General features: G+C 32.2%; 13 protein-coding genes, 1 long non-coding RNA gene, 1 other non-coding gene and 1 pseudogene across 17 annotated transcripts; 8 read left to right on the forward strand and 8 right to left on the reverse strand.

The window, feature by feature from the left end:
• Window positions 1–1,095: 1,095 nt before the first annotated feature.
• Window positions 1,096–1,587, forward strand: LOC114714875 (cytochrome P450 71A1-like). The gene has a single exon (XM_028899658.1). The coding sequence runs from the start codon at window positions 1,096–1,098 to the stop codon at window positions 1,585–1,587; it is 492 nt and encodes a 163-aa protein (XP_028755491.1).
• Window positions 1,588–6,447: 4,860 nt separating this feature from the next.
• Window positions 6,448–9,203, forward strand: LOC114714881 (myrcene synthase, chloroplastic-like). Its single transcript, XM_028899666.1, has 5 exons — window positions 6,448–6,702; window positions 6,834–7,092; window positions 7,395–7,770; window positions 8,551–8,769; window positions 9,134–9,203. The coding sequence occupies exons 1-5, from the start codon at window positions 6,448–6,450 to the stop codon at window positions 9,201–9,203; spliced, it is 1,179 nt and encodes a 392-aa protein (XP_028755499.1).
• A 20,074-nt stretch (window positions 9,204–29,277) lies between these two features.
• Window positions 29,278–30,913, reverse strand: LOC114714882 (cytochrome P450 71A1-like). The gene is made up of 2 exons (XM_028899667.1): window positions 29,990–30,913; window positions 29,278–29,910 (listed from the first exon to the last, which is right to left on the reverse strand). Exons 1-2 carry the CDS (start codon window positions 30,911–30,913, stop codon window positions 29,278–29,280), a joined length of 1,557 nt encoding a protein of 518 aa, XP_028755500.1.
• A 4,286-nt stretch (window positions 30,914–35,199) lies between these two features.
• On the reverse strand, window positions 35,200–35,676 carry LOC114714883 (cytochrome P450 71A1-like). Its single transcript, XM_028899668.1, has one exon. The coding sequence runs from the start codon at window positions 35,674–35,676 to the stop codon at window positions 35,200–35,202; it is 477 nt and encodes a 158-aa protein (XP_028755501.1).
• A 241-nt stretch (window positions 35,677–35,917) lies between these two features.
• Window positions 35,918–37,838, reverse strand: LOC114714884 (cytochrome P450 71A1-like). Its single transcript, XM_028899669.1, has 2 exons — window positions 36,924–37,838; window positions 35,918–35,923 (listed from the first exon to the last, which is right to left on the reverse strand). The coding sequence occupies exons 1-2, from the start codon at window positions 37,836–37,838 to the stop codon at window positions 35,918–35,920; spliced, it is 921 nt and encodes a 306-aa protein (XP_028755502.1).
• A 5,650-nt stretch (window positions 37,839–43,488) lies between these two features.
• Window positions 43,489–45,428, reverse strand: LOC114714885 (cytochrome P450 71A1-like). The gene is made up of 2 exons (XM_028899671.1): window positions 44,580–45,428; window positions 43,489–44,133 (listed from the first exon to the last, which is right to left on the reverse strand). Exons 1-2 carry the CDS (start codon window positions 45,426–45,428, stop codon window positions 43,489–43,491), a joined length of 1,494 nt encoding a protein of 497 aa, XP_028755504.1.
• Window positions 45,429–47,598: 2,170 nt separating this feature from the next.
• Window positions 47,599–49,600, forward strand: LOC114714876 (peptide-N4-(N-acetyl-beta-glucosaminyl)asparagine amidase A-like). The gene has a single exon (XM_028899659.1). The coding sequence runs from the start codon at window positions 47,599–47,601 to the stop codon at window positions 49,423–49,425; it is 1,827 nt and encodes a 608-aa protein (XP_028755492.1). The 3' UTR covers window positions 49,426–49,600.
• A 766-nt stretch (window positions 49,601–50,366) lies between these two features.
• Window positions 50,367–52,876, reverse strand: LOC114714880 (uncharacterized). Its single transcript, XR_003737491.1, has 2 exons — window positions 52,341–52,876; window positions 50,367–50,524 (listed from the first exon to the last, which is right to left on the reverse strand). It is a non-coding gene; the product is annotated as an uncharacterized LOC114714880 (long non-coding RNA).
• A 60-nt stretch (window positions 52,877–52,936) lies between these two features.
• Window positions 52,937–53,008, forward strand: TRNAE-UUC (transfer RNA glutamic acid (anticodon UUC)). The gene has a single exon. It is a non-coding gene; the product is annotated as a tRNA-Glu (tRNA).
• Window positions 53,009–53,705: 697 nt separating this feature from the next.
• LOC114714877 (uroporphyrinogen decarboxylase 1, chloroplastic) lies at window positions 53,706–57,355 on the forward strand. Of its 2 annotated transcripts, none has more exons than XM_028899660.1 (6): window positions 53,706–53,888; window positions 53,989–54,134; window positions 54,903–55,285; window positions 55,383–55,667; window positions 56,285–56,520; window positions 56,989–57,355. In XM_028899660.1, the coding sequence occupies exons 1-6, from the start codon at window positions 53,869–53,871 to the stop codon at window positions 57,155–57,157; spliced, it is 1,239 nt and encodes a 412-aa protein (XP_028755493.1). In that variant the 5' UTR covers window positions 53,706–53,868; the 3' UTR covers window positions 57,158–57,355. The 2 variants fall into 2 exon arrangements, with proteins under 2 accessions (XP_028755493.1, XP_028755494.1); XM_028899661.1 differs by having other exon boundaries at window positions 53,706–53,880.
• A 316-nt stretch (window positions 57,356–57,671) lies between these two features.
• LOC114714879 (GEM-like protein 1) lies at window positions 57,672–59,965 on the reverse strand. Its single transcript, XM_028899665.1, has 4 exons — window positions 59,725–59,965; window positions 59,531–59,638; window positions 58,610–58,884; window positions 57,672–58,044 (listed from the first exon to the last, which is right to left on the reverse strand). Exons 1-4 carry the CDS (start codon window positions 59,846–59,848, stop codon window positions 57,850–57,852), a joined length of 702 nt encoding a protein of 233 aa, XP_028755498.1. The 5' UTR covers window positions 59,849–59,965; the 3' UTR covers window positions 57,672–57,849.
• Window positions 59,966–62,127: 2,162 nt separating this feature from the next.
• Window positions 62,128–64,702, reverse strand: LOC114714878 (GEM-like protein 1). Of its 2 annotated transcripts, none has more exons than XM_028899664.1 (4): window positions 64,466–64,702; window positions 64,265–64,372; window positions 63,055–63,305; window positions 62,128–62,458 (listed from the first exon to the last, which is right to left on the reverse strand). In XM_028899664.1, the coding sequence occupies exons 1-4, from the start codon at window positions 64,599–64,601 to the stop codon at window positions 62,264–62,266; spliced, it is 690 nt and encodes a 229-aa protein (XP_028755497.1). In that variant the 5' UTR covers window positions 64,602–64,702; the 3' UTR covers window positions 62,128–62,263. The 2 variants fall into 2 exon arrangements, with proteins under 2 accessions (XP_028755497.1, XP_028755495.1); XM_028899662.1 differs by having other exon boundaries at window positions 63,055–63,335; window positions 64,466–64,701.
• Window positions 64,703–75,445: 10,743 nt separating this feature from the next.
• LOC114714872 (protein LIGHT-DEPENDENT SHORT HYPOCOTYLS 10-like) lies at window positions 75,446–77,663 on the reverse strand. The gene is made up of 2 exons (XM_028899655.1): window positions 77,034–77,663; window positions 75,446–75,733 (listed from the first exon to the last, which is right to left on the reverse strand). Exon 1 carries the CDS (start codon window positions 77,655–77,657, stop codon window positions 77,061–77,063), a length of 597 nt encoding a protein of 198 aa, XP_028755488.1. The 5' UTR covers window positions 77,658–77,663; the 3' UTR covers window positions 75,446–75,733; window positions 77,034–77,060.
• A 10,139-nt stretch (window positions 77,664–87,802) lies between these two features.
• LOC114714886 (phosphoenolpyruvate carboxylase, housekeeping isozyme-like) lies at window positions 87,803–94,610 on the forward strand. The gene is given in 11 exon segments (XM_028899672.1): window positions 87,803–87,970; window positions 89,086–89,477; window positions 89,785–89,866; window positions 90,705–90,927; window positions 91,132–91,235; window positions 91,463–91,556; window positions 91,677–91,831; window positions 92,011–93,009; window positions 93,397–93,713; window positions 93,715–93,781; window positions 94,311–94,610. Coding segments are annotated over 11 exon segments (2,901 nt in total).
• Window positions 94,611–95,715: 1,105 nt separating this feature from the next.
• LOC114714874 (dol-P-Man:Man(6)GlcNAc(2)-PP-Dol alpha-1,2-mannosyltransferase-like) lies at window positions 95,716–100,524 on the forward strand. The gene is made up of 10 exons (XM_028899657.1): window positions 95,716–95,990; window positions 96,336–96,423; window positions 96,544–96,703; window positions 96,946–97,163; window positions 97,272–97,567; window positions 98,777–98,891; window positions 98,975–99,113; window positions 99,735–99,931; window positions 100,016–100,105; window positions 100,202–100,524. Exons 1-10 carry the CDS (start codon window positions 95,716–95,718, stop codon window positions 100,331–100,333), a joined length of 1,710 nt encoding a protein of 569 aa, XP_028755490.1. The 3' UTR covers window positions 100,334–100,524.
• A 3,382-nt stretch (window positions 100,525–103,906) lies between these two features.
• Window positions 103,907–107,247, forward strand: LOC114714873 (pentatricopeptide repeat-containing protein At3g49710-like; annotated as a pseudogene).
• Window positions 107,248–108,811: the final 1,564 nt, after the last annotated feature.

A 108,811-nucleotide genomic window follows, 5' to 3' on the forward strand; every position in this document is an offset into this window, starting at 1 on the left:
TTTTCTCCGACCGTCCTTTAATCACGCCGGAGAAGGCCCATTTCTTTGGATGCACAATGTGATCTTTGCACCTTACGGGGAAGGTGGAAACAGAGAAGGAAAGTCGCTGTTGCAGAATTTCTGCCTTAGCGAAAGTAAGATCCTTTCAGTTCATAAGTGAAGGGGAAGTTGCAGTCTTGGTAATGAGATTCGTGAAGCTTGCAAAAGACACAATGAAGGATCATCGTCTTCTGTAGTATCAGTAAATTTGTTTCAGATGATGGTGGTAACTTCGATCAACATAATGAGCAGATGTGTGTTTGGTCACAAGTATGAAATGGGAGAGATAGTAATGGAAAATGTTGCATCAAATCGAGAGTTCAGTTTTGGAGATTTCTTCCCTTCTCTGTGGTGGATGGATCTTGTTACAGGTCTGCTTCCAAGAATGAAGGCCACTTCGAGAAAATACAGAATTTCATCGACCACATGATTGAACTACACAGCAGCAAGCACATGAATAGTCATGAAAATAACAACTTATTGGATGTTCTGCTTCAACTTCATCACCATCCCATGCCTCACTCTGACCTCTCGCTACTTAGCATCAAGACAATAGTAGCGGTATTTCTCTGTCTGTCTGTCTGTCTGTCTCTCTCTCTCTCTCTCTATATGTATATCTTTGTTGGGGTTGAGGCCTCTAACACGCTCTCTCTAATACGCTTTGTAAGGCCCCAGTTTCTCAAATTTCTTTCTTCTCTTCTCTTGAGCATTAGATTTTTTGCATAAATAAATGACATTTTGATATATGAAATGGTGAAGTTTTGAACTTTGTACGATTTTTCAAACAAAATACGTAGTAATTAAATCATAATTACACAATTTGAGAGTATTTTTCCGTCCATAAATATGTGTTTGTGTTTTTATATCTGTCTCTGTGTCTAATTTACACATCAAAACGCCAGGATATGTTTGTGGCAGGAGTGGACGCAACTTCAACTACAGTTGAATGGCTATGGCGGAGCTGATGAGACGTGGAGGGAAAATGAAGAGAGCACAGGAAGAGGTACGAGGAATGTGGGACACAAACCTACAATTGATCAAACCGATGTGAGTGAGATGAAGTACTTAAAATGTGTGGTGAAAGAAACTCTGAGATTGCATCCACCTGGTCCTCTTTTGGCTCCCAGAAAAACTTTAAGCAGTGTGAAACTAGGAGGGTACGATATTCCCCCTAAAACGAAAGTGCTTGTAAATGTTTGGGCAATCCACAGGGATCCCAAGTACTGGGAAAGGCCTGAAGAGTTTGTTCCAGAGAGATTTGAGAAGAGTGAAATTGATTTCAAAGGCCAAGACTTTGAGCTTATTCCCTTCGGTTTTGGAAGAAGAGGGTGTCCTGGACAATCCTTTGGGATCGCTTCAGTTGAATATGCTCTTGCCAATCTCTTATACTGGTTCGATTGGAAGCTTCCTGACGATGGAACATCTTCCTCTGCCATGGACATAGATATGAGTGAGGCAAGTGGCCTTGTCGTCTCCAAGAAGATACCACTTCTTCTGCAACCAATCCCGCACCCTACCTTTGTCCCTGAAACTTGCGACACTGCTTAAATATCTTCATCATCATCGTCATCATTTTCGCTTTTCTCTCAGTTTGTTAATAAATGATCTTGCGTGCCTTGTATCTTTAATTTACTGAGTCAAGATCTGTGTGCATGCATGCATGAGTTTGTATCGTAGTTTATTTTTCGTTTATAATTAGGATGGAATAAGTCAGGCCGGGCCTGTTCCAGCCTTTAACAGGCCTGACTTGTGATGAGGTCTATTGGTCTGAGCCTAGCTTGCGACTTATGAAAGGCTTTTTGTTTGGCCTAAACCTGGCCTGTGACTTGTTAAAAGGCTTGTTTTTTTAACAAATTTCAAACACATATAAATCAATTCAAAATTACAATAATTCAACCTGATTTATCTAAATACAAACAGAAAATATAAAATTACCAAATTAACACAATTTATAAAACGTGTTCCCTTAGGTAAAAAAAAAAAAATCAAATATGAAAAATTATTAGAAAACATAATTTCACTTTGGTATAAAAGTATCACTTCATCCCATCTCTAGTATAAAAATTAGTGATGACTAGATCTAGTTTAAAATATGAAACGTTGTTAATCCCTTTTATATTTTAAATTTATCATTTGTTCAAACTAATTTACTAGCAAAATGATATTTGATCTTGTTGTTACACATGCTTGTTTTTAAAAAGATATGTTACATTTATTATAATTTATTTATTTATTTAAATTAATTAAGCAACTATTATGATAAGAATTAGATTGAGCACACATATATACAGTCTAAAACATAATAGGTTAGTTATATATATATATATATATTCTATATAAGATTAATATGAAAAGCATGGATCAAATTCTTTTATTTTTTTTAGTGCACTCATTTTTTCTTTCTCTGTCCAAATATGTGTCATTATTATACATACATCAATTATTTTTATTATAGAGAATGGAAATAAAATGAAGCATGCAATAAGCTCTGAATAACATATTTATGTGGGTGGAGTTTTCTTAATTAACCAATCAAAATAGAAGATTTCCTCCTGTTCATTTACAATTTTAATCTAAAAAAACAAAAGATGACAGGCACAGACCACCTGACAGGCCTAATAGGCTTATTATCAGGCTTGACCCTAGTTGATAAAGTAAACAGGCTATTTTACAAGCTTGAGTTTGTTCTGATATTTAAATAGGCCAGGCTATTTATAAGGTGGCCTCTAACAGGCCGCTTGGCCTATTTCCAACCCTATTTATAATGCTTGTTACTTGCCAAAGATAAGGTCCACTCGAAGCCTTTGATTTAGCTATGTGAAGAAGCTCCTTTTGACATGCGGGGTGCATACACACAACCTCTGATCCTTAATATTAATATAAAACCTAATTAACTAATTTGAAAAAAATTAAAAATGTTATTAATTACTTTAAACTATTTATATTATTGTTGTTTTCTCCCAAACTAACTCACTTCATCTATAAATTGATATATAATCTAATAATCGATATAAATATTTAAGAAAGATCACATAACATATGATAAAATTTAGTAATTTTCTAATCTCTTCAAATTAATTAACTGAATCATGTATTAAAGACTAGAGCTAGGTAGTATAAAGAATACCTTAGCTATGCATGCATGCATGTTGCAAGTGCTTTAATGAATGTGGATTAACTATAGGATGCCCAACTAATTAATTTGTTATTTTGAAGGATTTTTCTCTTGGTGGCCTAATCATCGCGGATAATGAAAATATGAGCTAATGATTTGTAAATAATAGTGCTTGATATAAAATTTCCTTAATTATCATATGTAATACACTAGTGCAGAAGGACCTTTAACACCGGTTAAAAAAAACATTTTTACATCGGTTTCACAGGGTCTGATTGTTTAGCTAGTGTAGAAAATGATATTTCTAAACTCACTGGACTCACAACCAGTCTAGAAAGTTTGTTATTCTTTTTTAAGCACAAAAAAATAAACAAACTTTCTACAAATCATATCATTTCAACTAAAAAATATGATACAATATATAAAAAAATTAAAGGGAATAACTAAAATTCTATATGATGATAAACTAGTAGGGGAACCAAACCTACTAAAATATATTTGTGTAAACACAAACGCGAATAGAACAAAACTCTTCAATTTTTGATTTCTGTCCCACAAATCTGATTGATTAACGGTTAGCAGTTTCAATGCGTAATTTTTCTAGCTAGTAAATATGGATATAAAAATATAGTTTAGACAATAAAACATAACCGAGCCTTACACATAATATTTTGACATCGAAGAACATATCTAGAAGCAGAAAAGAACAAACCAAGCAGCAAAACATATTTCTATCAAAACACCCATATGCAATGCATTATTCCAGAGCAAACCCCGCAGGAGAAGAATTGGAAAATGAGAGAACTAAAGTTTAAAAGGTTAAAAAAAATTATTTACAGTATAAAGTTTAGGAATATTTCATATAATTTAGCTTAATTTATATGAATATGTACTCCATTCTCCTGCAGACAATGTGCCTCTAAAAATTTCACTGAGTCGTAAAATCTGCATTAAATCTGATATGTCTATAGCTATACTCATGAAATTTTTTATTCACCAGATAAATAACTTTTAAACTAAGTTACTAAGAATGATGAAACCAAATATCTATATTTGCAAGACTATGTACACGTATAGACAAGTTTTCCAATAATTGGTGCGCAGATTGCAGAGGCAACAGGTCTAGATTTCTGACACTAGAAGGTAGGAAACAGATGAAGATTCGGATACTTTTAATTTGTGTAACTGAATGAAAGATACATCTCATTGCATGTAATCTTATTCTTCTTATACACTTGTTAAATTATTTAAATCAAATTAAAATTGTTAAATCTTTTTGTATACATTTGTCAAAGTGATTCCCCTCTATGAAGACGCTTGTCATTGTGCATGTAATCTCCTTTGTGATGTTATGCATAGTGGGTATTCCTTGCATGGTCATATAGTAATGTCTCAATCAATATCATTATCACACTTTATAAATATGTGTGGTTTAGTCCCCACACTAGAAGACTATGTGTGTTTGATTCCTAGTTAGGAAGAGGATTTTGACATCTTGCGAAGCAAATTTTTTTTTCCGGGAGAATTACTATGAGTCTTAAAAACAAGAATGTAATTGTCAAAATGTTATGATTGACAAATAAGTCTTGCACTGCAATTTGTCATTATATTTTGTTCAATTGTTATGAAATTTTATTAATTATATTCTTTCTATAAAACTTTGTAACAATTCTTTCCTTTTTTGGATAAAATTATTTTCATTCCAAAAGAAGATTCAACAATAGTACATATAAATTAAACACTTTTGATGCTAAAATCTTTTAAATACACACACGCTTTGAAAAAAAAAAAATACAAACACGTATAGACAAATTGTCATATAGTTGCATGTTGCAGAAATTATGGGAGGAGCATCGAGCCTAGCTAGAGATTCCTGACTCTCTAGTATCCATTGAATGGTCCATACGTCTTTATTTGAATTTAATTTCTTCTTTTTTGAATAGCAGGTATGATCCAACACTTGTCAAAAACTGTTATAAGAGTTTTGTTTTTGATAATAAGTGTCGTAAGGCTTTAATGAAACAAAGAAACAATAGTAACTACCTTCTTGTACTTTTATAAGATATAAACAGTTGAATTAAATAGATTAAGAAATTAACTAAAATTAGTTAATGTAATAATGTGTAGGAAATTTGAGAGAGTGTGTGTGTGTCCCCCCCCCCAATGCACCTTTATTTATGAAGGGGGTGAGTGGTAGATATGTTTTATGTATATTATTTGCAATCTTTAATATAAGAACTGGTTGACTAATTTGAGTTAATGAATAAAATTAGTTAATTTAATTGTTTGTAATATATGTGTTGTCTTTTCTAAAATACTATTGCTAATCATGTATATAAGCTAAAATTACCATTTGATAAAATATTTAACTTGTGTAATTACTACAAGAACTACTTTAAGAAAAAAATAGATAAATATGAGATTCCAAGTTAATTAGAACCTTATACTAAAGACCAAATTGAATATCAAACTAGCTTATATATATATATATATATATATATATATCATTTAGAAGCTAATAAAGGTTGATTCAATAATGAAAGTTGCATCGATCCTTGTAAGTTCTTGGAATCAATCAATTCATCAATAGCAGGAGCAGGGCTAGAGATTTCTGACTCTATATATAGGAAACAGATGAAAGTTTTGGATAAATTTCTAAACATGCATGCATGCAAATCTGTCTCCATGTTGAATTGAACCATAAATGCTTGTTGGGAAAAAAAAAACAGATGATAGATGCTTCTCAGTGCATACATGTGATCTTATTCTTGTTCTTTTTTTGAATGACAGGTATAATCAAGCACTTGTTGAACATGCATCTAATCTCCAATATTTTTTCCAACTAAAAGCTTGCCGTTTGTTATATATAAACAAGTATATGTGAACAATTAAAATTTCCTGAAGCTTAATATATACAAATTAAGAGTTATTTTTGAGCTCGTGATTTACTAATCTAACCTCCCTAACTCAAGTCCGCCATCAGTCTTAGTGAAAAAAATATGCTATTCAATATGGTCCATAATTAAACTTTCAAAAGACATTTTAATTTTTAAAAAAAATGCTTCATTATTCTTTTTCATTTTATTCTATATATTAAACATTCTATAAGATTTATTGATTGTGTTCAAAAAGTTTACTTTTGTAATTTTTAATTTATCCACATTTTTATTATTCCTCTTTTCTAATTGCAAAAACTTATTACGACTTTATTATTTACATATTTTGCCCTTTATATATGGATGCCTTGAGATATTGACCATCACCTTCAACCTCGTTTTCGAACTTCCAACGATATGGCTCTTCATCTTCCCCAGGCTGCTTCTCTCCCTTTTGGCTCTCTCACTAAAATGCTTCCTCTGAATAAAACATCCTCTTCTGTTTCAGCCATATCCAAAAGCTTCAATGCTACTACTTCTCTTAAAATCCAATGCAAGGCCCCATCAGTTATTGTTTCTGATCAAAGCCAGCAAGTTTCTCGTCGATCTGGAGACTTCAAGCCTGATGTTTGGCACTACGACTATATTAAGTCATTGGACAATAATTATAAGGTTTTCTTTAACTTATTCCCAACTTAATTATAACTAAAGACAAAGATTATGGTTGGTAATTTAGTTTCATTTCTTCCTAAGATTATTTCAAATCAAGTGATCATTATATTAGTTATCAATGCAACATGCAGGAACATGCATATGAAGAAGAAAGCAGAATGCTTAGGGCTGAAGTTAGGGTATTTCTTTCAGACACAGTGAATCCTCTGCAACAACTTGAGCTTATTGACACCTTACAAAGGCTTGGACTAGCTTATCATTTCAAGAGTGAAATAAACAAAATGCTGGAAAATATTTACAGCGTGGACAAGTTCAAGAACAAGCAGAATCTGCATGCCACAGCTCTTGAATTTCGACTCTCAAGGCAACATGGCTATGATATACCTACAGGTATAATATTTACATGTGAGGATCAATTGAGGAGATTAAGAAAGCTAAATAAATCACTTTAAAGTATTTTTTTTCCAAATTAATTTACTTGATTTATAAACTAATATAAATCTAGCAATACACATAATATCTCATATAGATTATGTAACATGTACCATAATTGAGTCATTTATTTAGCTTTATTAATCTTGTCAGATTAGTCAACTGGGTCTTATATTAAGAACTAAAGATAGTATAAAATTTCACTTTTGCACTTATATGAATGATAGTTCTTAAATTACTTGAACTATTTGCTGCTGCAGATGTGTTTGATAGCTTTATAAACGATGAGGGTGATTTTCAAACGAGTTTATCTCAGGATATTAAGGGAATGCTTTCATTATATGAAGCTTCATTTCTTTTAATGGAAGACGAAACTATTTTGGAAAAAGCTACAGATTTTACCTCAAAGTCTCTTAGAGATTTTATGAGCAGGAACCCTGGACATGAACTGACATCCCAAGTGAAACATGCTATGGAGGTTCCATTACATTGGAGGCTACCAAGATGGGAGGCTCGTTGGTTCATTAGTGAATATGAAAGAATGCCTAATATGAATTCCAACTTGCTTCAGCTTGCCAAATTGGATTATAACATGCTTCAAGCCATGTATCAGGAGGAAGTGAAGTCCAATATAAGGTACAATATACATGCTACTCCTTTCTATCATTATTATAAGCATTTGATTACAACTTTACATAAATTAATGAAGTTAATTAAAATTAGTTATTTCTTATAAAATATCAAAACTATCATCAATAAAATTGATTAGCTACAGGAGATTGGTTTTAGTTCACAAATTTTATAATTAGTTTGGGATGCTAGGTGAAAAAAAAAATTTCAGACAAAACATATTATATATAAAACATGTTTGTAGTCCTCATAATAGAGATTTGAGGGAGTAGTAAAAATCTAGACCATTCGAATTGAAATCACTAAAACGAAATGGGTAATTTATGATATAAAAATCCCTCTTAAACAATGAAAATTCGCTACACAAACTGTTTTGCAATGAACTATTTTGTCTTTAGTTAAGGAGTTAATTTTTTTTAACAATTGTTTTCGTGAAAGATTTACAATAGATTCATGAATGATTTATAATTTTTTTTGCAGTTGATAAATTATTTTTGTACTAACATCGTTGTAATACCCTCTAACAAAAAGGGATTTTCTAGTGAAAAATTCCGCAAGAAAAATCTCAAAAGTATGAGAGAAAAAACTTGGACAATCTAGAAAGAAACGTTTCTCCCAAATTCTAACTATATGACTTTGGATACTATTTTTATTTGCTTGATAACATGGATACTCTTTTTCAAGCAACAATGTTAGCAGTTTCGTTTAGTAAAATAAGATAACTGATCAGTTAATATGGACAACGTAAATTTATACTGATGCTAAATTTTTTTGTTTCATTTGAAGATGGTGGGAGAGAACTGGTCTGGAAGAGAAGATCAATTTTTACAGGTGTAGGGTGGTGGACAACTATCTCTGGGGCTTAGGAATGAAGGAAGAACCACATGTTGAAAAGTTAAGAAGAGTTATTGGAAATCTTTGCGCCATAATAACCTTGACCGATGATATGTATGATGTTCATGGGACTTTGGACGAATTAGAGCTCTTCACAGAAGCTATTCTCAGGTTTGAATTTTAATTGCTTCATTCATCATCCCTTAAATGATGTTAAAGATTGTACTTATTTTTAAGAATCGATTAATCTTACTAATTATCAAATTCTAGGTGGGATGCAAATGACTTAGACAGTCTCCCAGATTACATGAAAGTGTCATTTTTTGCAATCTATAACCTTGTGGATGAACTTGCTTCTGACATTCAGATAGAAAAAGGGCTCAATGTCTATTCATACCTAAAAAAAGGGGTATGTATGTGTTAATTATTTGTTTTATTATACTTGTTTCTACGTACTCTCTTAAGTGTCTTGTTATTATCTATAATACGTATGATATTAATTATTACATTAATTTAACCTAATTAAATATTTCAGTGGCAAGATTTCTGTAAGGCATTTAGGGTTGAGGCCAGATGGTACCATGGTGGAAAAACGCCAAGCCTGAAACAATATTTGGAAAATGGATGGGTTTCAATTGGAGGGCCTCTTTTACATTTTCATGCTTATCTTTTGATGCCAAATAATCGTATCAACGACCGGGACCTGAACTTCATTTCCTTACACCAGCATTCAGATCTACTTCACGTATCAGGACTTAATTTCCGCCTTCTCAATGACCTCGGATCATTTAAGGTATCGATGAAACAAATAAGGCAAGGGACCTCTAATGCCGTACTCTTTGATGTCCCTTATAAATGTTCCAACCTCCAAAATATTGTTTTAATTTTTCTGCTAATTGTTAGATTCTACATAAAAATAGTTGGCATTTTCATATCTTATTGGCATAAAATGATGCACAACTTTAGAGTTTTTTAAGAAATCATAAAAATTCAAAACTACACTATTTTACGTCCATAAGATATCAGTGCCACTTATTTCATGTAGAACCTAAAGATCAATAGAAAATTAAGAAAACAATATTTAGAAAGTTGGGACCTTACAAGGCGCGTTAGAAGATGGAGAATCAGAGACTTCTTGCCCATATATAGTGGATTCCACCTAACGGGATATAAGAATTGTTTTTGCTGTTGTTTTACCTATAAACACACAAACAAATTCTTTAATATGTATATATATGTGTCTAACTTAGCTCGAAATTGATGCTTAGCGTGAGCTAGTGACAGGGGATGTGCCCTCGTCAATTCAGTGCCACATGAATGATAGTGGAGTTTCGGAAGAAGAAGCCATCAAACACATAAAGGGTCTGATATATAAAACATGGCAGAAGATGAATCAACAAGTTGCCACATCTTCATTTCCTCGCGATTTCAACGTCACAGCTTGGGAACTTTCAAGGACGGCAACTTTCTTTTACTATTATGGAGATGATACCTACACTGTTCAGGATTCTGAGTTCAAGGATCGTGTTCGTTTGTTGCTTTTTGAGCCCTTTCCCATCACTTTTACGTAGGTGTGATAATATTTAATAAGAGTCTTTGAAGCTAAACCATGAAACAATAACTTGTGTATGATATCGTGTATGTAATGAGATCCAGCTCCGGTGTTTTAATTTATTGCTGGCTTGTTATTTTTAACATTGTTCGAGCAGCATAGAGACAGCAAGCTGATCCTTTGCTGCCAAGACTGATGAGAGAGGGAACCGATTTCAGTACTTATCGCTAACTATCATGAGATTTATATTATTCAGGTACCATTTTAATGGTCTAAATGTAAAATTATTAACTGATAATTTTTAAATTAATTTTTTTAAAAAAATATTAACAAGTAAAAGAATATTTTTATTTGAAATTCTGTATCAGGTAAATTTCTTTTTTTTAAAAAAAATTAAATTTTTGCCTCCATATCAAATGTGGACTATTCAAATTAATGACAAGGGCATGGGTCACACTGTCGAATCAAAGTCGCATTCACGCCTCGGTTGCTTCACGCACCAAAGGATATAAATTTTAGAAATACAATGGATAAATGTTACTCCTCTTGTACTTAATATAGGAACTAATTGAGGAGTTAATGTTGGTCTTATATATATAACCTATTTTATATCTTTATCAATTTTTTTTAAAATTAACCCTATTAATATTCCTCCAATAATAATCAATTAAGAAAGGGAGGAAAGGAATTAAGAAAAATACTTAAAGTGTTTTAGAAAAAACATATCACATTAATCAATTTAACTAACATCCTTAATCTACTTAAATTAGTTAATAAGGTATTACATTAAGGAGAGAAGGAGTATTACCCTTATAATTGATAAATATTTAATGAAAGATAGAAAATAGAAAAGAAAAAAGACAATCAAGCATCATATATAAATATATATATAGCATCCTTCACACACTGAAAAAATTAAAAATATACTTAATATGGGATTGATCTCAATCTGATTAAATATGAAACATATTCTAGGAAATGGACTCAAAAATTAATGAACGAACAGATTCTGAAATTCATCAGAATGCTGGAGAGTGTAGGCATCATCTTCATTAGAGTAATAGAAAGTTGAAGCCCTTGAAAAACCCAAAGCAGTAAGGCTGAAATGGCAAGGGAAGGAAGATATGGCAACTTGTTGATTAATCTTCTGCCATGTTTTATATATCAAACACTAAATGTGTTTAATGGATTCTTCTTCTGAAACTCCAGCTTCATTCACGTACCATTGAATTGCGGATGGCACCTCCCCAATCTTCGCTTCACGCTAAACATCAGTTCCATCATATCCAAGTTAGACCAAAAAGAAATGCGCACTTTATCAAAAAAAAAAAAAAAAAGAGAGAAGGAAAATTTCCTTCGATAGTAAGTTGTTTTTTAGTGCTAATTAATAATCAATAAGAAAAAATAAAGAATAATATTAAAAATTTTAAATAAATTATTAGTGTCTCTTATAAATAGGAACATACAGATTATCCCTAAAAAGATTCTTTTACACAAAGGTATAGGACGTACGGGATGAAATGTATGCCAAAAAGATAGATTAATCTTCCTCCCCTCCCATAAGGTTTACAAAGTACTACCTTAAATCCTTAGTATAAGACCTAGTTAATTAATTTAGAAAGATTAATTAAGAAAGTTATTAAATTACTTTAAATTATTTATATTTGTTTTTTTCTCCAAACTCATTTGTTTCACTTATAAATTGTTATATTATCTAATGATATACATAAGTATTTTAGAGAAATCATAGCATATGCTATAATTAAGTTATTTAATAAATTTCTTATTTTTTGTAAATTAGTCAACTGAATCTTATATTAATAACTAGAGATAGTATTTGTTACCACTCATATCAATCTAAATTAGTAATTTGGTATATAGTGAACTAAAGATCTTTTGTATAAATGGAGGTACCTTAAATGATCCAAGGTCATTAAGAAGACGGGAATTAAGTCCTGAGAAGTAAATTAGATTGGGTATCCAAGCCCTGCTTCTTTATTGGATAATTGGCATAAAAATATAAGCATGAAGATGAAGAGGTCCAGTTATTGTAGTCCATACATTTGCCAAATATTCTTCCAGCCTAGGCGTCTTCCCTCCATGGTACCATCTTGCCTCAATCATAAATGCCTTACAGATATTTTGCCACTGAAAATTTTAATTTAAATTAATGTATAATCATCAACAATATTAAGGTCCACAAAAATATTTGAATTTTCAAAATAAACCCGACAAGGTCATCCCAATTTCCAAAATTCCAAATCAATACTCATGACCAAAATTAGTTTTTGAAATGTTGATGATTTTATATTGTTGTCTTTTTTTTTTAAAAAAAAAAAAAAGAGCAAGCCACCATCGCTGAAGACCCCGCCGCTGGCTTGCCATCAAAGCTATAACTCCAAGGGCTTTTCAGCGACAGGGTAAGCCACCGGTGCTGGAACTTCAATGGTGGGCCGGCGGTGACTTGGATTAGTTTTTGATAAGGGACAATATTGTAAAATCATCAATATTTTAAATTTTCATTTTGGTTGTGAGTATTAATTTTGAATTTTAATATTCGGGATCACCTTTTCTAGTTTTGAGAATTCAGAAGGTATTTTGCTGTACTTGTTCTTAATAATAAAGTATAATGTAATAAGTGCATAAGGCTGTAATTATAGTTGTAACTAACTAACACCACAGATCATGCGTACCCTTTTCTTTAGATATGAATAGACGTTGTGCCCTTTTTCTTTCAAAATATCAGAGGCCACTTCATCCACAAAATCATAAATTGCGAAAAATACCACTTTCATGTAATCTGGGAGATTGTCCAAGTCATCTGCATCCCACCAAAAAGAATCATTATCAATATTGTAAGGCAGAGAAACATTTAAGAGCTCAAATCACTGCAAATCGAAATAATCAAGAGATCTTTGAAATTATAGAAACAATCATTTTTAAAATCAACTTTATTGTCAAGTTTTAGGAGATTTATTTTCACAAAATTTACTACAGAGTACTTTTTACTCAAACATGCTATTTTCTTTTCTTTTGTTGTTCACAAGAGTGTCAATTAGCCCTCTAACTTGAAGGCGTGCTTTATTTTGAGTAGTCATTGACTTAGCAAACTCGATCTGGTACATAGAATACATAATCTCTGTTGTTTTCTTTCTCTTTTCGTCTACCTTTTGATCTGGTACATTGTCAAAGTCTACAACCCCACCATTTTGCAAACCCATTTCCCTCCCTTTCTTCCAACAGAAAGCTTATTTGAGTAGTCATTGACTTAGCACATTTCATTTCTGCTTATCCTCATTCTCGTCCATCCTTTGCTCTATTGTGCCTTGTGCTGATTGTAAGTTAACCTATTGTAATCTTGATTGATCGATAAGTCTCATAATCTTCTTGTCTCATCTCTCAACCTTTCGATTTCTACATTGAAAGAAATTACCATACGTTACTTCTCTCCTTCTGAATTTGTTAGGATGCATAATATGGTTCTTCTTCCTCTCTGATTTCTTGGCCTGTTATTTATGGATTGAAGGAAACTAACTGTGCGCTTCATAGGTTTCTTGATCTATGTGTTTTCAATCTGTTAATCTATGAAAGGAAGGAAAAAGTCGTGCAAAATTTTTCTTAACCTGTTCATGATGCTCATCATGTCCACTTGAAAGTATTAGTTAGAATTGCCACTGGTTCTTGTGATCAGAATAGTCTGCACTAGGTTTCTTGATTTGTGTTTTTTTAACCTGTTAATTTATGGATTGAACGATTATACAAGATTTTTCTTGATCTATTGATGATGCTTAAGTTAGAATGGCCACGGCTTCTTGTTATCAAAATAGTCTGCAATACTAGTTATTTGCCAATTGACATTTATGGCGCATTATTCCCTATCGTAGTTTATATTTATAATTCATTTTTCCCTATCTTGGCTGAAGGCTTCTTGTGCACTTTGCTAATTACATTTATAGTTCAGTCTTCCCTATCTTGATCGAAGGCTAAAGAAATATATGACATATTAGTATATATCATTATTGTTGTTGTTGCTACTGTTGCTATTTTTGGGCAACATTAAGCATTGTTAAGTGTTGTTTTCTTGGGAGTAGTCAAGATAAGAAAACTGTTATGGAACTAACAAATAATTTTAACATTGCTTTCTTTTGATTATAGTTAGTTCGGGAAGATATGCAATGAAAAATTAATGACCAAAGTGAATGAAGTAAATGAGAAATAAAAAAAAAAAGAGTCCAAATCAAAGCACTGTAGTATCCTTTTGTGGTTCAAATAAACATTTTATTATGAAAAATGCCCTTTTAGTGAATGTATATATTTCGATGATATTTCCTCTTGATTACTTGGAACATCATTTGTGCTTTGATGTGTGAAATGTTTTTGAATAATAGTTGTTGTTTGGTTGCTTAAGTTAGTCTTATACTTATATTATTTTGGATAGAAAAATAGATCATGATAAAGGAAAAGCGACATGGGATCTTTACATGACAAAATTTTTTATCGATATTTGTGTTGAGCAAATAGTGCAAAAGGAATGACAAGAAACATCGTTTACAAGGCCTGGTTGGAGCAAAATTGAAAAGAATTTTAAGAAAAGGAGTGAGAAAAATTATGACAAGAGACAACTAAAGAATAGATTTGATATATTGAGAAAAAATTGAAAGGTATGGGAACAACTGATGTCTGGAGAGTCTGGCGTTGGTTATGATGCAACCACAAATAGAGTGTTGGCCTCTGATGAGTGGTGTCAATGAAAATTACTGGTAACTACTTGTGTTGGTTGAGTTTTAATTTTGAATATTAGTTTAGATATTACTTGATTCTGCCTAATTATCTTAATGTAGGTGAACCCCAATTTCAAGAAATTTAGACATCAAGGGTTGATATTTGCATCAGATTTGGTGAAAATATTCAAAGATATATGTTGTGGTTTCGGGAGACTATATATACGTAGCATTAGCCTCATAGCCTCAGATGGCACCTGCTGCATAGGCTGACACAGAAGAGGAGGAGGATGTTTATAGAGTCGGGCTGGACCAACAAAAAAGGTCAGGGAAAATTTTGGTGTTGACCCAATAGCCATTACAGGGGTCACAGATGACTTGGCTAGTTGCAACTTAAACAACTTCGCGAGTACTGGATCAAGTGGTTCATGAAGCCATAGAAAGAGGAAGAGGGGTGAGATGTCTGATGCAAAGAAGAAGGAAAAAAAGTTGCTGCCTCTACTAAAATTGTTGATAGCCTTAGTGTTATGGCAGTTGCTTCTAATATAAACAGTGTAATAACCCCCCGAAATTCATGGTAAATAAACATTTTCAAAAGGATAATTACTTTAAAAGGCTAACCATGGTAGGAAGGACAAACCTAATCAAATAGAAATCTACCATAGTCAATAACAAACCAAATCTTTAACAGAGTAGTAGCTACTGTTCTAGAATAGTAAAGATAGTTAATCAAATAAGAAAGGATCAACATTTGATTTTTCATGTGCATAACAAATCCCATCATGAATCTCTAAAATCCCAAAAAAATAACTAAGACCAATCATGAATGGACTAGAGCATTTTAGGTCCATCAAAATAACTGCTACCACTGTCCATAACAATCGTAATCAAAATAACAGTCACCTATATCCAAAAAGGACTCTGCCCGATAACTCAAGTCTAGAATGCAGCGGAAAATTAAACGCATGTTAAGTATAACAAAAAGGCTCTAAAGTTTGGCAATATACATCAGTCAAATCATGTATATCAAAATAGAGGCTATACAGAGTTGAAAGGAAAACTCAAGCCTCGGACACCTTCCCCTTGGGACCAATACCTGAACCCTCGCCTGAAAAATGTTAAATAACCACGGGGTGAGTCAAATTGCCCCAGTAACCACAATTCCAATTCAACAAGTATCCAGGGAGTGATTACAAGATAGCTAAGCGGGCAAAATACAATTTCAAATAACATATAAGTTAAACATCTTTACAGAAAACAATATATAATAATTCAAAAAAGTAACTTGCATGCATAGAACTTCATCAACCATCCTTATAACCTCCTTGTAACCTCTGACAGAACCCATGGGCTATACACACACATAACAGGATTCGTCTCTTTTATAAGACTGCACCAAGCTCTCCAATAATGAGGTGTAATTCGGCCAAAAGTTACAGAGCTCATATCGGACCATGGGTTCTCTTTCGTTGGAATATGGAAAGGTGTCATGCCCCTTGGGCTGACCCTTGACCCGGCCAAAGGAAGGGTGATACCGAGGGCCCTAAGAATGTTAATGCCAACCACTGGGCGCCAAGTGGCGGCTATACCACATGGTATAAATAATCAGACCTCCCACAACTACATTTCAGCACAACCAACATAGCACAATCCAACCATCTAATTCCATACAATTTTATATCCATAAAGTATTCTCAGATTCAATAATCAAATTTGTTCAACATCAATAAGATATTCATAAAATGAAATAATTCATGCCCACTTAACTAATAAATTTAACAAAACATAACTCTTGATATAGATATATAAATTACTTTTCATACAAAAATCACCATAACACATATTGATAACATTTATAATATCAACACATGCTTATAATCACATCAACAAGCATACAAGGTAAATTAGAAAGTGGTTACCTCAAGTTCTTGACACAAGAACTAAGAGTAGGAGGATTCAAGACCCAAGAGCCCAAACCAAGCTCACTCTACAACAATAAGTTTATAAAATATATTAATAAAAAGACTAATTAATATAGCATTAAAATAGTTTATTAACTAAATCCCCATAATTGCTTGCTTAAAAAAATTATCCTTAGAAAAATAATAATTCATCTATTCCTCCAAGTAACAATTCCTAATACTTCTCAACTCTATTTTTCTCATTCACATCATTAATAAGAATATTTCCTTCAAATCATCCAAAAATCTCCAAAAAGTGTTTACTTTAACTCTTAGAAAAATAATCATGTACCATCTATGCCTCCAATCATTATTACAAATTCTATTCCCTTCTTCCATTAATCATTTCCCATTCATTAGAATCAATAACTTATAATATTTTCCTCAATTTCCTCCAAACACCCAACTTCCACTATTTAAAGTCTCTCCAAGAATCATCAACATTACTATTTCAACAACAATCCTCAAAGTTTAAGCATTGGATCCTCAATATAACCTCAAATGAACTCAACTAAGAGATAAATTTCGAAATTAATATCATCGTTAACACAAATCACCATTTCCCAACCAATCCCTAATTTATACTGTCTCAAATCAACCATCCAACTAAAATCTAAGTCATAAGGCTTCTATTCCAACCACACAAGCTCCATTAATATCCTAATACTAAATTAGAAACCTTAAAAATTAAAAATCTAACAAGCCCTAATAAATTTTATTTTCTACCATACTTACAGAAATAAAAAGAAAAAAGCTAAATAAAAATAGTAGGATAAAAATAGCTTACCTAAATATCTTATATGTATCCAAGTAGAGCCCTTCCTTTCTCACACACTCAAACTACCTCTCACGCCCACTCACTGTCGCGGCTGCGGCGAAGACACGGACCAGAGGAGCGACACGAAGGAGAAAGGGGAGGCTACTGGACGGGAGGCGGAAGAAGGGGAAAAATGATTCAAAAGTAAGGGGTCACGTGATCCCTTAGTCAAACTCTTAGTTAGTTAGTTTTTTTTTTTTGGTAACAGGTGGGTCACGGCCCACCGGGGATTTAATTCCCCTCCCCCAAAACAAACAGTGGGTGGCCGTGTGCCACCCATTGTTAATATATATTTTATATATTATATTTATCTATATATATTTTAAATATATATTAATTATTATTTAACTATTATTTATTAATTAGTAGTCTAACTCGTAATTAAGATTAGCTTCAGTGATAATTAATTAATCTCATTTTAATAAACTAAAATCTATATATATATATGTTTTTGAATGTTACAAGCAGCACAAGACCCAGACACATGGAAGGGACCTGCAGTTTAAGACTTACTTATTTCACTATTATTATTGTACTTGTTAACTTGAACTAATTGCTGTTTTAACATGAATTGATGTGGCCTGTTGTAGGAACTTAATTAATGAGTAGGTAATATGTTTATGCTAATTTCTACTTGTCATCTATGTGTTTGGTTTTTTTGTTTACAATATGAAAAGTATTTACTTCCTCGTTATAATGCTTACACTTTCTTCTGATCACAGTTACAGGGTTAATCATACAATGGCCAATTGGAATGATGATTCACTATGGAATGAAGATACTTTGGAGAATTAGAATAACGGTTCATGGTGGAATGAAGGGAATGTTGATGACTATTCAACCCAGTTATTCATGATTAACAATGAATTAACACAATATGAAGCACTTGGTATATTGGTTGGTCATTATTATGAAATGTACATGTTTAAACAGTCCTGCAGAACTAGTGAATAGACAGGAAATTTATGGGTGCAAGGCATTTTGGTAGGTCATGATGATCGATGTCATGAAATGTTTAGAGTGGATAAATGTGTTTTCCACCTTTTATGTGCTAAATTGGAGGAACATGGTTTACGCAAGTCTAAGTACGTAGGAATTGAAGAAATGGTCGTGATGTTTTTAAACACGATTGCACATGGACAATGCAATAGGATGATCCAAGAATGATTTCAACGTTTAGGGAAAACTGTAAGTAGGTAGTTTCACAATATACTGTAAGCTTGCCTTAACCTATCAAGTGAACTTATTTAACCCATAGATCCTACATTTCATGAAACTCATAGAAAAATTGAAAATGATCCATGTTATCATCTATTTTTTAAGGACGCAATTGGAGCAATTGATGGCACTCATATACCGTGTGTTGTCCCTGCTGCAAAATGAGACAAATTTATTGGTAGAAAGGGAAATCCATTACAAAATGTCATGATTGTATGTGATTGGGATATGTGTTTTACTTTTGTCTTAGCAGGATGGGAGGAATCTGCATATGATGCTCGTGTATTTGACAATGCTATTACAAATTCATCTCTAAATTTCTCTCATCCACCTCTAGGTATATATTTATAAGTTTCAATTACGCTAATTTTTAATTATTTTATATTTTTATTCATTTCACAATGTCATAAATTGTTTCATGAATTATTAGGGAAATATTACTTGGTTGATGCGGGATATCCAACACCAAATGGATATCCAGGTCTATACAGATCTAAACGCTACCACCTTCCAGATTTCTGACGATAAGTAGGATTCTGAAATAGTAACAAAACCTTCAATTATTATCATTCCAGTTTAAGGTGTACAATAGAAAGAACATTCGGTGTTTGAAATAATAGATTTCAAATCTTATGAAATATGTGTAGTTACGACTTCCAAACATAAGTGTATATGGTTTGTGTAACAATGGTCATTCATAACCTTATAAGGAGACATTCAAACTCTAACACGTTTTTGTCATAGAAGTTGAAAATGATAATATAGTTGGCAAAATGATCAAGTTGAAGCTAGTCAACCATCGTCTTCAAATGAAACATCACAGTTTTCATCACATATGAATCGCGCTCGTGATGCAATCAGAGACCAAATTATCCATAGCTTATCAGTTAATTAATAATGTAATATTATTTCGTTTCACCTTGTTACAATACAATGAATGGGAGTTTAAAACATTTTCATCCATTCAAATTATGTTTTGCTTTATATTTGCAGTAAAAAATTTTATTTCTCTTATGTTTTCTATTTTAATTCATTAATTAAATTTCATTTCTTCATATTAAATTAATTTAAATTCATTGTATTATGTCAATTCATTTTTTAATCATATTTCACTTTATATTTAAAATATTTTTTATGATTTCTCTCAATTTTAAAATTTAATTCACTCATTAGATTTCACTTATTTATATTAAATTAATTTAAATTTATTATATTATGTAAATTTATTTTTAATCATGTTTCGCTTTATATTCAAAATATTTTTTATGATTTCTCTGAAGTTTTAAAATTTAATTCACTCATTAAATTTTACTTCTTCATATTAAATTAATTTAAATTCATTGTATTATGTTAAATCATTTTTTTAATCATGTTTCATTATTTATTAAAATTCATACCAAATTTACTTTTACTCAATCATAATCTAAACAATCTTTTATCAATATCACTTTTATAAACTAATTTTTTTAAATTCCAATCCAAACACAATTTACTTTACTCAATTTAAATTTTACTCAATCTTACTTTTCTAAAAGTTATATTGGAAATAAGTTACTTTTTCTACTGTCAATTCAAACGGGCCCATGGCAATTTATCTATACATGTAATTTTGGAAATCTATGTTTGCATTTTTCTTTCATATTTTAGACCAAATCATTCTTCTAAAAGTGATTTGTATGTAACAATTACCTACCTATAAAAATTTTGCTTAAAAGTTAGTTTTCTTATTAACTTTGTTCTAAATTATTTACTCAGGTTTATCCTTAATGAATTACTGAAATTTCCACTACTCGTTAAGTGTGCACTTCTTAATCTTATTCATTAGTTTTCCTCGATAATATGTTAATCGTGGGTATCAGTGAGAAATGAAAATTGAATATTCCCTCTGTTCCTGCTTGTATAAGAGATGTTAATAACTTGTCAGAAAATTTCCGTACTTCTTTCTTTTAAAGATGGGAAAATTACGTACAGGTTCTACTGAAGGCAATTTATTACTCTGAGGTCTCACGAAATGTCAAAATCACTGATAGGTCTCAAGGGACCTCAGAGTAATATTTTTTATTTGTAAAATGACATTACTGCCCCTCATATTTCAGATTCACATTTGCTCTGTCATTGCAATTTACAACCTCAGCAGTGACTATTAACAACCCAATGAGAAGGCATTAACAACCCTAGCAGTATCCGTTAACAACTTACTTTATAGAATCATATAACCTCAACATAAGAGTAAATTATAACCAAATAGTATAATACAACAACTTTAACACTAAAATGGGAAGCTTTTTAATATCATTAAGAATTTTAACTAGATCCAATAGGATTATAGTAATATTTTAATGCGAAGATCCATTTACAACCTTGATAGCGACTATTAACAACCAAATGAGAGGACTTTAACAACCTAAGCAGTATCCGTTAACAACTTACTTTATAGAATCATATAACCTCCATATAAGCGTAAATTATAACCAAATAGTATAATATAACAACTTTAACACTAAAATGGGAAGCTTTTTGATATCATTAAGAATTTTAACTAAACCCAATAGGATTATAGCAACATTTTAATGCGAAGATTCATTTACAACTTCAATGGTGAGTATTAATAACCCAAAGAGAGCTGTTGACAATCTAGGCAGTATCTGTTAATAACTAACTTTATAGGATAATATAACCTCTAACAACTATATAAGATTAACTTTAAGACTATTTAGTTATAATTTAGTTAGTTATAGTTAGAAGTTATATTATCTGATAAAGTTAGTTGTTAACAGACACTGCTAAGGTTGTTAATAGTTCTCCTTAGGTTATTAATATTTACTGTTGAGGTTGTAAATGGATTTTCGCATTAAAATGTTGCTATAATCCTATTGGGTGTAGTTAAAATTCTTAATGATATCAAAAAGCTTCCCATTTTAGTATTAAAATTGTTGTATTATACTATTTGGTTATAATTTACTCTTATGCGGAGGTTATATAATTCTATAAAGTAAGTTGTTAACAGATACTGCTTAGGTTGTTAATGCCTTCTCATTCGGTTGTTAATAGTCGCTGTTGAGGTTGTAAATGGATCTTCGCATTAAAATATTACTATAATCCTATTGGATTTAGTTAAAATTCTTAATGATATCAAAAAGCTTCTCATTTTAGTGTTAAAGTTGTTGTATTATACTATTTGGTTATAATTTACTCTTATGTAGAGGTTATATGATTCTATAAAGTAAGTTGTTAACGGATACTGCTAGGGTTGTTAACGCCCTCTCATTGGGTTGTTAATAGTCGCTGCTAAGGTTGTAAATCGCAATGACAGAGCAAATGTGAATCTGAAATATAAGGGGCAGTAATGTCATTTTACAAATCGAAAATATTACTCTGAGGTCCCTTGGGACCTGTCAGTGATTTTGACATTTCGTGAGACCTCAGAGTAATAAATTGGCTTCTGTAAGACCTGTACGTAATTTTCCCTTTAAAGATTTAGTCGTGGGATTAGTTTTTGTCTTCTATTCATTTATTATTTTTTTAAAACTAATTTATTTAACTTATAACTATAAACAAATATATAATTTAATGTTACAGGGAGATATTTCAGAGAGATTAGGTCATTTTTTAATAATAAACTAATTTATCTGACTGACTCAATCTATCCAAATTAATTAGATATCTTTTATCTTGAAGACCACGCATGTTATTGTTTATCTTTTCTTCCATTGTTTGTTGGTTGATCTCACTGTATTAACTATCATATTTGCCCAACCTCCCACACTCACTCTCCTCTTCTGTAAACAAGGGAGTTTTTGATAAATAAATTACATTTTTCACATTTTTATTGTTTTTAACCAACTTTTTATTAATGTGATTTAGTTAATTAGTATCTCATAAAAACGACAAGACGTAGTGATGCAGAGGGGACGTATCTTGGACTATAAGAGTAGTATCTTATTGTAGGCTGTAGCTCATCATACGGTGAAAATGGCAGTGTATATATGACAGAAGGTGAGGCTTAATGTGCACTGGTGGAGAGAAGCTAAGAGAAATATTTGGAAATCACCATCCAAACTGAAATAACTTTGGACGTGTTTGAGAATGATAAGTATTTTTCAGTGTGTGAAAAGTGTTATTTTAAACACCTAATAATAGTTTTAGATAAATAAATAAAATAAGTTAAAATTAATTATTTCTTATAAAATATCAAAATTACCTCCATAGAGGAATTTGGTTAACTAGATAAAAAGCTTCATTGTTAGTTTAAAATAGTAGGGGGAAAAATTAATACTTTATAGACAAAAAATATTACTACCTCGTGTTGTTAATATTCATATTAAGGAGAGATTAAGAAAGTTACTAAATTATTTAATTATAACAAATGTTGTCGTGTCTCTCTAAAATACTTGGATGTATCATTAGATTATATATCAATTTATGAAAGTGGCAAATTAGTTTGAAGAAAAACGATAAATAACTAATTAACTTTTTTAATCTTGTCAAATAAGTCACCAGATCTTATATTAAGAATCGAAGGTAAGTATAATACTAAACATGTTGCAGATATATATATATATATATATATCAGATTATATCTGTTTCACTGATTAATAAAACTAGTATCTCTCCAGTATATGATTGTAATTATATGGGTACTTATCAGATTGCAGAAGATTTTTTTGCAGAACATGCCTAGACATTGAGTGGGAACTCGCCTACCACAACAGACCAATTCCCTGGTTATGTTCCAAAATTCTCAGGTCATCCAATAGCCTCCCTCTCATATTCAAAATTGTACTGGTCTACAGTGATAATGGATTCCATTCAGTCAAGTCTTTATTCGCCAATCGGCAACTATGTCTTCTTCACATTAATATATAATGCTACTGCTGATAAATGGAGGGTTTACGAGAAGATGATGAAATGTTTATCACAAGGAGTTTATTCTTTCATTTAATTGTTGTAGAATTCTTATATATACTACTTCTAATTTTTAATATAAGAGCTAGATAACTAATTAAAAAAATTAGTTAAGTCTATAAATCTCTTAGCCTGAATTATCCTATTTAAGTATGTGCATTGGGATGCTTCTTGGCAGAACCTCTTATAAGTTACAATCAATATAGGGATATTTTAAGAAAAGTGAGAGACAAACTGAGTCAAGATATTATATTTAGAATTAAATTTAATTTTTTTAACTAATTTTTATATTAAAGATAAGAATATCTCAATTGAAGCATTCCTTGATGGGTGGAAATTATTGTGGCAGTTGTTGATTGATGCATTCCGTGTATCGCGTGGGAGAGTTATATGTATAAACACACACATGGATATATACAGTGAAAGAAAGTTGAAAGGACGCCTCATTCGTACAGAAATAATGGAGAAGAGGACCAAGAAGTCAAGGATAAGATGCACTTCACACACAGATATGACATTGTATTGATGGAGAAAGGAAGAGGAAGAAGACACGAAAGCTGACAAACTAGTGAGGGGAGGATGGATGAGGAAAGGAAGGAGAGAAGCACTCGATTCTTCCAGGCGTGAATCGCGTGATGGGGTTACTAGTAATTTTACGCCAGATTTTATTTTCATCTCTTAATTTTATGAAATCTTTTTTATGTCTTTTATTTAAAAATGCTGACATTAAAAGTTTAACATTGATGAAACATTTTTATGTTGAAAGTTTAGGATAGGAGCCCTTCACCAGATTTTATTTTGAATTTTTTCAGTTTAGAAAATTTAAATTCAAAAGTAATCCATGTCATCATTTAAATTCGCTCAGTTAGCATTTAAATTCAAAACTATTATGTCAACATTAAATTGCATATTCTTATTAGACTAGGGGCATGCAAAAGTATGCATTTGGTATACACTGGCTCATTTAATTTAAATAATGACCATGCAATTAAATGCTAATATGATTTGCTTGCATATTTTAATCTTTTTAATATAATATTTTAAATTTGAGTTCCGTAACTGCAAATTAAAAAATTAAAATGAAAACAACAGATATCTTTGTGAATGCTTCGTCAACAGCATTTAGTTACAGATTCATCACCTAATTATAAGAGTGAACATTTTCTGTTAAATAAAACTAATGATGTTAAGATTGAATGACTAAAAATGCACTATATGAATTTAGGCATTAAATTGAATTTAATGTAGACATAAAGAACTAAATATATATATTTTAGTATAAGATGAAGTATGCTAATATTATATAAGAACTAAAAAAAGCATATCATAAATTTAAAAAACTAAAGTAAAACCATATGTGAATTTAGACTAAATATATTCTTCATATGTTTATGTAGTGTAATACTGTAATCTATTCTAAGAGGGAGAATGATTAACAAAAAGACTAGAAATTTTATAATTCTGTAAAGATGTGTAGTTATTTTTAATTCAAATCTAATCAGAAACTATTAAAGCATTAAAAAACAAATCTAATTTAGATTTAGTGAAGGAAGATAATTATTTGGACACCTTGCATAATCGATACCATTAGGACAAACGCCTGGCAATCTGGCCCATAAAAAGGAAGAAAAGAAGAGAGAGATGCACGGAGCAATAAAAGAAGAGTCTACCGTGTCGTTGAATTCGGACAAAGGGCCGTCTCAAAAAGCAGTTCGAGTCTCACCCCTTCTCTTCTTATCTTTTTTTTTCCCCTCTTTTTTTTAACTGTTAGATTAATATATTTTAATAGTTTAAATTTTAATTTTTTATAAAATATTTATAAAAAAAGTTTAAAAAATATTTAGTGCACTTACAAATCATTAGAATTAAATTTTAATATAATTTGTTATTTATTATTTATTTATGGGTTAAGATGTAATTTTAACCAAAATCTTATTTTTCAGGTATAATTTTGTCCATGATCTTTTTAATGATGCAATTTTGATTCTGATTTTTCTTTTAGGTATAATTTTGCCCCTCAAAGTGAAAATTGTATCCAAAGATCAGAGACAAAATTGCACTCGAGAAAAAAAGATCAAGGGCAAAATTATACTTGAGAAATAAGATCAGGAACAAAATTGCACGACTAAGAGATTAGAGACAAAATTACACATGAGAAATAAGATCAAGGTCAAAGTTACACCTTAATCCTTTATTTATTTTTATAATTTAATATCTTAATAATAGTTTTAAAAAGATTTAAATCTGAACCGTCAAAATATTAATCTAACGGTTAAAAAAAAAAGATGAGAGGAGAGATTCCGAACTGCTAAAAAAGCCGGGCAAAATTAAGATTACAGAATTATAGGGTGCCACAGATCTATTTCCTTTAGACAAATATTGAGAAATTTGTTGGGGAAGAGGTTGTCTCCTTTTTCACTTGTCCCCTTTCATTCTTTTTCCTTCATTATTATTAATTAAAATTTTAATCATTCATATTTAATTTTTTAAAATAATTATTATACTTTACATAAAAAATATATAATAAATTTAAATTATTAAAATTTTGAATATTTCACAAATGTAGATTATTATTAAAATATTTTATTAAATAGATTTTTCTTTAAAAAAAGATAAAAAAGAATGTTGAATATATAATATACAGAAAATTCTAAAAAATATAGGTAACAGTTTAAAATGATAGAAAAGGAGGGTGGGCCTGTACTGGAATTATGTAAATGTGAAAAAATGATCAATATGCCCTTATGCGACGAAGTTGTTATTTTGAGTTTTGCTATTATTATTTTTAATTTACAACTTGTTATTTCCAACTTATAAGTTTTATCCTAATGATAAATCCTGATTATCAATTTAGAACTCGTTATTTTCAGTTCAAAACTTATTAATTTAAGTTTTGTTATTGTTATTTTCAGTTCATTTTTTTACCACAAGATATCAAAATTTCACTTATTTTATGTAAAATTTACTGCTAAAAGAACAAGAAAAAATATTTGGAAAGTGAAGGAAAATTCAGAAGTAGTAGAGGCGATAGCTGACACCCAATAGATCCGTTGAAAAATATTGGGATGGCTTCTCCTTCCGAAGCTCCGGCATCACCCATGTACCACTGAATTGCCATCCGAGTCTCCTGTTAAACTCTACGCTTCTTATCTTGTTTATAAGATATTTTCAGCATGTTTATACAAATTAAAAAAAATCTTAAACTTTATTAATTCTCATTTAAAATTTAATGACTTTCTAACTTTATCCCTATTTAATATGCATTATACTTCATATAAACAAAATCAATACAGTAATAAATGGTGGGTAAAATTGTACATCTATATAAAAAATTTTTCTCAGGATCCTATAAATAGGATCAAAAAATATCTTCGCTCTCTGCTTTACAAATAAGACCAGAGGAGTAATTCATGTGAAAGTTTTACACCAAAGAAATACGCCCATGCATATACATATTCACATATTTTCTCTTCTATTTTATTTTATAAAATACAACTACTCCTCCGGTTCTTAATATAGGACATAATTGTTGAGTTGATTTTGATCCTAAATATAAGATCTATTCCTCAGATTTATCAATTTTTCTCAAATTATATCTATGGATACTCCCTCAACTATAATCAAGTAGAAGAGGGAGATGAGATATTAATAAAAATGATTATGGTGTTTTAGGAAAAACATGTCATATTTCTTATAATTAACTAATTTACCTAATTTCTTTAATCTAATCAAATTAGTTAAATAGGTCTTATATAAGGACCAAAAGAGTAATTAGTAATTAATTCCATCGTACATATTTAGTCTGCTAGCTGTAAGATTAGAGACATTATATTAATTTTTATTTCTTAGTATATAAGCTAGATAAGTAATTTGCGAATATTACGAAAATGAGTTAAGTTAGTTATTTGTAATAAATATGTGTTGTCTTTCCTAAACTACCATTATTAATCATGTGTAGTAGAATGGAAACCTTTTAAAATGTGCAATAATCATGGGGACTGCTTTAAAGAAAAATAAATAAATATAATAGACAAAATGAATTGAAATCTTATATTACTTTTAGTTTTTTATATAAGAGCTAGTTGATTAATTTGAGTAGATTAAATAAGTTTGTTAAATTAGTTATTTATAAGAAATAAGTATTGTCTTGCTTATAATACTTTTACTAATCATGTGTATTAACTAGCTAGAACTGTTATTTAATAAAATCTTTAACATGTGCAACTACTATAAGGACTGTTTTGAAAAAATAGATAAATATGAGATATAAAGTGAATTGTAATATTACATTTAGTATCAAATTAAAAATAAAACTAATTTTTATATTAAATTAAACACCAGAGGCAGTATTTAAGATTAAATTAAATCTTTAACCAGCTCATGTTCATGACTGGAGGTTCAAGACGCTGACAGAATCACAGAAGAGAAGCTTAATTACGTGTTATTCTGAGAATGAATTGCATGCATGTGTGCTAGGGTGTTAAAAAAAAAAAATTACATGCAAGTTGACAAGTGTCTGCAATATTCATCACATGCACAATGACCAGTGTGTTCAGGCATTTAGTTTTTGCCCTCTGAAATAACGTTTTAATTCATGGACATAATTAAATATATATTTTTGAAAATGTTATATATATATATTAAACTTCTAATATAACAAATAAATATTAATAAATTGTAAATATTTAATGACATTATTTTTTTCATAATTTTTAATTATAAATGTAAAGAGTTGAAATAAATTGTATTAGTCATGATTTATAAATGATATAATTTTCAGAAATCTTATTTGTTTTATTTTCTCATAATCAACTGAACAACTTTATATATGTTTCATATTATTATTATGTATATTATTGTTCATAAACGGACTCTATTTGACAAATAAGAATTGATTTTTTTAAGTTGAAAAAACTTAAGCACCCCCATTTTTTCCCTTTTGGACTTCACGTGCTGCTAATTGCTAAACATCTTGCTAATTAAAAAAAATGTGCCCGTTTAATTGCAAATCTCCGCCATCTTTTCTCTTATCAGCGTTGTTAATTAGTGGATCTTCGTAAATAAGGGGTGGTTGACTTATAAGTATGTCCCATTAATATTATTGCCATTAGTTGGTATTTGTACTTGTCTATTTTCATATTGACGTTATCCAGTATTATCTGAAAAAAAAAAAAAAAAGAAAGAAAGAAGAAGGAAAGAAAGAAAGAAAAGGAGGAAAAAACGAAAACATCTCTTAAATATTACAGTTTCTTGTGCATTCTAAGGGATTTATACACGAGTATGCCGAAAATGAAAGGCTAATCATCCTGATCAAGATGAGCAAATAGAATAAACCAGCCAAGTACTTCAGAGAGGCCACTAGCAAAAGAAAATATATTTTTTCACAATAAAACATGTTTAAATTATTATTCCTTCAGGAGAAGATAGACACAGAACTCACAGGAAGAACTCGAATCCAGGAACACTTAATCACAGAGAACTGAACAAGATGAAGGCATATTAATGTCAAGTTTTTGGACAAAAGGAGTATGGAATTGGATGAAGAAGAAGCTGTATCTTCTTGCGAATAGCTTGGCCATCTGCCTCACTCATGTCTATGTCCTTTCCATAAGTCATAGCAGTTCCATCATCATCAGGAAACTTCCAATCGAACCAATATAAGAGATTAGCAAGCGTATATTCAACTGAAGCAACCCCAAAGTATAGTCCAGGACACCCTCTTCTTCCAAAACCAAAGGGAATAAACTCAAAGTCTTGGCCTTTGAAATCAACTTCACTGTTCTCAAATCTCTCTGGAACAAACTCTTCAGGCCTCTCCCAGTGATTTGGATCCCTGTGAATTGCAAATGGATTGACAAGGATGTTTGTTTTTGGGGGAATATCGTGCCCTCCTAGCTTCACACTGTTATTAGTTTCTCTTGGAATAAGACCAGCAGGATGTAACCTTAGAGTTTCTTTCACCACACATTTCAAGTATCTCATCTGATTAACATCAGTTTCATCTATTCTTGTTTTATACCCCACAATTCCTCGTACCTCTTCTTGTGCTCGCTTCATTTTCTCTGCATGTTTCATCATCTCTGCCATAGCCCATTCCATTGTAGTTGAAGTAGTGTCAATTCCTGCTGCAAACATATTCTGCAATTTTGAGATAATTAAAAATGCATGTCTCCTACATATATATGTATATTTTAGAGAGGGAGAGAGATATATATACCACTATGATTGCCTTGATGCTAACTAGGGAGAGATCAGAGCGAATGATACCATTTTGTTGAAGTTCAAGCAGAATATCCAAAAGGTCTTTATTCTCATGAGTATTATTCCTTCTCTTACTTTTATGTTGTTCAATCTCGTGGAGTATTAAAGCTTCTAATTCTTTAGAAGTGGCCTTCATTTTTGGAATAAGTCCTTTAAAACAATCCATCCACCACAATGAAGGGAAGAAATCCCCAAAACTGAATTCTCCGAATTCATGCATCATTTCCATCATTATCTCCCTTAACCTACTGCTTTCACCATCTGAAGTTTCACATTTATGGCCAAAAATACATCTACACAGTACATTGTTCAGAGTTTCAATCAGCATCTGAATCAGATTTACTGATACAGGCAACCCATCATTCTTGCTATTGCGTGCCTCATCACGAATCTTATTAACCAAGTTTGAAACTTCCTCTTCACTTATGTATTGAAAAGATTTCACCTTTCTGGGGCTCAAGAATTCTGTGATAGAGATTTTTCTTCTCAGTTTCCATCCTTCGCCATAGGGTGCAGAAATCACATCATTGCATCCGTAGAAAAGGATTTTTGCGGCTGTGATTGAACGACGGGAAGAGAAAACAATGTCATTACTGGTTTTGGCCATTTCTCTGGCAAGATCTGCAGAAGAAACCACCACAGTTGGAACTTGGCCTAGATGCAGTAACATAAGAGGGCCATACTTGCTTGAGAGAGATCTGAGAGATTGATGAAATGGTGTGCTTATCTGATGAAGATTGCCAATGATGGGTAATTTTGGAGGAGAAGGAGGGAAGTTGGGTTTGGTTCTTTTTCTTGTGAGTTTAAATGCGAGGACGATAAAGATGAGGCACCAAAAGAAAGAGAGGTAAAGGTTTTGATTTAGCTCCATAGCCGCCATTGCTCCTTCCAATTGGACGAGACAGCTTCCAACAGATCGATCGATGTTCGCTTGCTTTTTTTCTTTACTTGCTTCCAATATGCTTAGTTATAGAAGCCAGCTTGTAGACTCATGAAACTCAAGAACATGAACAATGATACTACCTTCTATGTTAAATACAAAAACTAGTTGAAGATTCAATTTAGTCTTAAATATAAGATTCGAATCCATTTTGTTTTTCATATTTACTTATATTTTTCTAAAGTTGTCCCTATTGTGATTGTATATATTAAAATGTTTTTATTGTAATGTATATTTTAATAAGAATATTTTAGGAAAGACAATATTTATTAATATTTCCAAATTAATTATCTATCTTTTAGATCAAGGACAGAAGATAGTAAATAAGGATTAGTTATCTTTCAATGAACTTTAAAATTTCTCAAGTACATGAATTCACAATAAATATATTAATTTGGGCATATATTATGGACTGAAAGAAAATTTATTAAATGCCTGCTTTACTACTCACCTAACCTTAATTTTTTTTCTTTGGCCGAACACCTAACCTTAATTTAAGTATTTCTTATTGCTTTTTTGTTATAATAAATTTTCTTATAGACATGAACACTTTGTTAGAAAGAAAGAAATACTTGGAGAAAGATTAGTTTTTTATTCAATTGCCCACATAAATTCTGACAGTTTAAGATTTTAATAAAATGAAATATAGTGTACGTTTGGCATGATTTTTCATAGGATTTGTACTGCATAAGATAAAACAATCCTATATTATATATATATATATATATATATATCTGGGCATGATAAAACACTGCATAGATAAAAATCTTATGAGGCATAATAAAAACAGATTTATAGTTTCCATACTAGGAATGTTTGACGAAATACTCCCTCATTCATAATGTAAGATATTTTTTTTCTTCATTAGCGATGTAAGAAATTTTTTACGAGCTATTATTAGGAGAGCACATTCCATGCCCAGTACAATGATAAGCATAGAGTGTTCATCTTAATCTAGACTATTCATATTAATTTTAAATGATCTAGATTTAATTTAAATTTTTTAATGTTTTAAATAATTTCTTATTTTAATAGATATAAAATTTAAAATAAACAAAATCTTATAAGTGACACTTCCTAAAAAAATAAATCCGTCACTGAAAAAATTGTAAACTAAAACTTTTAAACTTGGAGCATTTGGTTGATATTTTATTATATACAGCGATGAGCACCTATGAGCATCAAATGAGGATCTATTATTAGTCCAAAATAAAAGACATTTGTAATCTTAAGAAATATCTTTTCAAGTGTTGGTTAATGCGTACTAAGTAATTATGCCAGGGAAATTATATATGGATGTTAGTTGCGACTGAGGGGAAACTTGAAAAAAAAAAAAGTTAATTTTTCATAAGAGCTAATTGTGTGTGTTAAAATTATCCTGTGACGGAAACCTTTTAATATGCGTGAATTTTTTTTTTTGGAACTTAGTTGAGTATTTTCATGCATCATTAGCACTACTTTCTTCATTTTTTATTAGACGCATTAAATTATTCGGAAAACTAATTTGAAAGTGTTTATAGTGTTTCTTTTTTAAAGTTTTGAATCAGCTTTTTCTTTTTATGAGGTCTTTTAAAATAATCCTGAGATTTAAAACTATTAAATAGCGAGCAACGGTATTAAAATTTTTCGTTAAATGAAAGAAAACACATCTCCTCCTTCTTTTTCCTTCCACAAAGCCCCTGGGCGAGCTTTTCTCTCTTCGTTGCTTATTCGTGCGTGGACATCTTTTCCTTCCCCATTCTTGCATTATTTTGCACTAAATTAATTAAATTAATTTTCTCTAAATTATTTACCATCAATTAAGACATTAATTAATATTTTAAAAATTATTTTACCCTTTTATAAATATTCTTTGTTAGATATTCTCTTTTAAATTTTTAATTAATTAAAAATAAATTTTAACTAAATTTGTTTCTAAATGAATATTTACAGCCTTCTAAGAGCTTGGTCTTGAAGTCAGGTGGGTGTGTGAAAAGAGGGTTTAGATTAATTATTTGGAAGTGATTTTTTATGGTGTATAAAATAAGCATGCGAATGAAGTTTTAACTCAATGATGATAAAAGGCTAAAACAAACACGCACTTCAACTTTAAAATGAGTTTTATCAGTAAGCTAAGTAGTGATTTTACCTAAAAGTCATCCAGACATAAGAAAATATTATAACCAACTTTTCATTAAAAAACGGACGTTTTGGCTATCGCATGGGCAATTCAAATACTCTTCTAATCCTATTTATAAGTCATTTTTAGCATGTTTTACACAGATCAAGAAAAATCTTAAATTTTATTATCTTTCATTTAAAATTCAACAACTTTTTAAGTTTATCTCTATTTAATATATATTATGTCTCATCTGAATAAAATCAATATAATAATAAATAAAAGATAAAATTATATATTTATACAAAAAAAAATTTTGTGCACCCTATAAATAAGACCAAAAAATAATTTTTTCTCTCTGTTCTATATACAAGACCAGAGGAGTAATCTTTTTCACAAGTTCGAATGACTATCTGTTACGAGAAACGTGACAAAAGGGATTACATGCATGGTTACAAATGTCCTCATGTAGGATATCCTGAGAAGGGACATCTGATCTGAGACTGAGTCATAAATTATTACTGTATTTTCTGTGAATGCATCACACATAATGTTAACATTTCTACAAGTTTCAAGACTGTCTGTTATGCAAAACGTGGCACAAGGGATTACATGCAAACTTAGAGGGTGTAGTAATTGAATGAGGAGGTTGTAGTTAAATGACATGCAAGCACGGTTTCCAAACTAGGGCTCATATATTATAGTATTTCCAATTTATATGTGGAGTAAGGCATTTGTGCCAATCAGATTTTTTTAGTGTGTGTGTATAAGTAAAAGACCAAAGTCCTTAAGTTACCTTTTTAAATTTCAAGATATTAAATTTCCATTATCATCTTTATTTATTATTACTCTTCTATCTCTATTTATAAAAAATAATTTTTTTTAAAGTAGTGTTAAACAAGTCATTGTTGTCTGAAATTTTAAACTAGTATGAAATATGTAGTTATTTGGTTCTATTTATAGGTTACCTTCAACACGTTTCACACATATCAAGAAAACTTTTTTATTAACTCTCATTAAAAATACAATAACTCTTTAACTTCATCCCTATGTAATATACATTATATTTTGCAAGAAAAAAATCGATACAATAATAAATGAAAGATAAAATTTTACATTCATATAAAAAAAAAATTCTTTATCTTACAAATAGGACAAAACATTTTCTTCTTTCTCTGCCCTATATATAGAACAATACAAGATATACTAGTATCTTACACATTTATCTCTTTTAACTAAATTTATTAACTAATATTTTGAATCCTGTGCTTCTGATAGTTATTTCTTAGAGGGGAATATAATTCCAAAATTTCATTTCCCCAAATTATAAGGCAAGTAGGGGGTAGAATGTCTTTAAAAGCATTCATATATACGACTATATACTATATGTGTGCTGCGCTCATCAAAATTTGTACTACATCTATTCAAAGCCATTTTGTAAAATCTATGTAAGAATCAATAGCTTTTCTAGTAGTTTCCTTAGTATAGATATTGTTGAGTCGTTATGGTGGAAAGAGGAATTAAAAGATACTCTCTCTGTTCCTTATTATAAGAGACATTTGATGCTTATAGCATGTTCCTATATATAAGAGACACTTACAAGTTGTCTCTACTTTTTTGTGTTGATTTCCTATTTTATCCATATTTATTATCTCTAACTCATACTCTCTCTTCCTCCCACTTCTCTTTCTTTTAATAATTTAATTGTTCTCTCTCTCTTTATTAATGAGGGCATTTGTGAAAAAAAAATTATACTTTTTACACATTGATTGTTTTTAACTAATTTTTTTATCAACGTAATTCGGTTATTCGTCTCTTATAATAAGGAACGGATGGAGTACAACCAAAGATTTAAATTTATTTTTGAGTATTGTTGGAACAAGATGATGTAATTTGAGGACATGGACTAATTTTGACTAAATTTCTTGATTTGTGTGAATTAATTAAATGTGATTCATATAAAAATGGAGAGACTATTTTTTTGCCAACGGAGAGAGACTATATATAATTTACTGCAGAACAAACACACCGGAATATATAATTTAATTTATTGCAGCAGCATGCAACATATAGCATGACTTATTTATAGAAAAGCGAAAACGATCAAGACATACAAGATCATCAAGTTTTAGGGCAAAAGGGGTACATATGGAATTGGCTGAAGATGAAGAGAAAGCTTCATGGGGGAAAGTAGGCCGTCTGCCTCACTGATATCTATGTCGTCCTTTCCATCATCATTATTATTATGAGCAGGCAGCTTCCAATCAAACCAATATAAGAGATTAACAAGTGTATACTCAATCGCTGCAACTGAAAATAAGATCCCAGGACAAATTCTTCTTCCAAAACCAAATGGTATTAACCCAAAGTCTTGGCCCTTGAAATCAACCTCATTATTCTCAAATCTTTCTGGTATGAATTCTTCTGGCTTTTCCCACTGACTAGGATCTCTCTGAATTGCCCATGCGTTGATAATTACACTTGTTTTTGGGGGAATATCGTAGCCTACTAGTTTCACAGTGCTGCTAGTTTGCCTTGGGAAAAGAAGAGGACCAGGTGGATGAAGTCTCATAGATTCCTTCACCACACATTTCAAGTAGCTCATTTGATTCACTTTGTCTTCGTCTATTATTTTTCTTGATTTATTATTCTTCCCTGTAATTCTTCGCACCTCTTCTTGGGCTTTCTTCATTTTCTCAGGATGTCTCATCAATTCTGCCATAGCCCATTCCGTGACAGTTGAATTAGCTTCCAATCCCCCTCCAATCATACCCTGTGATTGTTCAAATGCATCATGTGTTAGCTCGCTCGCATATCTGCTCCTTCCAATCCTATATATAACTAAGTTACATCTAACCAAATTATACAGATAAAAATATTAGTTAAAATTATTCAAAAGCAATAAATATGGAGAAGATTTAATTTTTTTTCCCCAGATATAAAAAATAATTGATGAGAAAAAGACATGAGAGAGACGTATAATTAATTAAGAGTAAAAAATAAAATAAAAAACTCATCAAAATTTTCAAACAATAAAAAAAATGTTGCTTATATGTGTGAGAGAATGTTGGTCATATGCTAATTTGGTCCTTATTATTTGTTATTTGCAGGAGTTTTTCACCTACTAAGAAGAACTTTAAATAGCAGATGAAATCTTTCACTTTTGCCCTTATTAAAGAGATATGAATATTGGGAAAAATGTGATAAATGCTACTCCTCCGGTCTTAATTATAAGACCCAATTGACTTATTTGAGGAGATTAAGGAAGTAAGTTAAGTTGGTTATTTATAATAAATAAATGTTATCATTCCTAAAATATCCTTGCTAATTAAGTATATTGGCTAAAACTATCATTATTAGAAGGATTATGTTGGAAAAAAATGCATAAATATAAGAGAAAAAATAGATTGGGTCTTATAATTAGGACCAAATAAAAAGTCAAATTGGGTCTTATAATAAGGACCGGAGGAGTAATATATTTTCTCTCACCCATTCCCTTTATCTTCACCTTTACTATAATTAATTAAGGTAGAATTGGGAATGACGCATTAAAAAAGGTACAAATGATATATAAAAAAAAACCAAAATCTTCTCCTGCAAATGACAAAAAATACCAGATAGAGTATGCTAGCCCTGTTTCAAAGAGTGAAACTTATGGACTACTATGTTTTATGATTAAGGAGGTGTTTGGAAGCACCAAAAGTGCTTCTTAGAAGCACTTTTCTGTAAAACGAGACAAACTCCTCCACATATTTATTTCGTATACCGTAAAAACACTTTTAAAATCATACTTTTGATTTTATCCAAACACTCCTTATCTATTTGTATGATATATATAGGGAGAGAGAGTACTATTATCAGTGTCTTGATGCTAGCTAGGGAGAGTCCAATGTCAGGCATATCATCGTCTTGTTGAAGTTCAACCAAAATATCTACGAAGTCCTTATCCTCATCAGTATTCCTTTTCTCACTCTTACGTTGTTCAATCTCGTGGTTGACGAAAGCGTCCAATTCTCTGAAATTGGCCTTCACTTTGGGAACAAGCCCTGTAACAAAATCCATCCACCACAATGACGGGAAGTAATCCCCAAAACTGAACTCTCTGAAATGACTCAACATTTTCATCACTAACTCTCCAAATCTGTTACTTTTATCGTCTAGGCTTTCATACTTTCTCCCAAAAACACATCTAAAATTTATGTTCCATGTGGTTGCATTAAGCATCTTAACCAGATTCACTGGCGCATTCTTCTTCATGCAAGCTTCACGAATCTTGTTAACCAAGTTTGAAACTTCCTCTTCCCTAACGAATTGAAAAGATCTGACCTTTTTCAAGCTGAGGAATTCAACAACAGAGATTTTCCTTTTGTATCTCCAGTCTTCGCCATAGGGTCCAAAGCTCACGTCCTTGCCTCCATGGAAGTAGATTTCTGCAACTGTCATTAAGGGACGATAAGAGAAAGCCATGTCGCTGTTAGTGACCATTTCTCTCACAATATTTGCAGAAGAAATTACCAGAGTTGGAATCTGACCAAGCTGGAGCAACATAAGAGGGCCATACTTATCTGAGAAAGATCCCAAAGAGCGATGAGAGAACGTTCCCATCTGATGAAGATTGCCAATAATGGGTAATTTAGGAGGACATGGAGGCAGATTGAGCTTATTGCTTCCTCTATTACTTATGAGCTTAAACACAATAATCATGGTGAAGATGAGACACGACAACATAGAGAGGCATAGGTTTTGATTTGGTAATTCTGCAGCCATTGATCTTTCCATCAATTGTGAAAGAACAATGAAACTATGTTTCACTTTATATCAAATGAAAAAACCCCATCCTTATTTATACAAGTTTAGGAAGGCTTCTATATTTATTACAACTCGTAATAAATTATTATTTAATGCACCTAAATTACCAACACTTCAAAATTGCAAGTTTCTTTGACCCAAAAAAAAAATTGCGAGTTTCGATGCACCTATCAGTGACCAGCATTTAATGCGATATTCAACGACTCTATTCAAACTAATGTTCTTCATAATGGACTCAAGAAAATGGACCTGAACCATGGCCCATATAGAAATTCTGGATGGAGACATTGATTGCGAGTTGCAGAAGGCAGCTAAATGCTCAAAATGACACTTTGCAGGTCATTTACTTGGAGAAGCACTTCTTTCCCCTTGACGGAGGAGATGAACTTTTATGCTTTGATGGCCCTTTTATTTGTGATTCTCTCCTTTTTATGTTAGCGATTGTGCTTAGTTGGATCTGCACCTGGTGTAACGGCATATGAAGAAGGACCTGCATGGCTTACTGAGCAAATAATAAAGACGGAATAAAAAGATAAAAAAAAACTCCAAAGGCTTGATTCAAAATTTGATAAAACTAGAACTCTCAAATTAATTTTCCTTTAAAAGCAAAAATAAAAACTTTAATCTATTTGATACTCTCTTTAGTATATGAGAAACTTCTACAAATAAGAAATACTTTAATAAGTACCAGAGTGGTAAGTGAGAAATTGTGAACACATCTTTAACAGATTTAATGTCATCGTCTTTTTTTGGGCCAACGATTTAACGTCAGCATCTAACTCCTTTTCTCCCAGTTAATTTCCCCAGAACATAAGTCCTACATTTAATAATATGTTAAACACTATTAAATTTTTTTATTTTAATTTACTCTATACATTTAAGGGTTCGTTTGGATCAGCGATTAAAAAAGTAGCTTATTGTCAATTTGGCTTATGAAAAAGTGAAGTTGGGTAAAAGCTAAATTGGATAAGTTGAATTGTGTTTGGATTGGAGTTCAGAAAAGTTAGTTTGTAAAAGTGAGATTGATAAATTGTTGTTTGGATTATCGTTGAGTAAAAATAAGTTTGGTTGTAGAATGACCACAATAGGTATGAGTTTTAATAAATAATGAAACATGATTAAAAAAATGATTTTACATAGTACAATAAATTTAAAATCATTTAATATGAAAAAGTGAAATTTAATGAGTGAATTAAATTTCAAAATTTAGAGAAACCATTTTAAATATAAAGTGATAAAAATACTAATATATTATACTATATATATGAGATAAAAAAATTAATTCTCAGCAAAAAAAAAAATTAAATCAAATACTAATATTTTAAATTTTATCAGATTCCTGTTTTTTTATTCAGTTCATTTTCTCATGTTAGTTTGACTCTTTTTTTTTTTCCTAGTCCAGATGTTCTCCATCATTCCATTCCCCTTCGCTCCACCACCCCTTGCTGGCTTTCTCATTTCCCAACCAATAAGCACATAAAAGTAGCTTTCATCAGCTTATGCCAATCGTGGAAAATAAGCTACTTTTGGCTTAAAAGTAGGATGGGCCAAAAGTGAAACCAAATGCAACAAAAATTGGATAAGTTTTGGTCCATAAGGAGCTTATAAGTCATTTTTAAGTGAATCCAAACAGGCACTAAATTCTCAGACGATGACAATACTCTTAGATAAACTGGACTTCTATATTTTAAACTTGGTGGAGTATTTTCATGCATTAGTATATATTTAGTGCTACTTTCTTCATCTTTTTTATTATTAGAGGCATTGAATTATTGAAAAAATTAATTTAAAAGTACTTGTAGTTTTTTTTTTTTTTTTTAGGTTTTGAATCATGTATTGGTGGAGTATTTTGCTCTTACTGATTCCTCCAAAATTACTCTATAATTAATTAATCCTCATGTTCACAGCTATGTAACCGAGCCTCTTTATTTGTTTAAGTCATTTTGTTTTCTTCCCATTTTCGTCTGTGCTCAAGATTCTTGTTTTCTTGAGATCGGAAGAATGGTTGTCGGGGAGAAATGGTGGGAAAAGGAAAGATGTTGATGATGTAGCTTTCATTTAACGAAAATTTTTAACTTTTGTAAAATTTTAATGATTATTAGATCTAACGGGAGAAAATTAAAATTATTTACCATTAGTTAATATTTTTAAAATTATTTCACCCTTTTATAAGAATCATTATTATTTGATACTCTCTTTCAAACTTTTAATTAATTAAAAATAACTTTTAAGGGAGTTTTTAAAATAAATATTTATCGCCTTCGAGGAGCTTATAGCCCAATCGGCAACCTTTTAGTGTCAAAAAATTAACTTTTTAGAAATAATTCTACATTATAAACGATAATAATATGAAAAAAGTTTTCTCCAATATTTTAAAATGACTATCATAGGAAAAATTGCAGAAAAATAAACAGTAAATTGTAAATCAGTTATTTTGTCAAAAATTTATTTTCATTTGTCATTTGATTGTTTCCTAAAGCTACAAAAGTCTTGTAAACCGTCTTAGATTTGCGATTTTGCGAAAAAAAATTTTCTTTTGATTTTCCCAAAATCTTATTAACCAACTTTTCACTCAAATTAAAAACGAACGTTTTGGCTATGGCATGGGCGATAATCCAAACGAGCTCTTTTACAAGTTTCAGTGACTATCTGTGATGCGAAACGTGACGCGAGGGATTACATGCATGCTTACAAGCGTCGTCTTCATCACGGACGATCCTGAGGAGGGACATGTGATCTGAGACTGACTCATTACATATAGTACTACTTTAGTCCTATTTATAGGATAGAAGAGAAGATATTTTTTGTCTTATTTATAGGGTATTGAGAGAAATTTTTTGTATGGATGTATCATTTTACTCTTTATTTATTATTGTATTAATTTTGTTTATATGAGGTATAATATATATCAAATAGGGATAAAGTTGAAAAGTTACTGAATTTTAAAATGAGAGTTAATGAAATTTAAAGTTTTCTTGGTCTGTATAAAATATATTGGAACTAACTTATAAATATAACTAGAGGGGTACTGTACTTTCTCATTTTCTGTGAATCCATCGCACATAATGTTAACACTTCTACAAGTTTCAATGACTGTCTGTTATGCGAAACGTGGCAGAAGGGATTACATGCAGACTTAGAGCGTGTAGTTGAATGAGGAGGGTGTAAGAACAAGTGTTCTAAACTACAAGCTCCCGTTTTCAATACTCCCTCCCGTGTTTTTTTTTTATAAAAGCTTGATAACCAAATGACACGATTTAAAATAGTAGATAAAATTAACTGAAAGTAATAAATATGTAAGAAATGAATTTTTTTTTTCAATAATCACGCCCTTATTTGAGAATGCAGTGCTCCTTTCTGTCCATAATATAAGACATTGTTAATATAGTTAATGTGATTTTTTTTTCACTTTCGCTCCTATTAAATATAGGAGAAAAAAAATCAGAGAGATGAAAAATTATAAGAGTGTAATGTTAAAGGCAATTTTAACATTTTTGTAGGGATAAAATAGCAAAACTGTACTCCCTCCGTTCCTTATTATAAGAGACAAATAACCAAATTACGTTGATAAAAAAAACAGTTAAAATTAGTTGAAGACAATTAATATGTAAAAAGTATAATTTTTTTTCCAACAATGCCCCCATTAATAAGGAGAGAGAGTATGAGAGAGAACAATTAAATTATTAAAAGAAAGAGAAGTGGGAGGAAGAGAGAGTATGAGTTGGAGACAAAATAAATAGGGGTAAAATAGGAAATTAATACAAAAAAATAGAGACAACTTTTAAGTGTCTCTTATATATGGAAACATGCCATAAGCATCAAATGTCTCTTATAATAAGGAATGGAGGGAGTATCATTTTAGCACAAATTTAATGACCAAACTTTCATTTATTGGTATGTGAGAAAAGTTAAGTAACTTCTTATATTATGAGCTGGATGGAGTATATCAAGTTGCCAACCTTTTTACTAGTATAAAATTAATTAGGGACAAAAATAGTAAAAAAATATTAAATGTTCAAAAAATTCTAATTAGAATCTTATAAAAAGAATTAAAAACAATTCAAATTTTAGAATTTTATAAAAATAATTGGAGGAATATAAAATTTATTATTTTTATCTGAATATAAAATTTAATTTATAGTTCAATATAAAACGTAATTTGCACTGTATCATATCGTATATTCCTCCAGTTTTTAATGTAGGATCTAATTTGAGAGTTGATATTAGTCTTATATGTAAAACCTATTTCATATATGTTTGTCAACTTTTTTCTAAATTAATCTTTTTATTATTCCCTCAACAATAATCAAGTCGGAAAAGAAGGGACAAAATTAAGGAAGATGATTAAGATGTTTTAAAAAAAAATTATCACATTAACTAATTTAACTAAAATCCTTAATATACTCAAATTAGTTAATATTTTAGAAAAATGTATCATATTAATTAATTTAACATTCATAATCTAATTAAATTAGTTAGCTGAGTTTTACATTAAAAACAGGAGAAGTATTAATTAAGGATAAGAGGTAATATTACCTTTTTTCTTTAATGAAAATTCCAAAATAAAAAAATGCTGTAATTGTTTCAGTCAAATCTGAAAACGGACATTGCATCACTATCAAGGTTTACATTGTCGAAAAAATATATATGCAAAAATTGCTTAAGTGGTGGCACGATTTCTAAACTAAGGCTTATATTATAGGATTTCCAATTTACAAGTGACTAAGGCATTTGTGCCAATCAGATTTTTTTAATATAAGTAAAAGACCAAAGTCCTTAAGTTGCATTTTTTAAAATTTGAAGATTTTAAATTCCCATTATCAAATTATAAGGCAAGTGGGGAGTATAATTTCTTTAAATGCATTTATATATACGACTATATGCATGTGTTTACATCGTGTTCTGTACTATATATATATATATATATATATATTCAAAGCCATTTTGTGAAATCAATGTAAGAATTAATAGTTTTTTCTAATAGTAGTTTCCTTAGTATAGATACTATATTGTTGAGTAGTGGGCACTAGTAGTTAATTAGTTATGGTAGAATAAAGAGGGTTTAAAAGATAACCAGAAAATTTAAATTTATTTTTGAGCATTGTTGGAAAGATGATACTCACTCAATCCCCTTTTATAAGCAACATTGACTCTATCACTTAGATTTAAAAGTTAGTTAAAGACAATAAATAGGTAAAAATTAAAAGTTCTTTCTCCAAAATATCATTATTTATAAAAGAGAGAGAGAATGTAAATAGAGAGAGATGATAGTTTGAAAAATGAGATAATAAATATATTGGATATTAAAATAAGTAATTAATTAGGAAAAAAAATTATAAAAATTGCTATAAAAATTTAACACAACTTGTAAATACGAAGAGAGGATGATAGATGTTTAAGAGGGACGGAGGGAGTATGTAATTTCACGATATGAACTAATATTGACTAAATTTCTTAGTTTGTGGATTAGGTAACTGAGACTCAAAAAAATAAAATGGAGGGAAATATACACAAACGCACCAGAATTAATGTGCAATTTATTGCAGCAGCATGCATGCTACATAGAAAAGCTAAAACGATTAAGAGATAATTAAGATCATATCAAGATTTAGGGCAAAAGGGGTACATATGGAATTGGGTGAAGATGAAGAGAAAGCATCATGGAGGAAAGTAGGCCGTCTGTCTCATTCATATCTATGTCGTCCTTTCCGTTTTCATTATTATGAGCAGGCAGCTTCCAATCAAACCAATACAAGAGATTAACAAGTGTATACTCAATCGTTGCCACTGAAAATAAGATCCCAGGACAAATTCTTCTTCCAAAACCAAATGGTATTAATCCAAAGTCTTGGCTTTTGAAATCAACATCATTATTCTCAAATCTTTCTGGTATGAATTCTTCTGGTTTTTCCCAGAGATTAGGATCTCTCTGAATTGCCCATGCGTTGATAATTACACTTGTTTTTGGGGGAATATCGTAGCCTCCTAGTTTCACAGTGCTACTATTAGTTTGCCTTGGGAAAAGAAGAGGACCAGGTGGATGAAGTCTCGTAGCTTCCTTCACCACACATTTCAAGTAGCTCATTTGATTCACATCGTTTTCTTCTATTATTTTTCTTGATTTATTGTTCTTCCCTGCAATTCTTCGTACCTCTTCTTGTGCTTTCTTCATTTTCTCCGGATGTCTCATCAATTCTGCCATAGCCCATTCTACCATAGTTGCATTAGCTTCCAATCCCCCAATAATCATACCCTGTGGTTTTTCAAATGCATCATGTGTTAGCTCACTCACTCACACACACACACATTTACTACTCCTCTCTACAACTAAACAAATTAAATATATAGATAAAAATGTTGGTTAAGATTAAGCAAAAATAATAAATATGTAAGAGATATTTTTTTTCAGATATAAAAAGAATTAGTGAGAAAAAAATATGAGATATATATATAATTAATTAGGAGTAAAAATGAAAAAAAAAATCATTAAAATGTTGCTTATATATAGAACAGACTAAACTTATGTGAGAGAATGTTGCTTATGTATAGGACCAAAGAAAGTGTACTAGCCCTATTTCAAAGAGTGTAACTTACGGGACCATTATGTTTTATGATTAAATGTGTTCGTCTATTTGTGTGTTATATATATAGAGAGAGAAAGAGAGAGTACTATATACATATAGAGAGAGAGAGAAGTACTGTTATCAGTGTCTTGATGCTAGCTAGGGAGAGTCCAACGTCAGGCATATCATCGTCTTGTTGAAGTTGAACCAAAACATCTATGAAGTCCTTATTCTCAGTATTCTTTTTCCCACTCTTACGTTGTTCAATCTCGTGGTTGATGAAAGCGTCCATTTCTCTGAAATTGGCCTTCACTTTGGGAACAAGCCCTGTAACAAAATCCATCCACCACAATGACGGGAAGTAATCCCCAAAACTGAACTCCCTGAAATGAGTCAATATTTTCATGACTATCTCGTTAAAACCGTTACTTTTATCATCTAGTGTTTCATACTGCTTGCCAAAAACACATCTAAAATTTATGTTCCATGTGGTTGCACTAACCATCCTAACCAGATTCACTGCTACATTATTATTCTTCATGCAAGCTTCACGAATCTTGTTAACCATGTTTGAAACTTCCTCTTCTCTGATGAATTGAAAAGATCTCACCTTTTTCAAGCTTAGGAATTCAATAACAGAGATTTTCCTTTTGTATCTCCAATCTTCGCCGTAGGGTCCCAAACTCACGTCCTTGCCTCCATAGAAATAGATTTCTGGAACTGTCATTGAGGGACGATAAGAGAAAGCCAGGTCGTTGATTGTGACCATTTCTCTCACAAGGTTTGCAGAAGAAACCACCAGAGTTGGAATCTGACCAAATTGGAGCAACATAAGAGGGCCATACTTTTGTGAGAAAAATGTCAGAGAACGGTGAGAGAGCCCTCCTATCTGATGAAGATTGCCAATAATGGGTAATTTTGGAGGGCATGGAGGCAGATTCAGCTTATTGTTGCCTCTTCTAATTATGAGCTTAAACACAATCATGGTGAAGATGACGCACCATAATATAGAAAGGCATAGGCTTTGATTTAGTAATTCTACAGCCATTGATCTTTCCATGAATGAAAGAACAATGAGACTATGTTTCACTTTATATCAAAACGAAAGCACCCATCAGTATTTATATACAAGTTTAGGAAGGCTTCTATATTTTTTATTACAAGTCATAATAAATAAATTAGCATTAAATGCTCTTACGAATTACCAAGACTTGAAATTGCAAGTTTCGATACGCCTATCAATGACCAGCTCTTAATGTGATATTTCAATGGGTCTTTCAGTTTCAACTACTCCATTCAAACTAGTGTTCTAGACAATGGACTCAAGGAAAAAGTAATACACTGTCAAAAGTAATACATATATTAAAAAAGTACTTTTTTAAATATATCCTTATCTAATAATAACACAGCTCTAAAGCGGATTTTATAAAAAAGAACAGGGGAGTATCATATTCCAACAATTACAAACACACATGCACGTGTAATAATGAAATGCTTGCATGTGCCAATGTCCTTATGATGAATGATAAAATGATATTGAAACTTTTAGATAAATGGAAGGTTACAGTTTCGATCTCATTTGTAAGTAGATTGTTAATGTAATTAAAAAAAAAAAAAGCTGGTACACAAGTATAAAGCATGGCCACACAAAATTAGTGATAAACTTGACATTTTTGGCCCAAAAAATAGTTTAATTTAAAAATAATGACCTTTCGGTTCTTTTCAACCACTGTACAATGTGGTATAAGAAAGAATGAACCTTAAGGCTTTTCTTTTTTTTGGCACTCAAAATCATATCAACATTTGGAGCTTTCAAACACATGAAAACACTAAGAAAGGCGCAAGAGATCTAAACTTTTCAGCCATTGTATTTTTCAGAATAATCCATCTTGGAAACACAATCATCATCATTTTCATTTCGGTGATAATATTATTTAGTTATATATATAATATTCATTAATTTGGAATATTCCAGCTACTACAGGGTCTAAACAGGAAAAAAAAATTTTAATATGATTTTTCCTATAAAACAGAACAATCATCATGGTCTGTGCATATTCCGCCAATATGATCAATTTCTTCTTCTATAACGAATTAATTGAAAGGATCATTGCACCCTTAGCTTCTTTAACCCGGAAGTTGAACAATAGAAATTTTAATTTCTTATCTTTGTTTACTATTGGCCATTGAGTGCGATTGATTTCTCGTGGCCAACACACTGATTAGAGTGTGACACTTTGAGTGTGATTAACTACATCATGGTTAAATAATTAATTGAAGTTTATATTAATATATATTATAAGTGTACATGATCATGCTTATTTGGCTTGTAAGACATTATAGTGCGTTTTAAAAAATAGGTTGGAAACCTTGTACTCAAACTATCAAGCATGAACGTGACCTTCCAACAAGCTCATAACTAATTACTTTTGCTCTCGAAGTGTACTTATTTTTCATATAATTATCTTACATAAACTAGACTGTTTGCTAATTCCATGTGATATGGGTCAAAGTTAACATTTTATAATATTTGAAAAATGTCAATTCATCAAAATTTAAATTAAAATAATCAGTCCCAAAAAAAAAAAAAGACACTTCTATTTATATGTAAATAGGACCTTTTTGTTGTTGTTGTGCGTAGTCTAATCTCGAGTATAGATAGTACATTTGATACTTAATATAAGAGCTAATTAATTAATTTGAGTAGGTTAAGAAAGTTTATTAAGTTAGTTATTGGTAATAAATATGTGTTGTCTTCTCTAAAATACCCTTCATAATAATGTATACTAATTAAAACTATCATTTGATGGAATATTTAACATGTACAACTATTATAAGAACTATTTTGAAAAAATAAATAAATATAAGATACAAAATGAATCAATATATTATATTTAGAACCAAATCAAATTAGAAGTGAAACTATTATGGGATCGTATAATCCATTGATTTTGGTCATTAGATTTCTTATTTACCTTTTTCATTTAAAAAAGGAAACAAAAAGCAAAAGAAAATTGTACTCATGATTCTTATTTCTGTTGCAATGACTCTGGTTGACCTTGGATCCTATATAACAGGCCAACGAAGAATTTAGCTCAATGCAGAGCAACTTCCACGCAGCATAGAATCAATCATCTTGGTTTGTTACCACCGAGATGAACTTTTCTTTCCTATTTCTCTTCTTCTCCCTCTTCCTCTTCTGTTTTCAACACCCGAGTTCTGCAACTAGTCTTCACAAAATGAAGCATCTCAGGCCACATCTTCTTGCTCAGCTTGGATCTTCAACAAATGACACCTCACCAACTGAGTTCTTCGAGGTAACCAAACCCATTAAACTCCCTCCAACAAAGCCTTGTTCATACCATATACTTGAACACGATTTTGGCTTCACGTATGGAAAAACGCCTGTTTTTGCCAATTACAGTCCCCCCAAACATTGCCCTCTCAAGTGTTCCAAGATTGTTCTCGAGTGGAAGGCGACTTGTAAAGGAACTCAATTCGATCGTATTTTCGGTGTGTGGCTTGGTGGAGTTGAGCTGCTTCGAAGTTGTACGGCGGAGCCTAGGCCTACTGGGATTGTTTGGACTGTTAAAAAGGACATTACGAGGTACTATTCGTTGCTCATGGATGATCATCTTCTTGCTGTTTATTTGGGAAATATTGTTGATAATACTTACACTGGGGTCTACCATGTTGATATTTTCTTTCACTTTTATCCTGACTTGAAGAGTTTTAGTAGTGATGAACCAAAATCTGATGGAAGTTTAGCATTTGGGTATGACTTTCCAGCAGATGTAATATTACCCATCTCACGAAATCTTCCATTGAATGATGGGTTGTGGTTTGAAATTGTGAGTTCCAATGATACAGCTATGAAAGAGTTCAAAATCCCCCAGAATGCATATAGGGCTGTGTTAGAGGTCTACATTTCATATCATGAGAGAGATGAATTTTGGTACAATAATCCTCCAAATGAGTACATTGCTGCAAACAACCTTACTGATACACCTGGAAATGGACCATTCAGAGAGGTTTTGGTCACTCTTGATGATCAGATTATTGGTGGGGTTTGGCCTTTTACTGTGATTTACACAGGAGGGATACAGCCCTTATTGTGGAGACCAATGACTGGAATAGGTTCATTTGATCTTCCTTCTTACGATATTGAAATCACACCATTTTTGGGTATGATATTGGATGGAGATACCCACTCATTAGGGTTTAGGGTAACAAATGCTTTGAATGTCTGGTTCATAGATGCAAATCTGCACGTTTGGTTGGATAGAAAGAGCACAAAAACAGAAGGAGAACTTTCTAACCTCATTGTCAAGCCTCTGGTTGTATCCTCTGTTTCACGTTATAAAGGCTTGAATGGAAATTTTCAAACTAGTGCGAGGAGATCAATTTCATCAACTGGGTGGGTGAGATCTTCTTTTGGTAATATCACAACCAGTTTAGTTCAAAACTTCACTTTCACGAACTCCCTGGTGTTTGGGAAAAACGGGGGAATGGAGAGTGTCAGCCAAACAATCCTTTTCAATGACACTGTTGATGCTGAGATTCCATATTTTGCTGTCCATTTTGTTGATAAAACTGACAGAAAATTTTCCCTATCCTTCTACGTGGATGAACTGAATCAAAGAAACGAAACATTTTCATATGTTGCAAATGTCACATTGGGATTTGAAGAGAATAATGATTCTGGATTCTTAAGCAGCTCTCTCAAGAATCTGCAGAATGCTCACAGCATTGTGGCTGTGAAGAATGATACTTTGGTTCAAGCAATTGGTAGTACACAACAAGTATACAAGTACAAAAGCCATGAGTTTTGCTATTTCCGGAATGTGAGTAATTTAGGGTACTCTATTCTCTATGATAAAGTTGCATACTCATGCAACCAGAGAAGCAACTCTGATCTTGGTTCTGTTATCTTCAAGGAGCCTTTCTCCAAAGACAAGTCTGAACATGTGTTGAGTATGTAGTGTGTTTGATTCGAGCTTTGTATAGAGGCTTCCGTTGCTACGGCCTCATTTTCTATTTCTGTGTTGCATGGGAGTTACACTGAATGTTGTGTGCCCAAAAGTGCCCGACGCCACTAGTTTAATTGTTAACTGTGTATTGGGATCCCAAACAAGTTAAATTAATGTTATGAAACAAGTTAGTTTAGTGTTTTGAATTAGTCAAATGGTGGGACTTAAACCTCTTTTACGGTGGAAGTCACTTTTATAGTGTTACTTAAAAATGTATAGTTAAGTTTTTCTTTAATCATGGTAGATTTTTGAATTATGACGTATAATCTTTTCTACCACTGAGTTAAATTCTTTTATACTTTAATAAGTTCAATTCTGTTCTACCTTACTAGAATTAAAGAAAGCTTATGAAATTGTTTAGTTTTTTGGTTTTAAAAGCAGGAAGTTACAACATACTTTCTGTTGTTCAAGCTTCGCATGCTTTTGTTTTTGTGCCAAGTGATAGAAACTTTTTTAATTCAAAGTATTTTCTGTTCTACTTATTACCAAAAAAAAAAAAACATAATGACTACCTCGGATACAATGCCACATAGATCGCTCATTCACCCAACACGTGCCACCTATACCCCACATGGCATTCCAGCACAGAACATTTCGGTCTAACGTTGGTACAAACGATCAACACGGCCAATCTGTTAACTATGGGGGAATTGCACTGTCTTTGAAATTTCAGTGGGTACATTGCACTTTTCAAGAGTTCGGGATACCAACCGTCTTTGAGATGCTTCAGAGCCAAATTCACATCTTAACCCTAAATTAAATATCTTACTCTAATAATTGATTCGAGGAAATCGATAGAATTTAGTACCTAAGCTTAAGAAGGAGAAAGACACCGGAGAGTGGGAGAGTCCGAAATTGCGAAAAATAAGGACCAATTAAATGTCAGCTGGTGGCCCGTTTCGAAGCAGAAAAAAAATCCTGTGTGCCTCCAAATAATGATCAGATAGTAATTAGAAGTTAAGCATGCTTGAACATCTTCATGCTGAGCCAATGAAGGTATACAGCAACCACAACCATAGGCAGAGTCAACGGCACCAAGAAGCAGTAATACCTACAATAAGCCAAATACAGATCAGGAAAAGAAATTTTGTTTTTTTAAAAAAGAATTGTTTTGAGATTGATATTCAGTTGGGGGGGGGGGGGCTGGAACGGTGATAGCAGCATTATCGTCAACAGTAATGATGATCAAGTTATTAACAATAGTTATGATAACACTAGTAAAACATACAATTGAATAACCTATAACAGAAAAATAAATAAAATTCTCTAGAAATAATCAACCTGGAAGAGAATCACAAGAGACAGAGAGAAGTTATTTCCCACATATTATGACAGCTGAAAAACAATTCGTCAGGGTGAATTCAAGAACCACATGTCACCTTCAAAGGTATTTTTGGGAGCAGCAGGTCTCACTCAAGAAGGCACTTGACATAACCAAAATTTCGATCCAAGCATGAAAGATAACTGTATTGGTACACTGATACCCAAGGTGTATGTGTTTGGCACACTAATATCTAAGAAGCTTTGATGCATAATATGCCTATATTTTTACTAATACTTCATACTAGCCAAAAAACGATGAGAATCTTGTATCCTCAAACTCTTAGCTGTCTCAACTTCTCTTGAAGCTGTAACCTTTCTTTGATATATATACCTAAGAGATGGGAAGATATATAATACGTTTGCCAACCAATTCGTCATATTCTATAAAAGCTAAAAGACTTAAACTACATAGGTTGGCTGTAACTCCACACCAGAAGACAACCATTTCATTAGTTGGAAATGCTGCCCTGTTATTGGAGTCAAAGCATGTGATGTCACAAATCAAATTACCTGAAAAATCTACAATGTACATAAATGGTGGTGAATGAAATTTCAAACTGAACTCAAAATAGCAAGAGGCATCTCATCTCTGAGGACTAATCTGCTTTTATATGTATTGAGCTGTAACTCCATTGATTAGCTGCCTTTCATTTGTGAATCTTTTGTCATTCAGAATGGTTTCTGAAAATTGCATGACTAAGCGTTGATAAAAACAAATAGATCCCTATACTTCAATGGATAATTTAAATGGGATAACAAGTAGAACTGGCAGTTTTAACTCAAAATAACTGCATCAATCATGTTTTGACAAGCATAAACTAATAAATTATTTGATGATGAACAAGAACCCCATGTAGTCCCCCTTAACACATGTGATGGTACAAGCTCCCCACAATCACTTGGTCATTCCATGAGGATATACCCAGCATGTCTTGAGCTGATAACGCAGACCTGATTAGTAGTATGTTGGACACGAGGCTAAAAGACCTCAGACCAAACCAGCTATTTTGAAGGCACACCATCCTGAGGCTAGGAAGGAATTTCTACATTGATGAGCTCATTCCACACCCCACACCCCCCCACCCCCCCAAAAAAAAAAAAGAAAGACGAAGAAGGTGATAGAACCTCTTGACATTTCTATCGCACAGATGACTGACAGAAATTTAAAAAAGAAGTTAGAAGCATTTGCTTTATCTATCCTAGAAGATAACTTAGATATTTTCTACATTATCGCCCACAATTGACCCAAGTGCAATCCTCTCTTGCATCTACATACTTATAATGGCAAGGATAAAACTTTATCCATGTTATTTCATGTAATCAAAACGAAACAGACACAGTCAATATTGTCCTCTAGCATCTTGAATCATAAAAATTTATATCTAGTCCATCAATAGTAAAACAAGTTGAACATAGAAAGTTCAGTATGGAACACAATTCAGTGTTAAGGCCTTATGATTTATGCATGCATTGTTCCCCTTCAGAAATCAGTAAATAAGAAAACATAAATAAATAGACAGAACCTTCACATTATAATTGATTACCAGTCATTTTGCATAGCAGATATTAACGCTATATTTGAAGGCGGAAGAAGCTTGGAAATAATTGCAGCAAATAAGTAGGCAACAAAGAATATAGAGCCAAGTAATATGAAAATCCATCCCCAAAATGTATTCTCTCTAGATGAAATCATTCGACAGGACCTCCAACTCCAAGGAGAGCCGCTCACAGCCAAGGTACCCGTTTGGTTGGCTAAATTTTAGCACAGTAAATGAAAACCAGCCTCCTTTCCACCTGCTCGCGCGTTTAGTAGCTGAGGAATAACGCTTACTTCGAACGCAGAAGAGATCATTCCTGCCAAGGGCGGGGAAGAGCTAGGTCCAGAAAGGGAGAGGCAGATAAATTTACTGAACTATCATGATGAAGCAAAACAGATCGAGATAGAGGCGATTATCCTGTCGCCGAAGCAATGATTCCTCTTCTCCGACAACTCACCCTGTCATCGGCCACACGTGCCGCCCACAAAATCATCGCCCTCGTTCATTGGATTTCTACGCATCCAATTGAACTGGGCAACTTGATCTGGTAGAGAAATCATTAGTTTAGCTAACAAATAAATAACATACGAGCGGCTTATAATTCCGTTGTCGTCCAGCGGTTAGGATATCTGGCTTTCACCCAGGAGACCCGGGTTCGATTCCCGGCAACGGAACCAAACTTTTTTGATTTTGTCTTTGTCACAAGCGTTAATATATAAATAATAAAAAATTATGGAAAAATCACCCCAAAAAAAATTTTTTTAAATAAAAAATGTGTAAGCACTATAATACTCTCTCATCTTTAATACCCGGTTTTAATTATAAGAGCCAGACTAATTTAAGAAAATTAAAGAAGTAAGTTGAGTTAGTTATTTGTCTTAAATAGATATTGTCTTTCTTAAAATATCTTTGTTAATCAAGTGTATTGACTAGAATTATCATTGTTAGAAAGGCTACTTTAGAAAAAATATATATATAAATACGACGAACAAACTGAATTGGAGTCTTATATTCAAATCAAAATAAAAGTCAAATAGAGTCTTATATTAAGAACCGGAAGTAGTATAAAATTTATTTAACTAATTTGATTAAATTAAAAAAATTAGGTAAGTTAGTTAATTATAAAAAATATGACATATTTTTCTTAACAATTAAGTAAATTAATAAATATAAAAAATATATCTTATATTTAAAATCAAAATTAAATAATTAATTTTTATATCAAAGGACAGAAAGAGTATTAGTATTAATTTTGAAAACAAGTAAACGCCAACAATTGTAATAAATGGGTCTTTATGTATTTTTTAATTTCTTTCAAAGACTATCTCGATTTTCTATCCATCTCCTGGTGTTTCCCTGCTGCCTCTTGGGCCGTGGGTTTAGCCTTTGCTTCCAGTTGCAGGTCCCCACCACCAGTAGCTCGAGGAAGACGAAGACGAAGGCAAAGCTTTGAGGGATAAGAAATCTCACCAACAACGAATTTTTATCCTTAAAATATAAAATTAGGATTCCCTTTCGTCTCTTCCTACTCCAGATGAGTGCTTCCGTTAGCAGGCTAGTTCTTCCACTCTGTCTCTCCCCCTCTATCTCACTCTATCTTTCTATAGTTGGTAACTTCAATTTTAGTTCTGACTTTGGAATTTTCTTTGTACAGTGCTGTGGGTTGGAAGTCTTCTTCCTTGTTCGTGCAATCTGGCTTCAACTATGGTGGCTCCAATGTAATTTCAGTCCCTCCAAAAGCAAAATTGCCGCACGGAAAATTTTCCGTCACTTGTTCAACATCCTCGCCTTCTAATGATGGTACGGCCTATTGTCTATTCCTGAAACTTTTTTGAGCGTCAATAACGAATTAGGTTACTCTGCTTTTTGTTTCTGGCGTTGATTATGTCCTATTTTACTGAAAATGAAGTTGTTTTATCTGTTTTGGCATTGGCGGAGATTCGTTAGATATACGGTGAGAGTAACGCCATTACTGTCGATAAGGATTTTTAGTTTTGATAAAACAATAATACAGAAATGAAGTGAATTCATCAGAATTGATTATTAGGACAAAATGATATTTATGTCTGCACTGCATATGTGGCTCCATCAATTATTCGTGCCCCAAGATTCTCTTCTGTTTTTGACTATCGTTAAGGTATGAATATGTGTTTGCAGATGGTTATTGGAATGAAATTTGGTTGTATCATTGCAAATATGGTTAGAAGCCATCTGATTTCGTTTGGAAATTCGGACAGTTGATTGATTGAGTGTTTCATTGAGAGTGGCTTATAGGATCACTGCTAAGTGGCGTTAAAAAGAACTTTTAGTTAGTCTTACTACTCCATTATTTCTTAAATATGTTGTGTATTATTTCTTTGAAGGAAAAGGAGAGGTAGTATTGAGGGCACCGACTTGTATTTGTTCATTTTATTACTTCTATTGAGTAGGGTATGACGGTAATTTCCATGTTATTGATTTTATGTTGTATCTTGTGCAGACACAGGAAATTACATGTCTATGTAAACAGGTTTTCGTGATGATTGACTTTATGTTTTGTGTATCCTTTTGTTTTGTTTTCTTACTCAGATCCACTGTTAGTAAAGGCTGCCAGAGGAGATGCTGTTAGTCGTCCTCCAGCATGGATGATGCGCCAGGCAGGAAGGTACATGGCTGTTTACAGAAAGCTTGCTGAGAAATATCCATCCTTCCGACAGAGGTCAGAGACGACTGATCTCATTGTGGAAATTTCTTTGCAGCCTTGGAGAGCTTTCAGACCTGATGGGGTAATTATTTTCTCGGACATACTTACTCCTCTGCCTGCCTTTGGTGTCCCATTTGACATAGAAGAAGTGAGGGGACCTGTTATATCATCACCGATACGCTCTGAAGAGGATTTAAAATCCTTGCATCCAATTGATTTGGATAAACTTAGTTTTGTTGGAGAATCACTCAAGATATTACGCCAGGAGGTAAGTTTGTTGTCTCACCTCATTTTTAACATAACTACTCAGGTAAATCTGTTTTCCTAAGTTAACGTTTATTTTGTTTTCTCTATGGTTTATCTAGGTTGGTGGTCATGCTGCTGTTTTGGGTTTTGTGGGAGCACCTTGGACGATAGCTACATACATAGTGGAAGGGGGTACAACACGCACATATACAAAGATAAAGAGCATGTGCCATACAGAGCCACATGTATTGAGGACTCTTCTTTCTCATTTGACACAGGCAATAACAGAGTACATCATTTATCAAGTTCAGTCTGGAGCTCATTGCATACAAATATTTGATTCATGGGGTGGACAACTACCACCTGATATGTGGGAACGCTGGTCAAAGCCTTACATCAAAGAGGTGGCTTTGAAAACATACTCCTTTTTTGTTCTTTTCTTGTCTTTTCTTTTCTTTGCCCCAAATGTTTCATTTTCACCCTGCATTGTTTGATATTAATGCATATACTATGCTCATACTCATGTTAAAACAGGCTCATCTCCTTTATATTGTTGAGGAAACAAAATAGACCAATGGTCCATAGCTTGCAGAGCTTTTCATTATTACGGTTTCATGTTAAGTTAATTCTTACAGAGCTTGAAGACTCTTTGGACCGCTATTGGCTAGTTGGCCTGGTGAAGAAAACTATCAGAAGTTCAGAAATTATTTACTCTGTTGAAAGCTTGTGTATTAGCAGCTTTTAGTAACAAATTAAGTTCATAACTTACTTATATGCTGTTTGAATATTTTAGTTTTCAAATACCAAAGGACTAAATCCCAAACAAGAAGCCGCATTTTTCATATATTTATGTTGAATTCTATGACTAATATTCCTGTAATATTTTCCTAGTTATTTTCTTTATTGATAGTGCTAAAAAACTGTCAATGCTAGGTTAATTACTGTCTTGCCATTTCTTCCTTTTCTGCAATAGTTATTGTCTTGCCATTTTCTTCTTGTTTTTTTTCTTCCCAATTTCCAGATTGTTAATGTGGTGAAGGAAAAGTGCCCTAAGACCCCGCTTGTCCTATATATAAATGGTAATGGTGGCCTTCTTGAGCGTATGAAAGAAACTGGAGTTGATGTTATTGGTCTAGACTGGACAGTAGATATGGCCGATGGAAGAAGACGACTGGGTAGTGGAATAAGTGTGCAGGGAAATGTGGACCCTGCTTACTTGTTCTCCCCTCTTAGTGCTGTGACTGAAGAAATTCAGAGGTTTGTGACTTATACACTCTTAACTTTGGTTTTCTTTGTGCAATCAAGTATGATAGTCTTGCAAAGATTTAGATGCAATCTTCACCATTTCTGGGCTGTAGTCTTTCTTCTTATGAATTATGCTGGGGGACTGAACTCCACTTGATATACGCTCACAGTAGGATCACGGTACTGAAAATGGTTGTGTTGGTAGTGGCAATCAACAACTTAAAAACTGAAGTACCATTGATAAATCCGTTTATTTTTAATTTGACATGGATTTGTCGATTCAGTTGGATTGGGACCCTTGGAAGAAAGGCCATATTTTCTTTGATTGTTGACTTGAAATTGAAGTCATTGGATACTATACTAGCAGTTGTGTCCTGGTGACTAACAAATGACCAGAATCAATAAAACACTAATTTGATGGATCTTGAGTCTTTTTTCCCCATTTCATTGGATAATTAGACTGAAGGAAGTGTTTGTCAGGGTTGTAAGGTGTGCAGGGCCTCGACGACACATTCTTAATCTAGGGCATGGTGTTCTTGTTGGCACACCGGAAGAAGCGGTTGCACATTTCTTTGAAGTAGCAAGGAGCTTGGAGTTTGAAACACTGTTTAGAGATAAAGCTGCCGAAGAACCTAACCTTGTAGTGTGAGGACAAATCCTGCTTAAGTATCGCTAACGCCAGAGTTGCCACATGTTCAAAACTTACTTTAGCCAGCAAGTTCAAGCATTTTTGTAGAAAGGTCAAAGGGGCTGTACATTGTTGTGCCAGCTAACTTGATGATCTTATGGTTTTACTGTCGGCTATTCTATTATTGAATATATTGATGAGTTCTTTCCCATTGTTTAATTTCGGATCGTGCCCTTTCTATGTATCCATTGTCCGATATAGTTCTAATTAATCCAAGTTTAAGTCGTTAAGGAGCTTTGGCTTGCATGATCAAATTGCCTAGTAACTGGATATCTGCGGGTGCCGTCTATTTCACCTTGACTATCTCACACCTGTGAACTTTCATTTCTGATTTTGTTTCAAAAGAAAAGGTTTTTAATTTGCTACTTTTATTCTGCGAATAACAATTCACTTTGGCATTTAGAAAGCCATTATATATTTTTGATCGTTTTAAACACATGAAAACGGGAAAACAGAAATAAACTTTTTCTATCACTTAGACCAAACAGATTCTTATTACACAGTAAAGTACAAGGGCATTGTTAATCAAGGGTATATCGTAGCACATTATTACTGATCATACAGTACAATTGAACTCTTATATGTCATACAATACAGTTGAATTCTTGTATTTCATTTATGAGCCATGCGCATTTCTTAGAACAGCAGAGCATTCACATTGCAGTGGAATGGTTGCGATATCGCTGTAAGGTCTCACTTAGAGTCTTGAGAGCCTTGTCATATGCTATAAACCCCATAAAAGTGAATTCATAGCCATCCACTGTGACAACCTCAATGTATTTTTCGGAAGGGTTCCATCTATTTGAGGAAGGAGTAACCCTGCTCAACTTTTCCACTGGAACTACCACCTGCATATCAAATACAAAATCAGAGTTGGTATTAGAAAATATAACATTAGAGATTCAGTTATCAAGAAATTGAAGTAGTCAGCTATGATCTTAGTAGGCAGCACCTATATGAGATAATTTGGCCTAACCTTGTACCTTTGTTTTTTCTGTTAACAAATTTAAGCAGTCCCAACTAACTGAGAATTGAAACATTGAAAGCTTGTATATGAAAGTTAATTAAGCTACCGCTCGAAGATAGGGAATAGTAAGCTGCTTGTTACATTATCAATCTTGCATTGTTGGGGTATGAGATATAATATTTAAGATTTTAATGTTTGTAATGAGATACAACATATGTTGTGCAAAAGCTAACAGAGCCAAAACTTCTGGAATGTGAAATCCTCTCACTTCTTGATTGTCATGCTTCCTTGCATCTTGGATTATATCAAGCATCATGAACACCAATAACACGAAGACAATCAGAGATTTCTACTGTTAAGCAAGATGCTATGATTAAAACGACAGAATACCAAATACCAAAAACTACTTTTAACTTCTGAGTGGGGAAAAGGAAGGTAAAAAATACCTTATAGCACATGGATTGACTATGGAGTGAGAATGGGTAATAATGAAGTGGATAGTCACTGCAGAAGGCTAATCTTTTTGTTGATATGAAAAGTGTTCCATTTATAGGTCCAGAGAAAGTTGATAGATAGCAGGCATATTGCGTTAACAGCTTCTCTCCTTGCAATATCCCAAATGAATTCTGAAATACTCTGTCATGCCCTCCTTGGGTGAGCACTTTTGTTCCTTGAACAAGTCTAGCCATTGCTGCATCAGCTGGATTAGAGCCCAACCTGACTGCATATGGAAAACATATTACAGAGGCTCAGACTTTCCCCAAAAAAAAAAAAACTAAACTCAATTCGTCTATTGGACTTCAGACCAGACTTGCATTTAGTACAATGTTCATGTCGAAAACTTAGTTTATAAAATCATAGTGAATAAGGGAAGAACAAAATCTGAAACTTACCTGAAAGGAACCATGATTAACTATCACATAGGTGTCAACTGTTAGGATTCTAGTCTTCTGCTGATTAACAATCAGCTTCCCAGAATTTAGAGAAAAACAGTTGAGATAAGGAAAAAGCGAAAGAATGCAATTCAGCTTACGTTATCTTTACTTATTTTTATGCGATCCTAACCAGACACAAAGTACTAGTATTTACTTTAATTTTTCTTTATACGTACAAGACAATTTATATATAACAAGTAGTAGTAGTACTCTCACTTCACTAGATTTGAAATTCTATATTCTAACATCACATAAAGACCATTAACCATTCCATCTTAAGCTCTTAGGTCGTGATCATAGTCTATAACAATTACTTCTCCACCCAGTTCTTCTCAAGTCGACTTACCTTCATAAGCAGTTAATGGTCATTCATGTTTCATTTCCCGCTTTAATTCATTTCTATAAACGGTCCTGAAGACAGAGGAAACTCACTGTGACTCCAGAAATTATCGGCCATGCTCTCTGCTTGCCTGGTTGCCTTTTCAACAGTTTTGCTACACCGATGTAACGCATCCCATATAGTATCCATGGGATTAGGGCCTGAAATCGTAGCAGAAAGATAAATAGAAGTGAATTACCAAAAAAAAATTCATATAGGAGAGAAGATCCGTTGGAAATTTACTCACTGCTGTTGTAAGCAGGGGAAGCGGACCCAGGGGAAACGTTAGTATAAGGGTTGTGACTGTTGTTGTGGTTGATGGTGTTGTCAGGAGAACTTGATCGAATAGGGATTTCTCTGTAATCGGCCATCTGCTATGGATTAGGAGGAGGAGGAGAAGTAAGAGAACTTTACACTGAACTCTATGTGAGAGAGAGAAATTGCGTGGAGAGGAGCAGGGAATGAAAGAGAACAGAGGAGAGTATGGGAAGAGATGTGTGGGCTACAATTTGCTCACCCCTGTGTTGCGTTACGAAATAAATCGATTACATTATTCTATATTAAGGGTGTGTTTGGATGAAACCAAGCCGTGGTGAAAAAGTGATTTTGGAAAATAGATTCTGGAAAGAATAAATTTTATGAAAAAGTGATTTTGAAAAGTGAGAGTGTTTGGATAGTTGTTATCAGAAGCACTTTTTATATATACAAATTACTAAAAAAAGACAAAAGTTAATTTATGATATATTTTAATTTGAACGAATAAAATTGTTAATAATATATTTTTTATTAACATAATTAATAATACATAAGATAATATAATTAATAAATAATTAATATGTATATATATTTATAAAATATAAGATTAAATATGTTTATAAAAAAATATGTTTATAAAAAAAATAACAAGATACATATCCTATAGACTCACACTCTCCCTTTTTTTCTCCAAAAGCAAAAAATTTTTGCTTTTTCCAAAACTATAGTTTTGACCCAAAACCATGGTTTGTGCAAATTGGGTGGATGTTTGGGTGACTTATCACCCAAACGGTGCCTAAATAAGAAATTAATATGTCAATTACCGCAGTATAAAATTTAGGAATGAAATCTATGTTCTTCCCACAGCAACTCCACCTAAACTGTCATTTTTTATCATGTGGATAGCAACTATTTTTTATTGGAATTTTTTAATATGCATGATCAATATAAATATTTCTAGAAAAAAAAATTATTACCGCCGGTCATTAATATAAGATCTTGTTTGATTTTTATTTTGGTCCTAAATATAAAACACAATCCACTTTGTCTCTCATATTTATACATTTTTTCCCAATATAGTCTTTCTAATAATAGTAGTTCTAATCAATATATTTAATTAACAAAAATATTTTTAAAAAATAACATCTATTTATTACAAAATTTAGAACCGGCGAAAGTACTATATAATATAAAATTTAGGAATAGAATCTAAACCTATGTTCTTTGGCCCAAAAAAAAAATAAAGCAAAATAAGGGGAGGAGAGGGGAGGTGAGAGAAAATTTTAGTAAGTTTGATTTTAAAAAATGGTAAAGTAGGGTTATAAAATTTTTATTAAAAAAAGATGTAAAATAAAATAGTAATAAAAATTAATTAAAATTTTTTAACTTCACTTTTTATTTTTTTTTAATTAGTCTCATTAAAATTTTTCTTTCCCTTCCTCCTTTTTCGTTTTCCTCATACCAAAAAGACTTAGCGTGAATAATCTTTCAATCTGATTCTAAACTATCAATTGGAATTTTACATGGATAAGGATAAGGATTAGGTTGAATATAATAACACCATCCTTCCAGATTTTTTTTTTTTTTGGCCAAACCATCTTTCCAGATTCGTTTGTCAAATTTCGTGATGGAATATGATGATGTTGAAAAGCGAATCTTAAAAAAGTAAATAAGCAGTAACGAATTTGTTCTCCTTTAACTAAGGCCATCAGGAAATATTTATAACAAAAATTAAATATATTAAATGATGTTAACTTTTGGTCTTGAGAATCTTTTTTATTTTTTATTTATAAAAAGTGACTTTTTAAGTATATAAAAAATGAAATTAAGTAATAATTAAATATTTATAATTTTTAGTATCATTTATTATATTAAAATCGTTAACATACAAAATTCTGAAATTTACAATAACTTAGAATCATACTTGAATTTAAAAAAAAAAAAAATCCATGAACAGGTATTTTTCTTGGGACATAAGTTACCTTTTATTTTTGGACTCTGGCCCTTTATATAACAATAAAAATCATACGACACATGTTATACTTATATGGCAAAATAAATTACTTATTTACAACTCCAGGCAACTTACATCTATTTTTAATAGAGAATCTACGAAATGTGATTTTCATTATAAGATTATTGTTAATTTGGTTATACGTATTGAGAGCAACTTCCATTTCTACAACTACATTAGGATGAATAAGCAAAGAATGTGCTCCCAAAAAAAGAATAAGATTCCACAAGAAGTACTCCTCCGGTCCTTAATATAAGACCCATTTAACTAATTTGATTAGATTAAGGAAGTTAGATAAGTTAGTTAATTATAAAACATGACTCAATGAAACATTAAACAAGTGCGTTTGAGTAACATAAAACTACTAGTATTTGAAGGAAGTTTTTCAAGTAACATAAAACATGACTCAATGAAACATTAAACAAGAAGTGCCAAATCCCATTTTCACCCAATAAATTACGGAGCTGTGTGTTTTGTTATGAGGAAAGTGCGTTGTTGTTACAACAGCAAGAAGCATTCAAGTTGCAGAAGAATGGTTGCGATGTCGCTGTAAGGCCTCATTTAGAGTCTTGAGAGCCTTGTCATATGCTATAAACCCCATGAAAGTGAATTCATAGCCATCCACTGTCACTATCTCAATGTACTTTTCTGCAGGGTTCCAGCTGGTTGTGCATGGACTCGCCCTGCTCAACTGTTCCATTGGAATTACCACCTACACATATCAGACACAGAATCAAATATCTGATATTAGAGAACATAACATTAGACATTTAGAAAGAAAAACTTCTAGGTACAGAAAGAAAATCTCTGAAGGGACACCAGTAACCATTTTAGAAGATGCAACCAGAAATATTGTTAGTTGTAGAAGCCTAGTAAAATCTCTCACCTTGTCTTAAGAATCATATGAAACTATTCATGAGTTGTCTTTAATATGATATCAAAATCATTTTACGACCAAGTAATTAAGAGCTTGATCCTTATTAGCAGTACCCCTCTTTGGGCTTTAACTGCTCCTTAAGGCAAAGACTTCAATGATGTCAAGAATCTTGAATACTAATGTAGCAAACAGAAAGTCATAGATGTCTACTGATATGCAAGACAATAGGATCAAAAGCACGGCATATTGTTAGGAGTTTCACGTCGGGGAGTCTCACAAGTATAATGTGATTTATGAGTTTAAAGAGTCTTCCCATCCAATAAGTTAGTTTTTGGTTAGATACTTTCTTTAAACTTGTGCTGGTAATACCTATATGCCAAGGACTAATGTGAAGTTTTGAGGGGCAAAGAAAGAAGGAAAGTAACAAATACCTTGTAGTATACGGATCGACTATTATGAGGAGCGTTTGGGTAATAATAGAATGGATAGTCACTGCAAAAGGCTAATCTTTTGGTTGAGATGTAGAATGTTCCAAGGATGGGTCCATTAGAAGTTGAGATGTAGCAGGCATATTGGTTCAACAGCTTATCCCCTTGCAGTCTCCCAAATGTATTCTCAAATACTCCGTCATGCCCTCCATATGTCATCAGCACTTTTGTTCCTTGCACAACTCTTGCCATTGCTGCATCAGCTGGGTTAGACCCCAATCTTACTGCACATTGAGAATTTCAGAACAACTAAATTCATCTTTAACTACTTATTACCCCACGTTCTTAATATAATGCCTAGTTAACTAATTTGAAAAGATTAAAAAAGTTAGTTAAGTTAGTTATTCATGGTAAATAGATACTCCTCCGGTCCTAATTATAAGACCCAATTGACTTATTTGAGGAGATTAAGGAAGTAAGTTAAGTTGGTTATTTATAATAAATAAGTGTTGTCATTCCTAAAATATCCTTGCTAATTAAGTATATTGGCTAAAACTATCATTATTAGAAGGATTATCTTGGAAAAAAATACATAAATATAAGAGACAAAATGGATTGGGTCTTATAATTAGGACCAAATAAAAAGTCAAATTGGGTCTTATAATAAGGACCGGAGGAGTATTATCTTTCTGAAAATACTCTTATTAATCAAGTGTGTTTAAATTACCCATTAATAGTAACTCCTTAACGTATGTAAAGATTAGGGTGTTATATTTAAAAGTTAGTTGAAAAACAAAGATAGTAAATTAGAACTACCCCTTAATATATGCAATTAAGGGGATAGTTTGAGGGAAAAAATCACAACTTTTCAGAGATAGAATATATTGAGTTCTTATATTAATCCTGAATAGCTTCTAGATATCTAGGCCAGAGGAAGTAATACTTTACTTGTCTTTCTTTATACGTGCAAGACAAAATTTATGTGTAACACAAAGTTCCTGTACTCTTGGATCCAAAACTGAAATTCTATGTTGTAATATCCATATAGACCATTTCATATCAAGCTCTTAAATTGTGATCATAATCAATAACAATAGCATGGACCAAGTTCTGCTCCAGCTCACTTGCCTTCACAGGCAATCTATGGTTTCACATACTTCTTTTGCTGCTTTAATTCATAGAAAGTATTGGTGAAGACAAAGAAAAAACTCACTGTGTTTCCAGAACTTGTCAGCTATGTTCTCTGCTTGTTTCGTTGCCTTCTTAACGGTCTTACCACACCGATTCACCGCACCGAATATAGTATTCATGGGATTGGGAGCTGAAATCGTAGAAGATAAAGTGAGAGATAGAAACAGAAGTGAAACGAGAAGGAATCTTACAAAGTGAACAAAATCTCTTGGGAATTACTCACTCTTGTTGTTAGCAGGGGAAGTGGGGGGCGGCATAACCTTAACATAAGGGTTATGGTTGTGGCTGTTGATGATGTTGTTGTGAGCAGCCATTTCTGGAGCATTTGATTGAACAGGGATCTCACTGCGATTCGCCATATGCTATGGAGAAGAAGAGGAAGAAGAGACGGTTGCACTGAACTGTGCTTGTGACAGAGACGAGAGAGAGCGAGAGATCGCGTAAGGAGGACGAGGGAACGTATAAAGAACAGAGGATTTTAGAAACAGGGGAAGGAATAATAGCAAGACAAATATGCGGGCTACAGTTTTTTTCTTGGAAATTGGAATCTCAAAATAAATAAAACACATTATTTTGTAATAAATAGAAAATCGATATTCAATAATTTTTTTTGCCAACCAATATTCAATATTCATCAATATGCAAATATAAAATAAAATGTATATAATGTATATCATTATTTATAATTTACTATGAGATTATCAATAATATAACTCCTGTTTTAGAATTTGCATGATGCCAAGGCCAGGAATTAAAAGGGCTTTGATACTTTGATATGTATTATTATTTTCGGTCCTTCATATAAAATTCAGTTCACTAATTTAAAAAGATTAAGAAAATTATTAAATCTTAATTATAATATATTACTCCTCCGGTCCTTATTATAAGACCCAATTTGACTTTTTATTTGGTCCTAATTATAAGACCCAATCTATTTTCTCTCTTATATTTATGTATTTTTTCCAAGATAATCCTTCTAATAATGATAGTTTTAGCCAATATACTTAATTAGCAAGGATATTTAGGAATAACAACACTTATTTATTATAAATAACCAACTTAACTTACTTCCTTAATCTCCTCAAATAAGTCAATTGGGTCTTATAATTAGGACCGGAGGAGTATATGATTTTTTTTAAAATACATATATATATATTATTAGATTATATATCAACTTATAAGTGAGACAAATTAGTTTAAAAAAACAATAAATATAAATATTTCAAAATAATTTAGCAATTTAGTTAACATCCTCAAATTAGTTAATTGGGTCTCATATTAAGAATGCAATATTACTAAGTTATATGTGTGGATCACATTTAAATTTAAATAATTTAAAATCTTTTAACAATTAATAACGTAGTAATACAAGTTTTTGCAGTTTTCTTTTTGAGAAAACTACCTATTATTTGGTTACCCTTGAGTTTTTATGTTCCAGTTGAAGTAACTCCATATAATTTTACTTTTTATTAATTATAATGTTCGTGCTACCAACCTAATTTTAGCGAAATATATATAAATAAAAATTTTGCCTTCTAACATAAAAATAATTTTGGGAGAATTACAATGAGATCCTAATAAAGAACAATAACTAACCATAAATCCTAATGACAAGTTAGAAATTGTTAGTTTTTAATCTAAGACTTGTTATTACATGTTGTTTAAGTTATTATTAGGACTTTTTGATAATTATTTTTTTTTTTAATTTGATTGCAACTCTCTCAATAATTTTTGATGGTGTTGATAAACACCATTGACATTGAGCCTCTCAGGCTAAACCCAAATATCCGTGCGAAGTTAGAGTAAACCCAAAAGTTATTTAGAAATAGTATTATTTATAATTTATAATTCATGGGTTGGCATGCAAATAAATATATTAATACATAAATTTAATAGAATTGCCCACGATTTTTCCAACTAATAGAACACCACCGGAAAAGATATGCTTCCCAGCTATAGAAAATGACCCTTTTATTCGCCAGGATGGAAAATTACTATGCCGAAAGGGGAAATCTGAAAAATTATTAACGAATAGGTTCTCTTTTAATCAACGGCGCTAGACGTCATAAGGAAATATTTATCATATTTTATATTATTACTATAGGTTTCAGGGATTAAATAATTTGTTTAAAGTTTGAGATTTAAATTATCATTGATTTGATTTAAAATGAAATCACATGAACCTTATAAAAACATAAATGAGGTGATAAGGCTTATAAATCAGGCATCATCTCATATATATGCATTCGATTGATGATTTGATGCTTGTTTTTGAATTTTTTTAAAAATCACTGTATATATAAAGAATGAAGGATAAGAAGAAGGAAATTAAAAGGAATAAAACAAAGAAGAAAAATAAATGAACATTGGATCTTTAAAAAAATTTACTTATTAATTTGGTTATGCTCCTTGAGAACTGCTTCCATTTTTTTTATTATAACAAAAATCAACTGAATCCAATATTATGCTGGTCACAAGTCACATCACCTAAAATCACCCCCTTCCCCTTCACCCAGATCAAGTAAAATCTCGTCCTTGTTTCATGTAATTAAAATTTTTATTGCACGTAATTAACAATTTGGATTGAGGTCTGAACAAGAGATAGCAATTCAGATTTTAGATGCTCCGATCTTTCTACTCGTGTGATCACATTTTGACTTTAAATCCCAACCGAATAGTTTTAAAATTAAAATTATAGAATTATAATGGTTTTATATATTAATTGACAACTGTCTGGTTATAATTGAAATTTTTTTTTAAAAAAGGTAGTTTATATAGAAAGAGATATATAAATTAAACTATAGCAATTAAGTCTTATTTACTTTCAATTTATTTTCTCGGCAAACAATCTAACTTTAGCTTAATCATTATGTTTACAGTATTTTATTTGACTTATTGATGGAATAATAGTAATATAGTACTTATTTTCTTTAGTTAGTTTATTTTTAATTTAAATTTTATGATTTATTTTTTTAGATTTAAATTTTAGCAGTCATTCTTTTAATATTGAAAAGATGACTGGGACACTTGGTAATTAAATTACCCTTCATTTGGCAAAAAAATTATTTTTACTAAAATAATTTAAAAAGAATTTAACTCTTTAACTTACAAAGCAAAACAAATATTATTTATAAGCGTGAGAGATGTAAAAATAAGTATTATTATCGCTTTTGATAAAGATAATAAATAAAATTTATACTTGAATAACTAAATTAGTTAGTAAATAATTTTGAGAGAAGATTGTCAGAAGGAGATGAGTATCACTGGAATTTGTACGCATCAACTGTTTTTCATTGTATTTATAGACACGTAATCTTGTTCGGTTGTTACAAGTGGCATTCTAAATTTGTAACAAGTAAACCCTATGGAATATAACAATTGGTGTTATCGCATTTTGTATTTGATTTTATTCAATTTATAATTATTTTATAATTTATACCGCTATTAAATATAAAGTTCACATTAATTAAAGGGGAAATTAGACTAAAAGACCTATAAGAAATAACACTTATTGGCGAGGATTTTAAAAGTTATAATTACTTGAAAAGATAAAAATTAAATTATAAAAATAAAAGTGCTCCTTGTGGTTCACAGTGTAAGTTGTTTTAACTAATTTGTTAGAATCAAGAGATGACAGTTTTGTTTCAAATTTAAAAAAATTTTCTTCCAACTTTAACTCATATCAAATGAAGTTATAAATGAATGAGAAAATTACAAAAAAGAAACCACATTTAAACATTAATTTTAGGGCAGAATTGCTAATAAATAAGCACTAATTAGTACTTATTCCTCTGGTTCTATTTATAGGGCAGAGAGAGAAAGTTTATTTTAGTTCTATTTATAAGTTATTTCATTAAATTTTTATCATGAATATACTATATTGTCTTTTATTTATTATAGCGTAGATAGTTTTTTTTTTTAAAAGTGTATATATTAAATAGGGATAAAGTTGAAAATAAAGTTTAAAGTTTTTCTTGATTTATGTGAAATATTTTGAAAATGATTTATAAATAGGACCAGAAGAATATATTATAGATTGATTTTTTTGTCTTGGCAGAAATGAGTTATGTCATATATGGTGAATGGGAGAGAGCATTAAATTACCCCAAAATCCAACATCCTCATCCTTGAACCACCCGTCCCCTAAATCTCGACGGCCTTGAGTCATCGCCCGGCGTTGAAAGCCAATCAACCCCTTTTCGCGTTCATTCTAAACCTCGCCCTCAAGAGAAGTATTCTTTAGTCTTATTTGTAAATTATTTTCAACATATTTAAAAAGCCTTAAACTGAATTAATTTTCTTTTAAATTATAATAATTTTTTAACTTTATCTTAATTTATATACATTTGGAAAAAAAATTATTTACCACTATAATCTTTATAATTTGTCATGCACATTTGTCATTTATATGGAGAGATTTTGGTCTTTTCTATTTATCACTTGCATCTTTTTTAATACTTCATTTTCAACTCCTCTGCCCCTATTAATTATAGTAAAGATAAAGAGAAAGAATAGGTGAGAAAAAATATATTAGTATTTAATAGTCCCCTTAATAAGGGTAAAAGTGAAAAAATTTCATCTATTTAATACTCTCCTTGGTATGTGAGAAATTGCTACAAATAACAAATAAAAAGAACCAAAATGGTAAACTATAATAAATGAAAAACAAATCAATGAATTGACTTATAAACAAAACCAACATAATATTTTATCGCTGCTTTATAAATAAAACCAAATGAGTAATTTGACAGGGTTAGTAGAATCTATCCCGATCCAAAGGGCAGCAAACTCGGTTGGGTTGATTCAGTGGAGGTCAAAGGAGCTTCCAGTGCTAGTTTTCTGAGTTCGTTGGGTTTAGTATTCATAGCTGACTGCTCAATGATAGAGAAAATCCTCTTGACAACCAACAGCCTTGTCTTAATAGAATGAGCTTTGGCCACTTAAACACGAACTCTCTGACAGTGCGTGTGAATATAAAAAAGCGTTCTTAGGAGAATTATAATTAAGTCAGCCCTTGAATCTGACCCATCAGTCAGTCAAATAGTCATATTAAAAGAATGGCTACTTGAAGATCCACCCCCTGGTGAGGGCGTCAAGATTGGAAAGCGATGAAATGCATACAGGGTTGGTTCACACTGTATTTTTAGCCTTCACCAATGGCTATAAACTTGGCCAGGATAGGATTTGATGAGCTTGAATTGTCTTCAGTACCGAATGAATGTACAGAACTGGCCAGTTTCCAGCACTTCATAAAGTTATATATCAAATTATATATTGATAATAGTCTCTTACCCCAATCTGGGCCTGCGTTCATGGATCCAAAGAACTTCGATATCCATTTGCTAGTATGAGTTGTTGTCGGAGGGAAGGTGGGAGGTTAAGCAATTTAGTGCTTTTTCATATCTAATCTTTTTAGATAATTATAATTTTTAATAAGAAAAATGACAACAAAATTCCTGTTGAATTTTAAAAAGACATGTAAGTTACATATACTATTTTTATAATGGTTTTGACTAACTCTTATAATGATTTTGACAAGTTAAAATATGTTAAAATCATATATTTGTCATTTTGAAATTTAACAAGTATTTTTCTGCCATTTTTTCTTTTTAATATCTTTGTTAATAAATATCATTCTTTTTAGGTCTTTTGTTTTAATTTTTCCTTGATTAAAGTTTGGTGCTCTTTGATATCTATTTTAATATATTTGTAAGGAATTGTGTGTGTTTTATTCAAACCAGCGTAAGGAATTGTGAAATGTATTCATAGAATGCATCGTATAAGACTTGTCTTATAATTTTTTTTTTTTTTCCCGTAGTCCAGGATACAAGAATTTTAGACTTTTGAAAGAGCGAAAGAAATAAAAGCCTTCTACATGGATGAACTAGCCAACCAAACCCAGACTTTTAAACCTATCCACGGTAAGAAACCTCGTACTTTTTTTAAATTTTAATATAAAATCTAATTGACTAATTTAAAAATATTTTAAAAAACTAAATAAATCTCTTAATTATAGTATATATTACATAATTTTTTTAAAATACTTATTATAAGTAAAGTAAATTAGTTTGAAAAAAAAGATACATATAAATAATTTAAAATAATTTATTTAACTTTTTTAATCTCTTCAAATTAGTTAACCATGACTTATTTTAAGGATTAGAGATAGTTAACCGTGACTTATTTTAAGGATTAGAGATAGTATTATGATATGTAATTTATTCTAAAAATATTATAATTTTGATACTGTGAGAGTGAATACGAAATAACCAAGTGTTTCCTCATAAAGCAAATATTCTCAGAAGAATTATAATGAGATTTTAAAGAAAGAAAATAATTACTAATAAATCTTAATATCAAGCAAGCAATTATTAGTTTTTGTCCTATAACTAGTTATTAGAGATTACTCTACTGTTACCAAACTTTTTAGTAATTATTATTTTTTTCCTAATACATATAGTAGTTATTCCCATATTCTTTAAAAGTGGGGAATGATATACAAAGGAACAGAGTACACAGAAAGAGAGATACTGGCAAGCTGTAGAATATGATTCCAAGCACCGAGGTCTTTATCCTTTTTTCCTTTTTTCAATTTTTTGGGAATATATTCGATCACCTGTATATATATGAGTTACAAATAACATTTTTTTTAGTTTCTTTTTTCAATTTGAAAGCTTAGTGAGCTGTTCATATATATCAAACGATCTATCCAACAGGTTGTTATGTTCATAGTATTCTTTTACCATTTCTTTTCTATTACTCTCGGTTCCAATTGTAAGACCTGATTTATAATATACAAATAAGGTCTTAATTCTGATTTGTAATATATAAATAAAGTCTTATAATTAAAATTGAAGGTAATAAATATTATTTACCCATATTGTTGGGACAACAGTGGGTTGGCTGTTAACTTTTATTTCCAAATTGCATTAGTACGTTGAATGAAACTAGCTACATCAACAATAACAGTTAAAATGTTTTGCTTCCTCTAAAACAATTGCATTATTTCCAATTTCTATAACTTTGTGTGGCAAACCCAAATCAATTTGGTTCAAACATTTTAGAAACTCGTTGATTTGAGCCAAAATATTGTGAGCTTTGTCAACTTTATTAATATTATACTTGTGATGAAATTGCAGCTATTCCCCCCTAAATTCCTCATATTTTCCTCATATTTTGATCTAAAGAGGAATAAAAGACCTCTTACTAGATCGCATTTTTCTAATAATGCTTGTACTAGCATGAGCTCTTAAAAATCCAAGTAGTCATCATCATCCAAATTACTCATCTGGTCATTAATATAAGATTTAATTAACTAATTTGGATAAATTAAAGATGTTAATTAAATTAGTTAATATGATTTTTTTAAATACCCTAATTATATATCTTCTTCAATTCTCTCCCTTTCTCTCCTACTTGATTATTTTTGAGTGAATATTAATAGGGTTAATTTGAAAAAATATTGATAAACATGTAAAATAGGTCTTGTATATAGGACTAATATCAACTATCAAATTAGATTCTACATTAAAAACCGAAAAAGTATTTTTTTTCCCCCATAAAAGATGCATAAGCCTATCAACCACATATGAATAACCACAGCAATCCAATTTCATGAGCCATCACCTCTATTCTTGATTTATATAATCTTATAATTTTGTGCGTATCAGCACTGGAAAATTGCAATTTTAGCCGGTGAGAAATCCCTCGCTAATTTCGATACTAAACATCATAATGCTAAATTTCAATTTTCAACGACAAAAGCTTATTATTTCTTTTCTAATTAACGAAAGCTATATATACATAAATAGCAAGGGATAATGATATGTTCACTTATTTAGCGAGAATATCCCAACCTCACTGCTATTGCTATTTCCTCTTAAAAATTAGTGACAGATTAGAGATGGATTATGTTCCTTAATTGCAATATTAGCAAGCTATCGGCTTAAACCTCACTATTTCCTGGCTAAAAGATTTATATGCTCACATATATATGGCAAGAATTTTAGGCTGGTTTAATTTGACATTCCTCACTAATTTTGCGAGGATACTCTCCCGCCACAAATCCTTCACCGTACCAAAGCTTCTATTTGTACTACCTCCCCTGATTGATTAATTTAAGGAGATTAAGAATGATAAATAAATTTCTTTAAATAGTTATATTTATCACTTTTTTAAAATTAATTTGCTTAAATTATAAATTGATATATAATCTAATAATACATATAAGTATTTGAGAAAGATCACCTCACATATGTTGTAATTAACTGATTTTGTTTACTTTATTACTATCATCAAATTAGTCAACTGGGTTTTAATTATCATAAAGACTAGAGGTAATGCCTTATGTTTGAGACAAGAAGAAGCAATAATCAAGACTAAGTTTGAATACTTATGATGTATATATGTACTCCTTCGGCCCTTAATATAAGATCTAATTACCTAATTTAAATAGATTAATGATATTAGTTAAATTAGTTAATATGATACATTCTTTATAAAACACTGGGTTTAGATGCTCTCAGAATCCTTCTTTCTCCTTTTCTTCTCTGAATTTCATCTCCACCGTTGGATCAAATAATATATGGTTCAGATCTAATATTTTAAAAAGCATATGTCCACCTTCTCTCTCTCCTGTTTATGTAATGTTATAATAATAGTTTTAGAAAGTATGGAATCTGAACCATTTATTGTTTGATCCAATGGTAAAAGATCATATGCGGAGAAGAAAACGAGAAAGAAAGATTCTGAGAGGATTCAAACCTTAAAACACTCTAAACATCTTTCTTAATTTCATCCCTCCTTCTCCTACTTAATTATTATTAATGGAGGAATATTAATAGGATTAATTTGGAAAAAAATTGATAAACATGTAAAATATGTTTTACATATATGATTAACATTAAATCCCCAATTAGGTGTTATATTAAACATTAGAGGAGTGAGTATATATATATATATATATATATATATAAAGCTCACATATAAAAAAAACATATAGAACTAAAGTTCTTTTTGTATGTATAACAATAGTTCACCCAAGATGCAGAATCTGCTAAATGGTGATGTTTCTTTCACTGTTTTTGTAAATTCTTGCCGAATAAGCTGGGATGAATGACTAGCTACTGATAACAACTATGTTGAAAGTAATGTTCAAATTAGCTAGAGCTTCAAATTCATGCCATCGTATACTGCCATACGGAAATTCAGTTATATCATATGTATCCAACAAGTATATTTTGATTGATCTATAAGATCTAGTTTTATAGTTCAATTTGAACTGCAAATTAGATATCATACTAAGAGCCGAATGTAATATTACATACAATCTAGCAACCTCCAAATCCTACACACTTTATGTATAACATTTTTACGCATTTGGTTATATATATGTCTAAAAATTGGCCCGTAATATATTTCTATATATACTTTAGTTATTATATTTACAGAGATCCCCAAATTAAAGAATTTAATCCTATGATTAGATCTTTTAAATATGGAAACAAATCCCACCTTAATCAACTAAGGACCCTTCTATTCGTTGTTGCTATATATCCTCTTGCTGTTCATGCATGAGAGAATATTTCTTCAGATATAACCCAAAAGAGAGGATCACTAATTGACTCCACCTTGTTATCATCATTCTATTGCAACAAACCATTTACTCAATGATATGCTCGCGCGCGCACATACACACACAAATATATTGCACTACTCTATATTATTTATATTATTCAATGAAATATGTATGTATAAAATCATTCAAGGATCAGTTAATTAACTGTTAATTAGACAGAATGCAATAACTTACAACAAAACACCACAGAATTTTTCAATATTCAGACTATGTCACAATTTTCTTCTTTGTTACGAATTAGGTTCTCAATATACCTAGGAAAAGAGATTATAGGAATCATGCATATAATCAAACATCAAATCACCTATTGGCCGCTCAAGCAACCCTATCTCTCCCTATTTTATTTCCTCCTGTATTTAAGCTATATTCTATATGAAGAATCTACTGAGACGAATACTAATAAAGATATAGATAAAGTAGTCATAAGGAATATATATATATATATATATATATATATTTATATAATGATTTGATACCTCATAGGATACCAGTACAGACACTTAATTAATAAGAGAAATAAACTGGAGCCCAAATTGATACTGAACAGATATATTTTATGGTACCTTTCTGGAGTAAATAAGAGTCAAGGAATAAGTTAATTAAGTTAATTCTCTCATCTTTGGCAGTGACAGTAACCTAAAAGTGAGACTGGCTAGAGTGACAAGAAGTATTTACTTGAAAGTAGCTAATTAAGTTAAATCTGATCAAAAATGAGAAGAGGGAAAAAGGAAAGAAAACAACTAGCTAGCGAAGCCCGTCCCCTACATGCCTATGTTCATCAGCAAAGAAAAAAGGTGGTCTGGTCAAAGATAGATAGATACACACACACACACACACACATATATATATATGTATATAAATATATATATTGATGTTTGAACTGAAGGGACAGAAGTGGAATCCAATGATGTTTAAGTTAATTAATCATCTTTGCATTATAATTTATAAAAAATGTGGGACATCACCTGATAACATTTGTGGGGTTTATACCGCTGCTAATATATAACTCTCAAAGCTTGATATATTGAAAATATATCCTCCTCTGTCTCTTAATATAAGGCCAATTTTGTAATGTAAGTCCAGTTATTAATATAAGATTTATTTTGTGGAATAATTTTCATTACAAAATAGATCTTACATTTAGAATCGAATGGTTTATCTAATATGATGTATGTATGTATGTATAAACATACGTATAGATCCAATTAATTAACTCTTGTACATGTCCCTAGCTTTAGTCTCTATTAAAAACAAAAGTATGACTTCATGAATTTAGTCCCTATTCCCTTTGTCTTCTTCTAGTCCTTGCTCTCAATATATGGACATCCAATTCATATAATCTTAGTGGATGAAATGAACAATAAAAAAGCAACATATATTACTATATGCAAAGACGAAAGAGTTAAAGGAACCCCTCTATATATATGTTAAAAGAAATGTAAAGATTTGGCATACAATATCAAGAGACATATACACACACCAGCAAGTATATTTATAATCTCTAAAATGCCAATACCACAATGCAACATACAGACCTTACATCAAAGTTACTTAGGCTGCCATATATAATTGATGCTGTGCTGCAGAAAGTGACTGATCAAATATATAAAAGATATGGATACAACAATAATAGAAGGACTTACCCCATATACATCAAGTCAAATTCTTTGGTCATTCACTTCTAAATTCCATTCAAAATAACAAATACAGCTTCTTGAAACTTAAACAGTACCATTACGTAGCTAAGGGAAGAGTTTTAAGCTGATCCAAAGGATATTTGCCAGCGTCATTTAATGTCTAAACGAAGGCTTGGCACAGTACAGATTCTTCAGGACTCAGATGATAGGGACGTCCCTGAAATTAATCAATAAATAATCATCAAAATGAAATCCCATTTGAGACGCATAAGATATTCAAGTAAAAGTGATTAAAATATACAAAGTTCAAGAAATTCTAAGATCACAATATGGGTAGCAGTCAACCAAAGTAATTAATTTGTAGCATGAAAAGATGTAGAAATATGGTTCTCCTTTAACAAAAGAAATGTAAGATTGAAAGTATATAGTAATAAGAAAGATGATAATGATCGATGCTTTGGCACTGTGTTTGGAATAGTGGGAAGAGACAGTGTAATTCATGTACGAAGTCAAACATACATATGTAGCAGCACCAAGGAAAAAGACATTCTTGTAATGAGCATTGAGCAATTGGCCGGGAAAGGAATTGAAAGAGACAGAAGCAAAACAAAAATTCATTAGAACAAGACAAAGTTCTAAATAATTAACAACACCAGAGATTTTGGATTAATTAATTACATTTTGGCAAGCAACTAGATCACTCTAAACAAAACATCTGATTTCTGCAGGCTTTCCCCTCATCATCTCTAGCTGAGATCCTCAATATTTTATCTTTCAGATGGGATAATGACCATTATCCAATTTCGTGGAAGACAATGATAGGATATAGTATAAATTTTGCGAATCCCGAACAAGAAATAAATTAATTCTAAATAACATGAATAGTATGTATAGTTATTTATCATTTTATATGTGTTCACTGAAGATAATGATTGTACGAACGTTTTCAGAATTCATGTTGCATGAAAGGGGACTTGATACTATGCTCGTACCCAAGACATCTTAAACATTGATTGTTACTGTTATACACATACGATTTAGAGTTTTCAAGGTCATGGCTTAGGGTTTACAGTACACTGAGATAGAAAGAAGAAGCACCAGAAGTAATGGACCTACTTCAATTCAAAACGAAACTTTGCCATAGAGTTTTATGAAAAGCAAACTTTGGTTTAGAAGAATCAGTCAATTATCAAACATAAATGTTATAAAATTAAAACTAAAATAGTCCAAATCAGTATAAGGAAAGAAAATCACCATACCTCCTCGATCCTCTGAGAAGCCAAAGAGAAACACTGAAACAAATAATCGTTCCTTTTCGACCAATCTCATCAGCCATTTAATTAAGCATTTCAAATAAGCTTATAAATTAATCTCAACTATATATGTATATATTACATTTCTTTTATATATAAATCGTTGAACCTGATGGTGATGAAAAGGGTACAAATCAAATTATGGAAAGCTAGCTAGCTACAGATATATCACACAGTAACAATTGATTAAGAGAGAAAAATTACCATATATATGCCTTCTTCTCAAATTTTTCACTGCATAGGCAGGTTATTATTTGAGGTCTCGCCGTTGAACTGGGGCTTCATCAACGGATGCCTTTTCTTCTTCTTCTTCTTATAAGGGATACCTCTGGCTTTAGCCTGAGAATCCCTCACTTCACGAAGGTAAACTCTTATGGCTCCACTAGCAAAGGGGTTGGTCTCCGGCAAGCCTCCGTTTTCCTCGTAGGCGGCTCTGAGGCGGCCGATGAGAGCATCGAGGCTGCCCCAGGCTTGTCTGAGAGGGCAAGTGCAGGGACCAGGAGGTTCGGATTGTCCGAAGAAGAGACAACCCTGGAGGTGGACCTTAGTCTTGCCGAACTGGTCGAGATAGCGAAGAAATTCAAGGACATGGTTGAAATTGCACTGTGATAGAGCCACCGGAGGCCTCTGGTTCCGAAGATACTGTCCAAAAGTGTTCCAATCTCTTCGCTTTTGAGATTCATATCGACTCAGAGGCTGAGGCTGAGGCTGAGACGGAGGCTGAGCAAGATGACGATGATCGGAAGGAGCATAATTAGCAGAAGCGGATCTTGATGACGACGATGATGATCCTGGGACTATATCTTTTCCTTTGGTGGAGGAAGACATGGTTTCTTTGTTTCTGCTGTTAAAGATGAGAAATCATTTTCTAGTGCTTTTTCTCAAGTAAGAACAAAAGCAAGGTCTAGTCCTCTATTTTCTTTTGAGTGGGGGTTGAATGAGGGATGATAGAGAACGAGACGATATAGTGCAAGTGGAGGAGAGGTGAAAATGGACTTTTAAAATTTTTTGTAAAAAGATATTTTTAAAAAATCGGTTATCATAATTTTTAGAAGACTTATTTTTTCTTTAAAAATATTTGTTTGTAATAAATTCGCTCCCTTAAAAATTTTGTAAGGCTATGCTTTTATGTACATATGTATTGTCTTTATTTTTCTCAGGGAAATTAATTTGTATTTTGAATCTCAAAAGTTTTATGTTAGTATGTTATGTTTGCGAAAAAGTTATAATATGTACATAATGTCAATATTACTTCTAGTTCTTAATATAATATTCACTTTGTAATGAAAATTACACTATAAAGTAAATCTTACATTAAGAATAAAACTTTTAGATCGCAGGTCTTAACATTTAATTGATGTGTCTCGTTTTGCTTGACCCAAAAGTTATGAAATTGTGTAGAAAAATTTTATGTTCTTTTTTTCTTTTGCTGCCGGAAGAAAAATTTTATACTCAACATTGTAGAATCATGTTTTTATACAAAGTAAACAATTGGTACAATTCATGACTTATAAAATCATATGATTTCGTATATATTTTCTATTATTTCATAAAGCACATAGAAATTCATATCTCTATATATTTTATAAAAAATCCTATTTCAATGTATCATTCATTATTGCAGACCAACCCCAAACGAGTTTAGTGAAGTAATTTTAACGTGTTAGTTTTGTTGCAATTTTAGATGGTTGTTGCTAACATTTTGTCATAAAAACATATTGGTTAATCTTTTTTTATTTACAAATCTTTTTTCATAACTGGATCAACAAGATGTACAATATTTATTTTTAAAAAAGAATAGATATGTTATTTAATATTATCACAAGATTTATGTAATAATTAGCTGAAAAGTTTAACATATTGTGTGACTATATATGTGTGTATTTTTGTCTTATTTTATTTAGAACATCTCAAATCAAAGGTGCAAGTGAGATAGGACGCAGTGTGGGACCACTTAAAATGCTTTAGCCACTCTTATTTCTTGCTTTTGATGGTAGTACATTTGCATTAACCATTCTCACTTTATTTTTCCTCTTTATATATTTATTTAATATTGTGTTTCTATCACCAAAGCAATAATTGGGCAACTCAGAGGCGTAATTGATACTAAGGCTATATTACCTTATGACCATTTTTCAAAAAGTCTAGGGCATATGTTTGGGAGGCAATGGTAAATCAACATTGAAAAAACAAAATCTTCGGTATTTAAACTTAAATATTTCAGGTGTTTTTGTCAATCAAAATATAATCAGTATATTTATAATTGATCTTATAACCATTTTTTATTATTCACTAATTGACCCTTTCTTAACTAATTCTTTTTTTAAAAATTACCGTGAGGTCCCAATAGAAGAATATAATTATAAAAAAGTCATAATGATAAACGGGTGGCTAAAACTTGTTGTTATTTTCTTGTACTGAAACTCATCATTATAAGCTGCTAAGTTATTATACGACTTAAATACATTCTTTTTCATAGCACCTTATAGTAATTCTCCTTTTTTTTTGGGTCAGTTTTGGAGGTATTTCAACATTCAAACAAATCAATTCTTGATTCGACCTGATCTTGACAATATTAGTTTGAAGCAGTATTTACAATTCAATTTTTAGCAAAATTTTTAGACTTAAGAAAGACTTTCCATATATAACCCTCTCCTTAACATACACTACTTCCGATCCTAATTATAAGAGCTAGTTGATTAATTTGAGAAAATTAAGGAAACAAGTTAAGTTAGTTATTTGTAATAAACAGGTATTGTCTTTCCCTTGCTAATCAAATGTGCTGGCTAAAATTACTATTATTAGAATGACTATATTAGGAAAAAATACATAAATATGAGAGATAAAGTGAATTGAGATGTTATATTTAGGACCAAAATAAAAATCAAATGAGGTCTTATATTAAGAAACGGAGGTAGTATATTCACATGGGTTAGGGTTGTGTTGTATTACACTTATGTATCCATATATACAGACCTTTTTAATTTTGGTCCCTTTTCAGGCGATTTTCTTTTGTTTTTTATTGGAAGTGGAACTAAATCGAACAGCCTTAAGGTTAAGACGGAAAATATAAATCAATACAAATGGCAGAAAGAAGTGGTCATAATTTTTTTTGTAAGAATAAACTTTAGTCTAGGAAAAAAAACATTTTAATTAGAAATGTTAGGATTCATTCATCCAATATTTGTTCTCCATGCTTCCAAATATATCATAACAATTAGATTTTTTTTTTTTGTAACATAAACATTAAGACCTATGAATAAATAAAATGAATCCTCAGATATAGGAATATATATACTTCCACTAGCGTCATATAAATACCCACACACACACACACACACACACACACACACACACACAGTCACATCTCTCTTTTGCTTTTAATTATCAATTCACAGATAATTTGACATTCTTACGAAAGATTATATAAATACTTAAAATTGAAATTTCCTAACCACTCCGTACGAAGTTTTTCAACGTACAACAATATAGACTTTTTAACAACAATTATGCTGTGTTTTCACTCTGATGTGAGAAAAGCATATAGCCACAAGGAAAGCACTAGTTTTTTGTCGCAAATATATATTTCCTTTTCTTAAGAACGTACTAATTAATATGTCAATATAAAATTTGAAAGCAAGTTGCAATATTCAAACGTACATACAGGCCACGATATCTACTACTCTCTCTAGTGCTAAACGTAAGAGTTAGCTTAGGGTTTTGCTTCCATCATAAACATAAGAACTCAATCTACTTTATCTCTTATATTTATAAACTTTCTTTCCCAAGCCATCCCTATTGATCACCTATATTAAAGGGAGAATCCATCAATAGGAATAATAATTGAAGAAGAGTTTTTTTTTTATAATATAATTGAGAGTATCCTTAAGTCACTTTGGACTTGAGATTGGGACGTAAAGGTTAAATTCCTTCCAAAAAATGTGCTTCCTGTTATTTGAACTTTTGTTCTCCTCTTTACCAGGATGAGACCGCTTATCATCTCAACCAACAATTTGTTAGTAATTAAAGAAGTTATTTTAGAAAAACAAACATACGTTTATTACAAATAATTAACTAACTTACCTAATTTTTTTAATATCTATATATTAGTTATATAGGTCTTATATCTAGGATTAGAGGAAGTATTTATATCTAGTTTCACATAATGTAAAGAACAATGTGTCATCTACTGATAGAATGCCATATGTGGCCAAGAAAGTTTCAAATAAATAGTAATCTTTCAAAAAAGGAAAGTTTAATTCAGAATACTATCAGCCCTAAAGCTAATTTAAGATCAGCTTATTCCTTAATTTTAGGAAAATATTTATATTAAATTTTTTATATTTGTTATGTCCAGTTCTTTAACTACACATGAATATGTGTCTTATTTTTCAAATATTGGCATTTAATTATAAATTCACATTTAAAAAAAACACACAATCATTTATGATCAGAAAACCTAACAAAAGATATAAGAAACTTGACCTAAGTATTTTTCTTAATTTTGTTACACTAAACAGTAAACACACACCTGAAGGGCCCAAAAAACAGGAAAGAAACCTTAATCAAAATGAAAGATTTTCCCAATCAATGAAACCTAAAGCTAAAGATCGACGACTAATTACTAGACCCACGGGCATGAATTATTTGAGTTTGATTCTTGCAAAACAATATATATTCATATTATTAAAATCGTCAATCTATAGCAATCATTATTTAAAAGGCTAATGAAAGTAAGGATATCCTACTGTCCACTAGCTGGCTATAGCCACTGCTTAGGACAATTACAATTTACAATTTACAATATCAAAAATATCCCTTTCATGTAATCATATTTTGAATATGAAGGATTTTGGTTATCGCATTTTCCTAATTAGTATGATAGCATCTGCACTCATGATGAGCATCACTCAATTTTCAATATAATATTCACTAAATATAGGGATTATTTAAATATATCAAAATATGAATTTCTATGGACACTATATCTCCTTAAAACAACGCCAAAAGTTCGAATTTTTTTGTAGATAAACAAATAACCACCTTAAATAATTTTTTTTAATATCTTTAAATTATTTTAATATACACATTTGTAGTATACTAGAAAATTTGTTCTCAATTAAATCCAAAAATAATTAATTTAATCAGATTATATACATATATAACGATCAAATTAGGATACATAGAATTCTTTTATACATCTCTTACCCCATATGAGTAACTATTGTTATTAATACTTCAACTTATTTTTAAGTAACTTATATACTTTAAGTGCTTGTTTACAGTCAAATTAAGATATGAGAGTTTTTTATATTATTTATTTTAAAGAAAACCGTTTTGTATATATTTTTACTACTTTAAAATGCATTTATTCTGATTTGATTGGACAAAAAAAATTAAGCATATTAATTTTAGAACTAATATAAGTACTTCTTCTCCATTTAAAATCCACTTGTTTTTCATTAAAAAAATTAAAATTCGTTTGTTTTAATTTTATTTGAAAAAAATATCTTAATTAAGTACATACAAGGTTAAATACCTCTTTTTCCCTTAATCAATCTTGATAAGAGAATATGCCAAATTAAAGGGGAAACTTGATTGAACAAAAGATCAGATGATAAATAACAGTATCCTGTATCCTACGTAGCCGCTTATTTTTCTATATAAGTTATATTTCTAGCACATTATTTAGTTGATATAGAAATATTTTAAAGAGTTAATATCATTTTTAATCCCTGAAGTTTGGCCTTGTTTTTGTTTCAATATTCAAAAATTGTGACTAACGGTTTTAGTTTTTGAAATTTGATCTCATTTTTTGTCTGCCTAAAAATTTTTTGTTCCTGAAACAGTGTATTTGGTCTCTAAAACCTCTAAGTGACTAAAACCACGTGTTTAAAATTTTAAGAGCTAAAATCAAAATGAAATCAAATTTCAGGCACTAATTAATTGAAGATGATATTAATTATCCCTATTTAAAAATATCAACAATATTATACGAAGCAGCCCATGTTTTACATGTTGGATGAAATATTTGGTAACCTTGCATATGAATTTGACTTTGATGGAAAAACTAGCTTTTCGTACAAGTAATCTCCGATGGTTTGTTGCCAAAAGAAAAAAAAAGTCCGATAGTTAAACGTCCGAGTTCTTGACATAATTACTCTTTTGATTTTCCGACATATTTTTCTTTAATTTTGTCATAAATTTCTGTATTTTTTAAATTCAAAATAAATAAAGAGTATTATGGGAAAGAATTATTTTTTAACTAAAATAAAAATGAAAAGTTCATTCTCATGTGAAACTAGTAATAAATACAATAAAATAAAAGAAAAATAAAAATTAAGTTCAAATATATTTTTTGAATTTCATTTAATACTAACAAATTTTTAAAAAAAATCAGTATTTACAAGTCAGAATTTAATATTCACAAGTCGAGCTGTTCTATTTACAAGTTAGTCCTAAAAATATATTAAATTCATTGGGACTAAACCTATGCGTAATTTTTTCCAAAAACAAATATATAAAAATAGTAGTAGCTATAAAAACAAAGACTATTTTACATCAAGAGCAAGTCCCACCGGTAAACAATCAATAAGGAACTATTTTTTTTAATTATGTTGACTAGTTTCCTAACAACTAAAACTAAGTTGGGAATTTTAATTTTTATGTATAACATGTTTAACTATTATTAATTTATTATATATAAAGAATCAGACAGTTGTAAAGTTTATCGTTTATTACTGTGTATAAGCTGTTTTTTATGGATCGAATAATTGAGATATTAAATAATATACATACTTTTGTGGAACCACCATGTTTTTGGACTTATTCTGACACGGATATGGAATAATATACTTAAAAATTAAAGAGAGAAAGATTTGATTTTTGACTTAATCACTCAGCATAAACAATAATTTAGCTAAGGATGCCAGGATTGCATTATTCTTATCCTACGTTGTACTACTCACTATTGTTATCTCTATTATAGGAAAAGCACATTTATTATTGCAAGTTAATTACTTATTTGTAGCAAATGTGAAAATCAGTTTAGTTACTAAGAATATAATGCAACTTGCATCTCAAAAGAACATCAGTTTCTATATATCATGGCCAGCAGGAGGATCTTGTCGGTGAATAATTTATAACTGCTTTTGTAAGTATTTTTTGAGCCCTAAAGCATATCTTGATAATTTTAGTAAGTCCTTAGATCCCAATTCACCTAATTTTTTTTTCAAAAAAGAAGAAATACTTATTTGCATGAATTTATATCTTTCAAGTTGAACAATTTTTTATTAAATTTTCAATTAAATGTCAATGAGTAAACTATTATCCATTGAAATGAGAAAAGATAATGGATTCAAATTTTCGATAACCTATCTATATAAATAGTATATAAAAACTCCAACAAGTTACACTATTTGTAAATTATAAATAATGTAACTTATTTTTTTTAGACTTTTGGAAGGCATGGATCCCAAATTATTTGAGTAATTTTATGAAAAGAAAGTGATGGAATATAGCACTACTGTACAACCTGAAAATGCTGCTAACTACTCAAATGCCCCCGTTAGTATGTCTGCTAACTGATTCTTAATAATTAGCTTGAGAACATAATTCACAAATCTCAAATTGGTAAGTAGAAAAGAATGGAAACAAATCTTGCAGCATGAAATTATTCTTGGCATGCTATGGAAAGAACGATAAATTTTCGTATTTTTATATACTTGATTGAATAAAAATAAACTATATATACACGATAGTGCTTGGTCTGGACTAGGGGAAGGGGGGGGGGAATAGAAGGAAAGAATACTATATTTAAAAATAGTAAGAAAATATCCCATTGTTAGAGTTTTTCCTCCTAATGTTCTTTTGTCACTAAACTAATTAATTTCTACCTGGGGTGGAGCAACCCAAAAGCGTCATAAACCATTGGGATCACCACCAGTTGCTGATCCATCCTTGCAATGAAGTCTCTAGAAACTTCAAGATTCAAAAACTTAAAGAAGGGTTTCTTGTATGAACATTTCACGCTTGTGATTTCAGGTGGATGATTTTCTTTTTTAGGATAATAGAAATATACATTTTGACTATTTATGAAGCAATGGATATAATTAACACTCTCTGCTATCTTCATATACTCTTCTGGTCCTAAATATAAGACCCATTTTATAGTGTAAATTACACTATAAGATAGGTCTTATATTCAAAATAGGAGAAGTACAAATTTACAGAAAAGGACAGATTTGAACCATGAAAGCAGATCTTGAAGAGCTTACCATATCCTTTTCACTGATTGTGTCTCTTTCCATGCTAACAAGATAAAGTGCTCATTCTTCTGCTTTGATTATGTTTTATCTTCTCCTTTCCAAGAGAAATTAAAGCAATAAGAAAACCATTCACAATTGTATCTTTTTAGGCATACTAAATTTTACATATAAACTAACAAGACGACGACAATAATAACAAGCCTAGTTTAGCAAAATGAATTGCGCAGAGTAGAGGGTAACGGCTAAATCTTTGTATAGGTAGTAGGGGGAAAAAATCATTGAATAGGTTGTTATTAACGGCTAAAAAAAATCTTTTTAGAGAACTATCTTCTTAGGAAGAAAATTAAAATTAGTGATTATTTTGTTGGATTCCCCCCCCCCCATAATTGATCGTTCAATCAATTCATAAGGGCATGTGCCACAAAATGCATTAGAATGTAAGCAAAGAATTAATTATGAATATAATGTCATGACCCTATAGACTCATTCATGATTTGATAAATTATTCCATCTAATTAGACAGTCAAAAGGGTTCAATTCACTGAAGGGTAATTCAGATTTACCCTCATGTCCCATTTCCACAAGAGATAGTGAGATGGACCAAACATGAATATTTTAATTAGAATATAGCAAAAAGTTAATTTTACCCAACAAACATAATCAATGGGCTTTTCGATCTAAGACAAGGTAGCAAATTATACCGTTTAAAATTCAACAATATAATGGCCGTGAAACATGATAACAAGTCATTAATTAGTTGGGGGCCAGGAATAAAAGATCGCTTGAAGCTAACTTAGCAATGTTTGGTACGTTTAAATAGAATCGAGATTTGTAATTAATTATTTGCATCCTTCTGTCGTTATTATTTTATAATATCTATTTTTCTATTATTTTTAGATTGAGAACATCAAAATTTTTTATATTTATAGAATTACTTTTCATTTTATTAAAGAGGGAGGTACTCTAATGCCTTTTTTTCGTCATCCTTCATCTGATGAAAAGAATTCATGCAGTCATCATACTAATGAAAAGTTGAACACACAATATGCTTAAACAAGACAAACAACTCCGTCTAATCTAGAGCCTTTTTTTTTTTAAAACCAATAAAACTTCTAAATGCCCTTATCCTATCCATTGGACTACATCTTGTTTATGATTTCCAACGTCGTCTTTTGGGAATATCATGTGATGGAAAACCCATCTTAGGGGAAACATTATATTGAGGAAGGATTAGTTTTGAATGTTATGCAGCAATGTCGACTAATCAAGCCTTCCTCTACGAAGGACGTATCATAGGTTCTATTAAGGCAACTTGGGACATATTATTGGAGATGGTATCTCTGGGTTGATCCTAGAGACTCAACCAGGCTTGGACTTGGTTCACAAGTGTTGGGAATATTTTTTTCAAAATAAAAAAGATATGTTTTTTTTAAAAAAGTCCTGCCCTTATAAATTAAGAAATTTTTATGAAGGAGCTGTCTTTGTTTTGAATATATTAGAGACAAAGTCAAATTATTACTTTATAAAAACTATTATTGTCCCAACTTGAGTTTCCGGAGTGCAAATCATACTCAAGGCCTTCATAGTATCCTAAAAAATTTTTTTGACAACTCGATTTGCATCCGAAGATTAGAATTGATAAGTGAGAGCCAATTAAGCCTAAGACAGAGTGTTGCTCAGACTTTCAAAATGTCATGTATAACTTTCTTCTTCATCTCTCAACTCTTCCTCATCAATAGAGATTGATGTGAAGAATACTGCTAATAATGATTTGAGAACTATTACTTGTTGTAGTACCTTGTATAAGTGTATTTCCATGATGTGTGAAATAGATTGGAACTCACTCTACCTAACTTAATATAAATATTTTTTTAGTGGAAAGGAAGTTAGAGTACTTGATTCATGGCAAAATCTATATTGTTGATATAACGTGCTGAGTGTCAAGATCTTGCTATAAATTATAAAAAAAAAATTTCTTCCCCTAGATGTCTCATAAAGAGATCTTCAAGAAACATATGGTCCTGTTGAAAGGGGTTTTGTTGGGGATTTACTCTCTTTCAATGCATCTCTTCTCCTGATCCAATACATCATAATCCTTTTTAATATGGTAATAATTAAATGAATAATATATTTAGTTTAATATCAAATGGATAATTAAATAAAAAAAATTACATATGAAGAGAGGTATATTGATGAGAGAAAGTATGGAAATAACCCAATTCCGAATATCAAAACCGATGACTCGGAAGAGCATTAGAAAATGGAAGTTAAAGCATATTCCATTCCACCACCTTACAAATAGTAACATCTCAAAAACAGAGAAACACTGTGGAACAATAGTAGTACTGAAAGTCAAATTTATGAAGTAATGAGATTCAAATTTCGTTTTTATTTTTTCCATAAATGTGTCAACTTTCTATATAAAGATACCCCACTTCGGATCTCAACTACTAATTAACCTCTTCTCTCTCTCTTTCTATTTTCAATCGTCTTCTTCCTTCCATCTAATCAACCACCATTATTAATTCACAGGTCCTTTTCATTCATTGGCTTTTAAACACTGATCCATTTCAATTCAATCGATAATATGGGGTCATGGAGAATTCCTTCTTTTTGAAGCATCATTCTAGTTGGCCTGTAGTTTTAAGGTTTGATATAAACCATTAAAAATAGGATTTCGACGGACTGTGTTTGATACAGTAATTAATGGCGAGCCGACCCGTAGAGAAGATGGCATCCATTGATGCACAGCTTCGTCAATTGGTTCCAGCCAAAGTGAGTGAGGATGATAAACTCGTTGAGTACGATGCTTTGCTCTTGGATAAATTCCTCCATATCCTCAATGATCTACATGGCCAACGTCTCACCCAAACAGTAAGTGAATTAAGTAAATAGAAATTGATACTAGAGAATATTGTGTGTGTGTGTGTGTGGAATCCATGTCTCATCTTTATATTTCTCTCCTAGATACACTAGTCACATTTTCTTTATTGAATATGGATCGGATCACTGGCATATAATTCGTTTTAGTTTGATTCAAATCTTCACTATGTTCAATGTGTTGCTTTGTTTCTAGGATGGATGAAACAAATCTTCTAAGTTCTATATAGATGTTTCTGAACTTCCTAGGGTGGTTGATATTTTTCAAAATTTTATTGTGTTTTTTAATACAAAGGCAAAAGGCAAAAGGCCAGGAAAAAAAGCTTAACGTTAATAAACTAAGTTCATTTATTATCTTATCCAATTTGGTTTGTCACCAATTGGGAAGTGTTTCTCAATATGATTTCGAAGCTTATATGATTAGTTTCTATCATAAATGTTTAAGATGAGGTGAGGTTCTCCCCACATAAACTTGGGAGTACCAGTAGAAAGACAAAGGAAAAGGGATATGGTGGTGGGATCTATCAAAACATCTACTTCTCTCTCTACCTATTTAGTTATATCCTAAACCTCGGGAAGAGACCCTCTTTCTAAAATAATGTTAATATTGTCTATGTTAACCACTTAAAATTTCCATAACAGGTAAGCAGCATGCACTTGTAACCTTTAAGAAAGATTTGGTAAATTTTTGTACATAAAAAGTACTGATATAGAGTACTGGTATATTCTGATTTATGTTCTTCTAATTAATAAAACTTTCAACGGGAGACTTTTTTCTAATTTTCCCTGATATTATTTCTATTTTTTCTGTTCCTCTTGTTTTTGGTGACTATTCCTCTTTTATTTGAAATCTAATCTAATTTGATGGCATCATTTAACTATTGGGAAAGGTCGAAAAGAGTTCACTGTTGTGATCAAAATATGAACCGTACTGTGCATGACCGTTAGTTCAAATCCCTCAACAATGTAAATTTCCTCCAAACAGAAGACAAGAGCGAATCCATTTCTGGAAAAATACTTTCACTACTCTTCGTAATTTCCCTCGCTTCTGAAAGAAAAGAACTCTACAAGAAGCTAGAAGAAGAGTAATAAAATGTGTTTGGTAACAGGTGCAAGAAGCATACGAGCTTTCAGCGGAGTACGAAGGAAAGCAGGATCCACAGAAACTGGAGGAGCTGGGAAAACTGATAACAAGTTTGGACGCCGGCGACTCCATTGTGGTGGCCAAGTCATTCTCCAACATGCTTAATTTGGCTAACTTGGCGGAGGAGGTTCAGATCGCCAACCGGAGAAGGAACAAGCTCAAGAAGGGGAATTTCTCCGACGAGAACAACGCCACCACCGAATCTAACATCGAAGAGACTTTCCGGAAACTCGTCGTCGAAATGAAGAAGACGCCTGAAGAGATCTTTCATGAGCTGCAGAACCAGACTGTGGATCTCGTCCTCACTGCTCATCCCACTCAGTCTGTTCGTAGATCTTTGCTTCAGAAATACGCTAGGTTTGTCAATTCCCATCATTTCAATTTCTTCTGAAAAATTATATGTATTCTCAAAATAAAATAGTAAAATTTGGATTGTCCAAACCTCATCTAGTCTTGGATTATCGTGATTTGCCCGATGCATCATATTTGGATGCCCATGTTTAAAAGAAGTGTAAAAGTTATAAGAAGTATATAAAGATTAAAAATGGGTATATAATTGAATTTCTGTATGTTAACTTATTCTCTCTATCCAAATTCTAGATTAATTTCATATTTATGAAATTAAAGCGAAGCATTCATGTGGGTGTCTTGCTTTTATTTGCAGGATAAGGAATTGTTTAAATCAATATTACGCCGCGGCTGCTCCTGATGATAAGCAGGAGCTTGGTGAGGCCTTGCAGAGAGAGGTAAGGTTTTTTAATTTGTTTCAAGTTTAATTGTATTCCCCAAATTGTGCTTCCTATTATTATTCTTGTTTAATTCTTTACCCAATTTGACATTTTTTTTTTCAATTCCCGCCAGTTTCTGCCCAAATACGTTCTTTTTTTTTCCTAACTAAATTAGATTCTATATGATCATGTGGTATTAAAGAAAACAATGACGTAGAAAATGTCATAGCGCAACGTTCATTCTTCTTGACATAAATTTCTTTTTTCCGTGGATCTAGATATGTGCTGTGCAAATTCACTTATTTAATCCTAAAAACTCTCGAAGAATGTTCTATACATGGAATGTACAATTTTTTACCCTAGGATTGCCCTAGACCCATGTCACTGGAGTAAATTAGTGGTGCGGAGTCTCATATACATGGGATGCATATTTAGTATTTACTCTTCATTCTAATATGTAAGAGTTTTTCTTGGACAACATATGTCTATTTATAACAAATATTAATAGCCTGTCAGAAACTAGTTCTAATATCATTTTTCAATTTTACTCCCATTAATTATTGGGTAGTCTCATTGCATTAATTATTCAGTTTCTTTCTCAACCAATCCTTTCATAAATAAGAGAATTTTGAAAAATAATTTGCATTTTTTTAAACATATTTATTACTTCTAACTGACTTCTTTTATATACGCAATTCGATTATTTGTATTTTATAAAATTTGTAGGTAACACTCGGTATATCAAAGTAAATTAAAGATGATATGAATCTGCTGGTTGCTTCTTCTAGCTAACTAGGTTTACGCAGAAAATGAAAAGAGGGCAAAATTTGTAAGCAGGTTGTGCTGTTTTGTGCAGATACAAGCTGCGTTTCGTACAGATGAAATAAGGAGGACGCCTCCAACACCACAAGATGAGATGAGGGCAGGAATGAGCTACTTTTATGAGACAATCTGGATGGGAGTTCCCAGTTTTCTGCGCAGAGTTGATACTGCTTTGAACAACATTGGCATTAACCAGCGCGTTCCTTATGATGCTCCTCTTATTCAGTTCTCTTCTTGGATGGGTGGTGACCGTGATGGTATATATCTGTGTGTGTGTGTGTGTGTATTCTTCCTTACCTCTTATTTAAAAGCACTTTGTGCTCTCCAGTGGAGAGATTTTAAGAACTCTTGGGTTTATTGAGTGAAGTAATGAGCCAGAAAGATTATTTTATTGAAAGAAGAGAGAGTATATACAAAGCATTTTTAATTATGATCTCTCCGTTGAAATAATGTTGATGCAGGTAATCCAAGGGTGACTCCTGAAGTGACCAGGGATGTTTGCCTATTGGCTAGAATGATGGCTGCAAATTTGTATTATTCCCAAATAGAGGATCTTATGTTTGAGGTACTTAATGCCTGTATAGTTTCCTGATCCAACTTGTATCCTTTCTTTCTCAATTATGTTACTCAGTTATCTGAAGAGACAAAGTCACGGTCTATCTCCATTCTCTTTATTCACAAGACTCAAACTATCCCGACTCTTGTTTAAAAAGAAGCAAGCAAGCTTCATATGATTAGCTTAGTCTTTTGAATTTGGTGAAGAAATCTCTGCTTGTTGGTGTTTTTCTGCAGATGTCAATGTGGCGCTGCAACGAGGAATTACGTGTTCGTGCAGATGAAATTCACAGATCTGCCAAGAAGAATGATGTTGCAAAACACTATAAAGGTAAGAACCTCCACACAAGTTTGCAACATAGGCGTATCTGAAAATTTTCAACAGAACATATAATGAAGTAAAGGTCAATTTTTCACTTCACTTTTGTGATATGGGCTTGCATATCTTCAGAGTTCTGGAAGAGAGTTCCCCTAAATGAACCATATCGTGTGATTCTGGGCAACGTAAGGGATAGACTTTACCATACTCGTGAGCGTTCTCGCCATTTGCTAGCTGAAGGTCACTCTGACATTCCTGAGGAATTAACTTACACCACAGTTCAGGAGGTATACTCACACACACACACACATATTTCTTCAATATGCAGATGAAGCTTCATTTTAACTTAGCACATGAAGCTTCAATACTAGCATTATGACCTTTATAAATCCTCTCAGAAACCTTTTTATTATATGATCTCTCTGATATAAATACTGACAAAAGTTGAAACTTCTATTTTTTGCAGTTCATGCAACCACTGGAACTCTGTTACAGATCATTATGTGATTGTGGTGATAGGGCTATAGCAGATGGAAGTCTTCTTGATTTCATGAGGCAAATCACGGCCTTTGGACTGTCTATGGTGAGGCTTGATATCAGACAAGAATCTGATCGTCATAGTGATGCTATAGACGCCATTACAAAACACCTCGAAATCGGATCCTACCATGAATGGTCCGAGGAAAAAAGACAAGAATGGCTTCTCTCAGAGTTGAGTGGCAAGCGTCCATTGTTCGGACCAGACCTTCCTCAAACCGAAGAAGTTAAGGTTGTTCTCGACACATTCCATGTCTTAGCAGAACTACCTCCCGGAAGCTTCGGTGCCTACATCATATCGATGGCCACCGCGCCGTCCGACGTCCTCGAGGTGGAGCTTCTGCAGAAAGAATGCCATGTGAAATATCCATTAAGAGTTGTTCCGTTGTTCGAAAGGCTTGCAGATTTAGAAGCTGCTCCGGCAGCGCTAGCTCGTTTGTTCTCGTTAGACTGGTACAGAAACCGAATTAATGGGAAACAAGAAGTTATGATCGGATACTCAGATTCTGGCAAAGATGCCGGAAGGTTCACGGCGGCGTGGCAGTTATACAAGGCTCAAGAAGAACTTATAAAGGTGGCGAAACAGTATGGTATCAAGCTGACTATGTTCCATGGCCGAGGCGGAACCGTCGGGCGAGGCGGCGGGCCGACGCATCTGGCTATATTATCTCAGCCTCCGGACACGATTCATGGGTCGCTTCGGGTGACGGTGCAGGGAGAAGTTATAGAGCAATCGTTCGGAGAACAGAATTTGTGCTTTAGAACGCTTCAGCGTTACACGGCTGCTACTTTAGAACATGGAATGCGTCCTCCTATTTCCCCTAAACCAGAATGGCGAGCTCTGATGGATGAAATGGCCGCCATTGCTACTGAGGAGTACCGTTCTATTGTTTTCAAGGAACCACGTTTTGTTGAGTATTTTCGCCTGGTAAGTGAACCTTATAGGAATATAGTTTTGTTTTATTACAGATTATGGGTTTGTAGGCATTAACCTTTGCAAATCTAACTTTTTATTTAGTGTAATATGATTTTTTGCCCTGAATGTTGCTGTAAAGAAGTCAACAAAATTGGATTTTACTGAAGAAAAGCCCATTTAAAGAGAAGTCCATTTCAAAAGCTCTAGAATTCGGCTTCTAACCTAATTGGCTTTTTGAAGGAAAGTCCATTTACTCCCAACATTAAATCAAACATGATTTTTGGATCCAACTAACTTTTAAGGATTCAAAAATCAGTTTCGGGTTTCCAAAGGGAATCCCCAGACATACAAGCACTAATGAGTTTCAAGATATAGGGTTTGGGTTTGTGAAATTTGCAGGCTACACCAGAGTTGGAGTATGGGAGGATGAACATAGGAAGCAGACCAGCAAAGAGAAAGCCAAGTGGGGGGATAGAATCACTGAGGGCAATTCCATGGATCTTTGCATGGACGCAGACAAGGTTTCATCTGCCGGTGTGGCTAGGCTTTGGGGAGGCATTTAAGCAAGTGATTTCCAAAGACAATAGGAATCTGAAGATGCTGCAAGACATGTACAATCAATGGCCTTTCTTCAGAGTCACCATTGATTTGGTTGAAATGGTGTTCGCCAAGGGAGACCCTGGCATTGCTGCTCTGTATGATAAGCTTCTTGTCTCCCGAGCTCAAACCTTTCGGTGAGCAGCTGAGGGCCAAATATGAAGAAACTAAGAAACTCCTCCTTCAGGTAATTAACATTTGCTTACTCCTTTATTGTGAGGCTTGCCCTAGCTAGCTTTGGAGACAAATTACGTTATTTACTAGTATCACTCACTCCCTTTGATCCTAATACATATAACACTAGTCGAGAGTTAGATTTAGCCTTAAATATATCCCCCTTGTATAAAACCAAGATAGATCATTTCACAACCTCTTGTTTTGTTTTAATCAAATCCTTGCTGTTGTTTGCGATTGTCTATGTAAAATGATCAGAAGACAGCCCAATAAATTCTTTCACTAGGGTTTACAAAAGAAAAGATTCTTTTTTCTTTTTAATTAAATTTAACATATTTATTATTTTCAAACTAATTTATCTAACTTATAAACTAATATATAATCTAATATTACACAGAGATCAGGTCATATCTATTATAATTAGTTTTTTTTAATTTTTTTAATATATTTAAATTAGTTAAGTAGCTTTTATATTAATAACGGGAGGTGGTATTTATTTTCCAAGCTTTATATAATGTATGGACATGTGGTGGTGCGTACAGGTGGCTGGACACAAGGAAATTCTAGAAGGGGATCCATACTTGAAGCAAAGACTGAAACTGAGAGATTCATACATCACAACCCTAAATGTTTGCCAAGCATACACATTGAAAAGTGTGAGGGATCCAAACCATACAAAGAAGGAGCGTCCTAAGATCTCAAAAGACTCTACAGATCAAGTGAGTAAAGCTGCTGATGAGCTGGTTGCACTCAACCCCACAAGTGAATATGCTCCTGGTTTGGAAGATACCCTCATTATTACCATGAAGGGTATTGCTGCTGGCATGCAAAATACTGGTTAATTAATTAACTTCATCAGCTTTTCTCTCCTTTCCTTCTTTGAAATGGCTACTTTCTTCTTCTTCTTCATCTCTTTCTGATATTTCTGCTGCTGTAGAACTCAGAAGCCACGTTTTTCTCTAAGCATTATTGTGGCCACAAAATGGGGTTGTGCTGCTCATATTTAAATATATAGAAGGTTTACTATGCACGTTCTTCGGTTTCGGTTGTGGAAAAGGAGAAAGAAAAATGTTTTCCAGTACTCTCTTTGTAGAAAGTACATGTATTGACCCACATGTCTGCGTATTTGCTATACTTGCCGGTGCTCATTAATTTAATGATATTATATTATTTCTGAAAATCACTATTTTCTTACTTAATTTGAACTAAATAAATAGGTGGATATCTCATTAATTTGAGGAATGAGTTGGATTATGGACTGGTGACCAACTTAAAGATTGTTTTCTTTTTTTTTAAAAAAATTAATTTATAAGTCCTTATAATTTGATTTTTATTCTTAATTAGGTTCATGTAATTTCTTTTCTTTTCATAAGGTTTTCAGAATTTTCTCAATTATAAGTACTAGTCCTTATACTAATAATTTATCAATTAGGAATAATGTGGATATGCTAAGTGACGTGTTGCCACAAAATGCAAATAAATGAGAAGATTTAAAAAAAAAAAAAGAAATGATGGAGTGACATTTATTTATTATCAATATAAAAAAAATTATGTTATTATAGTTTATCATGATTTTTTTTATATTTATGTGACAAAATTAATTCAAATATTCATTTATTGAAAGTCATGTTGTTAATTACTTACATTGTTTTTCTTATAAATTAACAAGGATATATATGAACTAATATTTATAATTCAAAAAACTATACCAACTTAATAAAATGGGGAAAAAAAAAAGTTCTGCTTTTTCTTTCTTTCTTTTTTTTTTTTTTTTTTGGATGACAGTTCTGATGTTGCTTTGAAAGGAAGGAAAGTTAAAAAAAGAAAACTGCCTAGCAAAGTTCAAATGCAAGAAAATGGTTTCAGCGTATGACCCCCAATGGTGACTGACTGAATCAGCGACAACGCTAACGAAGAAGAAAGACTTCTGATTCGGCGAAAAGCAAGATGTCCCTTGCACCGAGGCAGAGACGCCCTCAACCTTCCCATCCGTCGCCTTCGTCTTCATCTTCGTACACGAAGCTTGATAAGCCCCAGAAATCGGACGGCGGCGAAGAGGTGGACAAAGGGTTGGGATGGTTCTTACCCTTTTTTGCTCTGGGAATGCTCAGGTACATGAGTGCCTCCTCCAACATTATCCACGACTGCGATGAGGTCTTCAATTACTGGGAACCCCTTCATTATCTGCTTTACAAATCTGGGTTTCAGACCTGGGAATACAGGTACTTTTATGCTGGTCTATAGCGAAGTAAATGGTCAGTCATACTCTAGTTGTATTAGAAACTGGATGGCCATTGTATCATTCTTGAGCATACAGGGAATTGAATTGGCTGGAATATACATCATAGTGACATTTTAATGGACGTAGCTAATTCTCGGAAACAGAGGAATTTAAGGAAAAAAGTTGCTTATTGAGCCCCAATTTGACAGTGCCTATAATTTGCCAATAAAATAAAAAGGCAATTGGATCAAAATAATGTGGGCTGGGTAATAACTTAGTATAGAATCTTGTTAGCTTCAGTCTTCTTTTTACAATCCTATTGACCATTACTTTATAACTCTTATAGTTCACAGTTTGCTCTTCGGTCGTACTTGTACCTTTTACTCCATGAAATAGTGGGGCGACCAGCTTCCTGGATATTTGGCGAGGAAAAGGTAAGATTCAGGCTGAGCTTAATGATTTACTGCTGACCTTGTTCTGCTCATGATTTAAGGGAAAGTACTTTGTACTCCTCCATTATATATGCCTGTTACCGATTTCTTTTTGTATTATAGGTGAGAGTATTCTATGCAGTAAGACTCTTTTTAGGTCTTCTCTCTGTTGCCACGGAAACTGTACTTGTCGTATCTCTTTCAAGAAAATATGGAAAACGACTTGCTTCATATACACTTGCAATGCTCTGCTTAACCAGCGGTTGTTTCTTTGCTAGCACAAGTAAGTGAGGTTTTAGTTACGTTATATCAAACTTCAGTGTCTTCTGTGTCATCATCATGAGTCTGTCTTTGATGATACCACCGCTTCAAGACATGCATTTTTCTTCCGGAACAAAAAATCTGGAAAATGGACAAATCTGGATCTGATTTTGTGTATAGAAGAATCATTATAAGGTTCCAAAGTCACAATGCTGGCTAGATTTGGCTAACATCCATCTTATGTCAATTGTTTGTTGTTTCCAGGTTTCTTGCCAAGCTCATTCTCTATGTACGCTGTCTCTCTTGCATCAGGTTTATTTCTTCTTGATAAACCTGCTGCAGCAGTTGCTGTTTCTGCTGCTGGTGTAATACTTGGCTGGCCATTCTCAATCTTGGCTTTCCTTCCAGTGACAATTTCCTCTTTATTAAGAAAATTCAGACAAGCATTTATTGCTGGGGCTGTGAGCTCAATTATTCTTCTTGTAAGTTAATTCAGTAATTTGATTTCCATCTAATGATGTGTATATTGTTATCTTCATCATTTTGTTTTGTTAAGATATGTATGGTTAACGTGATGCAAGTTTTTCCAGGCATCATCAATACTTATAGACTTCTACTATTATGGAAGATGGACTTCTTCTGTTTTGAACCTGTTGATATATAATGTCGCTGGAGGTGGCGAAAGTCATTTATATGGGACCGAGGGACCATCATATTACCTAAGGAATGGATTTAACAATTTCAACTTTGGTTTTGTTCTTGCTATGCTGTTCTTGGGATTTTTGCCAATTGCAAAGAAGAAATATGCACCAGACCTGCTGATTATAGTATCTCCTATCTATATTTGGCTGGGGTTTATGTCATTGCAGCCACATAAAGAAGAAAGGTTTGGCAAGATTTTGACTTGATGTTGATTGTCTTTACAAATTTATTCACTCTAGCTTCTTTGAGACCTAGAATCCAAATACACAAGCATGCACCTGGTATATTGTATAATGAGATTCAAATATAATCTTTCTGGTTCACTATTTTGGGCTAATATCATTTGGTTTATCTTCTAGTTTTGGTGATCTTTAATATTGCCCTATTCTAATATAGGATTTGGATGTTTTAGTTGTTTCAAAGTTTATGAATTCTTTAGTGAACTCTTATGGATGCTTATAGTGAATGGTGGATATGATTGAGTGTTGGACCGTCCTTAGTTCGTAAAACGTCTAGGCAATTGGAAGTTTTTATATATGCGGCGGCTAAGGGGAGATATATGGTATATGGAAGAACTTGAGCTTAGTAATTCATGGCCATCTCCAAGTTATTGAACTAGATCAAGTGTTTATATATGCGGTGGCTAAGGGAAGATATATGGTATATGGAAGAACTTGAGCTCAGTAATTCATGGGCCTCTCCAAGTTTTTGAACTAGATCTTTAATATTTGACCCTTGTTATTATATTTCAATTGAGCACAAGTGTGAAAAATTTTTCTTTGAAGTCAGAGTGAACTTAGTTTTTCAAAATATCTTTTTCTTATGTGCATAAAGCTGCTAAGGGAAGAAGTTTGGTATATGGAAGATTTTGATCTCAGTATTTAATGGCCACCTCGAATTTATTGATGGAATCTTCATTATTTGAACCTGTTATTTTATTTAAAACTGGTACAAGTCTGAACATTTTTCCTTAAAACTCAGAATGAACTTGGTATGCATTGATCTAAGAAAGTTTATAGGCATCTCCGAGTCACTGAAAACATTATCTTCTGGACCATTAATATCTAAACTTTTATTTTATTTGAAATTGACAGAAGTCTGATTCTTTTTCCAAGTATATAGCATTAATATGTCTGCACAAGATGGTTATTAAGGAAAACTCCTCATGAGTGCTGCTCAGGCACCATTCCGGGCAGCAATCCCTCCCAATTTGGTTAGCCTTGGTTTTGGAATAGTCCTTAGTGGGATGTTTTTGGACCTTTCAGATAAACAATACTGGATATGATTTTCTCATTTGGTTCTGTTCCTCTAGCTTATGCAATCAGTGAGATATAAAGGCAAATGTAGAATTTATACTTGAGTTAACAATGATGGTGGACATTTTTATGTGCAGGTTTCTTTATCCAGTATATACACTTATCTGCGTTGCTGCTTCAGCAGTTATTGAGAGCTTTCCTGATCTCTTCCGTGACAAATATAATCCAGAGAGTAATCTTATTTTAGTTAAGGTGGATTGTCATTTCCTGACCTTTTCCTGAGTGTAACTGACAGCAAAAGTACTCTTGCTAAATCTTCTCGCCATAACATGCAGATAGCCAAAGTTCTGAGGCCAGTCATTCTTAGCCTCATATTATGTTTCTCTCATTCCCGTACATTTTCTCTGATTCATGGTTATTCTGCTCCGATGGAGGTTTACAAGATTTTGGAGCATCATGATGATGCAGGAACGGGTGAGGATCAATCTTTCGGAAAATTTGTTTTATTTGTTTATGCACGCTGGTATGTACAAAAGTAAGTTTTTCAATAGAGTTAATATTAAATTAATATTCTTATTTGTCAGATATAAATTTCAAAAGTTTCCTTTATGCCTTTAGAAGAATATCTAGAAGAGATCATGTAAACACTCAGAGACTCTCTGGTCGTCTAATTTAACATGTCTGGAAACTGAACGTGAATGACTTATAAGTTGTGTTAATGAAATGGAGTATTATCACCAGCTTTATTTTTAAAGTATATCTTCATTTTGCAGAATATTATATACATTTCATGAGCCCATTTCTGGTGCTTGTGGTTGAAAACATGCTTGTCTGCTCAAATCACATTTCCTGTTCCAAAATGCTGTCACTATTTTTCCTTTTAACTTCTAACTTTCCAAAATTTTGCCATTCCCTTCTGGACAAAAGTAGACGGTCCCAATCAGTCAAGGACGGCACTCTAATTTTGGACTGCTTTGGCGATACACCACACTAGTCAAAAGAAATAGACGGAAACCACTTTCAATGGGGAAATATATCAAGTATTTTTGAGTCCCATACATCGGGATCATGTATGATTTGTCTCATTACATGCAGGTTCTGTACTTTGTGTTGGAAGTGAATGGCATCGCTTTCCTTCATCATTTTTCGTCCCCGAATTTGTGGGACAAGTTCGGTGGATTGATGATGGGTTCAGAGGTCTCCTTCCTTTCCCATTTAATTCTACCCTAGGTGGGACTGCAGCAGCACCGCCATATTTTAACAGTAAGAACGTTGCGTCCAACGAACAATATGTACGTGCACTTTAACTGTTTATATGTCATTTGTACCTTCATCCTCATTTATGAGAAGGAACCTAACTTGCATTTACGCAACAGCTTCACAACATCGATGTCTGTACTTTTCTCGTCGAGTTGCAGCTAAAGAGACCATACCTGACTCTCGGAAGCGACTTGTCAAAGTGGGAGGTAAAAGCCATTATTCAAGTTTTTCATATCTTTCAAAGCTGTTTTCTTTCCCTTTGCATTTTAATTATGTGGGTATCATATCTGTATGCGTTTCAGCCTATTGCTGCATTGCCATATCTGGACCGCGAGCTTTCACCAGCCAAGTATAGATCCTTCTTTATCCCATACCTGTGGCAAGACAGGAATGTTTTTGGCATGTATAAGCTACTCAGAAGAATACCCAAATGATCTGGGGACTGAATATACCTTGAAATTTGGTGGATTACAGTTTTGAATTCGTTTTTTGTAGAATTATTGGCTGTAACTATTCAAACATAAGTAGACGAAAATGGATAGCACAGTACTAGAAAAACTACTTTTTTTTGAGACAGCTAGCCTTTGGGACTTGCCTGATATGTTAACAAAAACTTTAGTTACAATCTTTGCGTCGATTCCTAACATATCCAGTTGCTAATATATGCACTTGATTTTAGTTTTGGCTTATATCATTGTTAGTCCTTATAATTTGATTGAATTTTTATTTTGATTCCTGTAATTTCAAATAATTGGTTTAATCCTTATAGTTTTATTTTACTTTTTTTGTTTGAGTTTAATGAATGGTTTCTATACTTTTAATGAGCTTTGATTTTAGTCGGTACACTTAAACAAGTCTTTATGAAATCATGTGAACAAAATCCGATAATTTGAAAACTATAGGGATTAAAATCAAAAAACTGAATCACATTGTGAGGGCCAATAATGATAGTAACTTTTAGTTTTTAGTTTTTAACATTTTGAAAAGGCAAAAGCTTTGGTTTTTAGAGGGCTTAGCATAACTCTTTGAACACGAACCTAGCTGGTTTGCGCTCCAATACTTCTACAAACATTAATCACATTTTCTTTTTATAAAAATGTTTAGTCACTATATTATGACTCTTTATTAGTTAATTAAGTGATGAAATATTGAAATGGTAATTGGGGAAGATATAGAGATTATTAGTACTAAGTAATTAAGTAATAATAATGATAAAATGAATGTCCAGGTGGAGTGGGATGGAATTGGTTGGGTTAGGGTGTCTATCCTTTTGATTTGATTAAATAGAATAAATGATGATGAAAATTGCATATCATAAAACCCATTTCTTTTTGATAATTATATATTTAAAAATATTTTCCATTATATATTATCCAAACAATGTTCAGTTTATTAAACTAATTATTGAAGAAATGCATCCCAACATAAATCTAACTTTTACCTAGGCTTTTGACAAATGAATTCTTCTCAAACTGAAAACCAAACATACAAGAGAAAAATATTCAAATAATACTTTTAAGTAAGAATTAACCCGTTACTTTTTGTTGCTATACGAGGACAGTTCTAACTCGTTCATTTATATTTTATATATATATATATATATATATATATATTAAATTGCCATAAGAGCTGATAATTCTCTGAGTATTTTTGTGCATATCCTGGATGACCCTAAAAGCATTAATAATTAACATTAATTTTATGAATCTGTAAGAAATCCTTCTCTTTCGCCAAATAATTATAATGATAATGACAGGGTGTCCAAAAGTGCTTTTAAACTTTTCCTTTTTTCTTTTGCTCTTTTTGAAAGAATCTTGAGAACCAATCCAAGCCTAATCATAATTAAAGTATATATAATACAATGCACCTTAACATATAAAGTCTGAAGAAATTATTTTGCCAAAATGATGGCTCCTCTAAAGAAATCATGACATTTTATGTGACCGATAGCGTCACAAGCATGGCAGTCCAAGTCTAAGAAAATTATCCCTTTGGTTAAAATAGGAAAGAAACAAAATGTCATTATGTATATATGCGGATGGTTTGTTACGAGGGGGAAATTTTGGTTAAATTGCATCCAAAAAACATTATGCCTATTCAAATAATTGAGGGAGTTGAATTATACCACCTCTGGTTCTTAATATAAAATCCCGTTTTTGATTTTTTGGTCATAGATATAAGATCTCAATCCACTTTGTCTCTCATATTTATGTATTTTTTTCCAAAATAGTCCTTCTAATAATGATATTTTAGGCAACATATTTAATTAGCAAGGATATTTCAAGAAAACAACACCTATTTATTACAAATAACTAACTTAACTGTTTTCTTAATCTCTTCAAATTACTCAACTAGCTCTTATAATTAAGACCGGAGGTAGTATATGTCTAGCCAACAAGCCATCATTGGATTGAATGGAAAGATTACTATTTATGTAAAATAACGGTTGATAGATTAAACTCTGCGCATAAAAAAATCGCCACAGACAATTATTCTGAATTAGGTTTAATGATACTTTTTTTTTCGGGGGTAAATACCATCTTCAGTTTTTGAAATTTAACCTCATTTTAGTTTTAGTCCTCAAAATTTGAAATCAATGGTTTTGGACACTAACATTTAATTTTATTTCGGTTTTGATTCCTAAAATTTGAAACAAGTTGTTTTGGTATCTGAAATTTAACCTCATTTTAGTTTTGGTTCCTGTTTAGGGACCAAAAATCTTAAGTGGAATCAAAATTGAAATCAAATCATATGAGTGGCCTCAAGTAGCCAAACAGTCACAACATTACCCGTTCCATGATTAAGAGGCCAAAGTGCCATATTTCACAGATACGAGCTTTCTAGGCCAAAGGCTCATAAGAACTAAGAACCCAGAGAAGAACAAATTTTTATGACAGAGTCCTTGAGGGGGGAAAAAAAAAAAACAGAGCAAAATTTTTGCTTCAAGTGAAAGATATCATGCCACGGAGAGAGTTCCTGAAGGAGAGGAGCCGATTTGCTCAGGGACAAGGATAAGCTTGTTGACTATGCTGAGAATGGACAAGGGATAACTAACAGATTTTCTCAATCAGATTAAATAAAATAAATTATGCCAAAACAATTTGATTTAATCGTATTTAAGTATTTGTTACCAAAAAAATTCCAATTGATTTTGCATTAAAAGTGGGACTTAATCTTTTTTTTTTTTTTTATGAGAAGCTTTTTCCCCAAGAGCCTGCGGCTGAGTTTGCAAAACACACCTCTTGTGAGCGGGAAGCTGTGGATTCAATGAGGTGCGGCTGTCTATATCTCGTATTAATCTTGTTCTTAATTACTACTGCCTCTGATTTTAATTATAAGGTCTCGTTTGTATCGGAGATAATATAAGTTATTTGTAAAAAAAATATTTTTAACCTTAAATATAAATCATTTGTAAAGTATTCAATGATTATTTTTTTTATTTTATTCTTATTTAATTTTCATTGAAAACTAAGAAACTGAACATAGAAGTAAAAATAATTTGTAAATGTAGATAGAAAAATTAATAAGGAACTCCTTCCGGTTCAAAATATAAGCTAAACTTTGTTGGAGGATCTCATTTTTTTAATAAGATAACATTTACTTTTTTTAAGTATTTAATGAGTTTTTTTTTCAATTTTATCCCCATATATTTACTTTCCTCTTTGATTTATTTATTACATCTTTTACTTATTCTCTTCATTAATAAAGTATATTTGAGACAAAAAATTATATGTTTTGCATATTTATTGTTTTAAACTAATTTTGACTAGTTTCTTGATAAGAGTGATGAATAAAGTTTAGTTTATATTTTAAAACGGATGGAGTATAATTTAACGAATTTATTTTTTTTATTTTTAATTTTTAATTTAATACCCTGGCAGTTTCGCAACTGATTCCGCACGTTTTTCGCCTGCTTATAAATTCTAAAATGGTGCCTCCTGCTCCTCTCTCACTTCCCCTCCCACTACGCTCACTGGAGAGAGAGCTAAAGAGTTCGGCTCGCATCAGCCATGGCTTCCTCCTCCAAGGACCGTGAGAACTTATTCTTCATTGCCAAGTTGGCGGAGCAAACTGAGCGATATGACGGTCTGTCTCCATCTCCTTCTTCGCATGTTAGATTTCCATTCGTGTCGTTCATTCCATTTTTGAATTGAATTTTTGGTTGCTAATGTATCTTCTCGCTTAATTTTCTCTATCGAGTGAAGTTTTCTGTTATAAAGGTTTCTCCTTTGGTGATATATTATTTAGCTTCTTTCTTTTTTTTCCCCCTATCTCTTGTATGCCTACATATACTAATGCGAATTAGTTTTACCGAAGTAACGAGGGGAAACATGTTTTATCCCCCGGATTAAATCACGTCATGTTCTCTGAAAAAATATTCGAAAACGGTCTTATTCAACTCGAAGGTGTTTATGCTATTTTCTAGGAACACAAGGTATTTTATTAATTTTTACGTTTAAATGTTTTGTTAAACGTTTTAACTGGGCCTGAGCAAGGGATTAAAAATTACCAGTAAAAAAAGATTCCCCCGCCTTGGAAAGAACAACTGAAGTGGTTTAATCAGTTGGGGGGGGGGGGTCCTAAATCTTATAACCGAAGATTTGGTTACTGAATCCATGTAGCCATCCCACTTAGCGGGATAAGAATTGTTGTTGTTGGATTTTTATCTGACACTAAGTAGTTTAGTAACTGTTAAACTAGAATCTACCCTCCTATTTCTGGTTTCTGATTTCTATATTAGCTATTTAGATTGACGTGGTAGCTGTCCTTTCACAGGTTAGATTTTATAATATATATAAATCAAACTTATTTCTACTTCCTTTCTTCTAGTTATGTTTGCACAAAAGATCACTTCAGAAGCTGGTCTTCTGTGATATAACTAATCTTACAAGTTACAATTTCTTGAAGCATGTGGTGGATTCCGGTGCTCCCAACCTTGATGAGCATCGCTCCACAGTGCTGCAAGTTCTGCAACCAAGTGTCGAGAGAGAAGCTTCAGAATATCATCTAAGTTTGGAACAGCGTGATACAATTAGTTGATGGTGCCCCACCCTATTAGATGAATCAAGTATCATGGACATTAACTTTTCAAAACTTTCGCAACCTTTTGAAGATGTGCATTGCAGAGAGACAGCTTTCAATCGGCAAGTCTCTCCATGCCCAATACATCAAGTCCCTCATTCCATCTTCAACATATATATCCAACCATTTCATTCTCCTTTACTCCAAATGTGGTAAACTCTGCTCTGCTCGGCATGTTTTTGATTGCACCCATTACCCCAATGTTTTCTCTTTCAATGCTATTATCTCAGCATATGCCAAAGAATCCTATGTTCCTATTGCCCACCAGTTGTTTGATCAAAACCCCCAGCCTGATCTTGTATCTTATAACACTCTTATTTCTGCTTATGCCAATCGTGGCGACACAGAGCCTGCACTTCGCTTGTTTGATGGTATGCGACACATGGGACACGACTTGGATGGATTCACCCTCTCTGCTGTCATCACGGCTTCTAGCAATGACGTTCATTTGATTAAGCAGTTGCATTCTTTTGCAATATTGAGCGGCCTTGATTCTTATGCTTCTGTCAACAATGTGCTTGTCACATATTATAGTAAGAATGGATTTTTAGATGATGCAAAGCGGTTGTTTTATGGAATGGGTGAAATCAGAGATGAGGTGTCTTGGAATTCAATGATTGTGGCATTTGGGCAGCACCGGGAAGGGTACAATGCACTGGCTCTGTTTCAGGATATGATTCACCTAGGATTGAATGCTGACATGTTCACTTTGGCAAGTGTTTTGACTGCCTTTACTGTTTGGAGGATTCATTAGGAGGGCGCCAGTTTCATGCCAAGTTAATTAAGAGTGGGTTTAACGAGAATGCTCATGTTGGGAGTGGACTAATTGATTTCTACTCCAAGTGCGGGGGATGCATGTCAGATTGCAGGAAAGTTTTTGAAGAAATTCTTGCTCCAGATTTAGTTCTCTGGAACACAATGATTTCTGGATTTTCCCTGAATGAGAACTTGTCTGAAGATGCTCTTGCTTGCTTCCGGCAGATGCAGCGTATTGGTTTTCGCCCAGATGACTGCAGTCTTGTCTGTGCAATTAGTGCATGCTCTAGTTTATCATGTCCCTCTCATGGAAAACAGATTCACGCTTTGTCAATAAAATCTGACATCCCTACTAATCGTATTTCAGTAAATAATGCTCTTGTTGCAATGTACTCTAAATGTGGGAATCTTCAAGACGCAAGAAGGTTATTTGATAGGATGCCAGAACATAATGCAGTATCTGTAAATTCAATGATAGCAGGTTATGCACAACACGGTGTCGAGGTCGAGGTAGAATCACTGCATCTTTTGAATTGATGCTGCAAAAGAATATTGCCCCTACTAACATAACCTTCATATCCATTCTTTCTGCATGTGCGCACACTGGAAAAGTTGAGGAAGGTAAAAAATATTTTAATATGATGAAGGAAAAGTTTGGGATTGAACCAGAAGCAGAGCATTTTTCCTGCATGATAGATCTTCTAGGTCGAGCTGGAAAACTAACTGAAGCTGAGAGGATTATGGACACAATGCCTTTAATCCTGGTTCCGTTGAATGGGGTACTTTACTAGGTGCCTGTAGAAAGCATGGAAACATGGAATTAGCAGTAAAAGCAGCCAATCAATTCCTCCAGCTGGACCCTAGTAATGCTACCCCATATGTCATGCTTTCAAATATGTATGCTAGTGCAGGCAGATGGGAAGAGGCTGCAAGTATTAAAAGGTTGATGCGGGATAGAGGTGTGAAAAAGAAACCAGGCTGTAGTTGGATTGAGCTGGATAAGAGGGTGCATGTGTTGTGGCTTGACACCTCACATCCAAAGATAAGGGAGATTCATGATTATTTGGCTGAGATATTAAAGAAGATAAAGAGAGCAGGCTATGTACCAGAGGTGAGATGGGCATTGGTGAAAGATGAAGAGAATGGGGTAGAAGAGAAAGAAAGAAGGTTGATGTATCACAGCGAGAAGCTGGCAGTCGCATTTGGGCTAATTGCAACCAGAGAAGGGACTCCAATACTTGTTGTGAAGAATTTGAGAATTTGTGGTGATTGCCACAACGCCATCAAATTATTTCTGCTGTTACCCATAGAGAAATCACTGTTAGAGATGCTTACAGGTTTCATTGCTTTACAGAAGGACGGTGTTCTTGTGGGGATTATTGGTGATAACTGAAAATGCTTTTCTTTTCCTTTTTACCGCCAGAACAAAGAATGCTACCTCAGAGTGAACAGAAGCACTTGGCTGTATGCTAAACCCCAATATGACAGACTCTACCTTACATCAGAACTGCTTGGAAATATGTATTAGATGTTAAACAGAATTCAAGTGGATGCACAGCCTCCCACTAAAACTGTTGGTTGTCTTGTCAAAATGGAAGATGCATCCCAATCTTGACTGCAAGTCTTGTGGAAACTGGGCTTAACAATCCCATGACTTTAGAAAAAGTGCAAGAGATCAAACCAAGCATGATTGACTTGTTTAATGCTAATATGGTATCAATCTATCTTTGAGAGAGAAAACAATAAATTACCCTCCTCCTGTGCACAAGTTCACATTTCATCAGTCCTTATTATCAAAATGACATTGTTCATCCTTGTTCGTTAATTGAATATTTCATTAACATGGATAAAGTCGCAATATTTTCTTTTCAACTAATCTGTTTCTAAAATGCCTATTGCCAAACTTTATGGCACAGAAACTTAAAACAGTCTTACAACTAATGCTGGGAAAGGAAAAATGAAATGGTTTAATCACTGTGAGTTTCTAGTGGTGAATACTGTAAAGGCTCATGGGATTGATTAAATTAATATGCTTTGCTTTCTTCTTGATTGAAAACTGTTTGATGCTGATGCTGAAGTGATCTAGGTAAGTTGGTGTGTGCAGAAGTTGTTGATACCATGAAAAAAGTGGCCAAGCTGGACGTTGAGTGAGTGTGGAAGAGAGAAAGATTTATTCTCTGTTGGGTACAAAAATGTAGTTGGAGCCAGGAGGACATCATGGAGGATCTTGTCATCGTTAGTGCAGAGTGAGGAGTCAAAAGGAATGAGCCGAGTGCAAAGCTTATCAGGGATTACATGCACAAAGTGGAGTCAGAGATTTCCAACATTTGCGGTGACATTATGATAATACTAGATGAGCATCTTATCCCATCCACTAATGTTGCGGAGTCATCTGTGTTCTACTATAAGATGTATGCTTTGTTTCTGATGCTGTTGCCTTTGAGTTCTTAATTACAATACATTGTATCATTGATCTTGACATTTGAATTTTGTGCAGGAAAGGAGATTATCACCGGTATTTGGCAGAGTTCAAAAATGGCGATGAGAAGAAAGATGCAGCAGATCAGTCACTACAGGCATATCAGGTACTCAGCCTTTAAATTTTTTGCATTATTTAAGATATCTTCTTCAATATAACAAGGATCACCTCTATGTAAAATGTGTGTGCTCTGCTATGTTGTAAAATGGCTCTTCCTCTCTGCCACTACCATGCCCAGTATGAATGCTTTGTTTTAGCGCAAAGTTTAGATGATGTTTATTAGTTGAGACCAGTGAAAGGTCACCCTTCTTGACTTACAGTACTCAGTGAAGGATGGTTTTGCTTTCACTTAAGCATTTTTTCGTGAACATCTTCGTGCTGGTATTTTAGTAAGATCTGTTGATCAACAATCTATTATTGCGCTGTCATTTCCAGTTATTTTGAACCTTTCAGTTTTTTGCTTTTTTTTTTTTTTTTTTAATAATTATAGTCTTTGCAGCTTGATGTTTTATAGGATTTGTGGTACACCATTTGCTCAACTCTTGTTTTTTTTTTTTTTGGGTGATACATGAGTGAACTAGTCACTAGTTATCTA

This window comes from Neltuma alba, unplaced genomic scaffold, assembly GCF_004799145.2.
Source record: "Neltuma alba isolate B1F8T4 unplaced genomic scaffold, ASM479914v2 tig00011547_pilon, whole genome shotgun sequence".
NCBI lineage: Eukaryota > Viridiplantae > Streptophyta > Magnoliopsida > Fabales > Fabaceae > Neltuma > Neltuma alba.

What these genes read in the sequence shown, in the direction of transcription:
- LOC114714875 (XM_028899658.1), top strand. Translation starts at nt 1,096, where the DNA reads ATGAAGTACTTAAAATGTGTGGTGAAAGAAACTCTGAGATTGCATCCA.
- LOC114714881 (XM_028899666.1), top strand. Translation starts at nt 6,448, where the DNA reads ATGGCTCTTCATCTTCCCCAGGCTGCTTCTCTCCCTTTTGGCTCTCTC. An exon ending in TGGCTATGATATACCTACAG is followed by an intron (nt 7,093 to 7,394) that starts GTATAATATTTA and finishes TTGCTGCTGCAG; the next exon opens with ATGTGTTTGATAGCTTTATA. An exon ending in TTCACAGAAGCTATTCTCAG is followed by an intron (nt 8,770 to 9,133) that starts GTTTGAATTTTA and finishes TAAATATTTCAG; the next exon opens with TGGCAAGATTTCTGTAAGGC.
- LOC114714882 (XM_028899667.1), bottom strand. Translation starts at nt 30,913, where the DNA reads ATGGCGGCTATGGAGCTAAATCAAAACCTTTACCTCTCTTTCTTTTGG. An exon ending in GCATCAAGGCAATCATAGTG is followed by an intron (nt 29,911 to 29,989) that starts GTATATATATCT and finishes TCAAAATTGCAG; the next exon opens with AATATGTTTGCAGCAGGAAT.
- LOC114714883 (XM_028899668.1), bottom strand. Translation starts at nt 35,676, where the DNA reads ATGAGCTACTTGAAATGTGTGGTGAAGGAATCTATGAGACTTCATCCA.
- LOC114714884 (XM_028899669.1), bottom strand. Translation starts at nt 37,838, where the DNA reads ATGGCTGCAGAATTACCAAATCAAAACCTATGCCTCTCTATGTTGTCG.
- LOC114714885 (XM_028899671.1), bottom strand. Translation starts at nt 45,428, where the DNA reads ATGATTGTGTTTAAGCTCATAATTAGAAGAGGCAACAATAAGCTGAAT. An exon ending in GCATCAAGACACTGATAACA is followed by an intron (nt 44,134 to 44,579) that starts GTACTTCTCTCT and finishes GAAAAACCACAG; the next exon opens with GGTATGATTATTGGGGGATT.
- LOC114714876 (XM_028899659.1), top strand. Translation starts at nt 47,599, where the DNA reads ATGAACTTTTCTTTCCTATTTCTCTTCTTCTCCCTCTTCCTCTTCTGT.
- LOC114714877 (XM_028899660.1), top strand. Translation starts at nt 53,869, where the DNA reads ATGAGTGCTTCCGTTAGCAG. An exon ending in TCAAGATATTACGCCAGGAG is followed by an intron (nt 55,286 to 55,382) that starts GTAAGTTTGTTG and finishes TGGTTTATCTAG; the next exon opens with GTTGGTGGTCATGCTGCTGT. An exon ending in GTGACTGAAGAAATTCAGAG is followed by an intron (nt 56,521 to 56,988) that starts GTTTGTGACTTA and finishes AGTGTTTGTCAG; the next exon opens with GGTTGTAAGGTGTGCAGGGC.
- LOC114714879 (XM_028899665.1), bottom strand. Translation starts at nt 59,848, where the DNA reads ATGGCCGATTACAGAGAAATCCCTATTCGATCAAGTTCTCCTGACAAC. An exon ending in TTCCCCTGCTTACAACAGCA is followed by an intron (nt 59,639 to 59,724) that starts GTGAGTAAATTT and finishes CTACGATTTCAG; the next exon opens with GCCCTAATCCCATGGATACT. An exon ending in GTCAATCCATGTGCTATAAG is followed by an intron (nt 58,045 to 58,609) that starts GTATTTTTTACC and finishes TTTGATATGCAG; the next exon opens with GTGGTAGTTCCAGTGGAAAA.
- LOC114714878 (XM_028899662.1), bottom strand. Translation starts at nt 64,601, where the DNA reads ATGGCGAATCGCAGTGAGATCCCTGTTCAATCAAATGCTCCAGAAATG. An exon ending in TTCCCCTGCTAACAACAAGA is followed by an intron (nt 64,373 to 64,465) that starts GTGAGTAATTCC and finishes CTACGATTTCAG; the next exon opens with CTCCCAATCCCATGAATACT. An exon ending in TGACAAGTTCTGGAAACACA is followed by an intron (nt 63,336 to 64,264) that starts GTGAGTTTTTTC and finishes CTCAATGTGCAG; the next exon opens with TAAGATTGGGGTCTAACCCA.
- LOC114714872 (XM_028899655.1), bottom strand. Translation starts at nt 77,657, where the DNA reads ATGTCTTCCTCCACCAAAGGAAAAGATATAGTCCCAGGATCATCATCG.
- LOC114714874 (XM_028899657.1), top strand. Translation starts at nt 95,716, where the DNA reads ATGTCCCTTGCACCGAGGCAGAGACGCCCTCAACCTTCCCATCCGTCG. An exon ending in TTGTTTCTTTGCTAGCACAA is followed by an intron (nt 96,704 to 96,945) that starts GTAAGTGAGGTT and finishes TGTTGTTTCCAG; the next exon opens with GTTTCTTGCCAAGCTCATTC. An exon ending in TGAGCTCAATTATTCTTCTT is followed by an intron (nt 97,164 to 97,271) that starts GTAAGTTAATTC and finishes AAGTTTTTCCAG; the next exon opens with GCATCATCAATACTTATAGA.